The following is a 129,136-nucleotide window of genomic DNA, read 5'->3' on the forward strand; positions in this document are numbered from 1 at the left end:
GTGTGTGCATGTGTGTGTGTGCGTGTGTGCGCGTGTGCGTGTGTGCATGTGTGCGTGTGTGCGTGTGTGTGTGTGTGTGTTTACCAGTTGATGTATGTCCTGGTAATAGTCCAGAGAGGCGAATGCAGAAGTCATGACCCAGACCCAGACAGTTAACGCCAGGAGGGAGACAGTTAACGCCCAGAGTTAACGCCTGATGTGACTTGAGAGGGGTGGACCCAAGGGTGGGTTACAGAACAGAGGCCCCTTCTCAAGGGGCTGACATTGCTCAGCCTCTGCCAGCATCACCATCAAGGAATGTGTGCTTGGTCTTACTACACCTCCCTAATTTTCAAGAGGAGTCAGAGATCTGGATTTTCTGTTCAGTTACTTGACTTTTCTGAGTTGAGCTCAATTTTATTAAACCACACACACACACACACACACACACACACACACACACACACACACACTCTAAGTAGGACAACACAACACATCTGCAGACTGGGATGGAACCCAGGCCCCCAGAACTAGAGGGAACAGCAGACCAACTCCTCGTGTTTTGGATTAGCAGTGGAGATTTCCACTCCTTGTCGAGGACCTGAAGAGCAATGCCGCGGAGTCTCCTGTCCATTTGCCGAGGCACACATGTGCCTTCTGTTGCAGCCAGGTCCCAGGCAGCGGGCACAGCTGCCCTGGCACAGACCAGTCGCCACGTAACTGTGCTACTTGCCACTGCTGCCCTCTTGGCTGCAACATCGTGAGGTGATGCAATCTGCTTCTTGGTGAAAGGCAGCCCCCTAAAGTGGCCAGAGGCACGGCATGAGCGATGGGGAGAAAGCCCGGGAAAGACGGGCGGCTTTGATCCGGAAGGTGGGAATGTGACATTGGGGTAGAGTGTGAACGGGGGGACTCAGCAGGGCTCAGATCTGTGGGGAACCGAGCTCACCATATGCTCTTCTGCAGACCATTAAAAAGCGATTAGCAGGACTGTTTCAGCTGGTGCCGGTGTCAGCAACCTCAGAGAACATGCCGGGGATGGGAGGGTCTGGGGCTGGGTGACGATGGGCACTGGCCCTGGAGGGTCATGAGGTGTCCAGGATGTCCACCAGGGAAAGGCCATCAGTGTGTGTGTGCGTGTGTGTGTGTGTGTGTGTGTACTGATCCACAAGGAACCCTGGACATACGTTGCACACACACAGGCAAACTGAACAGGAGCCTAGGCAGAGTGCAGCGCAGGGCTTCTGACCTCAGCTCAGCTCATCGGGGCACAGAGCTCCCCGATTTGAGCAGGATGGGGCAGCCGGAAGTTCCCCCTACTGAGAGAGCCCCCCCCCCCCCACTGCCTCTCACGTGTTTCGCTCCCTCTTGTTTTTTCAGAACTCGGCATCTCCCCAGAGGCCTTCCTTGATCACCCTCAGTAATGGGGTCCCTCTGCTCCCTGCTCTTAGCCCCTGGCCCAGCTCATCTCTTCCCTCTGACGTCATCTCACAGTTGCATTTTTTTTTTTTTTTTTGCGGTACGCGGGCCTCTCACTGTTGTGGCCTCTCCCGTTGCAGAGCACAGGCTCCGGACGCGCAGGCTCAGTGGCCATGGCTCACGGGCCCAGCCGCTCCGCGGCATGTGGGATCTTCCCGGACCGGGGCACGAACCCGCGTCCCCTGCATCGGCAGGCGGACTCTCAACCACTGCGCCACCAGGGAAGCCCCTCACAGTTGCTTTTCTTCTGCGTCATCGTCTCCCCCTCAGAACGTGAGCTCCAGAAGGGCAGGGCCACATCTCCCTCTCGTCCCCAGGCAGCGCTGGGTGCATGTAAATGTCCAACAATACCCGTGGAATGGCCAGGGAGTCAGAGGCGTGGTGTCCCGGAGGATCCAGCAGGAATTCCTCTCTGCCCCCAGGATTTTCCTTGCAGGTTTCATGGGCACCCCAGCTATAAAGGGGGTATCTTCTCATTCCCCGCCGCCACCAGGCCTTCTCTGAGTCCATGTGTGTGGCCCCAGGGCTGTGCGGGAATAATGGGCACAGGTCCTACTGTCCCAAGGCTCACAGCCTACTGAGCAGACGAGGCCACAGGGCAGAGAGGGGCTCCATTCCAAGTGTTTGGGTGAGGGTCCTGGGTGCCAGGAGAGGTGTCATCAGCCCAGGAGGCAGGGAGATGGCTCTGAGAGTGGGCAGAGTTTGGTGGGTGGTGAGGGAGGGCTTCCTGGAGGAGGGTGGAGTGAGGACCAGGAGGGCACTGCTGGGGGCAGGCAATGGCATAAGCGAGGCGGATGCAGCCAAGCTGGAAAGCTGGTGCTGAAACTGGGACCCTATGAGTTGGGAGAGGGAGGGTCCCCATCCACTGGCCACCTGGTCCAGCCCCTACCCCGTGTGGAGGAGGAGGTGACTTACCCAAGGTCACAGCATATAGAAAGTTGGGACTCAGACCCAGGCCTCCTGACCCCGAAGCCTGAGCCCGTGCCTATGCAGGAAGCTGCCCTTCTACATCCCAAACCCGCCTGAGGCTGAGCCCAGTCAGAGGTCAGAGTGGGGGTGGAGGACACAGCTCCTGGGGGCAGTGCAGCATGTCTGGTTCTTTTGGTCTGTTCTCACCAAGGTTGTCTTCCCTTAAAAAGCGGGTGTGAAGAGTGCTTCTTCCTCCAGGAAGCCCTCCCTTCAGGCCCTGTCTTGCCCAACCCCTTCGTGAGCTCCCTCTCACTTTATTAGGCTGTGCTGTAAACGTCTCCGCTGGGGGTGGGATAGATCTGCTTGAGCTCTGGGTCCTCAGAGGTTGGCACAGTGTGTGTCGGTGGCCTGTACTACTGAGTGAGTACTGCACTGGTCCTGACCTAGACCCCAGCCTGAACTGGCTCCTGACCTCACACGCTCACCCTGCAGCAACTTGCACGGCTTCTTGGTGACGCCATGCACTTCCAAAGTCGCAGCCAGCCCCACCTCTGGGTCACTTTGTTGGCCCTTAGGGTTTACCCTGCTTGACCCTCTGCCCCTACAGAGCCACCCTGTGGACATCGCGGCCCTGGCATCAATAATTTGGCCTGTTTTTCCACCATGGAAGCTAGCATTATATGGCCCCAGGCCCATTCTCTCCGCCGGGGCAGCCCTTTGAAAAATGCCTAGAGTCTGGGATTACACGGGGACAACCGGACAGAAGAGACGGGAAGTGCCTGGGGAGGGATGCACAGTCCTGCCTTCTGAAGGTTTGGCAGCCAGGTTGATAGAAGACACCCTCCCAGTCCCTTCCCAAAGAGCACTGAACAAACTGAAGGACTGAGTGACAAACTTTATTAGAAACGCTCTTCATTCGTCGAATTCACATTAAAGTGGCGGGGGCAGTGCCGTCTGGGGCTCTGGGGTCCCGCTGCTGTGACAATTTCCAGTTAAAAATCAGTCTGGGCAGAGAGTGTTGGAAACGCGAGAGATGCCTGGTGGTGGCAGCGGCGGCAGCAGCATTGTTCCCGGGGGGAGGACAGGCTGGGGCGGGTGGAGAAGATGCCTCACATCCACCCTTCCAGTTACAAAGCTGCCCCCATGGCCCCAAGCTGATAAATAAACAGCACGTCTCACACACACACACAGACACACACACACACACACACACACGTGAAACAGAAACAAACTCGTACAAGTCTCAAGTGAAAAAATAATTCGCTCAAATAAAGCTTTGTGGCAGTCAGGCTGTATCCTGAATGGACGGTTGCCTGGAGACCCTCAGCCCCCCAGGAAGGCTCCCCAGCCCGTGGACATCACCCCCCCCCCCCGTGGGTGTCACAAGGCCTCCAATTCCCCCATTAGCACCTTTGGACTAAGTACTGCCCTCACCACACTCTTTTAAAAGGCATCGCTACTTAAAACAATAATAATAAAGGATACACTCATTCCCTGGGGTGAATCTGTCAGACGCAGCTTCCCTGAATAGAGGTGCCCTGGGCATCCAGAGACTGGGGGTCCGGGTGGGGAAGGACGGCGAGTGAGAGGGGAAGTGAACAACGTTCAGAGAGGTAAGCTGGGAGATGTCTCAACACTGCTTTGTCCACTTGCCAATTCCGCAGCTGGGCATCCCTGGTAACAGTCTCTCAAAGGGGCACAAAGTCCTAAAGTGTCATGACAATCCTGCTGCCCTGGGAAGGCTGGGGACCCAGAGGGGCACGGGCATCAAGCTGCTTTCACCATGCATTATTTAGAGGCAATGTTCTCCCGGAGCTGGCCAATTTTCCCCTGGCCCTGTCTGCAGCGGGGCACACAGCAGAAAGTGTCCTGCCCAAATGTTTTATTCATTCTCTTGAATAAGGAAACAGGCTCTCGGATCAATGCCGGTGGCTGCTTGGCTGCTGTGTCCTGCTCAGCGGGCAGGATCTCCACCCAGCGCAGGCCTCGGGCTCTTTCCGGCTTCCAAGGAGGTGTCTGACTTGGGAGGGCTGCTTCAAGGCAGCAGATACTGTTGGCAACAGACATTTCATTTTCAAAGTTGGGAAGATGTCCTGGCCTTTCAAAGAAGTGAATGTCCTGGGGAACCAGGGTGAAGAGGGAGACTTCTTCCTGATGTACAGTGTGACCGTGAAGCGACAGGCCTGGGTCTGTCGGTGCCCTCCGCTGCCCCTCCATCCCCGGCTCACTGGTACTGCAGATAGTTTTTGAGAGATTGAGGCAGGGGCAGGGAGCCGATGTCCTGTAGGCGCTGGCGGCCCAGGGCCAGGCGGATGCATCTCCGGCACAGGTCCATCAACGGCAGGGGCTCGGCTACAACGAGAGGGAAGAGAGTTAAGTCTCACCAGAGCTGTCCCTACACCTCTCACCCTACCCCACCCCCTGCTCACCCCCTGCCCGCCTGCTCCTGAGCTGCCCTTCAGGGCCCCAGGTTCCTCAGAGAAGCCTTCTCCGGTTATAGTAGCTGAAGGCTTAGAGCGGTGTCTTCCACATTGTGGGATGCAACCAACCCGACTAAAGACACATGGAATCAATTCATTAGGTGGTGACCAGCGATTAAAGAAAAAAAAAGAAAGAAAAGGAAAGAAAAGAAAGAAGAAACAGAGAGCAATGCCACAGCAAGGGGTGAATACTGCTCCACGAAAGCTCTGTCTCTGATGTAAGTGTTCAGTGTGTCTCCATGTAAAAATTACTTTTCACTGCAGGTCGTGATAAAATGCGAGACGCTGACCTAGGGTGGGTCTGCAGGGGGCTTCCTCTTAGAAACAGGTGAGGTGGCGGGGGCTGTTTGAAATGCCCTTGAACCCTCAAACTTCTCCTCTAGCCTCTTTTGATGGTGAGTGGAGGAATGCATTTTCTTCAAATGTCCAGTTCTAGAAAAAATTCTTGAATTAGAATTCATAAGCCATGGAACCTCTGGACATAGGACCGAGGTTTAGTTAGGTTTATTGCAGACATACTTATGAAGCTCTTATTCTCTTCCAGGCTCTCTAATTGGACCCCGGGGATACAGAGAGGACTAAGCCAAGGCCAATGGCAGCCCTGGGTGTGAAGGAAGGCTCGAGGTCTGGAAGTTTAAATATGTGAATAATTGTAGCAGAGTGTAACATACGCAATAATTCTTAAATGCACAAGGACAGAAACTGAGCAGTTTCTATATGGAAGAGTCGTTTGAAAGCTTCCAAGAGAGGATACTGGAAAGGGGTTTTGAAGGGTGAATAGGAGTTTTATGTGATGTGAGGTTGGGGAGGGTGTTCTAGGCAGAGAGAACAGGTAAAAGCATGGAGGCATAAGACAGGACAGGCTGGGAGGTCTGGAGGGAGAGGAATGGTGCTGATCAGCTGGGTCTGGAATGAAGAGGGTGGTGGTCACATGCTGTTTCATGTGGCTTCTGCAGCCCTAGTTTTCCCCAACCCACAGGAACATGCTAGAGGCCTGATGCTGCATCTTAGCACTTGTGTTTTTGTCAACAGAACAAGTGATGTTTTAAAAGCATTCTATAACGTGCTAAGGTACAATAAAACTGTAAGTGGTAAACACTAACACAAGAGTTGTGAGAGGAATAATATCACAAGAGAATGGAAGGAATGGGAAGGTTGTTGAGAGTGTGTTTTATAGGAATTTTCATTTACTGGAGATGCAGAGTTAATGAGGAGAGTCATTAAAATCAAACCCAGACTTGGCTGGTGCGTTGGAAGCCATGCACAAGAGCGTACCCAGCCCTCCTTCATGTGGGGCGAGGCTGCATATCCTCGTGGAGTGTTGGTGGTTTTAAACACTCCCACCTCCGTATCCTCTTTTGATCCTCATACAAACCCTTGAAGTTAGCTAGGGAGGCCTGGGCACCCCCTCTTTCCCAGGCCTAGAAAGCAGATTACTCACTCCGAGTCTTGCGGTCACATGGTCACCATGCCTAGGCCAACACCTGACACCCCCCTCGAGGTGTCCCCATCTCTCCCCTAGCAATGCCCCTGCACCCAGCTCTTCTCTCACTGTCTCCCACCGGGTTCTCATCCAAGCTTTGCACAGTCCCCCAGATTATGCCTCTGTGAACCCCTTTCCCTGCCTCCCCACCCGAATCTTCCCATCCTTAACATCTTGACCTGCCCACCGCAAGTTCCCATGATCTCCTTTTAGCTCCTATAGCACCAATGCTTGCCGCCTGTGCCACTGGACGTTGGGGAGAAAAAAACCTTTAAAAGCCTTATTTAATGATCAATTGCTACTTATTTACCAGGCAACATGAGAGATGAAATATAATTGTAGCTACTGTTTATTGAAGACATATTATGTGGCCAGGTGCTGTGCTAAGCTCCTTATCTGTACCAACTCATGTGAATGCATGTATCAAACTCATATCACAGTTACCTCTTAGGGGTGGATGGACCTAGAGTCTGTCATACAGCGTGAAGTAAGTCAGAAAGAGAAAAACAAGTACCGTATGCTAATGCATATATATGGAATCTAAAAAAATGGTACTGATGAACCTAGTGGCAGGGCAGGAATAAAGATGCAGACGTAGAGAACGGACTTGAGGACACGGTTGGGGAGGGCAAGGGAAGCTGGGACAAAGTGAGAGATTAACGTTGACATATATATACTACCAAATGTAAAACAGATAGCTAGTGGGAAGCTGCTGCATAGCACAGGGAGATCAGCTCGATGCCTTGTGACGACCTAGAGGGGTGGGATAGGGAGGGTAGGAGGGAGGCTCAAGAGGGAGGGGATATGGGGATATATGTATATATATAGCTGATTCACTTTGTTGTCTGGCAGAAACTAACACAACATTGTAAAGCAATTATACTCCAATAAAGATGTAAAAAATATAAAAATAAAAAGGTAATACAGTAAAAAAAAATTACCTCTTAGGGTAGGAACTATTATTATTACCCCCATTTTAAGGAGGAAGAAACAGAAACACAGAGTGGGTAAGTCACTTGCCCAAGGACACACAGCTGGTAAATGGCAAAGCTGGAGTTAGACCCAGGCAGCTGGAAACTGGAAACTGTCTTATATTTAACCACATTTATTGAGCACCTGTTCTGTCCCTTTGCTACGTTAGGTTTACAGTTAAGTACCCTACATATGAACAAGTTCTGTTCCGAGAGTGTGTTCATAAGTCCAATTTGATTGTAAGTCCAACAAAGTTAGCCTAGGTACCCAACTAGCACCATCAGCTATATAGTACTGTACTGTTTATAATACTTTTCACACAAATAATACATAAAAAAGAAAAAATAAATAAGCAAACATTTTAAATCTTACAGTACAGTACCCTGAAAAGTACAGTCGTACAGTACAACAGCTGGCATACAGGGGCTGGCATCGAGTGAACAGGCAAGAAGAGTTACTGACTGGAGGAGGGAGAGGAGGTGGGAGATGGTAGAGCTGAAGGATCCTCAGCGATTGGAGACGGAGGGCGAGATGCAATTTCACTCATGCCTGACGCTGATGGCACAGGTTCTGGTTCCTCACTGGATTCAATTCTATCTACCCTCTTGAAAAAACGATCCAGTGATGTCTGGCTAGTAGCTCTTTTTCTCTCGTCATAGATGACACAGTAGCGCTGGATTGCATTCTGAACGGGTGCTGCAACCTCTGTGTACCTTTCTACATTCGCGTCCTGTGCCTCAGAGACTAACAGTGCCTCCTGAAATAAAGAAAATCCCCTGCCATTTTCTGCATGGTGAATCTCTTCGGTTCTTCAGTTACTTCTTCTTCCTCTTGTCTCTCTTAGTCCTTTCTCTGGGACGAAGAGAATTCAAGAAATTCCCGGGCAGCTACCATATCTGCACTCGCTGCCTTGCCGCTTACTTTTACCTTGGAAGGTTGTCTCTAGCCTTGAACCGATAAAACCAGCCAAGGCTGGCATTAAAAGATGCACCCTCTGATTCTTCGCCGCGTTTCTTCTTCAAGTCTTCATAAAAGCTTTTAGCTTTCTCCTGAATCAGCATTAAGCTGAGCGGGACTCAACTCTGATGCTGCTGCTGCATCCGCACGCTGAGAAGTTTTTCACCTCCTCCATCACTCTTCCACACTTCTTCAATATCACTGTCGACATCATCAGCACAGCGGACTTCACATGCTCCATGATCTTGCACTTGTCCTTTAGAATCGTGCCGATGGTTGAACAATTCATGTTTTAAGAACGAGCGACGTCTAACCATCTTTTTGCCTCGCTCCGCTCTCTCAGTTATTTTCACTTTTGTTTCCATCGTTATCGCTTGGCGCTTCTTAGCAGTACCAGCTACATCACCACTGCCTTTACGCTTGCTTCCGGACATCCTGGGCTTGAAATAAAGATACTGTACTACTGTACTCTATACGGTACTGTACACAAAAGCACAACCACTTGTAGAGGATGCACGCACGTGACAACGTACGCCAGACACGTGGACTAACTTACGTGACTGGACATGCGAATGAATGTTCGCATCTTTGAAAGTTTGCAACTTGAAGGTTCGTATGTAGGGGACATACTGTATCTTATTTAGAGATGCCTACTTCAGAGAAAAGGAAACTGAGGCTCAGAGGTGAAGGGGCTTGTCCAGAGTCACACAGCCCAAAAGCCTACAGGTGGAGCTTCACGGTGCCTCCCTTAAACACATGCAATAATGGAAGATCGCTTTAAGGTATGAAGTGAAGGAGAGGGTCACCTGTCTCCCAGGCTCACACAGTCCATAGGCTCTTACTCTGGCTCCGACCGCTTTCCAGTTCACCGGTGCCCACCTCTCCTGCCGTGAGCTCTGCACCCACCTAAATGGGCCGCCCTGCCACCAAGATGCCTTTTCTGCTCTCCTGCCCACCCATTTCAACGTGGACCTGGTCAGCCACTTTCCCTTTCTTCACGGCCATCAGACCCTCTCCTCTGGCACATCCCAGGGATCTGCAGAAATCTGGAGCCCCTGATTTCCAGCTCCAGCTCTGCCAACTGCAAGTCTGTGCCTTTGTGAAGGTACTCTGAGCGCTTGTTTCTTCACTTGTAAAATGGACCAACAATCCCCAGCCTGGGCCTGTCACAGGGGGATGGCCCAGAAACCATTTGTTAAATGAACGAATTGACTCGCTTCTTTGGGGCGTGTCTTCTACAGCTGTTTCAAGCTATTGAAATAAATTGCTCTTACCTGACAAGGTTGCTGTCTTGAGTTCCCACTCTCCTGTAAACCCTCTGAGAACAGGGCAGGTCTTAATTGACAGGAGGCTTGTGGTGAGGGTTAAACGAGTTAGAGAGTAGAAAGCACTTGGCACAGTGACCAGCACGTAGTAGGTGTCCGACATTCAGCACTTCTAGCTATCTCGTCCCCATCCAGGCATTTGTTTGGTCACCCTTTGTGAGGACGAGCTTGGGTAGGGATGTTAATGAGATGGGGTCTGCTAGGAGGCCAGCAGTTCCTTCTCTGAATGTCGGGAGATGGGCTTGCATTCTGCATCGGGAAAATTTTGAGCTGTTAACGTTTGAGAATCATTGCCAGGGCTTAAGAACTTCTGTAATCACTTTAAAGCTCTAGGCACATACTAGGTCCTCAATGTCCAAAATGCTAAGCCTGGTCAGCAAACTCAATGCCCTGTGTGTTCCCTGCCCAGTTAGGTGCTGAAGAGAAGGAAAGAGCTATGTTTCTATTCATTCCTCTGCAGTCACTGAAATCACTCCAGAGCCCAAACTCCAAAGGAAGTGAGGGAGGGGGGAGGGGCCAGAGTTCAGAGCACACCTTTAGCTCTAAATGTGAAATATAAACCATCTCTCCCGGGGCTTCCCTGGTGGCACAGTGGTTAAGAATCCGCCTGCCAATGCAGGAGACACGGGTATGATCCCTGGTCTGGGAAGATCCCACATGCCGTGGTGCAACTAAGCCCGTGTGCCACAACTACTGAGCCTGCACTCTAGAGCCCACGAGACACAACTACTGAGCCCACATGCCACAACTACTGAAGCCCGCGTGCCTAGAGCCGGTGCAACAAGAGAAGTCGCCGCCATGAGAAGCCCATGCACCACAACGGAGACCCAATGCAGCCAAAAATAAACAAATAAATTAATAATTTAAAAAAAAAGACCTTGCAATTGTTTAAAAAAAAAAACCTCTCCTAATTTCTGAGGGAACTTTAACTGACGACTTCATAGTAACCCCAAAGTGCACAGAGAAAGTAACTTCCAGAGCTCCAAGGATGCCCTGTGTGGCTTGGGCCATCCCCCAACTTCTCTTTCTAACTCCCTTTGGCTTTAGAACTGCCAAGTGTCAAGGTTTAGAAATGATCACCCAGGTGGGAAGAGAAACACAGCATCTTTCAGCCTGGAAGCCATTCTTAGAAATATTTTCCGACAAAGATAAACTTAAAAAGGAATCATTGTTGCAAAAGTGAATATCCAAATAACCAATAAATATATGAAAAAGTGCTCAATTTCAAGAACCATCAGAAAAATGCAAATTAACACCATAATGTGACTCTGCTATATGCCAACAAGAATGGCTAAAATGAAAATAAGACAGTAGCAAGTGCTGGTGAGGACGTGGAGCAACTGGAACTCTCATATGGCTTCGGGTGGGCGTGGAAACTGGCACAACCATTTTGGAAAACTGGGAGCATCTACTAAGACTGAACCTAGGGCGCACAGTCTCCCCCTGGTGTACACATGCTCACCAAAATGCACGTACACGGATGCTTAGAGAAGTGCTAAACTGGAAACAAGAATTCTACTCTCTGCCATCAGTGGAATGCACACACAAACTGGGTCTCTTCTGATAGTGGAACACTAATCAGCCGTGAGAATGAAGGAACCACAATTACATGCAAAAAAAAAAACATGGATGAATCACTCAAACATAATTTTGAGTGAAAGAAGTACATTTTGTGTAACCTCATCTGTATAGAGTTCAAGAGCAGGGTGGTGAAGTTAGGGTAGTGGTGACATTAGTGGGGAGCAGTGATTGGGGGGTGGGTATCGTTCTGCTCCTTGATTTGAGCTCTGGCAATACCAGTGTGGTCAGTTTGTAAAAATCATCAGGCTTAATCACCTGAGATTTGTACACTTTCAGCATATATGTTATACTTCAAAAACAAGTTTACATTAAAAAAAAATCAGTCACTGACTGAGTTAGGAGGGCCCTGGCTCCCTGGTGGGTGGGTGTGGATATGACACAAGCCAGGCACCTTCCCACCTGTCCCAACAGGCAAAGTGGGGGGAAGGGACTAGTTTGGAATCCCAGCTTCTGCTCCCAGGGAATTCCCTGGTGGTCCAGTGGTTAAGACTCCATGCTTCCACTGCAGGGGGGCCGGGTTTGATTCCTGGTTGGGGAACTAAGATCCCGCATGCCGCGTGGCAAGGACAAAAGAAAAAGGAATGCAGTAAACATTTATTAAAAGAAAACTATCCAGCTTCTGCTCCCACCACCAGTGGGCCAGACAGCTGGCTCACCTTCACAGAGCCACATTTTTCTCATCTGTAAAATGGGGGCATCAACACCTCCATCCATGCCTTGTGACAACGGTATGACACAACACGCTCCTTGTTCCAAAGGCGTTCTCTCTACAGTATGTCTTATTCCAGGCCATCAGCCCCAGAGGTACCTTTAAAAAATAGTAATACTTTACTTATTGTGGTCCTAAAAATGTCCCGGTACATCATTCTAATTGACAACAGTGCTCAGCTCTTGATGAAGACTTACTGGAGCTAGGGCTGGATGTCTTGTTCTGTGCTAAAAATATCACAAGGCAATCATTTCCAAAGTTCTCCAGGAAGCTGAATTTTCCATAGTTCTCCACCACTCGCCCCCTACATGACCCTCAGTAAGCCACAGAACTGCCCAGGGACTCTGTTTTGCTGTCAATAAAATGGGGGTGTTAGCTCATCTGGTTTTGATGGTCTATGTCTATGATGAAACAGTGGAGAGCTAGGCACTTTGTGCCTTAAGCTTCTTCTCTGGGCCCCTTTAAGTCTCCTCTGCTGATGGTGAGGAGATGCCAAGACACGAGTCATCACCCTACCCCCATTCCTGCATTTATATTTTGAAAAAAAAAGATCAACATTTTTAAGGTCAAGAGGTGAAATTCTTTTGGAACAGTTTAGACAATGGTCAGCAGATAGGGGAAGCTTTCAGTGACAGCCCTGAAATCTGAACTTAAGTAGACATGGTTTTGGGGGGAAAAAAAGGAGAAGACATGCATGTGGGCAAGCACACACACTCTACGTGTCAGACACTGTGCTAATCACTTTCTGCAGACCATGGTTTTGGTGTCCAAAGACTCAGAGTATTGTCTGCACGCCTCTGGGCCTCCCCTCATGCTATTGCTTCAGCTAGAACATCCTCCCCTGTACTGCCTGTCAGAAGCCTGTCTCCTCTTTCAGGACCCAAATCAAGAGTCACCTCCTCCCCAATGACATGGCTCCCCCACCTTCTGGGTCTGCACCTGTCAAGTGTCAACCCACTTAGCTAACTACACAAATGGGCAAATGTGTCATTACCTGCTCACTTCTAAAATACGCCATACCTCTACCAATTGGCCCTATCATGGCCAACAGAGACCTCAGCTCACATCTAGAAAGCCCCTGGAATCTGGAGGTTTCTGTTAGCAAGCTTTACTGTTGCCACAACAAAAAGGGTATGACTACAGCTGGGACAAAAGCAGCATCTTCAGATGAACTTGGTTCCAGCAAGCATCATGGGCACAGACGGAAGCGCCCGAGGGGCTGGCCTGTCCACCAGCTCCCCGACACAGTACTAGACAGCAAGGTATTCTCACCTAAAGACTCTGCGCTGCTCCCAGGCAAAGGGGAGCTACGTGGCTGTGGAGTGAACAGCAGCTGCATTTTTAGATGTGTTCAGTGGCTCTAAAAGAAGAGCCTCTACCCACCCAGCCTGAAAGTTACTTAAGGAGTTATTCCAGCAAAATGAAAAAGGAATCCAAGAAACAGGATGGCACAAGCTTCCAGGAAAAGGGGGGAGTAAATGGAACACAGAAGCAAAGGAAGGTAGAGTGAGTGATACAAAGGTCCATTAGATGGTGATGCTTGGAAGAGCCTCCTTCCAGTGGCCGTCGTGTCTCTAAAGTGCCACACCCACAAAGCTCTGTGCCTCCTGACCTCTGACCCCAGCCCTTGGCTTCCCCACCCTCAGCGCTCCCACTGTGCCCTCTGGCAGTGCCACTCCACACAGAAAACTGCAACCCAACTTCTTTTCTGAGAGCTCCCTCCACCTCCCGTCTTAACTGAACCCAGCTTCCTCTCCCAGGACACCACTGCCCTTCAGCCTTCCCTGGGCGTTGCTGGTGTCTCAGGGCCAGGAGGTGGGCAGGACCCCTCGCTCCTTTGCCACATACAAAGCTCTGCAGCCTCCATCTGCTATGAGAAGTCCCAGCTCCTCCGTGGCTCACACCACTTGGCCGGGTCCTCTTCTGGTCCTTGTCAGGGCTCTGGCTTGGCCTCCCCGGTCCCTTCTCAACCCACGCCTGCCACCTCCCCGGTGACAGAATCCTCCACAGGCACGACCCTCTCATCACGCAGCCTCCTGGGGCTGGAGGCCACGCCCATTCACCCAGCTACCCACATCCTGGGCCACAGCACGGACTGCAGCATCGCTCCTAAATGCCCCTTCTAGGACCCCAGGGATGCTGAATCAGCCACCACCACTTTGACCATTACTTCCTGCTCTCTTTTGCTCAGCCCATCAGCATTGCCTTTCTTCACCTCCCTCCTCACCCAGCTGACCAGTTCGCTGTTCTCAGGGACAAAGCATACAGGGGCAAGGCAGGCAGGACGGTGGGGGGGGCTGGTGAGTAGCTGTGGGGATACCAGGTTGGGGGCTGGACAATGAATTGGGGACAAGAAGCCTCTGGCATTCAGATCATCTGTGTTCAGTGCCACTTCAGAGCTTCTTCTCCCCAACCCGGCCTCACCCTAGTACAAGGTCAAGGCCAGTCTGTTTCAGCAGCAGCTGGCAGCCCTGGGCTCTGGCCGGCCTCGGCCACCGTCTGGCAGAGCGGCCTCCCCAACCTCCTTGGGGCCTCAGCCTCTACCAGTGCGGCAAGTGGCTTGGCAAGGAGGCTGGGGGTCCTTTCTACCAGCTGACACTTGACAGAAGTCACGTTTAATCCTAGCAGTGGAAGGACTCTGACTGCACCCAATCAAATCAGGTTTCAACACACAAGAAAAAGTGAATGGCAAGGCCAGGGATGCCTGTGAAATACATGTTAGATCATGAGCCTTGGTAATCCAGGGCCGTGGCTCCCAAGGTGCTGGCACAAGCCTGGCAGGCTTCCTGGGGGAGGTGGTGCTGAGCCAGGTCCAGGGGGCTAGCTGGTTACAATCTGCTATTATATCAAAAGCAAGGCTGGCTCCTCAAAGGCTGCCCTCAGCTTTACCAGGTGAGGCTCATTTTAGCCACAGCATTGTCAAAAGAACGAGGGATCCGGTGACCTGAATGCCCTGTCCGAGGGCCTTCCATCCACCAGTGCTCTCTGCCCCGCTGGCCGAGATCTCGGCAGGGCTGGAGCTGCCTGTCCGCCCACCTTGCAGCCATGCCTGGCCCTGCTGAAGCCAGGGGGGTGTTACCTGTTGCCCTCTCCCAGCTCTGAGGCTGAATGAATGGCTCCAGGTGGGCACTGGGGACTCCCCTCCTGGGGTGGTTTGTGGCCTTGGCCCCTGTGGGGCCTTCTCAACCTCCAAGCAGATGCAGCCTGGAGGAACCTCTATGTGCTTGGGTTGGGAAGGAGTGGGGAGAGGGAAGAGGGTCCCATCACCTGCCCAGCCTCTGAGAGCCTGGCTGGGGTGTAGGGAGCTGTGCTGGATAGGACTCCGAGCTCTGCCTCCACCCTAGTACAAGGCCAAGGCCAGTCTGTTTCAGCAGCAAACTTGAACCATGTAAAATGATTGGTGCATTCTGCGGATGGAAAAATCAAGGCACGAAGAACATCACTGTTTTGATTAAAGGCTTCTCAAGAAGGGTTTGGAGGGGTATCAGAGTTCTAATGTCATTCTGGGGACTCTGAGGATAAAGTCTTGTCTAACTTGTGACGCTCATCACATATGCGTGTATTCATCAGACTTCTGCTTACAAACGTGCTTTGCAGGTCCTGAGCAGACAGCCTGGCCCACAGAGGCTCACGGGGCTACAGACAGGACAGGGAGACTGAAAAAAGCACAGAGGGGTCTGTGCTTAAGAGAAGGAATTGTAGGGGGAGCTGAGGGAGCCAGGAAGAGGGGCACCTAACCCAGCCAGAGGGTGTCCAGGACGGCTTCCTGGAGGAGACTACAGCTAAGAGAAGTTTTAAAGGATGAATAAGAGTTATCTCTGCTGAGGGCTGAGAAGGATGTCTGTTGGCTCTGAAGGCGTATCTCTAAGATGCATTCAAAGAAATCTCTTTTGTGTAACATTGGGAAAAGTTCACAGTTTTCCCAGAAGACACTTTGAGGAAACAATAATCAATTGTTGGAGAAAATCTAGTCTGTCAAAAAAAAAAAAAAAAGTCAGTGCAGACTGTGGGCTCCCACAGGCATGGACTGGCTCTTGTCCTCGCTGCCCAGCCCCGGGGCTCTGCTTTGGACATCGTGGGTGCTGGGCCAGTGGGAGGGTATCTGGGGGAGGGGAGACAGCTGCAGTGAGCCTTCACCTCTACAAAGCAAACTATGGCCCAGCTCTTCTGGTGCAGGGAATGAATGTTAAAAGTAGTCCTTTCCTACTGCCCTAAGTCAGCTAAAGAACCCTCCAGAAGGCTCCTGCAGGCTGACAGAATTAGCAACACACTGTGCCGGCTCCGCGGGTCTGCTGGAGGGATGCTCCTAACTCAGCTGAAAAACTTCCCAGAAAATCTGACTGTTTTCAATTTGGAGCCCGCTCCAGGGAGCTCCACAATGGCTGGACACCCTGGCCCTGGCCGAGGACAGCCTCAGTGGGGGAGGGCCTGGCTGGCGTGTACCCTGCACCACGGACCATCCCAACACCCCTAGAAGTTATCTCTGCTGCTGCAGCCATGGGAACAACCTTGTTGCCCCTACAGACACTGAAAGAAGCATGTCCAAGATAGGGAGACCAGGGAGGGGAGTAGCATCCTTCAGAGACAGTTGGTACTCATCCCATCCAGGGTAAGGTTGGGGCCCTCAGGGATGGGACCCCCATTCCTCATGGTGTGTCCCCTTCTAAAGAAGAAAAATGAGCGTGGGGATAGCCAGCTGGAGAGCAGGACTTACTTAAAGCCATGGGAATGAACACAGTGTGGTATTGGGAAAGGAAGAGGCAAACTCGAAAGTTCGAGAACTAAACTAAGCAAGGCGTTATTTAGACACATACTATAGGTGTCTAAAAAGTCTGCAAGGAACAGGAAACACAGAATTCAGAGGAGTGGTTGCCTTGAGGAAGAGGGGATGGGGGCTGGCAAGGCTAGACCATGGAGGCACAGAAGCGCCCGGTTGTCAATTTTCGAGTCCTTGGGCTAGACGACGGATTCATGGTGGCATTAAATTAGTAAGAAATAAATATAGGAATCAGCAAAGCAGAATAAAAGAGGGCTATGCACGGGACCAATGATGACAGTGTATTACAACCAACGGTTCTGTTTAATCCAATTCTGTGTATCAGTTAAAAACAAAAAAAGAGAAAGGGCAAAAGCGAATGAGAAGAGTCATGAGTTGGCCTTAATCTGGCTCAAATGAGAGCTTGGCTAGAAGATGAATTACAGTTAAATTCTAGTTAATGGGTAGTAACGCTCTTGTCTGTTGTGAACTTAGCATAGCCGCGGGGAAGGCGTCACTGGGAAGCAGAAGCACAGGCCTGGGGTGAGAAGGCATAGAGCCAGTTCTGGTCTCACAGGGCAGCTGCTTCCTCTGTAGCAGGGGGCCAAGCCCCGTCTCACCGGGAGCTGGGGCAGGACGAGACGGGGGCAGAGGACAGGTACCCGGCGTAGGCCCTGGCACACGTGGGCCATCGTCAAATGACAGCTATTTTGTTTTCAGAGCAGCTAGTCCTTTAGGACAAAGTGCAAAAAAAAAGAGGCAGCTGGTGTGGTGAGCTGAGGACCTGACGCCCTGTGTGGGATGCTGCATGTCGACAACCACAGATAATTCCCACCAGAGGTCTGAGCAGGCCAGGAACTGGGGTCCAACCCCAGCCCTGTGGGACCCTGATCCAGCCCTATCCCTCAGCCTCTTCTACTTTGGGGGATGTTCCTTCCAATCTTTCCCCAGAAGCAGAAGCACGAGGACACTCATGAGTGCTGGTAGATTTTCAAAGCCCGTCTTGGTGTTCTGGGCTCTTTGGCTGGCTTGCTGGCGATGATGATGATAATGATGTGAACAGTCATGGCAAGGACTTACCTAGCACTTCCTGTGTCATGAGATGTTCTAAGCAGTTTATGTCTTATTGTACTTATACTTCACTATGACCCGATGAGGTATTACTATCATGAAAGCCCATTTATGGACTGAGGAAACCAAGGCACAGAGTGACTCACCGAAAGCCACAGTTAAGTAGTGAAAAATGGGACTGGAATTCAGGCAGTGTGGTTTGGGGTGTATTCTGTTGCCAAACTCTCCTGGGAAGGTAGGGTGACAGTCCCTGCAAAGGAAATGCAGCCCTACTGATTCTGTCACTCAGTGACAGGTGCCCGCATGCCCCGGACCCCAACTCCACGTGGTAGTGCTAGATCACTGTCTGTGCACTAGAGGCCCCTGAATGGACTGGAGGGGGGCCCCTGACCCAACAAAGCCCAGCCCTGGCTGGCAGGTAAGCCATGAGGTGGCCTCGAGGAAGGACCCTGCCTATGGGGATAGTTACTAACGGGTTGTTCAATCCACCTGGTTCTGTCTGGGATTTGGCCTGAAGACCAAATCTTCAGGAGAGGAGAGGAGAAGGAAGCAGGTGCAGACCACGTGAAGGGGTCTTCTCCTCTGCAGGGCTGGAGACCACCAGAATCACCCATCCCTTCCTGGAGCAGCCCTGGGGCTGTGTTCCTTGCAACCACTAAGGCCAACTGGCACAGTTGACTCTTGTTTTCTAGCAAATCGCCAAGGTCAGGCCAACTTCCACTTGGGAAACGGCACCACTTTAGCCTCTTGCTAAACAGCACCGGCCCCAGGGGCTTAATATGAAGGCCTTCTAATGGATTTATTGTGTTTATTTGACCTTTCCCAGTGTGAGCCCAGAAACAGGCCCAGAGGAGGGTGGCAGACGCTTGTTTTTCTTAAGCTAAGGAAAACTGATGAGTAAACTGAATTCTTGGTTGGAGTCTGCTGAGTTTTCTCACCCTGGCTCCCCGCCTCCCTTAGTTACAAGATCCAGTTAGACTCAGGAGGAACCCGTGTTTACGGGATAGCTCTGGAAGAGGAAAACTGTGTCTACTAAGAAGTGGTCAATGATGAGATCTGCAGATAAATATTTTCAGTGTGTCAAGAGCCCTGATAAAGGATTATCGTTAGTATATTTAGCAATGACTGCTCTATTTCCACTTCTAGTCTCAAGGCAAATGATTTCTTGTTTTAAAATAACTTTTCAAACAGTTCATGATCAGTGCATGAATGAAACCACTTCTAGTATCACAAGTATGGTTGGGTTTTTGACCAGAGGCTGCAAACTCCAGTGCCTAGGGGCCAGGCAGGTACCCTAAGTGACCAGTGCAGAGCAGACGAAAGCAGCGGGCAGGGGGAGAGTGGTGGGGTCCACGGACGCCGGAGACACACGCCAGGGGTCATCACTCAGCTCTGGCCTCAGCTCCAAGCAGGAATGTGGGCCCCTGTTACCAGATTCCCTGCCCTTTCCACAAAAGCCAAGAATTCAGATTTTGTTATGTGACGTTTCTGAGTTACTTTAATTTGGCATGGCCAAACGAAATATTGACATTTCTAGGCCCAGACACAGCCCTGGGCTGACAGTGTCACCTCTACTCAGAGTGAAGCTTATCTACCACCTTGCTGGGAAGTCGGAACCAGCCCACCCCACACGGGGGGCAGCCCATGCCCCATGAACTGCCAGAAGGTCTGATCCAACCACAGAGGCACAAACTCCAGGGGATCCACGAGTTTGCCCCCCGTCCTTCCACAGCCATAATATCCACAATTGCATGTGAAAACCAGAGCTTCACGAAAACCTATTTTCTCCCTTTGGTCTCCGCGTGGATCCCGAGAGTCCAGATTGAGCAAACGTCACTCGCCCGGTCACCAGACACACCCACTCCTTCCCCCCACCAGCTCTCCGTGAGTGTGCAGGGGTGAGAACACTGGAGGAGAGGGCACCGCAGAGCTCCCCACGGGGGGATGGTAATGGCACAACCACCTCTGCGGCAAATGCGGAGTTCGCCTGGGCGGGTGCTGTGTGAGCACTGCCCTTGGGCAGCTGCTCAGTCCTCACAGCGCCTCTGCGCAGGCCCCGTGTGCCCTCACTTTAGAGACAAGCAGGCTCGGGCACGGAGAGGGGCTTCCGAGAAATGGCACCGCCGTGGGCTCCAGAGTCTGTTCCTCACAAGACACCTCTCAACACCCAGAACTTTTCTGTATTTGGTGTAAGGTGCCTATAACATCTATCTTCCCATAAAATCAGGTATCTTCTTATTTCTTATTTTACTCTGGACAAGGGGTGGCGGATGGTAGAGGTTTATGGACAAAAACATATTAGCAGAGAAAAATGACAGACAAAAGCAACTTTTTTGATCGTGGGAGTTAAGAAAATGCAGAAAAATCCCTTAGTTCAGGATGTGGCAAAACCAGTTTCCTAAAGGAACGCAGCTTGAGAATCCCCTTGACCTTGGATAACAGTAATAATAACCGACTAATACTGTATTATATACTTGCAAGTTGCTGGGAGAGTAGATCTTAAATGTTCCCACCACAAATAAGAAATGGTGATTATGTGAGATGACAGAGGTGTCGGCTGACACTACGGTGGCAATCATTTTGTGATATATAAGTGTATCAGATCAACACGTTTTGTCCCTTAAACTTACACAAGGTTATATGTCAACTGTATCTCAATAAAGCTGCAGAAATAAAAGGCTTATTTCCCAATTGAAATAACAATACTAATAACCTAAGGCAAGTAGCAGCTGCTCTCTGCTGAACCCTGCCTCTGGGCCAAGACGGGCCCGGCCACAGGGGGCTGAGATGCGTCATCTCACCGGGCCAGCACAGTGAGTGCAGACACAGCACCATGTCCCGTGTTATTTCGCAGTGAGGAACTCAAGCATCGAGGCTGGGCTGCTGGCACAATACTACATAGAGGGTGAGGGGCGGGCAGACCCAATGTGTATTCGCTATGTTTTTACCACCAGGAGTCCCATATTTCTTGAGGATCCGCTGTGTGCCAGGCCAGGTGCTGGGGAATCACAAAAGTCAGACACCCGCAATTTGAGAAGCACACAGCTTCCTGAGGGGCCTGGGAGGTGAAGGGTGCCTCCCCCCGTGCCACGCTCAGAGTGACTAAGTTCACCCCTCGGGTATTCCTGCATGCACATGGTTGCCCTGTTGATTGAAGTCTGGTGACAACTTCCTTGCACGGAATTTTATTTTCTAATTGGGGTGAAGTTTGCATAACATAAAAGGGACTGTTTTAAAATGCGTGATTCAGCGGCATCTGGCACATTCACAGTGTTGGGCAACCATCACCTCTGTCGAGCTCCAAACCATTCTCATCACCCACAAAGGAAACCCTGTATCCATTCAGCAGGTCCTCCCCATTCCTTCAGCAACGGCTAATCTGCTTTCTATCTCTAGGAACTGATCTATTCCGGATATGCCATATAAATGGGGTCACACAATACATGACCTTTGCATCTGGCCTTCTTCACTCAGCATGTCTTCGAGGTTCATCTGTGCTGTAGCATGTATCAGAATTTCGTTTCTTTTAATGGCTAAGTAATACTCCATTGTATCGATATACCCCATTTTGTTTATCCTTTCAGCCACCGAGGGATATTTTGGGGTGTATTCCCCTTTTGGCTATTGTGATTAGTGCTTCTATGAATATTAGTGTATAAGTATCTGTTTGAGAACCTGTTTTCATTTCTCTCGGGTATACACTTAGGAGTGGAATTGCTGGGTCATGTCGATTCCATGTTTAATTTTTTGAGGAACCTGCCAGACTGTTTTCCACAGCAGCTGCATCATTGTACATTCCCACATGCAATCTGTCCATACACTCACCATTTCTTATTTTCAAATACTTGACTTTAGTTGGATAAGACTCTTGAAGTGAGAGACAGAAGACACAGGTCTGGTTCTGCCACAAATTCATTGTGATAGTAATAACATATATATTGATTAATAATAATAACGACAGTTAGCATTTCTAGTGAGTTTACTGCACCAGGCACTGTTTTAAGAACTTCCATAAATTAACTTATTTAATCCCCACAACCATCAACATCTTTCTTTACAGATGAGGAAAGTGAGTCACGGGGTGGGGGGGGGTCATAATTGGCCAAGGTCACACAGCTAGTGATCTGGGATTCCAACCCAGGCAGTCTTAACCCAGGTCTAAGGGGCACACATGGCAACAGTTCTCAGCCTGTGTGACGAGGAAGGGCAGGTCTCTTTGCCAGAGCAGGAGAACCCCTTTGCCAGATGAAATTTTATGTACAACCCCAGTCTATTTAGCAGATAGAAGGGAAGCTGCTGGAAGGATGGGGTCCCAGTTTCCCACCTTAAGGTGGGGCCTTGGGGACTTCGGAGGAAGAGGGTTTTGGAACCCTCTGGCAAATTCCACGATTCTGAGTGAGATACTGAGAAGTGAGTGAGAAGACAACATCTCGGACTCTTGACCAATGGCAGGCAAGGGCACAGGCTTTTGCTTTTAAATTTAATGTGTGAGAACAATACCTTAGATTTACAAAGCATGTTGTCTTTTCCAAGGACCTGCACGAACATCCTATTTGCTGTCAGAGTGAACCATTCCAAAACACATTCAAGGATTTATGAGGTCCTAAAGAACCTCTGTTGACTAGAACACAGTACTCAGGAACGAGGGAGATGCGCTGATTTCAACCATGTGCCAACTGGAGCAGCTCCACTGTTTTCCTGCTTTTATTTCAGCTCTTGTGGGGCCTCTTTCCTGCCTCGTCCGTCCAACCTAGGGACCCAGAATCACCACCAATGTCTGTGCACTTACTATGTGCTGGGCCTGTGCTCAGAACTTCTTTTTTTTAAAAAAATAAATTTATTTATTTTATTATTTTATTTTATTTATTTACTGTTTCTGGCTGCGTTGGGTCTTTGTTGCTGCTTCGTTGCTTTTCTCTAGTTGCAGTGCACAGGCTTCTCACTGCGGTGGCTCCTCTTGTTGTGGAGCATGGGCTCTAGGCGTGCGGGCTTCAGTAGTTGTGGCACGTGGGCTCAGTAGTTGTGGCTCGAGGGCGCTAGAGTGCAGGCTCAGTAGTTGTGGCACACGGGCTTAGTTGCTCCGCGGCATGTGGGATCTTCCCAGACCAGGGCTCGAACCCGTGTCCCCTGCATTGGCAGGCGGTTTCTTAACCACTGCGCCACCAGGGAAGCCCACGTGCTCAGAACTTCTGACACATCATCTCCCTTCATCCTCACTACAACCCCTTGAGGGAGGTGAGACAGATCTGTGGTCCCTTAGCCAAAACCCTGGGGCAGACTGTTTGGGAATTCAGAGTTCCAGAGTTGAGTAATTAGGTTGCATATGCCACGTGTCGCCTAACATCCCAGGGGTCTGGGGCAGCGTCTGCAATCACACACGTTGATATTTCTATAGAGAAACCTATGAATATTCACACTGAGTGAAATAAGAAACGACTCAAAACAGCCTCACACCAGTTCAGGTTGACCTGGCTGTCAGAGGAGTTTGCCCCAAACTTAGGAAAGAAGTTTTGATTTTCAGAACGTAGTCTTGTGCCAACATCTTCATCTGACGAAGAAACGAGGCTCTAAGAGATGGAGCGGCTTGCCTAGTGAGGTAACGCAACAGGTGGGTCCTGGAGGTAGGATTCAAGCCGGAAGTCTGCCTTGAGAGCCCATGTCTAAACATGGGAAAAGAGCACAGCTATCTGGGAGAAGCAACAGAGGGTTCGAATCCCTGCTCTGCCACTTCGGAGCTGTGGGATCCGGCTTCCCCCTGGGATCCTCGGCTTCTGTAGAGGTTGTTAGGACTATTCTCAAATATTCCAGCTCTCACCCTCCGGGCACGAAATCACCTTGCCCTTTCCTACTCACCGAAGTTAGGTGCCGCCATAAGTCTTGCCTTGGCCAATGAGTGGAAGTGCTGCGTGTCACTTCCGCCTGGAAGCTTTAGCAGCTAGCTGGTCAGGGCATTGCTGCCTTCTCTTTTCCATTAGTGACCATTAGGATCTGCTTCTAGTGACCCCGGACCTGAAGTGAGGACACAGACCTTGCGGAATAAAGCCTCCAGGGGACTAGTGATGAGCATGTACCAAGGGCAAAGACAAATCTTGGTGGTGTGAAGTCAGTGTGACTTGGGGCTTGCCTATTACTGCAGCAAGACCTGGCCCATCCTGACTGATACAGGCTCCTTCTCTATAAAGTAACTGGGGTGAAGACTGAATTAAGTGGCACATGTAAAGTTCCAGGAGAGTGCCCGACCAATGACTTAGTTGATTCCCTTTCCCATGCTCAGCCTGAATTCCCCAGCTGTAAAGAAGGGTGGGGGAGGGAGAGTGGAGGAAGGCGATAATGGTTACCTTGCTCCGTTTAAATAACTGAAACTACTGTTAACCCACGAGGTATTCATGGAAAGGATTTTGTGGATGTTTACCAATGTATTGAGTCATAGGCGTCCCTCATCCCACCCTGGCATTGACGGAGAGGCTGGGTGGAGGTGGAGGGAGGTTGGGGACAGAACGTCAGCCCCGAGACAAACAGCTGCCCAAGGACTTCAGGTTCCTGATGGAAGTGACAGCTGTGGACCAAATATCCCCAAAGGCGGGACTGCAAAGGGCCCGCTTGTGTCAGGAGGAGGTTAGGAGGGCCAGGCAGACTGCTGACAGCTGCTGAGCACGGGGGAGGCACCACTTCCTCCGAGAGGGGCGCCAGATGCAGGGAGCGAGGCTGCATGGAGGATATTCTCCGTGATGAGAATGCGCAGTTGCCAGGGGACTTGCATTAAGACCCCATTTAGCAACACCGATTAAGGAGCTATAAATAGCACCTGAGCTCTTTCACAGGCCATAAAACATACTTCCCCGCATCGTTGCCAGCCAGCAGCCTGCCCTGCTTAATTGGGGCTCAGAATAAAATACCCGGGATGCCACTTCTGGATGGAAGGCCCGTGTTGTCTTAGGGACCAGCTGCTGGGCTAGGGATGGGGCAGAGGCTGGACACAGGGCTGCTGCCGCAAAGGTGGGAAGAAGGAGGAGAGAGGAAGGGGACGGGAGAGCACACGTCTGAAGGTGACTATGGAAGTCTGCAGCCACACCACAGGAGGCGGTGCTACGTCAGCTGACGGCCTGCAATGACCACCCAAAACGGCAGCCGCGCCCCTCACCTCTGCCAACTGCTGGTCTGACAAATGAGGACCACCGAGGCAGGGAAGTGGGCCTGGTTGTCCCCGGGTCGATGTGAGGGCAGAAGACTAGCGTTTCGGTCCTATCTCAGTCACTGGACAGCTGGGAGACCTGGGTGGGGGCTCCCCACTTTCTCTGGGTCTCTGGTCTTTTCCACTGCAACACGAGGGCGGCACGAGAGGTCTCTAAACTCTAGATGCTCAGCCTGGGGCGCTACCTCGGAACTCCCACCAGCGTCAAGAAGAAGGAAGAAGCCCATCGTGTGCTGAGTCACCTCCAAGGTCCATGAAGCGGAGAAAGAAGGGTGTGGGACTTCCTGGTGGTGCAGTGGTTAAGAATCCAGCTGCCAATGCAGGGGACGCAGGTTCGAGCCCTGGTCCAGGAGGATCCCACATGCTGCGGAGCAACTAAGCCTGTGCACCACAACTACTGAGCCCGTGCGCCACAACTACTGAAGCCCTAGAGCTTCTACTACGTGCCTAGAGCCCATGCTCCGCAACAAGAAGCCCATGCACTGTAATAAAGAGTAGCCCCCGCTCACCACAACTAGAGAAAGCCTGTGTGCAGCAACCAAAATTTAATTAATCTTTAAAAACAGAAGAAAGAAGGGTGCGTGTCAGCAGGGAGGGGAATACTGCTGTTTGTGTATTTTCGAAAAGTATCTTAGAAGAAAACAGGAGACTCTGACAGCACTCGTTGCTTCTGGGGAGGGCGGCTGGAAACGGGTAGGCAGGGAACTTATAACTGTTATTTTAAATAAACCTTATGAATGCATTTAGTGTAAATAAAATCTAAATTTAAAAACTACGGGACTTCAGAAGGCCCAGGTTTTAATGAAGGAATAAATGACAAACTAGACCAGTGGGGTCTCTTTCCATGGACTAGTCTCTTCGCTGCTACTCTCTGCTTCACGTGCTCCTCAACTTGGCTGTGTGTTTTAAGCCTCCGTGCCTTTGCACATGCTGCGCCCACCCCTGAAATGCCTTTCTTAGCAGGGCCCAGGTCTGATTCTAGGGTGTATTGTGACCTGGCACAGAGTGCCACTCAGCACAACACTCTGGGTCTCTGAGGACTCACGCACACACACAGAGCATTCATGTCCGATGATCCCCTTGTGGTTTATCTGCAGAAAATCAAGTCTCTGCTCTCACACCACCTCCTCCCTTGGCCTCATCTGAATGTGCTGGGAAAGTTAATTTGCAACATTGGCCCGAGCAAAATTAGGAAGGGATGCCTGTAGCAACAAGTACTTGCAATAGAGGTACCAGCAATGCCACGGTGAGGGGCCTGACTGGGGAAAACTGATTTTGTGATTATTCATGGCAAAGATGTCGTCTGGGCCTTCACCTCGGCTGCCTTCCTGCCTGCCAGCTCAGGAATCCCATGGTAACGAGGCACCCCTGGAGAAGGAGTGTCTTGGCTCTGCAATTTAACTGGCTGGAGGAACTCAGCAAGGCCCTGACCCTCACTCGTCCCATCCACTGCCTGGGGGGCTTGGACCAGGGTCCCTCTGACCCTCTCTGGTTCCCGTCTATACCTTGGAGGGGGCTTGGACCAGGTCCCTAAAGCCCTCCCTATTGGGAACTCTATCTGGAATTTTAAACCTCTGCCAAGCAGGGCAGAACAGTGAGAGAAGCCCGCTCTAGATAAATAAGTAATATCTCGCAGTGAACATCAGAGACAAGAGGAGGGGATGTAAGGAAGCCCCAGTAGTTACAGGAAGATATTCACATGCAAGGCACACGCCCATGTGTAAACCCCGAACCCTAAGAATGGAAGTCATCATTTTGTTTTGTTTTGTTTTTTTTTTTGCGGTACGCGGGCGTCTCACTGCTGTGGCCTCTCCCATTGCGGAGCACAGGCTCCAGACGTGCAGGCTCAGCGGCCATGGCTCACGGGCCCAGCTGCTCCGCGGCATGTGGGATCTTCCCGGACCGGGGCATGAACCCGTGTCCCTTGCATCGGCAGGCGGACGCTCAACCACTGCGCCACCAGGGAAGCCCGGAAGTCACCACTGAAATGTGTCCTCAGCACGACTGTCCTCTGTGGATGGTAGCATGGGAGGACAGGATACGGTTGCTACCAAATGAAACTTCCCAGGGGCAATGAAGTGACGCTATCAGAAGGATGGCCTTATCACCTGATTTAACTGAAAGATCAATCATTTATAAACTTCCATTCTACTAACCCTTATGTTAGTTACTAATGGATTCCTGATGGTTTTGCCTCCAGCATCCTCTGCTTCCTTTTTTAGTAAAACATCTTTGGATTCCCTTGTGGAGTGTGTTTGTTTCGAGACTTTGCCCCCTCTCACCTTCAGGGGTGGAGCCTGCGACAGGGGCTGAGCCAGTCAGCACATTCCAATCCAGTGGCCACGGTGACTGGTTGGGGGGGGGGCGGGGGGCGGGGAATGTGACCCAAATTGGACCAATCAGAATGCATTCCAGGACCTGTGCTGGGCAAAGCTAGCGCAAGCATGCTGGCTCCTGCTGGATAAGGAGGGAAGTTCCTGCAGTCATTCTGGGATGTTAGAAAGAAGACCCCAACCATGGGGCCTCCATCCAGAATGTGTGTGTGTTGGAGGCGCTTAGGGATGGTGCTCTGTGGGATGGGAGATCTAGGGATCAGTGTGGAATCACTGTCTTTACTTAGATTGTGTCTTTTCATGTAGGTTGAGAGTATGAGGACCTAAAGCCCCATAAGACACCCCTAAGGCACCACTAGGCTTGAAGGAAGAAGGGCTGAGAAATAGAGAGAAACCAGATGTAGATCCTGGCAACGGTGTCTGAACCCTGGATACAGGTGAAGTTGAACCCAAATTTACCCCAGAACTAAAAAGCACATACATTCCCTTTATCAACGTAAGGCAGTTCGGGTCAGGTTTCCGGTTCCTTACAAGTGAATACAACTAATAACCTCCCCCACTGTGCTAAGTCTTCGCTAGATCCTGAACTTAAATTCTTGGACTACAATCAGAGGTCATTCCTGTTGGAAACACCCTAGTGTGTGGAAGAGGATCTCTGGTCCCCTGAAGAAAGGCAGGGGGCAAGAACTGACCTTAAACGCCTGGAGTCTGAGAGAATCCCAGAGAAAGAGTGAGAACCCACAGTGGGCCAAGCCGCCCACTTGCAGGAGAAGGTGCTACCTTCACACAGTGGCCTGAGGGCTCCGGAAAGCCCTACTTGCCCAACCCCACTTCCCCCTGTGGTGCCTCAAAATCTACCTGCATAATTTCCCCAAGTTCAACGCAACATAAGAGAGACAACGAAGAGTCAGGGAATGTCTGTCAGAAGGGATCTCCAGGAAGAATACCAGTCCATGCCGGAGCTGCACAATCGAGGATCTGCTGTCCAGAGAGCGGAAGCGGCTGACTCAGGGCCAGCAGGGTGGGTCTAGGGCAGGGCACAGACTGGAGCCCCTGGGCTCTCACTTCCAACACAGAGTCCCTCCCACTGGCTGCAGTTGCTGTCTGGTTGTCTTTTTTTTTTTTTTAACATCTTTATTGGAGTATAATTGCGTTACAATGGCGTGTTAGTTTCTGCTCTATAACAAAGTGAATCAGTTATACGTATACATATGTCCCCATATCTCTTCCCTGTTGCATCTCCCTCCCTCCCACACTCCCTATCCCACCCCTCTAGGTGGTCACAAAGCACCGAGCTGATCTCCCTGTGCTATGCAGCTGCTTCCCACTGGCTATCTATTTTACGTTTGGTAGTGTATATATGTCCATGGCACTCGCTCACTTTGTCCCAGCTTACCCTGGTTAAGTCTTTGCTCTTCTCTTTTAAATCTCTCTCCCCTGTTATGTATGCAAAGACTCTGCCACCAGGTGGCAATATGGAGTCACCGCATTCGGTGTGGAATTCAGTGGGCCTCAGAGATTTGCTTTTACATAAAACTATCTTTATTCATCTCCAAAGATAATTGGCATATGAAGCTATGATTAATTTGAATAAAACCTGGAGGACAAACCAGAAGATTATAATAGGGTTACACACATTGTCTCTTCTTTACTAATTACTTGCCTCTTTCTAACACTGCTGAGGGAGGGAGTGGAGAGAAGCTAGGCTTTGAAGTCAGACTGGCCTGGCTGTGAAACCCAGCTCTGCTTAGCTGTGTCTTAGCTGTATGTGTCTTAGCTGTAGGTCTTAGCTGTATGTCTTCGAAAGTCACTCCTCTTTGAGCTCCACACGTCCATCCATCTGTAACAAGGGGTTCACTACTACTCTGGACAGGGCTGCCGCGAAGGAGAACTTCCTTGTTGCAGCCCCAGGGCTAGCATCCAGCAGGTGCCGATTAGGTCTCAGCTGAAGCAATGAGTGCCGCACCTACTGAAGTGTTTGGCGTAATACAGCAAGCGCTCTATAAATGACACTTCTTATCAGAGGCAGAAGGGAAGCAGGTCTACCAGTGAAATTACAGGCCATGGGCAGTTAAAAAAAAAAAAGGGAGGGGGGGTTTGTAGGGGATGTGAGAACTCAGCGGAGGCCAGAAATCACAGTGTGTCCTGGCTGCCCACGAGCTTACTGCATAAGGTTGATGCTTTTCAACCTCAGTGCACATCATCCCCCCTCACCGTGCACCTCGGCTCTGAAACCCCTCTAGAATCCTCTCTGCCTCGAGAGGAGGGTCTGCAGGACAATTCCCATTCAACTCTCTCCGTGAGCTCCCTGACCTCACCTGTGGGCAGGGGGCTAACGGTCCCCAAAGCATGGTGTTAAAGAAGATTCTCGGGGAGCAGGGTCTCCTCATCTAACACCGGCTCAAGGGCTGGGTTCCCAGGCTCAGGGCCTCATTCTCTCCCTCTGCAAAACCTGCAGCTGGCTTGGCTGGTGCCCACGTCCCCTCCAGAGGGAACACCCCTCGCCCTCGAGCTGACTGGCCTTCCCAGGGGCACAGGATTCACGTGACTTCAAACCGTCTCAACTCTAAAGGAGCAAATGATGTGACACTTTATTTTTCCCAAGTTGAACAGGCAGAGCCAGCACCTCATAAGGTGATCGGGAAAATATTTGGCTGGTTTTGTAAGCCGGGGCCACAAAGGCTCACTTGTGATGGGTGGCCCTGCCCAGGTCTGGGCAGCGAGGTCCGCAGACAACCACTGCCCGCTTGACACCGGCCACCTGCGTGCAGGCCACGAGGACTGGCAGCCTCTCAGCCCCGCCAGGCCATCTCCTCCCACCTCCCACACCCTTCCAGACCCTGAGCTGCCCAAAACAACACCAAACATCGGCCCTGCAGGGGGGATTCTCGGGGCGGGGGGCAGGGAGGCCCTCAAAGAAGCTTCTGTGGACTGGTCAGTGGCAGCCACCCAGGAGAGGTCTGCAGTGTGTCTGGGTCATGGTCTGGCCCCAGGAGGGCTCCCCTTAAGGAATCTACCCTCAGGCCTCCCAGCCTCCCTGCCTTTGCTCCCGCCATCCCCCCTGCCTGGACCACATCTCCCTGTCCTCTCCACCCACCCCTCCCCAGCCCTGCAGAACATCCTCCATCCTATCACTCTGGGCCCACAGGGACTGTTCCTCTGCACGAGCTGACAGGACTCACTGCCTGTGCCGCTCATGAGACAATGAATCACACCCTTCTTGGGGTGCCTCTTATTACTTAATGGTGGGATGATTTATTTCACTGACACCTCATTTATTTGAAACTTAGGGAAAGAGCTTTTTCAACATCAGTGAATTTTTCTGACAAGTTATCCTTGTAAGTACCAACTTACTTTCAGCTTGATCTCTTTGGGTGGGAGTTTTTCTAAAATGCATTACGCCTTCATTTTTTTTTAATTTTATTTTTTCCGTTTTACTGAGATATAATTGATACATGACACTGTATAAGTTTAAGGTGTACCACAATAATTTGATATATGCATAGACAGCAAAAGGGTATTATGTCCTCCTCTTAAATGAATTATCCCTGGATGGAATGGAATCCATTTTTCAGGATGCAGAATTACAAAAGAAAATGCCACCTCCGGTGCCGTGACCTTGCTCTGTTCGGCTCCCGAGTTGGGGGCTGTGTGCCCCTTTGCTGATTGGCCCCAGATGGCGATGCTTTGGGAGCTCATGCTTGCTGTCGCTGTTCTGTGTCCCTCCACGTGGGTGGGTGGTCCACGCTGCGGGGGATGAAGTTGGTGTGTTTGCCTCTGGCCTCACCTACCCCCTACGCTCCCATCCGCTGTTTCTATTCTGTGAAGGGAGGGGGACGCAGATAACAAAGCGTGTGTCAACGCCAGTAGGATGTAGATGAACAGCAAACAGTGTCTGAGAAGGGTTCCTTTCGAGGCCCCAAGTGAGCCTTCCCGTTCGCTCTCAGGGTCGAGGGTGCCACATAAGGGCGCTGTTCCTATGCTGATGCGTCCGTGGGGTGACGAGTGGGATCCCCTGTGCCCATACAGAGCCTGACCCAGGGCAGCTCAGAGACAGGACCCAGCTGACTTGCTCTGGGATGTGTGGCCTGGATGGGGCTCATCCCAGAGCTCCATCATCAGCTCTTGCTTTAGCATCAATTGCATCCTAAAAGGGCAGCTGGGCCTGCAGGTGGAGCTGGCTCAGCCTCATCACGGGCTCCCAGGGGCCGTGGCTTCGGGTCGCTGGCGGCTGCCGTCTCCAAAGGGTGTGGCTTTGGGTCGGGTAAAGATTTCTAAAGCCTGGTTGCAAACAATCGCTGCATCTGATCTGTGGCTCTTGGGAAGACAGAGATGTCCAACAACTTTATGCAGCACGCAAGACAGGCATGGCCACTTAGGAACCATCTGGTTTCTTGAAAGTTACCACAGCTGGTTCGGGCTGCAGTAACTCCTCTTTTAAGCCCTGGGAACAGAGGGGCTGGACGAAGCGCAAGCTGGGTGCAGTGACTACACTGCACTGTCAGGATCCAGGGACGGGGGAAGACAGGGCCTAGGAGGGCCCTGGAGACCCCAGGTCGGGTGTGGAGGCAGAGATGTGGCCTCTCTCCTCCAGGTAGGGTGGCCCTGCTGCCCTGAAGTTGATGAGCTCTGCCGGGCAGCGTGCTCCTCCCTGGCGATGTTGCTTTCCTCGAGCGGCTACTTTGACCACGAGGCATCTCGAAGGTACCACTTGGCCACCTGGCCTTGGGCACTGTTAGTGAGCTTGTAATCTCGCCCATACCCCAAATTATCCTCACTCAAAATTCTTATATACACAAAGCTTTACTTCCTGCTTGCTTCCTTTGACCTTTTTTCTTTTTTTTTTGGCTGCACTGCCCAGCATGCAGGATCTTAGTTCCCCGACCAGGGATTGAACCCACGCCCCCTGCAGTGGAAGCATGGATTCTTAACCACTGGACTTCCAGGGAAGTCCCAACTTCCTTTAATCTTTGTGAGACCCTGCCTGCCCCCCACTGCCAGCTTTGTTTCCTGCCATGCTCCACGTGTGCCGCCTGCCATCTCCATTCCTAAACTGTACCAGGCTCCTTCCTGCCTCAGGGCCTTTGCACATGCTGCTCCCTCTGCCTGGAACACCCTTTTCTTCACTCTCACCCCATAGCAGACACTTTACTAGTTTGTTAATTTTTCCTCTGAGCTTACAGGGTCCCTAGATTGGCCTTCTCTGATGCCCAAGACAGACCAGGCCCCTCACACACTCTCTCAGCACCCTCTGCTTCCCCAGTGTGACGCCTAACACAACAGGAACCACAGGATAATCTCTGTACTTGGCTGTGACACGTCTCCCTGTGGACTTGTAAGTTCCATGGGACGGGGTCTCCGGCTGCCTGTTCATGGCCTTATCTCCAGCACCTAGCACAGGGCCTGGCATATAGTTCACAGTCAGTAAATACTTGCTATTAATCAATGCCCACACCCTTCACTCCAACTCGAGCCATGCCAGGCTGCCCCCAGAACCCAAGCCCTCTCATAACTCTAAGTTCTTGCTCTTTCTGCCTGGATACACCTTTCTTGCCTAAGTAATTCCTGCTCTTTGATGAAGGAATGAATAAATCAATGAAAGCATGAACCAATAAACAAACTGTCAGAATGTCAGAGAACTTATAATTCTCTGAGGCCCTCCCCTGCACGATTGAAAAGGCACCGAATGTGTGGCAAGAGAAGTATTCATAGAGGAAAAGGCCCTTGAGTGGGAGTACTGCCCACAGCAAAGCTCAATGAACGCACAAGCATCCTTCTAAAATGCTTCTGGGAAATCCTAAAGTCTCTGGTGAGCAAGGGCTGGTGAGCGGAAACGAATAGTGCAGAACCTACTCCGATGAATTTGAGATGGGCCTGCGTCATCAGTGCATCTTGAACTGAGGGTGCTGTCTGTTGTTCAGCTTAAGGAAGGGGAAAACATTCATAAGGTGGAAAGAGCCTAGGCGTCTGTCATCTGGAGAACATTATGCAGGTAGTGATAAGAGCTACCTGGCAGTGATCACGTCAGCATGCCAGCGCTGTGCTAGGCAGTTTGTATGCCTTATGTTATCGAATCCTCAAGAGAACTGTGAAAGGTGGGAGTTATATCCGTGTTGCAGATGAGAAGATGGAGGTTCGGAGGGGTTGAGTAACTTGGCCGAGGTTACAGAACTCGCTGAGGCAGAGGTGGGCTTGACCCCGAACAGCTGGACTCCCAAGTCTCTGCCCCGGCTACAGAGCGAGGTGCTGACCAGGGGTCTCCAGGCAGGCGTCCCCCAAGCTGAAGGTGAAGTGCTGCCATGGAAACAAGGTTCCCAGCTTCCGGCCCTGCCAGGTCTGTTTCCCAAGACTTTAACCAGGTCTCCCCCAGCCTCCCAGCCTGGGGGTCTGCAGTGGCCAGGGAGGAGGGGAAGGGCAGCCCTCAGACCACTCGGGCCAGGCCACTAGGGCACATGGGGCCAGCCTGTGGTGGCGTGGTGGTGGCAGTTTCCAAGGGGATAGCAGCTGGGCTCTAAGGTCCCCGTCCTTCTCCACAGGGACCTCGTCCATTGCCGGCCTTGGACAATCTGGGGGGCGTGGTTAAGGGCAGCCCCATTCACCTCCCACCTGTCCTTCCATGACTGCAGAGATGCAGGTCCCATAAAGCCCGTCCTCGGCCTCCTGGAAGTTACATCCCCGCGTGGTCACCATGTATCTCCACCACCAGAGGAGCAGCTAGTTGGCTTGGGCCCTGGAAACGGGGGGGCTCTGAGCCGTTCACAGGAACTCCTTGTCAGGTTCATGCAAGAAGCATTGCCCAGAGAGCCACTGTGTGGTTAACTGTCTGGGCACCGAGGGCGCCCTTGCCTTCTCTCTCTAGGCTCCAGGCTCAGGCCCAGGGCAACCAAGTCCTGGGAGGCAGGGTGTCCCCTCGACAGGCTCTAGTCCCCTCCATCCCTCTGCACCTGTCCAAGCCATCCTGAGGCACCATTCCTGAGCAAATGGAGACCTGTGTTGAGCAGATGAGGCTTTACCCTCTGTGCTAGTTAGCTAGGACTGCCGCTACAAAGTGCCACGGAGACGTATTGTCTCACAGTTCCGGAGGCAGGAAGTCCACAATCCAGGTGTCAGCAGGGTTGGTTCCTTCGGAGGCTGAGAGACAGAGTCTGTTCCAGGCCTCTCCCCTAGCTTCTGGTGGTGTGCCGGCTATCTCTGGTGGTCCTTGGCTTGTAGACACATCCCACTGATCTCCGCCTTCATGTTCACGTGGCATTCTCCCAGCAGCTGTGTCTCTGTGTCCAAATTTCCCCTTTTTATAAGGACACCGGTCGTATTAGATTAGGGCCCACTCTCATGACCCCATCTTGACTTATTACATCTTATTTCCAAGTGAGGTCACCTTCTGAGGTACTGGGAGTTAGGACTTCAACATATGAATTTTAGGGGCACACAGTTCAACCCATAACACTCTGTTTACTTTATGCAAAGGGAGGCCAGGGTGATAGGGAAGAATGATGCAGCCCAGCAGCTGACTATAGCATTGCTGGGTTGACAAGAGCCCCCAGAACACCACTGGAGAGCCACGAAAGAAAGGGAGACGTTTTGCGCAGAAGGTGGCACAGGGTGGGCAGAGCCACGGCAGCCAGGGCAGGGAGCCACGTGGCTGCCGCAGGGCCATGACAACCACTGCAGCAGACCCGTGGCTGCCCAGTCAGGCCAGGGCAAGACGAGTCAAGACAACGCTGCAGCACATGTCTGAGGGCTGCACAGCCTACGACAGCACCGAACAGAGGGGATTCTCAGGAGGTGAACGTAAGCCATGTTGGTCTTTAGGTCAGGGGGCCCCAAGGGGCCGGACAACCTCGGCACCAGCCTATTCTGATGCCCCAAGCTCTTGTTCTTAACTAAATCTGAGTTCACGATAAAATGCCTTCCCGACAGGACTCACGACCGAGCTCACTTAACATAAATTCCCTCTAAGGAAATGCTGCCCACCCCCCAACCCCTGGCCCGGGGCCTGAGACTCTGCGAGGCACTAACCAAAGGTCTGAAGCTTCCAAATATACATGTTAGCTTAATTAATTAGAGAATCCTTTCCTGGAAAATCAGTTGGCACTCAGTATCAGCAATCTCAAAAACGAGCCGTTATTTTTACTCCTAACCATCTACCACGCTGATAGAAATAAAAAGGACAGCAAGAAATAAAAAGGACAGCAAGCAGAAGCAGAAGCCTTCACTGAAGCATTATGTGCAAAAGGGAAAAACTGGAAACAACCGAAATGTACAGAAGTGAGGATGGGTAATTACATGACGATATAACCTAATGGTGACGTATTATTTAGTCATTAACAATTACATGATCCCACCAACACCGCCACTGCTTAGCACTCTCCTAGAAGTACGGCCAAATAATTAGTAAGAGAAAGAAAGAAAAATTGTCATTATCTGCAGACAATATGCTTGTCTACCTAGAATACCCAAGGGGATCAGAAGGGAACCTACTAGAGAAATACGAATTCAGTGAAGCCGAAAATCACGAGTAATCAAAAATCAGCAGCTTCCCACTAGACACAGAACCAGCCAGGAAATAGAACGGAAGATAGGATTCTTTCCATGATAACTACAAAAAAGATGAAATACCTAGGGCTAAACACAACAAGATACGTGTAAGACTTGTAAGAATAAAAATTTAAGTCAGACTAAAGGACATGAAAGAAAACTTGAATAAATGGAAAGGCATTTTATGTTTGCAGAGGAGTACTCAATAACTCAAAAACACCAATTATCCCCTAAAATAATCTAAAATGCAGTATGATCTCGATTAAAATACCTTCAGGTTTTGGGGGACCTTACCAAAATGATTAACTAAGGTTTGCCCAGAAAAGTAAACACAAAAGAAGAAACAGAAAAACCCTAAAATAAAGAATAATGAGGGAGGAGCGGTCCTACGGGCTATTAAAAGATTTTTAATCATAGCGCTACAGTAATTAAAACCATGTGGTCCTGGTGAAGGCCTAGACGGATGGATCGATGGAATGCTGCATTTCTCCAAGAATCGGCAAAAAGCTGCTGCTCCTAAGAAAGTGGTCTGGTGGAGAAGGAAAGGCACGGGGAGCCAGACAGACCTGGGCTGTCCTCCCAGCCTGTGTGGCCTTGGACGTCTGTGGCTTCTGTTCTGAGCCTGTTTTGGTCTCATGTGAGTATCGTGAGAATTTAAGAAGGTTATGTATGTAAAGTGCTCAGAACAGGGTCTCAAATGTACTCACTGAAAGGTCACTATGACTATCAATAATTTATTATCAATATTATTTTTATTTTAAAATTAATTTAGGACTTCCCTGGTAGTGCAGTGGTTAAGAATGCACCTGCCAATGCAAGGGACACCGGTTCGAGCCCTGGTCCAGGAAGATCCCACATGCTGCGCAGCAGCTAAGCCCGTGCGCCACAACCACTGAGCCTGTGCTCCAGAGCCCGCAAGCCACAAATACTGGGCCTGTGTGCCACAACTACTGAAGCCTGTGTACCCTAGAGCCCACGTGCTGCAACTACTGAGCCTGCGTGCTGCAACTACTGAAGCCCACGTGCCTAGAGCCTGTGCTCCGCAACAAGAGAAGCCATCGCAGTAAGAAGCCCGTGCACCGCAACGAAGAACAGCCCCTGCTCGCCACAACTAGAGAAAGCCCGCGCGCAGCAACGACGACCCAATGCAGCCAAAGAAAAAAAGTAAAATTAATTTAACTATGAATATTACCACCCTGCCACCCAATCAGAGGCCCCCTGGCCTTGTGTTCTGTGGCACCAGCCACACCCCAGCTCCCCATCTGGTCCTCCCTCCCTAACAGAGCTGCCTGCAGATCCCCGACCCATCCCTCCTCGCCTAACAGAGAGAGGCCAGTCCCCGTCCTTCATGGGAGACAAGCAGAAAGTCCAAATAAAGAGACCTTAAGAGATGCTCCCAAGAAAGGATCAAGACTTTGGGAAATGTGAGTCTTCCGAGAGATGGTGGTCAGCCTCGGAAACACACTCTCTTCTTGTTTAAAAGCCTTGGTCGTGGGCCCAGGACGGTATCATTGAAGCTCTTCCCCTTCTCAGGGTGGGTGAGGGTGGCAGCAGCGGAAGAGATGGAGGAAGCGGCATCGTGGGCCCAGGAGTCGACGAAGGCCCTGGCCTGACTTCAAGGAAGGCCTGTGTTAGGGCAGGGGGGTCACTGGGTCACACAGGTGCTGGGAGCTAGTGATGGAGAGTCCCCCCTGCAGGCTGAGTGGTCTGGCCTCGTTCTGGCCACCAACACAGACTTTCAAGAGAGAATGGAACAAAGAGAAATGGTATTTCAGGGTGATAAGCTGGAAGCCATGTACCAAAGACACCAGGTTGAGGACAGGGGACCCAGAGACAGGAAGGTCAGCCAGGACACTGATGCAGCTGACCAGGAGAGAGGGGAGAAGACAATGGGCCTGGTTCAACCATGGGGCATGTCAGGCACAAGGCTCTGGACCACAAATTTTTCAAGGGCCTTAAAAAATGTTTGAGGACTAGGGTGAATGTATTGATTCAAAAGCTACTGAAAGAAAATTAAAATTAATACATGTTAATTAAATATTTACCAAAAAAAAGCATTGTGTCAAGAAGTCAAGTGCAACTCAGCTGACAGTTACACCTTCGTTATATTTAATGTAGGATGTTGTGCATTTTTAACATGTTTGTTATGATGATGTTACCACCTGTGCAAGCAGCACAAGCTGGAAATGACAGATAATACCGAGCAGGGAATTAGAAACCCAAATGCCCTCCACAGTCTAGGAAATCTGGCATAGTGCAATAGGACGGAACCCATCAGGGATTTCTATAAAGTCCTGCTCTTAGGCCTTGGAAGTAAATCTGGCTGGCAGGACATATCATTCTGTGACAATAATATTCTGTGACAATATTATTCTGTGACATACTATTCTGCGAAAGAGAGTCACAAGCTCCCTGAGACTGGAAAATGAGAGCCGCCTGCTCAGTTAGCTAAGACTAACAGAGACCACATCAAAAGAAGTATGAGGTTAGGGCTTCCCTGGTGGCGCAGTGGTTGGGGGTCCGCCTGCCGATTCAGGGGACACGGGTTCGTGCCCCGGTCCGGGAAGATCCCACATGCCTCAGAGCCGCTGGGCCCGTGAGCCGTGGCCACTGAGCCTGCGCGTCCGGAGCCTGTGCTCTGCAACGGGAGAGGCCACAACAGTGAGAGGCCCGCATACCGCAAAAAAAAAAAAAAAAAAGAAGTATGAGGTCCAAATGAAAGGAGGCGAGGTCCCAATGTAACTTGGGTTGGAGAGGCCCTGACTATGCATCATACCATCTACCTCCTTTGGTCACTAAACTCACTTGCTGTCTTATTAACCTATTTAGCTGCTTCCACCTCTGGCCCTGGGTGGTCATCACATCCTAGGTTTTCCTCTTCCAGAGGAAAGCACATAAGAAGCTTCTGACTGAGGCAGAAGATGCCTCCAGTTCTTCTGCCTTGGCTGTTATTTCTACCCCATCGATGCTCTTCGTATAGATTCCTGAATCCAGGCGCAGACTCAGCCCAGATTTGCTTGCAAGGGTCTCCTGGCTGCCCACCAGTTTGAACTCAAGATCTCTAATGATGCTACAGCTGCTCCCTGGTCCTTCCTCATCCTGTGAGAGTCCCTCTGCCCACAGTACCAGCCCTGGGTTACGCACCCACCCCTCGGCCCCGCCCAGCCTTCTAAGCCGAACGCACTGGGGCAGATTACCTAAAATGTTCCAGGGGGACAGGGCATCGAGGGTTCCATGCCATTCCAGCATGCCAGGTCCCAGCTGCTTCCCAGGAAGTCTGGGTAGGCACGGGCCCTCCCCAGTCACTCCCCTCACAGAGAAAAGTGAAAATTCCCTCCTTCCTCCTGATGTCTGGGGCCTGGCAGTCAACAGAGCCAGATGACATTAGGATTTATATGAGTTTTGACAACATCAAGTCCCAGCAAAGTCTCAGGGGAGCCGGGAAGGGAGCAGCTGGGGGAGCGAGGAATGAAAAAGTCTGTTCTGAGCCCCAGGACAGCCTCTTCCATTATGCATTTGTATTCATCCTGTAGCCATGGTGCTCCAGGCAGGGGCCCAAATAATACAGAGGACACAGCTGTTGAGGAGCTTACAGTCTCAAACTTTCCGCCTCAGAGTTGCCCGGAAATCCCTTCCTGAACATGCCCGTTGCAGTCTCAGCCGTGGAGCAGGCCCCTCCCGGGGCACTGCAGGGGCTGCAGCCTTGCTCCCACACCTAGCGTCCCTCCGTGCGGCGGTCCCCACCTGCCCGGGCCTCCCGTCCCCACTGCCACGTCCAGGCGAGCCCAAGACAGGGGCCGGGAGCGCTCTTCAAGTGGGCACAGGCTGGTCACGCCCTGTCGGGGAGCAACTATATACAGTTAGATAGCCAAGGCTTTATCTGACACACTTTCTCATAAAGTGCTTCCCTGGTGCCCTGTGAGGATGCTGCTAGATCCCCCCTGTTCTCTGAGAAGGAAAGTGCAGCTGCAGAGAAAAGGTGTCGAGTTGGGGGACAAGAGAGTCACGGGCAGGAGGGCGGGGGCGCCACCAGGAGGGGAGTGTCCTTACTGCAGCTACTGCCGTGGGCTCCGGGGGCATAGCCACACTCAGGGTGACCCCACCTGAGGGGCGAGGAAACTGGGGCGTTCACAACCCCCCTCTAGAGGGTGACTGCAGCTGCTCCAGGGCAGTGGGTGGCCCAGCCGGGGCCCACGGCCAGAGGAAGGTTTCAGAGCTGGGGAGGCACAGAGGTCAGGCCACGGGGTGCGGAGAGTCGGCCGAGAGGGATGGGGCCTCCTCCAGTCTCAGCCCTACCAGGCGAGTGGTTTCCACGTGTTTGTTGCAGGATTTTTGAGATGGGCTAAACAAAAGGCCAGGGGCAAGCACAAGATCCAACCCGTGTTCTCCTCAGGCCGACTCAAAAATTGCCTCCTCCGAGAAGCCTGCCCTGCTCTGCTCGCCCTGCCCTGGGCTCGGGGCACAGAGTGTGTGCAAGGAGCAGCTGTGCAGCTCCACCGCCTCCGAGGAGGCTCCCCGAATCCGGGCACAGACTCAGCCCACACTTGCTTGCAAGGGTCTCCTGGCTGCCCACCAGTTTGAACTCAAGATCTCTAATAATGCCACATCTGCTCTGGCACTGTGGGCAGAGGGACTCTCACAAGATGAGGAAGGGCCAGGGAGCAGCTGGGCGGCTCCACTGCCCCACCGGCCACGTTGGCCTGGGGAGGGCCAGCAGAGTCGCTCCTCAGGATGCCCTGTGGGAGCCAGCACAGACCTGCCCAGGGCCAGAGCGCAAATTCCATGATTCACCAAGTTCCCAAGCACCTACTGTGTGCAGCGCCACGGTGGAGAGAGGGGTGGACGGCGCCCAGTCAGCGTGGGGACGCCCGGGCGGGACCACAGGGGCTGCCGGTGGGAGGCACGGGAGGAGGGGGAAGATGGGCACGAGCTGTGTCAGCTGCAGAGGGTGCCCACTGGACTCCAACGGGCCCCGGGCAGCCAGGCTGCTGCCCTAGAAACAGCATGAGCACGCCCAGCTACCAGTAACTAAAGGGAACCCGGCCAGGCCGGGTGGCATCTGTTCAACGTCCACGGCATGCCGGACACTTGGCTGCCTTTTTCTATCGACGCCACCACACTAAAGCCCCCAGACAGCCCGGGGGGGAGGTGCCGCTACCCCCCCCACTTCCCAGAAGAGGAAACTGAGGCCCAGAACATGGCCAAGACTGCCCACGGTCTCCCAGGAGGCTTACGTGGTATGAGGGGAAGGGGCTGTTTGGCCCGAGTTCAGCAAGGCGTGGCCCAGGCTCTGGATGGCCGAGGAAGGAGGCACATGGCTCTTCACATCCAGCTGGTAAGAAGGACCCTCGGCTCCTGTCTGGGCCCTGTTGCAGAGGTTGAGTGGCTTCGTGAAAGTGTGTATGTGTGTGATCGATGTGTGTGGGAGGAGGGGGGAGGGGAGGGCACAGCTGGGCCTGGCAGCTGGCACACAGCTCTCCTCCAGCACTGCAGGGCGGCAAGGTGGCTCTGGAGATCCGGAAGCTTCCCCAGCTGTGACTAAGCCACTGGGGCCTCGAGCGCAGGTTAACCTCTCCGGGTCTCCTCTTTGTCACCTAAGGTGGAACCTTCTGATGAATTAAATTACACCTCAGTTAGTGAAGCAGAATAAGCATGCTTTGGGAATGAGAGAGACTGTGGTTTGGATCCTGGCTCCGCCACTTATTGGCTGGGTGACCTTGGGCAAGTTAAGTGACCTCTCTGAGCCCAATTACCTCATTTACAAAGTAGAAAAGGAAGTAACATCTGCTCGGCAGATTGCTGGGAAGACTTACAATATGAAAAGTGCTTACCACGATATATGGCACGACTACATATTTTATTATTGTTGCTGTTGTCATTATGTCCATTTTTAGCTTTAAGTTCCAAGAAGCCTTGATTTCTCCCTACAGACTCTGTTATGAAAACGAACGGCTTCATCTCCCTGCATGACCTCTGCACATGTTCCTGCATCCGCGGGGCTGCCCGGCCTCCTGACCTCCTCTCCCGCCTCTGAGTGGGGGTCCTGGCACCTTTCATCTCCAGGCAGGTCAGGCTCAGCACCCCACGCCACCCCTCTGCTCAGAGCCACAGTGCGGCCCACAGCCCCTGCTGAGCAGGGCCGAGGGAGGGAGACAGAGTAGCAAGAGGCCAAGCCCGAGCAACAGTCTGTCCTGGAAATAGCTCGGCCAAGTTGCTTTACCTCTCTGAGCCTCTTAATACAGGGAGAGTAGCCCCTCCCTGCCGTGGAGCAGGGGTGAAGGAGTTGACGAGATAGCCAGTGTACGCTGGCACAGGGAGGGGCTCCCTCCGGGTGGAGGGAGCACTGTCTCCTCTCTCTCCCCGACTTGGGTCAGTGCGGGGCTGGGTCAGCAAGTCAGCAAGCTTGGGAGGCCACCGGAGATGCTGCGAACCCCACAGCAGGGGACTGAGCCCCCTTGCAGCCATTCCTCCAGAGGACCAACTCGTGGGCAACGCATGGCAAAGCCAGCAGCTGCCTGGGCCGCTCCAGCAGCGTCTTGCTGCGTCGCAGCCTCAGGCCTCACTCCTGCTGCACAGGGGCCCACAGTGGTGCTAACTGTAATGGTGATGAAGGCCTTCAGTGCAGTGTGTCCTAATCACCCCTCCGTGACGGTCGAGAACGGAAGATGTGGTTAGTGAGGGAGCAGGGCTTGGCTGGGCACAGGTTGATTTCCCCCTGGAAGGCTTCCTTTTGTCTGCCCGTAATGATATCATCTACTATTTATCCAGTCCCGTTTTGCACCACATACTTTACTTCCAGTTCGTGAACGAGGCTAAGAATCAAGGCCCCCGCCCCACCTTGCAGAAAAAGAAGCTGCAGCTCAAAGCGGTGAGATACCCTGCAACAGGGCTCCCAGCTGGGGACAGAGGAAGCTGAGATGTGAACCCTGCTCAGCTTGACTCAAAGCCACCCCAGGCTCCTCCACCCTGCACTGCTAACTCTGGGTTCACGGCTTCTTGCAAAGTGTGTTTCCTGCTGGGTCGGACGACACACTGCCCACTAAGACAAGCAGCAGCTGGGTGGGCCGGCTCCAGTGAAGGCCAGTTTTGCTGAACTAGCCCTACCTCTGCAGCTGCTTTTCAAAAGGAAGTTTTCCAACAAAAGGAGGTTGCCCTGCCCTGTCACTACTGCTGTAGGTTTCAGCCTGTGTCCCCTGGCCTTTCCGCATGAACCTGGGCCCCTGGCACTACCTGCGGTGGGCACTGCCATGGGAGCTTGTCCCAAGCAGAGCTGGCGTCCACGTTCTCAAGGGCAGGCAGCACCTGCTCTGTTTAATTAAGTCGTTTGTCAGCGTTAACAGGCTGTGGCAGAAAGATCAGAGAAGCAGGAGTCTGGGGTCTGCACTGGAGCCCTGGCTCTGTCACTAACATGCAGGGGAGAGCTGAGCACCTCCCTTAAAACTCTCTGAACCCCAGGCTTCTCACTTGCCAGATGGAGTTAAGTATGTCCTGTCTTATTGCTCAGGACATTCTGGAGGGTCAAAAACCATAGGAAGTGGATTTAAAAGTTGAAAAGCCCCTGTAAGAGGCATACGCTTGCTGAGACAATAATTTCTATCATTAATAACAATGCTTGTTTATGGTCCTCTTACTCTATGCCATTTATTATTAGAGACTTTACATGCACCATCTCACATAATCTCCACAACAGCCTCCAGGAGGTAGTTATGGTTTTCATCCCTGTTTTACAGAAGGAGAAATTGAGACTTGGTTTCTAAGCATTACGGTGTCCCAGGGCTTGGTCCTGAGACCTCTTCTCTTTAGTAGCTATATCCATTACCCCAGGGATTTCACACTGTGTCATGGTTACAAAAACCATCTATATGCTGGACCTCTCCCCTGCACTCCATATCCAACTGCCTATACAGCACCTCTTCTTGGATGCCCTGTGGGCATCTCAACCCTTACATGTCCCAGGTCCAGCTCCTGACAACCCCCCCACCAACCTGCAGTCCTGCCCATCTTGGATAAAGGCACCTTCATCCTTCTAGTTGCCTGGGCCCCAAACCTGAGAATCATCCTTGACTCTTTTTTTTTTTTTTTAAAGTGTTTTCAGCCATTCTCTAATGTGGTTTAATTTATTTATTTATTTTTGCTGTGTTGGGTCTTCGTTTCTTTGCGAGGGCTTTCTCCAGCTGTGGCAAGCGGGGGCCACTCTTCATCGCGGTGCGCGGGCCTCTCACTATCGCGGCCTCTCTTGTTGCGGAGCACAGGCTCCAGATACGCAGGCTCAGTAGTTGTGGCTCACGGGCCCAGTTGCTCCGCGGCATGTGGGATCTTCCCAGACCAGGGCTTGAACCCGTGTCCCCTGCATTGGCAGGCAGATTCTCAAACCACTGCGCCACCAGGGAAGCCCCCATCCTTGACTCTTTGACTTTTCTCTTGCTCTCAAAAAGAGAAAGTGTTGGTCCCACTTTCAGAATACATCCAGCATCAGCTACCTTTCGTCACCTACACCATTACCATCCTGATCCAAGCCACTAGCATCTCTCATTTGTATTGAAACAGCCTCCTAACTGGCCTCCCTGCTTTTACCCTCACCCCTCCCCCCAAAAAACTTATTCCCAAGACTGCAATTAACGTGATGGCTGAAACCTAAGGCAAATCAGGTCACTCCTCTTCCCCAAACTCTATAGTGACTCCCCATCTCGTTCAGAGAGAAAACTGAAGGTCATACTTGGTCTGCCTCCCCCCACCGCCTGGTTCCTCTCTGGCCTCACCCCCTGTGCCTCTTCCCTTCACCTTTCAGTTCCAGCACACGTGACCATGTGACTCAGGGCCTTTGCACCTGCTGTTACTTCTGCCTGGAGAGCTCTTCCCAGATACACCCGCATGGCTCATTCCCGCTCCTCTTTCAAGTTCTTTGCTCAAATGTCACTTTCTCAACAAGGTCTTCCTCAGCCACCTTATTTAAAAATCGCAAACTCCAACTTCCCCCAATACACTCTAGCCCCGTCCCTGCTTTATTTTTCTCCATAGCACGTATCACCAGCGAACAGTTTACTATTCACTGATGGGCTGATTGTCTATCTCCACCTACTAAAATATACGCTTCATAAGGACAGGGAGTTTTGTCTGTTTTGTCCCTGCAGTTCTGTATCCCCAGTGCATGCGATAGCAGGAGGTGCTCAATTAATATGTGCAGAATGAGTTTTTAAAAAATTACTTGCCCGGGGTCGCATGGTAGTAGAACTGGGGTCTAAATTCTGGGCTGACCATGTATATTCCCAATCTGGGAGGCAGTGGAGCGGGGAGGGGAGAGAGGGAGAGAGAGAGAGAGAGAGAGAGATGTTTTGCTTAGTATTCTCCTCAATTTATAAACAGACTAGAAGGGCAGAAGGAGCAGAAAAAAGGGGTGGGTGGCCAGCATCACCCAAGACTGGTGTTCCTGAATGTCCCCGTCCCTCCCACAGTAGATATACCTACATGTCACTTGCTGCTTTGAAGAAACAAAAAGAGCAGTTCCAAGCAGGCTCTAAAGTGACTCCCCAGGTCACCCAGCTGATTAGTGGCAGAGCAATCAACATCCACAAACTCTGAAAAGATTTCTGTGAACTCTCTGAAAATTGGTTTTTTCAAAGATAACTGGCTTTTGACAAATTCCCTACAGAATAAGGTAAGGGCTTCTGTCCAAGTGCATTCATCATCTCATCTGGTTCCTGACCCTGAGGCCACTGGCACACACAGACCTGCTTGTGAAAGTCTGCATAAAGAATTCATTGCAGTCGGGCTTCCCTGCTGGCGCAGTGGTTGAGAGTCCGCCTGCCGATGCAGGGGATGCGGGTTCGTGCCCCGGTGCGGGAAGATCCCACATGCCGCGGAGCGGCTGGGCCCGTGAGCCATGGCCGCTGAGCCTGCACGTCCGGAGCCTGTGCTCCACAGCGGGAGAGGCCGCAACAGTGAGAGGCTCGCGTACCGCAAAAAAAAAAAAAAAGAATTCATTGCAGTCGAAGAAAATGATAGGGTCAGTTGTTAGAAACACCCCATGTGCTCACTGTCCTACTCTGCCTCCCTGCCCCCACCCCGTCTTTCACACTCCACACCTTTGCTCCAGCAGCCCCCATGGCCTACCTTGCTCCTCAGGCTCTACCCAACCTGGCAGAAGTCCCTTCCTCTGCACAGCCCTCCCTGATTGGATATCTGTGTCCCCTGTGTGCCCTCTGTCCCTGTCTGAGGACTGTGGGAACCTGGGGCTCCTACTCGACTGTTCTACTCTTGCTGGACATACGGACTGGACCATGTCAGCCCCTCTTTGCAGCTGCAAGGCCCCAGCCCAGGTCTGGCCTGCTGGGGGAGGTAGAGAAGGCTCAGCCAGTGTTTGGACAGTGCCTACTGACCGGCTGGGCGAAGAGAGGATTGGTCCCACACTCCCTTTCCTTGAGGACCAGTAACCTCTAGCTGGGGTTGGCCCCACTCTTGGGGGATGTGGGTGGCCCCATAAACAGGATCGAGGTCGCCAGGAAGGGCTCCTGGGTGCACCGACGGGTGCCTGAAATCCCCCTGAGTGTCTCATCCAGTCACGAAGGAAGCACGTTGCAGAATGGTCCCATTTGTGGACTTCTTTTTTTAGTTTATTCAGTAAATTTATTGAGTAGATGGAATAAGCATAAAGAGAACAAGATAGGAATCTGGAAATCAGTATTTGGATACAGACACAGATGCACTTGTGTATGCCTAGAACACATCTGAGATGCTCTACAAGAAAGTGGTCAGGGTTTCCCTGGTGGCGCAGTGGTTGAGAGTCCGCCTGCCGATGCAGGGGACGCGGGTTCGTGCCCTGGTCCGGGGGGATCCCACATGCCGCGGAGCGGCTGGGCCCGTGAGCCATGGCTGCTGAGCCTGCGTGTCCGGAGCCTGTGCTCCGCAACGGGAGAGGCCACAACAGTGAGAGGCCCGCGTGCCAAAAAAAAAAAAGAAAGTGGTCAGAGTGGACCTGTCTTAGTTGGGGTTCCCCTGAGATGAGGCTTTGGGTGCCGGTAGTTTTGGGGGGAGGCAATCTCAGGAAATAAAAATGAGGGAGAGGGGAGAGTGAAACAGGAAAGGGAGAAAGACTAGAGAGGGTGTGTTAATGAGTGGACATAGCCGGGGGCTCGTGCTCGGACCCTCTGAGCGGCTGTGTAGAATGCACCTCAGGGCTGTCCCACTGGAGGCTGGGGAGCCAGGGACACGTATCCACTGAGCCCTGTGCTCCCAATGGTTGAGGGGTGCCCTCAAGGTTGTACCTGTGTCCTGCTGAGTGGCCACCTGCAGCTCCAGGGAGAGCAGAGGGCATGGACGCTGCCCTTCCGGAAGCACCAGGCCTGGGACTGCCCGCCACTGTGGGGTGGAGGGGATGGGGGGTGGGCTCCCCAGGAATCAAATGGGAAATGGGGATGGTTAGAAAGCGTTAGACTTTCCACAGTTCTATCCTTCTGTAAGTGTTGATTTGGAAAGGACATTAAGCACAAAGAAGCAGGAAATTCACCTCTTCTCCTGCCACCTAGATACCGTGTGTGGAGCACAGCCTTGCAGCGTTATTTTTTATAGTGTGTGTCAATGCGGTCCCTGTACTTTGTGCCGTCTTTGTGTGTCCCCGTGTAGCACGGGTGACGCCTCCCCTTGGAGCTGGTGCTAACAGCTCAGCTGTCCAGGGGAGGGGGATGGGCGGCCGCCGGCCCACTTCCAAGCCAGGCTTGGGAAGGAGTTTGAGGTCCAGATGGAACTCAGAGGGGAGGGCGGCCCCCCACCCCATGGCACAGAGTGGATTTATCGCTGACACCGCAGCCTCCGTCCCAGCTATTAAACACGGTGCTGCCCAAGGGGCCAGCAGGGCCTTAAATCTCTGCCCTGGGGTCACTTCCATTTTCCTGCTCACTGAGCACGACCAAACTTTTGCTTCCTAAAGAAAAGTCTATCCTTCAAGGTTGTAAGCGCAGAAGTGTCCCAGCACCTGGATCCCCGCCACAGACAAGGCAGGGACTCCTCAAGGAGGTGGCTGGAGACACTCACCACCCCGCTCCTCCCGCCGCCAGGTGGCAGGTGGGCTTGGCACTCGGCTCTGGGCCCAGGTCCAGCTCTGCTGCCCCCGGCCAGCCCAGGCAAGCCCCTTCGCCTCGGGGCCTCTGCTTCCTTGCCTGGAAAATGGGTACGTCACACCTGCTCCCCAGGACAATTTGAGGATCAAACAAGGACATGGATGTGAAGCAGCTGCGACAGTGCCTGACATTGTTGGGACACCAAAACTGGGGGCCTCAAGAGCACACCCTGGACTTTTCGCCTCCTGCTGGGTCCCTCCCCTGGGTCCCTCCCCCGGGCCCACCTCCCTACGTGGCCTACCTTCCTCCACCATCTGCTCGCGTCCTGTCTGCCCCCGCCCCGTCCACAATCCCACCCCCCCCACTCTGCTAACACGGAATCTTCTGGACACCTGGCTTTCACATGCTCTTCCAGCCCCTCCCTCGCCTCCCACTGTCTACCTGCGGATCTCAACTCCGAGGGAGCGAGCTGCACGCCTGCTGCCCCACCACCGTCCACACTGCCTGCCACGGGAGTCCCACGAGGACAGCCCTTCTTCGAGACAGGCCCAGAGAGCTCGTGCTCCGAGCAAGGGTCAGGCGACTTGCAGGCGAATTGGACTACAAGGGCTCAGAAGCCCTGGTCCTCTGTGTCGCATGGCACCTCCGGGGCAGCTGTCCCTGAAGCTCTGGGCAACCTCCACGCCCAGCCCTTCCCCCCTTAAACCCAAGGCTTGCCCCTGTTCAGGACCAACGTTCCCACGTAAGACAGCACGGGCTGTGGGTCAGCTGACCCGGGAGGTCAAAGCTCAGTTTCATTTTTCACCAGCTGTGTGACCCTGGGCAAGTCCCTAGGCCTCACTTTCCCCAGGAGGAACGTCACTAGCAGCCTAGCTGTCTAGTGCTCTTAGGAGGAAAAGATGCTGATAACAGAGCCTGGGACACGGTCTCATTATTATAATTGTCACCATAGTGCTGGCTTGTTGAGTGTGTCCTACGTGTCACTTTACAGCTATTCTATTACTAATCCTCACTCTGCAAGGCAGGTCCTATTAGCCTTGTTCTACAAATGAGAAAACTAAGACCCAAAGGAGGAATTTACCCAGAATCCTAGCCCACACCTGCCTGGTCACAAAGACTGTGCTCTTCAGAGCCGTTACCTCTTACATGCACATACCGTGTGCCAGATGTGTAAGCCCTTTACGTGTATATTATGACACGTATGGGCCTTACAACAGCCCTTTAAGGTAGGTACTACTATTATCATCATCGCCATTTCACAGATAAGGAGACAAAGGAACTGAGAGGTTAAGTTATCATACACAAGGTTACACAAGGTTAAGTAACATATACCAGCAGCAAAGCCAGAATTGGAACCCAGGCAGTTTGAGGCCAGAGCCTGTGCTCCTAACTGCTACCCTCTGTGTCTCTTCCCTGCTTTGCCTTCCTTTGTTACATGTGATCCTTCCAGCAACCCCTGAAGACAGGTAGTATTAACCCCATTTCACAGCTGAGGAAACTGAGGCTCTGACACACAGCAGGTGTGAAATTAAACCAGGAGACAATGCATTTCCAGCTGTGAAATAAAATGGCTCAGAACTTTCCTCAAATTCTTTCTCTATTATGACCTTCTGGAAAAGCTCTCACTGGGGGATGAGGCTGCAGTTACCTTAGTGACACTGTATTCCTTTCTTGTCCTCCAAGTCCATGCTCTAATGGCACGGCCCACTCTGCAGACTCTAGGCTTGCTGAAGCGCAATGGATGCCTTAAGGACGCTGTAGATCAGACACAAGATCAGACTGCAAAGCACCAAGAAACCCTTCACCCGGAATTCTGCTCAGCTCCGGGGCTTTGGAGAGCGGCTGGCCGTGTGCCTGGCTCTGTTTGCAGGAATTGCACCAAACACCTTGGGAATCCCTGGGGAGAGGACCTCCTGGCGGCAGACCAGCAAGACAAACACTGGGATGCATCTTGTCGGCTCCATGCCCACAAGGAAGGGAGACATCATTAATCGAGCAGTGTTCTTTCCCACAGAGGCAAGGTAGGGCCTCTGGATCCTTTGCAGAACAATGTTCTAGTCAGCACTTATTGATCAGAACTACATTTCTCAGCTTCCTTGCAGCTAAGAGTGGTATGTGATGTTTTAACCACTGAGCTATAAGCAGAAGCAGAGTAGGGTATTTCTGAGACATCCTTTTTTTTTTTTTTTTTTTTTTTTTTTTGCGGTATGCGGGCCTCTCACTGTTGTGGCCTCTCCCCTTGCGGAGCACAGGCTCCGGACGCACAGGCCCAGCAGCCATGGCTCACGGGCCCAGCCGCTCCGCGGCACGTGGGATCCTCCCGGACCGGGGCACGAACCCGCGTCCCCTGCATCGGCAGGCGGACTCTCAACCACTGCGCCACCAGGGAAGCCCCTGAGACATCCTTTTAAAGAGAGACAGTGTGCCCTCCAGCTCTTTTTCCATCCTACTTCCTGGAATGTAGGTGTCAAGGCTGGAGGTGTGGCAGCCATTTGAGACCATGAGGTACCTTAGAGAACGAAAATCACAAGCCGGGAAGGTAGAGCAGCAGGCAGGTGGAGCCTGAGGCACTGATCACCTCCTGGAGCCCCACAATATCCTTGGATTGCCTGTTTCCAGAATTCTCTTAAGTGAGAGAGAAATGAACCTCTACTCGATTTTAAGCCTATTATTAGAGATTTGGGGTTGCACACAATCAAACCTAATTCATACTGATATACCTCTAACCCTCAATCATCCTCCAGGTGTACTTCTGGCATGCTCTCCAATTTGCGGGCCCCTGAATCTATCAAGCTGCTTTGCACCCCGAGCCAGTACCTGCTGCATGCCGTTCTTCTGTCTGAAACACACTCCCCCCCTCCTCTAGTTGGCAAACTCCAACTCATCCTTCAAGACAGCTCAAGTGCTCCTCCTAGAGAAGCTGTCCTGGCTTCCCAGGTTATAGTGCATCCACCTTTTGAGTTCTTATGGTGCTCTGGGTCCCCTGCTCACCCTGTCCTGTAATTATCTATAGCTGTCTCGGGGGGCTCCTGGTAGCAAGGCAATGTCCAAGCGTCCCCATGGGCCCAGGCAAGGAAGCACAGTGAAAGGCTGTAGACAGAATGAACAGTGTCTGAATGAGTGCCTGGAGGGTCAGACAGGCTCTGCTACACAAGCTCCAGCAGTGGCTCTAGCCAGGGAAGACTTCCTGGAGGAGGAGGCAGACAGTGGCACAGAGCATACTAGCTCAGGCTATTGGGCCAGGCTACTGCCTGTGGCACAGAAAGCAGACACCACAAACCCTCAAGAGATCTTTATATATGGCTTAATGGAATGTCTCCAAGACAGTCTCTTAAGCGTCTCTGTGAGGTCACGGCCCCCAGCTGCTGCCAGGCCTGGATCACCAATTGGTAGTGATTGACAGGGCAGCTGCCTAAAGAATCTCCAAGGCCCCAGGTCAGGCGGGGGAGGGGTCAGGCATTGTTGGAAGCTGAGCCTACTCTGTGCTGGCGTTGTACAGCCATCTGGTTTGGGTCAGAGGTCTCCAGGGACAGGTTTGATTTATAGGCCGGTGCAGCCGCCCGGGGGGCATGGAGGGAGGGCACAGGGAGGCCAGGACGGGGTGGGGGGGTGGGGAGGGGAAGGGAAGGGCCAGGCAGGGTCCCCCTCAGAGGCTGAGCGAGCACCGTGCTTCTGCTCTCAGCCTCGAACACCTCAGGTTGCTTTTAAGAGAGAAACATCGCAAAAGAAAGTATTGGAAGAGCCAAGAAGTCTTTACTGTGTGCCCATTGTCTACTCAGGGCTGTATCTCAGGCTGTTCCTATCTGGGAGAGGAAGGGAATCCACGTGAGCGCCATCCAGGGCAGCCCCCCTCCAGCGCTGAGCTGGGCTTGCCAAGCTGACAGGTTCCCTGACCCCTCTCTGCCACCCTCCAGCACGGCCATCGTTAGCCGCCCTTTGCAGGTGATGACACCAAAGGGAAAGCACAGAGAGGCCGCAGCCCGGAATGGCAGAGCTAGGATTCAAACCTGGGCTTTCTGCCTGACTTCCCTCTACTCTGCAGGGCCCCCAGAGGATTCCGGGGTTCAGAGGAGGAGAGGTAAGCGGCGGGCCGTAGTCTAAGGAAGACGAGCCATGGAGAGAGGCGTCGGAGGGCTGGTCACTAAGAATGCGGTCGTGCCTTCAACTTTGCTGAGTTGTAAAGCCCCGCACACCCTCCATCCACCCAAGTGCGCTCCAGCAGCACAGAGCAGAGCTGTCAGTATGGACTGAGGTCACTGGGGAGCACTTTACAAACGAAGTTGGCATCTCTCTGAGCCTTGAGAAAGGACAGCTCTGGGCAGATGGAGATGGAGAAGATGGCATCCAGGCAGGAGGCACAGCACAGGCAAAAGCGGAGGTGAAATCTGCCTGGTGAGATGTGAATGCTGGCCTGAGCACTGGGGGCCCGCTCTTGTGACAGAAGTGCTAAGAAGCCGGCTCTGGTGAGGGAGGCCACATACAAGGTCCATCTCCTTGGGTCTGCCCCGAGAAAGGGGTGCAACTAAGAGCCCTCACTTCCCAGGGCAGAGTCAGCTGTGCTCTCAGAAGGCCGAGAACATGGGGCCCATGCGGGGCTGATGCCTTTCCCATGTCCTCTGCTGGACACGTTCTGGGATCGAGAGAGGCACCACCAGGGTCCTACCGGGGCTGGTGAGGGTGGGTAGCGTGGGGACAGCAGTGACTGTCTCCTCAGAAACCACGGAGCACAGTTCCCCTGGGCCCCTCCATGTACCTGGCACCCCACCACTCCAGTTCCTTGGATATGTGAGGTGCTCCCACTGTCTAGTGAGGGCACCTGGGGCTCAGAGGGGTTCTGTGGCTGGCCCAGGTCACACAGCTCTGCAAAACCTGGCCCTAAGCCCACACCTAGAGAAGTTCAGATCATCACGCTGAGGCTAAACAATGAGAGCAGGGAGCATTACAGGTGTTGAAAAACCTCACTGTGATCAGACGGAAGATACCAGAGGCAAGAAGGAAACTTTCAGGACATTTGAACCTGAAATGGGAATCAGACAGACTAGGGTCCACATTCCAGTTCTGACCCTGTGACCACTTGGCCTCTCACAGCCTCAGTTTCCCTATCCATGAAATGGGGATGTTAACATGACTCACCAAAAAGGATTGAATGGAATTGCATATATTTAAAGCATTTAGTTTGGGGCAGGGAAGTGTTTAGCAAACGGTTACTTTGACGTATCTTCACAGCCACTTCTGCGGGGAAGCCCACCAGGCATATGGCGGGACAGGTGGCTCTGGTGGGCTTCAACTCCCCTTTCCATGTTCTGCGTGTCTTGGTAGGGACTTCATGAAAAGCCAGAGCCAGACCTGAGCCATGAACCCATGCAGGGCTGGGGTGCAGCAGGCAATCCATCATCCACAGTCAGCCAGTCGAGTCACCTCCCAGCGAGGAATGCAGATGAAAGCCCATTTCATCATGAAACTAGACACCAGGATACTTCCTGCCAAGGGCACCCCTTGCGAGATGCCAGAAAAGCCCCGCTCTGGCCTTTGACCTCTGCCCTTGGTTTGTTTATACACGGCGGGGCTGGGGTCAGAAAATGACAACCAGACCCAGGCAGACACACACATGTGTCAGGGACAAGGAAAGTGTTGGACAACTCCCGGGGCATGAGTACATGCCGGCGAAGGGCCACCAGGTCAGGAGGAAGGAGGAAAGAGCCAGGGGCCCCCGCATGGTGGCCACCAGTGCCGTTCTGTTCAGCTGCAGTGGGACAGAATGGACGGAAGCCGCCTGCGTGCTCAGGGCTGCAGGGACATGGGAAGAACACACCCACCCCTTCTCCAAAGAGCCTACTGCCCAGATGGACAGACAGGACAGACACCCCAGAACCTTAAAATCACCACTGAGGGCAGTTATGATTACAAGTCAAAACGGACACTCAACCGGGCCTCGTGAAGCAGTCTCTACCGCAATCCGAGCCACCATTTACAAAGGGCTCTCAAGGGTCTGGTTCTATTTCATCTCCGTAACAAGCCTCTTTCTCATTCCTCCCCTTTCACCCACAAGGAGGTGGAGGCTCCGCGGGCTCAGGGATGCTCCCAGGGACACAGACTAGCGAGGGGTTTCCACTGCTCCCCCAACCTGCGCTGGGTGTACCGGAGCTCTTGCTTCTCTGGTGCAGCTGCCCCTCCCCCCCACCAGGGCTCCTGACCCCTGCTGTCCCCCAGGCCCTCCTCCTCGCATTCCTGGCATACCTCCTGTCCTTGCCCCCTCCTGGCTCTCCCCACCCAGTTCTCCAAGTATTCCTGGTAGTGTTGCTGCCCAACTCTCCCTGGGCAGGCACCTGTGCTGAATCTTCTTCCTGACCCTCCATCCTGGAGCTGGGCCCTAGAATAACTAACTCATGGGAGAGCTGAACCTCCTTGCAGCCCCAGATGGAAATAGCCCCATGACGGAAACAGTGGCCAACGCCCTTTCCGTGAGGCTCCCCAGTCCTCCCAGTGGCTCTAAAGCAGCACTGTCCACTAGAGTTTGGGGCGATGACGGAAATGTTCTACATCTGCCCTGCCCGATATGGTAGCCACCAGCCACATCTGGCTATGGAGTACTCGAATGTGGCTACTGCAACTGAAAAACTGGATTTTTTTTTTTGCGGTACGCGGGCCTCTCACTGCCGTGGCCTCTCCCGTTGCGGAGCACAGGCTCCGGACGCGCAGCCTCAGCGGCCATGGCTCACGGGCCCAGCCGCTCCACGGCATGTGGGATCTTCCCAGATCGGGGCACGAACCCGTGTCCCCTGCATCGGCAGGTGGACTCTCAACCACTGCGCCACCAGGGAAGCCCGAAAAGCTGGATTCTTTATTTTATTTTCATTAAACTTAAATGTAAGTAGCCACACGTGGCTAGTGGCTACTGTATTGCACAGCACAGCTGTATAAAGTCTGTCATCCAAAAGCTCAGACGTGCAGACAGCCTCTGGATGTTAGATACCGATGAGTAATGGACTCTTCCAGGCTATCTTGTCTAATCCCTTCTTTCCTGTGATGGAGAACCAGAGGCACAGAGAGGGGAGGTGATTCGCCCAAGGTCACACAGCCATTGCCAAGCTGGAGGGGCCCAGCCAGGTTTCCTGGCTCCTAGTGCAGAGCTCCTTCCAGGACCTATCCCCTCCACCTTTTCCAAGCACCTCCCGACAACTAGTACCTGTAAACCTGGGACATCTCTGTTTAGCCACCAGCACCCCCCCTCACTACATGACCCTGCACCCCTACTCACTCCAGCAGCCTCCTTCCAGCCAGGCATCTCAAGGAGCTGACTTCCAGCCAGTGCTGCGTTGATGGCATGATCAACTGGGAAGCTTATAATACACACACACACTTTCCAGGGTCCATGGATTCAGAGACAGCCAGAACCTGTGTTTCTCCCACTCTCCCTGAGGGTCGCTGAGGTCCAGGTAAGTGTGCCAAGTGACCAGCTCCAGGATTCCCCACAACTAAGGGAACCAGCAGGTGGGACCTGACCCAGAGGCACCAATCAGAGGGCTGGTGGGAACCTCTGTCTGCACCTGAGAAGCGCTGGCCCATCAGAAACGCTCAGGACTTTAAACCAAGACCTGGGAAAATAACGTGTCAGCTAACAGGGAGGCGGAAGCGGTCAGGGACCAAGGAGGGGTCAGGGTCCTGGTAAGCTATCCCCAAGAGATACCCAAATTATGAGGGAATAGAGATGACACAGGAGAGGCGGGGCACAGGTGGACGGGAGGGGGTCTGGGGCAGACGTGCAGTGGAGGCAGCAGTGGGGTGCCTGAGAGCATCCCATTCCTGGACCCGCCCACTACACATGCAACCTTATGCCCACCCCTTCCCTCAGGCAACTTGGACTCCTGGGGTTTGGATTTCCAAGGGAGCCTCAACTAAACGTCCCTCCCCTTTTCTCGATGCTTGGCCCCTGGGTGAGCTTTGTGAGTGGCCCCGGGCTGTGATTCTGGCCCCTCACCCCAGAGGGAGCCACCCTCAGGGGGAAGACCGGGATCCCACATGGCACCCCCAGCAGGGCCCAGACAACGAGCAGAGGGCTACTGTCCACCTCAGCAAGCACTAGGGCAAAACCGCCCTCACCCTGGGACACCATCATGGATGCATTTTGAGGGAGAGACCTCAACCAATGGGACAAGATCTGGAATGCCGCTGTGGCTCCGAATGGATTGACTCAAATGGATCCAAATGGGTCGACGCTTCTACTTAAAGGACGACCATGTCTCTGCTGGCAGCTCTGGCCCTCAGTGCTCCCTGGTGAGGTCATGGGCCTTGGAGGTGTGAGAGATGGGGACCTCAGGTGCCTCGTCAAGTGGGGCCCCAGGATGGGGCAGCCTGTACCCGTTGGGGTTCCCAGCAGGCAGGTCACGAAGCGGGGCTCGCAGCTCTATTTATAGAAAGCAGCTGCTGCTGAGGAGGAAGAACTGGGGAGAACCGGCTCGGCAGTGTTTTCCAAGCTCACCCTGTCTCGGCTTAATTTCATCCCAAGCAAATAAATCATTAGGGAGGCACCGAGTCCAGGGAGATCCGATGAAGCAGGCCCATTAAATGGCACAGCCTTAACGTGAATTATGGACGGCCTCAGACAAGCAGCCTTATTAGTGTCTGGGTTAGGCCATAACTCATGCTAACCGCCCCCTGGTCTTAACCAAGTGAGGAGACGGGGAGAATCAGCCGGCTCCCTGGCCGCAGGCATAGCCCAGCAGGCTGTCTGCTCTCCCAGCGGTTCGAACACCCTCCTGCAAATGTGCTTTGCTCTGTGCCTTGCCTTCCGGGCAACACCCACTCCCACAGGCAGGGGTGAGGACAGATGATCTGGCTGTGCGGTATTTAAGGGTGCTCACAGGCTGTGGCAGTGGGAGCCGCCGGCACCATCGCGTCGGGGAGCCCTTCTGCGGAGCGCAGGACAGCCGAGGCCTGGGACCACCCACAGAGCCACGGCAGACTCACATGACCCCGAGCGGCACGGAGGTGAGAGGCGTGGGTTCAAGGTTGCCGGATGGCTGCCTGCCAAGCTCCTGCCATGAGCGGGCTCTTCATCCCCCCTCAGCCTCAGTCTCCTCACGAGTGACGTGGGAGAGCAATGCCTTGTCATCCGTGGATGGAACGAGATAACACGCACAGAACGCTCACGGGCGTTTGCACGGGGCTGTGGCAGTTTAAATCAGATGGCGCACGTGCCGTGCTGAGCTGTGCCTGGCCTCTTGTTAAGTGCTCACGCGATGACTGTTTTAACACGGAGCTGTTTCTATTTGCGGTAATCCCTTCCCAAACGAAGTCGCCCTCGCGGGAAATTCATGCATAAGAGTATGGATTCACTTGGCGACGAGCCGTCCTGGAGGCCTTGCCCTGTGCCCCTCCCAGCGGCACCCAGGCCAGTCCCACCGACGCCCGTCGGCAGAGGTGAGAACGAATGGTCTGGCTGTGCTGTATTTCAGGGTGTTTCCATGCAGTGGCAGCTGCTGACACCGGCTTCGGGAAACCCTTCTGCTGAACAGACTGCCTGATGCCTCAACAGGCTGCATCATCAGCGTCGTTAGGAGCTTGTCAGAAATGCAGTCTGGGGCCCTACCCAGACCTGCTGAGTCAGAACCTGCTTTTAACAAGATCCCCAGCGGACGTGAGCGGCACGTGAAAGTTTGAGGTGCGCAGCCGACTACAAGTCTATGGCGAAGTCCCAGCATCACACCCACTGTACAGGACGGAGAAGTTAGGAAACCTATGCCCGGGTCATCCAGGTAGTAAATGGAGAGATCAGTTATGTCTGGTCCTGCCAGCGCTGAAACCCCTAGTTCTGTGGTCTGAGCAGGAGGGGGTTATCTGACATGTGGGAGGCACTGAGAGGCCACGGAGGGTCTTCCTATGTGTGGATGTGGGAGTGGGGAGCACCTCTTCTAAATTGCACCCAAGCTCCAAAGGCCCTTCCACCCTCACCCATCATTCTCCTCCTGAACTCCTACGTCCTCCTTCACCTATGTCGGGCTTTTCAATATGGACTCATAAACGGCACTGAATGCTTACTCTCTTGTTTCTGGCAAGGTGCACTGTCAAGGAGGGATTGGAGGCCTGGGTTTTAGTCTGGTTCTGCCGCTCATTAGCGGGTGACCTCGGGCCAGTCCTCCCAGCTCTCTAGTCCACTCAGCTCCCACCTGTAAAATGTGGGTCTTGCACAGGCTGCTGAATGGCCCGTTCCAGCCCTAAAGCCTGGGGCCTGTCTTCAAGCCCTGCTAGTCCCAGAAAGGTGGAGACCGGCCGTCTCCTCCTCACTCCCTTTCCTCCATGGTCCAGTAGCGGCCAGCCCACAGCCAGGCCTAGCAACCATCTGTTCAGAGGCAGATGCTGGTCTTCAGGCCCACCACCTCACAGCCCATCCCCGCTGAACACACGTGCGGGCACAGCTGGCGAGGACACCACTTGTTTGGACATCCGTGCTGAACACATGCTCACCAGGCAAGTCACCCGCGGGAGCTACAGAGCGCTTGAGCCAGACATTTAGCTGGAAGCCTTTAAGGCTGCTCGCAGGGAAGGCTGAGCACTCCCAGCTCACCTGTGACGAGCTCACAGTGGCCTCTGGACCTCAGGTGGCATTTCCTTCATGTATCCTAAAGAGAAAAGAGTCCAAAACCTCCCCAGACCAATGTATTCCCTTGTGTGGAATCCCTCAGAGCTCACAGTGTGGACCCAAATTGATTAACAATAATTATTTCCACATCTAATAACACTAAGTAACTTTAACAGCCTACGAGAGCTATAATAGTTACAACCGGCAATTTTTAAACCTACCTTTTTCAGTACCTTCTATGTGCCCGGCACCAGCCTAGTCACTTGCCATATATGACCCACGATCCCGATGGATCGTGGCAAAGTCAATTTCTATTACTATTACAGATGAGGAAACCGGCTCAGGGGTGAAGTGACTCGCTCAAAGTCACAGCTAACGAGCAGCCAAGTCAGGACTGGGCCCGGGGCTGGGAGATCCCTGAGCCGCAGTTCTTCCCATGACACCAGGCTGTGAGCCTCTGAGAAAGACGGCAGCAGCTCTGCGGTGGCCCACGGTGACACCTGTCCCAAACGGGCCTGCGTTTCAAAGCTCCCTTCTGCAGGCAGGACTTCCTGGACTGAACCTACTCATGACTGTGTTAATTGTGGGGAAAAAAGCCCTCAAAGCAGGGCCACAGCGTCTGAGTGAAACCTTTTTTCAGCTGAAAGTCTGTTCCTTTTTAGTGGGAAACAAAGGGTAGGGGCCAGTTTCTGAATGCTGAGATCCTGAATTGAATTGCTGGGCCATCATGCAGCCTCTGCTTGGCCCGGGTGTGGGGACAGATGTGCTGTGCACGGTGCACAATGAGGGGTGGAAGTGGGTCACTCCGGGGTCAGGCTTCAAGGGGGTGACAGCTCAGAGCCAGCCTCACTTCGTTCCAGGCAACTATGACTCCAGTCGCGCTGCGATGGAGAAAACATGCACTTATTGAGCACCTACTATATACTCCGCTATGAGGGTGGCTGAGGCGGCTAGGATGCAGTCCCGCCTCAGAGAACTGCCACTCTCAGCAGCAGCAGCAATAACAAAAGAGCGAAACACACCTCTTATGAACCTGCTCTGTGCAAGTCAGGGGTCCAGGGGTCTCACTGTGCTGACATACATCCCATGTAAGGACTGACTGAATTATATATCTCAAATGATCGTTGTCCAACAATGAGTCTGAAGCCGTCTTAACTGCAAATTAATGTGATTGTGCCGTATTTTAAATCAGAAACCAAATCTTTCACAAGCATTCATCGGGTGCCCAAGACGAGCGCAGCACTGGACACAGCACAATCAATGATGCAGGCTAAGTGTGTGATATCAACAGCTCCCCTCCACCCCGCACCTAACGTGAGTCACATGCTGGACCACGCTGCGTTTCTGCATCTATCTTAATACTCACCAACCCTGCAAGGTACATATAATTATTCCCACTGCACAGATGGCAAAACAAAGGCTTGAGGATGTCAATTAGCCAGCAGGGGGCAGAAATAAAATTCAAATCAGGACCAAAAGTTTATTCTCAAAGACTGGAAACTGCCTAAAGGTCCAAAAATAAGGGTCTGGATAATCCAATTATGACACAGCCACACCATGGAAACCCATGCAGCTGTTAATAAGGAATGAGGCAGCTCTACGTTAATCATATGAAACGATCACCAAGATCTATTAAGGCGGAAAACGAGGTGCAAAGCGGTGTTCACAGTACGATCACATTTGTGTGAAACTTCTCTGTCATAAGATTCTGGAAGGACATAGGAGAAAGTGATCCTGGTGGTCACCAGCAGGAAGAGAGGCTGGGGAGCTTCGGGGTGGAGGTATTTCACCAGGCACGCTTTGGTAGCGTTGAAATTTGTTGCCACATGCATCCTTTACCTTTCAAAAGTATTTTAAAGTCCCCAGTGTGCCCGCTTCCCCACACATGCCTCCTGGCTGACCATCTGTGCCCTGGGGAGCTTCACACCCACCCAAGAAGGCATACACATGTGGAAAAGTGAGTGACTGGGGCAAAGCGGGGATTGGGGAGGGGGTGATGGGAGGAGGACTCAGCCTTGAATTGGGGATGCAGGGGACAGAGCCCTGGGTTGAGGGCTGTGGTGAGCTGGAGTCAGGGCAATGATAGGGTGCAGGGCAAAGGGGAGACCAGGCCTGGACCTGGCTCAGGACGGGGGAAGAGCAGAGTCCAGAGGATGGTGCCACCCAGGAGACACAGGGGAGCTGGGCGGGAAGGTCGTGAGTGCAGTGCACACAGCTCTGGCAAGGGGACGGTGTCCTTGCAGCCATCCCGGTAGAAAACTCTCTGCCCTTCATCAGTACCAGAAGCCTTGGCTGGACACCAGCCTCCTCTGCTGAGCTGATGTGCCAATAAATGCTTGTTGGCAGATCAATTAAACCATCTAGGAATGACGTCTGGAACGACAGTTTCCCTGGCTCGAAGCAGGTGGACAAGGCTTCCCTGCCCGCTGGGCCTGAGATCCTGGGGTACCCGCTCCCTGTCCCCGCTTAGTCAGCCCTGGGCTCGGACACCTGCTCTTTGGAATCGGCGGGCACAGTGGAGGCAGCAGGGCCGACCTAGGTAGCAGGAGGCACGGCAATGGTCCCGACGACCTGGGTTTCAGGGCAGTTCTGCCACTGGCTATAAGATGGGTTTAATAACAATGACGTTGCCTCAAGGTTTATTGCGTGGGCTGAAAAAAAAAGAAAATGAGTAAAACACTTGGCCCAGGGCACAGAACTTGGGTGGAATCCCCCAAATGTATAATTATTATGACCCTCAAATCAAAGCTGCTCCGTCTGGGGTCCCCTCTCCTCTTGGTGGGCTGGAGGTGAAACCGGGGAGGAGGGACAGCATCTCAGGGCCTCCTCCAAACTCACCGCTGAAGGAAAGGGTCCAGTCCTTTGCTGAGTGGCCACCCAGCCAGGTGGAGCAGCCTCTCCTATTCCTTCTCTTCCTGCCTTGTCTGTAAACGTCTCCACAAGGGACCACTAAGCCAGTGTGCCTCAGTTTGATCCAGTTATTAGCTGTGTGACCTTGAGCAAATTACTCAAGCTCTCTGGGCTTCAATTTCTTCATCGGAAAATGAAGATGCTAATAAAGGTATTAGCTCAAAGAGTTGTTACAAGGATTAAACGAATTAAAATTTGTAAAGTGCTTAGAATCTAGCCCAGCACAGACTAAGTATCAGAGAAGTGTTGTTAGCGTGGCGCTGTGATTGCTGTTATTATTTGACCCTGGACCCAGTCATCCGGAGCCAGCTGGCCTGTCTGCCTGGCCTCGGTTCTGCACTTCCCAGCTCACTCGGATGGCAGAGCCCCTGGGCATCCTGCAGCTCTCTACTGTAAACCCCCCAAGACGCTGAGCTGTTTCGTTCCATGGTGTAGCCGAAGAACACATCTGTAATAGGAAAAATGCACTTCCAGGAGCTCTTGTCCTCCACAAACACATACTTCAGAGTGACAGACAGTCTGCTCTTCCTAAGTCTTGCTTTCATAGTCATAAAAATCAAAAATTGAGAAAATCATGCCCATTAACTTCCTTCCTACACATTAGAAGGGAAGTCTCTTATTGAGGCCACTTTTGTTTTTATCCAGAGGTGAAGCCCCGGACCTGGCCCAGCTCACCTAGTTAGTCAAAGCAGCGAGCACCAGTCGCTGTAGCCCTGCTCTGTGCTGGCGAGCTTTATCACGCCTGTTTTACAAAGGAGAACACTGAGGTCCAGAGCGAGGAGGTAATCATCGTCCAGGGCCTCCTGGTGAGTCCTGGGACCAAACTCTAACCCCATCTGTTCTACCCCGCATGGCCTTGTGGGGAAGCAACCCCAGAGAGCGGCCCTGCTTTTCTGCCCTAGAGCCTGTCTCTAACTGTGGTCACCTAACCCCCTTGTTGGGTCTGAATTTGGGGACCCACCTTCGTGGCCACAACCAATTGGCTCATAATTCTTTTCATGCACAGAATTCCACCTTGGGTCACCCTACCTGCCCCAGAGACTCCCTAGGGCCAAAGCCTTCTCGGTGTCCAGGGATCCACTGGACTGCAGCCCAGGTCACTAGCTACAGGCATCACACAGTCCCTTCCCAACCAGCCCGTCAGACTCCCCTCAGCCTGTTCTTTGGTGGCTCACCCTGTAGTCAGGGCTTGTTCAAAAAAGCTGAGCTCCCCCTTTCTGCAATCACACCCTGCCCAAGATAGGGAACATCACTCCTATCTGGAGAAGGGGCCAGCACCATAGCACTCAAGCCTAATCCTGTCACCCAACAGGAGATGCCACAGGCTCGCATCATATGACATCCTGGCCTTGTCTCCCCGTGCCTCCTGGATGGGCTTTCTAGCCTCAGCCAACCTGAAAAAGTCACTGCCAACAGGGAGGATAGAATGCTCCAAGTTTTAGTCTCACCAAGCAGCTCCAGCCACCTGAAGGACCCAAGAGCTCAGAATGCTCTGATCACGACCGTCCCCTCCCACCCAGCCTCCACCCTCCGCAGCACACCAAGCGGAACACCACGGCTTGAATACCCTTGATCCTATCCTTCGTGGCTGAAACCTTGTTAGCACCTTAGTTTTGTGCCAGTAAACGAATCAACAGACAATAGTCCAAGTGTGAATCAATCCCCAAGAGGAAGCCCACCTTGGGGGCCCAATGGTTGGCTCAGGTAATTCCTCTGGGTATCAGTGCCAGCCTTTAATCCCAGCTACCATAGTATTGGTGCCGTCACACAAGATCTCACAGCAGCTATGAAAGGGACCTGACACTGTCCCATTTTACAGCTGAGTAAAACGAGCCCTAAAGCCTTAGAGTGACTCACCAAAGACACAAAACCACTGAGCATTAGGGATGCAGTGGGAAATGAGGCATGTCAGATCCCAGAGCCTGGGTACACCAAGGCCATCCTTGTAGTCCAGTGATCAGCTCTGGCAAGTAGATTTTCCAATTCCATTTAAAGAGAGTCTTTGTTGTTGCTGTTGGTTTTCTAAGCACTGGGGTTTGCCTGGTCATCATGTCTTTGAGGGTTCTCAACATTCTCCACAAGGCACTGCGGTGACTAAACTAGCCCGATTCAGGACACACTCATCCTCTCTTTACTTAACTAGTTAATCAGAGAAAACAGGCCACTCTGCCATTCAATGGCAACCTGAGTCCAACAACCACGGAAATGAAATACGAGCAAAAGTGTCGCCAATGGTACCACAGAGTGGAGCACACCAGCCACTTTCTGGTGGTCTGTCACCCTTGAAAATGGTCAACCCACGCTAACCTGAGTCAATGCCAATTTTTACTTGAGTAAAATCTTGTTCTTGACCTCTCTTCTGGAGTGTCACTCTCAGTCCCTCAGCCAAAGGGGGGAGCATGGGAAAAGAGTGGCCTTCGGAGGCTGACACACCTGGGGAGGTTCGGGTTCTGGTTCTCCATAGCTCTGCTCTTGAGTTTCTCTTCTCTGAAGAGGGGCAATTATATCTCTCATTTAAAATGAGTAAGCTAGGGGCTTCCCTGGTGGCGCAGTGGTTGAGGGTCCGCCTGCCAATGCAGGGGAGGTGGGTTTGTGCCCCGGTCCGGGAGGATCCCACATGCCGCGGAGCGGCTGGGCCCGTGAGCCATGGCCGCTGGGCCTGCGCGTCCGGAGCCTGTGCTCCGCGGCGGGAGAGGCCACAGCAGTGAGAGGCCCGCGTGCCGCAAAAAAATAAAATAAAATAAAATGAATAAGCTGGAATTCTGGCTTTAAGCGCCCAGCACTGGGAGTTTCGTCAGGGGTGTGGCAGGAAGCCTGTTTGGATGAGGTGTGTACAAGCTCACAGGTGACTGACTCCAGGCCCCACTCGGCTGGGATTCAACACGGGACAGGTGACCACATGCACCTCTGTCCAGAGGCCACCCTACCTCCCTAAGTGACTCCCTCCCAAAACCAAGAACTATTTTCGTTACTAGGATTTTTAAGCTGCCTCACAGGATGGTTGTGTCTATTAAATGAGAGGAGGCCTTAGAGTTGCCAGCAGTCAAACACAGCGGCCTGTGGGCTTCTGTGCAACCTGCGAGGGTGTTTTGTGTGTCCACACGGTGTCTTAAGCCGCTGCCAACGTTAAAAATTGGAATAGTTCACACAAAATCTAGATTTCTAGGTCCTCTTGAAAGAAACCAGAAGATTCCACAACTTGCGGCTCTCATTCCCATGAGGCAATAATCAGCCAGATGCCCCCTTTAACAGAGAGCTCAGCAGGAAGACCTAGATTTGAGTGTTCAGCCCCTGCATACAGTAGGTGTTCAATAAATGATATTTATCACTACTTATTATTTATCAGTAACTCGCGTGCATGGGATTCAAGTGTAGGGACTGTGTCTTCTACTTGTCACTCTCCTCCCACTGTGAACTTGAAGCCAGAAACACGGGAGACATCGTTTTGCACAACCCTTACAGCGACTGAAACGTTCGTAATTTTAGCATCAACACCCAAATCACTTACTAGGCGCCAGTTCTAAGCACTGTCCTAAGCACGTCACATATATTATTATCTTATTTGATTTCTCACAACAACCCGGAGCTAGATTACTATCATTGAGCCACTTTCGCAGAAAGGGAAACCGAGGCACACGCCAAGATCACCCAGCAAGCAGAAGAGTCAAGGTCCAAACCCAGGAGCCTGGCCTCGGAGTCCACGTCCTCACCACGAGTTCAGGATTATCCCAAGTGCTGATGGAGGATGGGGCCTCAGAAGGATGCTTTCCCCCATCTCCCCGCCCCCCCAGTTCTGCCTGGGACAGGCAGCCTCTGGACCCACCCCTGCCCACCCCTTCCCCCCTCAGCAGGCTGCACTTACGGTCAAGGCCATTGATGTAGCGCATGGTGACTTCACAGTGGCCCCACACGGCACTCACCACCGGGTAAAGCTTCTTGCCCTTGAGGCCACGGAAGGCCACGCCCAGGTACTGGCCGTCCACGACGAAGCTGAGTGTGCCCTCGTCCATGTCCAGCACCACGAGCAGCGAGTCGGGCAGCGCGAAGGCCTCATCGGGCCCCAGGAAGGCGGGGTAGGCCACGCCGGGTCGGTTCTTGCCGTCGTGGTAGAGGCGGCTGCGGCCCAGGTCCCAGCCCCAGGACTCGGCGTCGCTGCCCACCAGCGCCGTGTAGCCCACCGAGTGCAGCGGGGCCCGCGCCGTGGCCACGCCCACCACAGCGTGTGTGCCCCGCTGCCGCGCCGGCCAGTGGATCTGCCAGGCGTGCAGGCCGCGGGCGTGGCCCACCTTGCCGCGGATGCCGTCCGTGCTCTGCGCCACCGGGTGCCGGTGGAAGGTGAGCCGGTCGTCATCCTTGACGAAGACGTTGAGCGAGCGGTCCTCGGGGTTCCACGCGTGGCGCAGCTGCACCGCCAGCCCCGCTGCCGGCATGTCCAGCAGCTGGTCCAGCCGCGCCGGCCGCCCCGGCTCCGCTCCCCGCAGCTCGCGCTTGGCCGGCCGCAGCGCCGGCTCTCGCACCTCCACCGACTTGAGGCTCCCCGAGAGCTTCTGGCCCATGGCTCGCTGCCGGGACGGGGCCGCTGCGGGCCACCGCTACCTCGTGGGAGCTTCCGGTCCCCGCAGCCAGGGATGGGCCACGGGGCTGGAAACCAGGCTTCCGGACCGTACACGTCCACAGCCTCTGCGGGGCTGGGGCAGGGGCCCAAGCTCCTGGAAGGAAGCAAAGGACGCGGGTTATTACAGCAGCCTCGACAGCCACGTATGCCCATGCCTTGGCTGGGCCCTGGGCATGCACTAATAACAATAACTAATGAATCGAATGATATCTGGCACTTATCTAGAACTTGCCATATGCCAGACACTGTTTTAAGTGATTCATATTTATTAGCTCATTTAATCCTTAAGACCTCCCTATAAGACATTCATTATCATTCCCATTTTATAGATGAGAAAAGTAAAGAGTATAGAGGAGATAAGTAATTAACCAACGTCCTACGGTTAAGAAGGGGTTGAGCCCAGATTCACACAGGCCGTCTGGCTTCAGAGTCTGTGTTCGGCTCTTAGAGTAGTCACAGGCAATTTTATTTTAGAAATAAGGACTGAGCCCAGAGAAGTTGTGATTTGCTCAAGATCACAGAACATAGAGAACCCCAGTGCATTTGGTCCCAAGAAACAAGCCCTGTGCCAAGGTTGGGGGGGACAAAGTGCCCAAGACAGGGGGTCAAAGATGTTTAGGGTGTGGCCCATTGGTTCCCATCCCTGGCTGCCCTGGGGAGCTTAAACAGCATTTAAAGTGCAGCCAGGCTTGAGAAGCCAGACACTGAGCAAGGATCCACCAAGGTCACACAGGGACGTGGACACGGACATAAGATAACCATCTGAGGATGGGGTGGGGTCTCCATGGGAAGGTGAGTTGGAGGCAGGGGGATGAGAGAGTGGATGCCCAGACTCTGGAGCCAGCGAGAAGTATATGCAAATCCCTCTCTCCATCGCTTAGCTGTGTGTCCACAGGAAGGTCTCTTTGCCTCTCTAAGACTCCAGTTTCCTCATCTGTTGAATGGGGGTAAAATGCTCCCTCCAGGTGGTGTGGGAAGCTAAGAGACAATATCAAAAAGTCAAGCCTGAGATTCTGCGGGCAGGTTTTCCTCTCTGGCTCTATCTTCTGGGCATCCTGCATATACACCTTCCCTTTGGATGGGCTAGCTCTTTCTTTAGGCATATAAACATAGTTAACAGCATTGACCCTGGGCAACCTCCGCTGAGACAAGATCCTGGTTTTCAGGACTTGGCCACCATCACTAAGAGACTAGCCAGAATCCAGGGTGCTTGCGCTGTTTGGATGGGCCCCGGGTGTGGGAAGAGATGGAGAGCTGAGCCCTGCAACCTGTCCAGAGCAGAGGTGTGTGTCCTCCCCTCCCTGGTCTGAGAGCTCCTAGGCTTTCCTTGAGATAGATCAGGAGGCAGATGTTTTTCATGCCCCGCTCTGCCTGGCCATGACCTCCCACCCAAACAGTGGCACAGTCCCAGCCAAAATGCCATGCGGCACAGGCAGCAATAATATGCATTGCTTTTTTAACCCTCCAATTTTATTCTCGACTCCCATTTTCTTTCCTTTCTACGGTCAAACCCCAGCTTCAGCTCATGCTGACCCTATCCAGAGAGTTCTGGCTAATGTTTCAGGAAATACCAGAATACATAAAAATGTACAACACTAGACAGTTCTAAGAGAGCAGAATAGTTACTCCTTTTCATATCCAAAATCACCCAAAATAAAGGAGAAAGAGAAAGAGGAATGCAAATTTTGTCTTCTGCAAAACTAGAACAAATTTGTAATCCAACCACAACTTACAAAGAGAGGCTGCCAAAAAAATGGTCAAGCGTTGCCAAAACCACTGAAGATCAAACGAGGTGTGAGAAAACACCTACAGAAGACACCTGTGGCTGCAGATCTCAGTTGAAGATGGCAGAGCCAGCCAGTAGCTGGCACTCCCTGAAGGAGAAGACCAATGATTCCTAATCAGGAACAATGGGAACAGGGTATGCGGTCTAGCCGTGGGAGCTGCCTCTGACACTGTGGGGAAAGAGGAGGGCAGAGCTAACAGAGAAAACTTTACAGGTCTGCCATCTTCACAGGAAGCAGTGTGCTGCTGAGGCAGAGCGGGAGAAGGGCCTGAACTGGGGGAAGCCCAGGGCTGCAGATCTCTGCTGACTGGGTAGAAGCTAAAAGAAATCACAGCCACAGTCCTGTGAACAGAGTTACCAGGAACCAGGGAGCAATCCTGCTCTCCTAAAATACCTCCTGGCATCTCCTCTACATGCATCCCTTGCAAAATGCTGATTCAGGAAGGTCCGCCTCTTCTAACTAGGAACCAGCACATGATGTAGTCAAAGATGCTGGAAAAGAAACAGAGGAGGAACAGAACAGGGAAAAATATGGTAAGCCAAGAAAACTCACCGTAAGAAAAAGCTGTCACAAAGCAGATAAAAATTGGGAGCAAATTTGTAAACTAATTTTGTGATCACTTATTTGGGACGGGAGACAACTAGTACAGCCTAAAAAAAAAAAAAAAAAAAAAAGATTAAATACATTTTTACATAGTTACAAAGGCAACCTCCAGAAGAACTCCAGAAGAATAAAATACAGATCTTCCAAACTGTCAAAAAGAACACAAAATAAAACACCATACTGAAAGATTTTGCTTTAAGAAGCAATAGAGACCAAGAACCAAGATGGCGGAGTAGAAGGACGTGCTCTCACTCCCTCTTGCGAGAGCACCAGAATCACAACTAGCTGCTAGACAATCATCAACAGGAAGACACTGGAACTCACTAAAAAAGATACCCCACATCCAAAGAAAAAGGAGAAGCCGCAATGAGATGGTAGGAGGGGTGCAACCACACTAAAATCAAATCCCATAACTGCTGGGTGGGTGACTCACATAATGGAGAACACTTACACCACATAAGTCCACCCCCTGGAGTGAAGGTTCTCAGCCTCACGTCAGGCTTCCCAACCTGGGGGTCCGGCAACGGGAGGAGGAATTCCTAGAGAATCAGACTTTGAAGGCTAGCGGGATTTGATTGCAGGACATTGATAGGACTGAGGGAACAGAGACTCCACTCTTGCAGGGCACACACAAAGTAGTGTGTGCATCAGGACCCAGGGGAAGGAGCAGTGACCCCATAAGAGACTGAACCAGACCTAACTGCTAGTGTTGGAGGGTCTCCTGCAGAGGCGGGGGGTGGCTGTGGCTCACAGTGGGGACAAGGACACTGGCAGCAGAAGGTCTGGAAGTACTCCTTGGCGTGAGCCCTCCAAGAGTTTGCCATCAGTCCCACCAAAGAGCCCAGGTAGGCTCCAGTGTTGGGTTCCCTCAGGCCAAACAATCAACAGGGAGGGAACCCAGCCCCACCCATCAGCAGTCAAGAGGATTAAAGTTTTACTGAGCTCTGCCCACCAGAGCAACAGTCAGCTCTACCCACCACCAGTCCCTCCCATCAGGAAAACTGCACAAGCCTCTTAGATAGCCTCATCCACCAGAGGGCAGACAGCAGAAGCAAGAAGAACTACAATACTGCAGCCTGTGGAACAAAAACCACATTCACAGAAAGATAGACAAGATGAAAAGGCAGAGGGCTATGTACCAGATGAAGGAACAAGATAAAACCCCAGAAAAACAACTAAATGAAGTGGAGATAGGCAACCTTCCAGAAAAAGAATTCAGAATAATGATAGTGAAGATGATTGAGGACCTCGGAAAGAGAATGGAGACAAAGATCGAGAAGATGGAAGAAATGTTTAACAAAGACCTAGAAGAATTAAAGAACAAACAAACAGAGATGAACAATACATAACTGAAATGAAAACTACACTAGAAGGAATCAATAGCAGAATAACTGAGGCAAAAGAACAGATAAGTGATCTGGAAGACCGAATGGTGGAATTCACTGCTGTGGAACAGAATAAAGAAAAAAGAATGAAAAGAAATGAAGACAGCCTAAGAGACCTCTGGGGCAATATTAAACTTAACAACATTCGCATTATAGGGGTCCCAGAAAGAGAAGAGAGAGAGAAAGGACCTGGGAAAATATTTGAAGAGATTATAGTCAAAAACTTCCCTGACATGGGAAAGGAAATAGCCACCCAAGTCCAGGAAGCACAGTGAGTCCCATACAGGATAAACCCAAGGAGAAACACGCCAAGACACATAGTAATCAAATTGGCAAAAATTAAAGACAAAGAAAAATTATTGAAAGCATCAAGGGAAAAATGACAAATAACATACAAGGGAACTCCCATAGGGTTAACAGCTGATTTCTCAGCAGAAACTCTATAAGCCAGAAGGGAGTGGCATGATATACTTAAAATGATGAAAGGGAAGAACCTACAACCAAGATTACTCTACCCGGCAAGGATCTCATTCAGATTCGATGGAGAAATCAAAAGCTTCACAGACACGCAAAAGCTAAGAGAATTCAGCACCACCAAACCAGCTCTATAACAAATGCTAAAGGAACTTCTCTAAGTGGGAAACACAAGAAAAGAAAAGGACCTACAAAAACAAACCCAAAACAATTAAGAAAATGGTCATAGGAACATACATATCGATAATTACCTTAAACGTGAATGGACTAAATGCTCCAACCAAAAGACACAAGCTTGCTGAATGGATACAAAAACAAGACCCATATACATGCTGTCTACAAGGGACCCACTTCAGACGTAGGGACACATACAGACTGAAAGTGAGGGGATGGAAAAAGATATTCCATGCAAATGCAAATCAAAAGAAAGCTGGAGTAGCAATACTCATATCAGATAAAATAGACTTTAAAATAAAGAATGTTACAAGAGACAAGGAAGGACACTACATAATGATCAAGGAATCAAACCAAGAAGAAGATATAACAATTATAAATATATATGCACCCAACATAGGAGCACCTCAATACATAAGGCAACTGCTAACAGCTCTAAAAGAGAAAATCGACAGTAACACTATACTAATGGGGGACTTTAACACCTCACTAACACCAATGGACAGATCATCCAAAATGAAAATAAATAAGGAAACAGAAGCTTTAAATGACACCATAGACCAGATAGATTTAATTGATATTTATAGGACATTCCATCCAAAAACAGCAGTTTACACTTTCTTCTCAAGTGCAAATGGAACATTCTCCAGGATACATCACATCTTGGGTCACAAATAAAGCCTCAGTAAATTTGAGAAAATTGAAATCATATCAAGCATCTTTTCTGACCAGAACGCTATGAGATTAAAAATAAATTACAGGGAAAAAAACGTAAAAAACACAAAAACATGGAGGCGAAACAATACGTTACTAAATAACCAAGAGGTCACTGAAGAAATCAAAGAGGAAATCAAGAAATACCTGGAGACAAATGACAATGAAAACACGATGATCCAAACCTATGGGATGCAGCAAAAGCAGTTTTAAGAGGGAAGTTTATAGCTATACAAGCCTACCTCAAGAAACAAGAAGAGTCTCAAATAAACAATCTAACCTTACACCTAAAGGCACTAGAGAAAGAAGAACAAACAAAACCCAAAGTTAGCAGAAGGAAAGAAATCATAAAGATCAGAGCAGAAATAAATGAAATAGAAACAAAGAAAACAATAGCATAGATCAATAAAACTAAAAGCTGGTTCTTTGAGAAGATAAACAAAATTGACAAATCATTAGCCAGACCCATCAAGAAAAAGAGGGAGAGGACTCAAATCAATAAAATTAGAAAAGAAACAGGAGAAGTTACAACAGACACCGCAGAAATACAAAACATCCTAAGAGACTACTACAAGCAACTCTATGCCAATAAAATGGACAACCTGGAAGAAATGGACAAATTCTTAGAAAGGTATAACCTTCCAAGACTGAACCAGGAAGAAATAGAAAATATGAACAGACCAATCACAAGTAATGAAATTGAAACTGTGATTAAAAATCTTCCAACAAACAAAATTCCAGGACCAGATGGCTTCACAGGTGAATTCTATCAAACATTTAGAGAAGATCTAAAACCCATCCTTCGCAAATGCTTCCAAAATATTGCAGAGGAAGGAACACTCCCAAACTCATTCTATGAGGCCACCATCACCCTGATACCAAAACCAGACAAATATACTACAAAAAAAGAAAATTACAGACCAATATCACTGATGAATATAGATGCAAAAATCCTTAACAAAATACTAGCAAACAGAATCCAACAACACTTTAAAAGGATCATACACCAGGATCAAGTGGGATTTATCTCAGGGATGCAAGGATTCTTCAATGTACGCAAATCAATCAATGTGATACACCATGTTAACAAACTGAAGAAGAAAAACCAAATGATCATCTCAGTAGATGCAGAAAAAGCTTTTGACAAAATTCAACACCATTTATGGTAAAAACTCTCCAGAAAATGGGCATAGAGGGAACCTACCTCAACATAATAAAGGCCATATACAACAAACCCACAGCAAACATCATTCTCAATGGTGAAAAACTGAAAGCATTTCCTCTAAGATCAGGAACAAGACAAAGATGTCCACTGTCACCACTATTATTCAACATAGTTTTGGAAGTTTTAGCCACAGCAATCAGAGAAGCAAAAGAAATAAAAGGAATACAAATTGGAAAAGAAGAAGTAAAACTGTCACTGTTTGCAGATGACATGATACTATACATAGAGAATCCTAAAAATGCCACAAAAAACTACTAGAGCTAATCAATGAATTTGGTAAAGTAGCAGGATACAAAATTAATGCGCAGAAATCTCTTGCATTCCTATACACTAATGATGAAAAATCTGGAAGAGAAATTAAGGAAACACTCCCATTTACCATTGCGACAAAAAGAATAAAATACCTAGGAATAAACCTACCTAGGGAGACAAAAGACCTGTATGCAGAAAACTATAAGACACCGATGAAAGAAATTAAAGATGATACTAACAGATGGAGAGATATACCAGGTTCTTGGATTGGAAAAATCAATATTGTGAAAATGACTATACTACCCAAAGCAATCTACAGATTCAGTGCAATCCTTATCAAATTACCAATGGCATTTTTTACAGAACTAGAACAACCATCTTAAAATTTGTATGAAGACATAAAAGACCCTGAATAGCCAAAGCAGTCTTGAGGGAAAAAAACAGAGCTGGAGGAATCAGACCCCCTGACTTCAGACTATACTACAAAGCTACAGTAATCAAGACAATATGGTACTGGCACAAAAACAGAAACATAGATCAATGGAACAAGATAGAAAGCCCAGAGATAAACCCACGTACCTATGGTCAATTAATCTATGACAAAGGAGGCATGGATATACAATGGAGAAAAGACAGTCTCTTCAATAAGTGGTGCGGGAAAACTGGACAGCTACATGTAAAAGAATGAAATTAGAACACTCCCTACCACCATACACAAAAATAAACTCAAAATGGATTCAAGACCTAAATTTAAGACTGGACACTATAAAACTCTTAGATGAAAACATAGGAAGAACACTCTTTGACATAAATCACAGCAAGATCTTTTTTGATCCACCTCCTAGAGTAATGGAAATAAAAACAAAAATAAACAAATGGGACCTAATGAAACTTAAAAGCTTTTGAACAGCAAAGGAGACCATAAACAAGACGAAAAGACAACCCTCAGAATCGGAGAAAATATTTGCAAACGAGTCAACGGACAAAGGATTAAACTCCAAAATATATAAACAGCTCATGCAGCTCAATATTAAAGAAACAAACCACCCAATCCAAAAATGGGCAGAAGACCTAAATAGACATTTCTCCAAAGAAGACATACAGATGGCCAAGAAGCACATGAAAAGCTGCTCAACCTCACTAATTATTAGAGAAATGTAAATCAAAACTACAATGAGGTATCACCTCACACCAGCTAGAATGGGCATCATCAGAAAATCTACAAACAACAAATGCTGGAGAGGGTGTGGAGAAAAGGGAACCCTCTTGCACTGTTGGTGGGAATGTAAATTAGTGCAGCCACTATGGATAACAGTATGGAGGTTCCTTAAAAAACTAAAAATAGAATTACCATATGACCCAGCAATCCCACTACTGGACATATACCCAGAGAAAACCATAATTCAAAAAGACACATGAGGGGCTTCCCTGGTGGCGCAGTGGTTGAGAGTCCGTCTGCCTATGCAGGGGACACAGGTTCGTGCCCTGGACCGGGAAGATCCCACATGCCGCAGAGCGCTGGGCCCATGAGCCATGGCCGCTGAGCCTGCGCGTCCGGAGCCTGTGCTCCGCAACGGGAGAGGCCACAACAGTGAGAGGCCCACGTACCACAAAAAAAAAAAAAAAAAGACACATGCACACCAATGTTCATTGCAGCACTATTTACAATAGCCAGGTCATGGAAGCAACCTAAATGCCCATCGACAGATGAATGGATAAAGAAGTTGTGGTACATATATACAATGGAACATTACTCAGCCATAAAAAGGAATGAAATTGAGTCATTTGTTGAGACGTGGATGGATCTAGAGACTGTCATACAGAGTGAAGTAAGTCAGAAAGAGAAAAACAAATATCGCATATTAATGCATGTATGTGGAACCTAGAAAAATGATACAGGTGAACCGGTTTGCAGGGCAGAAATAGAGACACAGATGTAGAGAACAAACGTATGGACACCAAGGGGGGAAAGCGGTGGGGGGTGGGGGGAGTGTGATGAATTGGGAGATTGGGATTGACATGTATACACTAATGTGTATAAAATTGATGACTAATAAGAACCTGCTATATAAAAAAATAGATAAAATAAAATTTAAAAATTAATAAAAAAAGAAGCAATAGGAACAAAAACACAGAGACATAAAATATGATAGTAAAATTATGACCAAAATACTAGCTATGGGGCTTCCCTGGTGGCACAGTGGTTGGGAGTCTGCCTGCCGATGCAGGGGAAACGGGTTCGTGCCCCGGTCCGGGAGGATCCCACATGCCGCGGAGCGGCTGGGCCCATGAGCCATGGCCGCTGAGCCTGCGCGTCCGGAGCCTGTGCTCCGCAACGGGAGAAGCCACAACAGTGAGAGGCCCGCGTATCGCAAAAAAAAATAAATAAATAAATACTAGCTATGTTAATGATTGGCCATAGTGAACTACTAAAAAGAAAAGATTGTAAGGTTGGGGAACAAGACAAAACTCCCACCGTATGGCATATTTAAGAGATATTCCCAAAGCAAAGTAATTGAACAATGTTGAAAAATAGGAAAGGTAAATATATATCAAGTAAGGGCTACATCAAACTAAGCAGGTACAGTAACCTTAATATGAGGCAAGTAAGGTTGAATTCAGGGCAAACGATATTAAGTGAGACAAAGAACACTTTATAACAATAAAGAATATAATCCACAATTGAAGATTGAACACACCAAATAACAGCACCAAAATTCAAAGCAAAAGCTACAGGAAATACAAGAAAGGTCAGACAGATACACAGTAGAGGCAGATGATTTTAATTCACCTCTTTCAGCTCATGACAGATCAATGGACCAAATTAAGTAAAGACATAGAAAAACCAAAATTGCATAAGTAATGACATTTAATTGATGTATACGTATTTCTAAAAATTGCCCATATATTAGGCCACAAATAAAACCTCACCAAAAAAGCAGACATAATACAGAACCTGGTAACACAGAAGAAAAACTAGAAATTAATCACAAAGTTATGGATCACAAAATCCTACCACCTGGACGTTTTTGAAGACTCTCTTTTAAACAACTCGGATCAAAAAAGAGACCTATATAGAAATTGTACAGTATCTAGAAAACAAGAATATCAAAAAACATTCCATATATTGTAACCTGTGGGATCCCATTCAGGTAGAGCCCAGAGGAAGTCATGGCTGGTGTACTTATATTAGTAAATGAAAAAGAGTGAAAATATACAAATTAAGCATAATAAAATAGAAAAATGAAAGATCTAATCAGCACAGCTGTCGGGGAGCCCAACGCGCCACTCCGCGTCCTGCCCCATCTGTCCCCTGGAGTCGCCGCCCGCCGTCACCGCGCCATGACCACCCAGCAACTAGTCCTCCAGGGCCCGGGACCGTGGGGCTTCTGCCTTGTGGGGGGCAAGGACTTCGAGCAGCCTCTCACCATCTCCCGGGTCACTCCCGGAAGCAAGGCTGCTATAGCTAATTTATTATGTGCTGGAGATGTAATCACAGCCATCGACGCACTTGGAAGCTCAGGAGAAAATCAAGGGCTGCACAGACAACTTGACTCTCACAGTAACCAGATCTGAACAGAAAATCTGGTCGCTTCTGGTGACAGAGGAAGGGAAACATTATCCATACAAGATGAATTTAGCCTCTGAACCGCAAGAGGCCCTACACATAGGAAGCACCCACAACCAGAGCGCCCTGCCCCTTACCGCCTCACCTGCCTCCACTTCTGCTCCAGGGTCATCACAAACCAGTACAACAACCCAGCTGGCCTCTACTCCTCTGAACACATCTCCAGCTTCAACAGTGCCTTGGAGTCAAAGACGGCAGCCAGTGGGCAGGAGACGAATGGCAGAGCCTTAGACCATTCTCAGCTTCCAAGCGGACTCGTCATTGATAAAGAATCTGAAGTTTACAAGATGCCGCAGGAGAAACAAGAGTTAAATGAGCCTCCAAAACAGTCCACTTCACTCCTGGTTTTGCAGGAAATCCTGGAGTCTGAGGAGAAAGGGGATCCCCACCATCCCTCAGGATTCAGAAGAGTTAAGGCTCCAGTCACCAAAGTGGCTGCATAGATTGGAAATGCCCAGAAGCTGCCCATGTGTGACAAATGTGGCACCAGCACCGTCGGCATGTCTGTGAAGCGGCGGGACCGTCACCGCCACCCTGAGTGTTATGTGTGCACCGACTGTGGCAACAACCTGAAACAGAAGGGCCATTTCACTGTGGAGGATCAGATCTACTGTGAAAAGCACACCCGGGAGCGGGTCACTCCACCCGAGGGCTACGATGTGATCACTGTGTTCCCTAAGTGAGCAGGCAGCCCTGCACCCAACACTGTTCTCCAGCGAGCCCCTGCGGCATCTTGTCCTCTGAAAGCTCTGGCCTCTCTTTTCTTGAAAGTTCTCGCTTACTTTGGTTTTATCCCTGCTCGTTAGCTAACTGACTCACGCTGGCTGCGTGATGCCCGCTTTTATAATGAACGGAAGATGGTTTTGTTCAGTGTCCCGTTACCAGCATCACTGTGTCTTCTCTTCTCCTCCATTCATCTCTGCTGCAAATGGACATCAGCCAAATTTGAACCAAACTGAATTTAATATGTCTGACAATGATTTTTTTACTCAATAAATTAATAGACTTCAAAACAAAAAAAAAAGATCTAATCAAAAAACAAAACAGGGCCTCTCACGGTGCCGACTGTAAGCAGCTCTGTGGCCCACACGGGACATTTCTTAGGGAAATTGCTTTATCCTTGTGCACACCATGCCAACCTTGGAGCTGTTGAAAGACACCTTTAACAGATTTGAAAGCAGCGGCCAAGCAGCAGCCCCAGAGGAGACCATGCTGGGTCATGGAGGGCACGGTGCTTTCCTTGCTGGCCTCGAGGCCTCTGCCCCATCAGTGGCAGGCGGGGGCCTCAGAAGCTGCCCACCCTGGCGATGGTGGAGTGGACACACAGCAGCCCTTTGCTACTCCCCCCAAGACAGGACCCAGAGTGAAGTGCTCATGTCCATTAATGGCCATCCACTAAGGAAAATTAGTGACAGCACAATATAACGAAGGGCAGGGTTTGAATCCCTTCCTGTCCATTGGGCCCTGGCAAGGGCTTACCCTCTCTGAGACTCATCTGAAAAGTGCTCTATGTGCTAAGCTTGCCTGTCTTTGCAAGGATCAGGGAGACATCTGTAAAGTCTGAAATGGCACAGGGCACCTGGGAGGCACCCAGTAAATGTTAAGTGCTCCTTTAAACTGTGTATGCCCTGCGACATTGCCATTTCACCACCTGAATGCATCCTAAAGAAACACCAGGGCGTGCACTAGGATTCAGCTACAGAAGCAAAGGGCAGGGTGGTTCATAGAACCAAAATGTGGAGATTAAGGTAAATGCTCACAATAGGGGGCTATAACTTTTTCATGGGGTCCCCAGCTTCCAGCCAGATCTACTCTGCCCGTACCTCCCCTGCACCCAGCTGGGATGTTGCCTCTGCAGTCCTCGCCCCAGAGAAGGTCCAGCTCCTACGGTCTCCTGTAGCTGTGACTGAACTAACAAATGAATAAAAGACGGGCTAAGTAACTCGGTTTTATTCCCCATGGAACCTGTCAAAGGCAGTGGTCAGGATCAGAAGCCAGAGCTGGGAGACAGGAAGTTACTAATGCAGATTCCCAACTCCTAAACCGGGGTCACAGGTCTATCTTCATGTCTTTGTCCAGGCAGTTGGGACCCCCAGTCCTTCCTTCCTCACCTCCCCAATCCAGCCTGAGAGCCCCACCTCCTCCAGGAAGCCTGCCCTGATCCCCCCAGGGCCTCTAGGTGCCTGCCCCACACTTCTGTCACCCCTGAGCCAGCCACGACTTTCTGGTCCACTGATCCGTGTTTTTCTACCTTGAGGGGCATTCCTCTGGGGACAGGAAGCTCTCCCCTGGGCTTCTTCAGCGACTCCCATCCAACCCCACCTAGCACATATACAAACAAGCACCGTGCTTTGGAAGACAGGGAAGAATACATGTATGGGTGTGAAGAGGAGATTCTGGGCTTCAGCAAGTTCTCACGTTCTGCTCTCTCTAGAGGATTCAGCAGGGAAAGGGCCGGGGCTGGAGTCAGGAGATGAGAGCACGGGGCCTCGTTCTCCATTAACACAGTCACTGCCTCTGAGCTGCTGACCCTGGGCTGTATCCAGTCTGCCCCTTGTTATACACTGCTGTGCAGCCTTCCTGCTCCCAGCCTCATTTATTCTTTCAACAAACACTTGGTGGATGGCTGTCATGTGCCAGGCTCTGTGAGGCTGAGAGCTAGGGACACGCAGCAGTGGCCAAGTCAGGCTCAGCCCCTGCCCTCTCTCTCCAGACAGAGGAAGCGGGTACTGGTCACCTTTCTCCTCTTGTCTCCACCATAGCTCGTGGCGCTGGGCCAGGCACAGAGGAGATACCACATAGTCTAAGTTCCTGGTAGGAATAACACTGTCTCTCAACCCAGCAAGCAGACAGCATACTGAACGATGCCTCCATCACATTTCCTCAAACCAAACTTAATTTCTTAGGCCATGCTTGGATGGGGATGCTTAATGACATTATCCGGAAGGATCCGCCCCAGGGCTTCAGTGATGGCTACGCAAGAAAACAAAAACTCAGATTGCCAATTGCCCTTCCCAGGACCCTGGCGGGTATTGCAACCTGACAGGGGAAATGAGGAGACGCGAAGCGTGGGTGTCGCACTTCTTACGGAGCCTCAACGGTTTGCAAGGTGTGGCGCTCAGTCTTCAGAGGCCCAGGACCCAAAATCCCATTCTCGAAGTCTTGTCTGCTGGACTCAGCCGGGCATGGGGTCTGCCGGGAGACAGGACGGCCGCAGGATTGATAACGACTGGGTTAAATGCCCTCCCCTCAATGCGGCCTATGGCTTTGGACTTGCTGGGGTAGGGGTTGGGGGCGGATTTCATTCCTTCATTTAACCAGCAGTAACGATGCCTCCCTGGGGATCTGAGGCTACAGGAAAGTGTAAGACGCAATCACTTCCCTCCTGAAAGAGCTCACGCCAAAGGGGTCAGACCCAGTGACAGATCTGAATAATGACAAGGACTGTAAAAAGCAGTGCACTTTGATACCACTTGAATTCCTATAATAGACTGCATATTGGTTTCAAATATATATGACACCACTTGTAAAAATGCAAAGCTGATCTAATTCACGCTCCCTGCTTAAAATCCTCCACAGGCTCTCCACAGCTTTCAGGATAAAGTACAAACTCCTAACCCTAACCCTCCCCAAATGCTCCCTGATGCTTCCCTGACCCACCTCCCTCTGTGAAGCCCTTCATGGCGTCCCCACTAACCTGCGTGTCCTGACCCTCTGCTGCCTTCACCCCTTCCCCCTCCCTTGCACGCCCCTCCACATACACACACCTGGGCAATTCATTCTACTCGGGTATCAGTGCCCCTGGGGAGCTCCCCATCCCATGCCCTCAGAGCCCCTGCACCTGTCTCCATCACAGACTTATCACGAGGGGCCCTAACGTCTCCTCAGCTGCCTCCCTCCCACCAGACGGGAGACAATGCAAGAGCAGGGGCTGGGTCTCCTCACCGGAGTCCCCAGGACTCTGCAGGGCTCTGGCTCAGAGAAAATGGTGGATGCACAAGCACGAGCAAAGAAATAAAAGCAACCTGCCACTTTAGAAAGAACCTCCACCGAGGCATGACTGGGAGAGCGGAGCTCCCTGGGCTCCGGCAAGCCGTTTACGTTTTCAGCCCTCAATTTTCACCTCTGTGCAATGGTGCCAACGGTACCCACTTGGACCTGGTTAGGCTGGGATGTTTCTAAGATTTTCTTAGTACAAATATTAAGTAGAGAGGCTATTCTATTAAAAGATGCTGATTCAGAATGAACCTCCCAAGGGTGAATGAGCTAAAGAAACTCCAAGCTTTCATTCACAGGTGTCCATTAACTTTTCTCTCTCTTTTCTCTCTCTGTGCATGGAGCTCATGCGACACTGGGCTGGGCAGGCCCTTTCTTCCCAGGAGAGCCATCTGTGCAGCTCCAGGTGGAACCATCTCACACCCATCTTCCTGGACTGTGAATCAATGAGGTTTCCCCGTGCCTCTCCTTCTTATGGGGTTTCCATGGAAATCTTCCCACGGGTGACCGAGCCAGGAGCCCCCAGGGCGGAAGCTCAGGCTGTCAGCCAGCAAGGAACGCAGGGGATGGGATGAAGGAGGTTTGCCGGGCGGTGACCAAGCCAGCGTGCCCTGACAGGTCATTTGAAAGAGACAAACCTCCAAGGCAGGAAGGCCAGATGCCCTATTTCCACGTGCATTCCTGGCGGGTCTGGTCATCGCTCCAGCTGCCCCTGTGCCCTAAGCACACGTGGGTAAAGTTCTGCAGGACAGCTGGCCTCTGTGAGACCCAGCATGGCTCAGGCTGGAGCAGAGCTAGGAGAAAGGGGACAGGGTGGGTGCTGCACAACGGGACGCTCTTGGATCAACTTCTATGACGAAAACACAATGATCTTCATGTCTGGCCCATCATTTATCTCATGAGCCGAACGTTGCCCACTTAGTATAACTGGTTGTCTGAAAACTCGGGATGCCTGAATGAAAAGGGAAACTCAGGCTTGGTCTAGGAGATCATAGTAGGAAGCTGCTGGGATTTCTGAAGGTCCCTCTGTTAAGCTTCAGCTGTCTCTGGGAGCACTTTTGAGATACGGGGGTGGGGGGGCATTGTTGGAGACGAAGAGGGGATGGAGAGGAAGTGGGGAGACAGGGAGACCCTGAGAGAGAGAAGAGAGGGAGGGAGCCCCAGGGAGCAGAGAGCCACTCTGGCCCCGGGAATCTGTGTGACCTGCGGCAATCTGTGTGACATGTGCATCTCTCAGAATGTGGCTGACAGGTGAGAGATCTCTGTGGACTCAGCCCCACGAGTTTCTGGAGAAGTCAGAGCTCCAGGCTCACTCATAAGTGACTTTTCACAGCACTGAAAGCCAGGTGGGGTACTTGGGAACTGCTCTGGGCCTCTCCCTCTGCACACACCAGCACATGGAGGTGTAGAGCTCGGGACAGTCTCCTGTCACCTCTCGGCCCTGAGGTCCACCTGGCTGGCCTCATAAATGGGGCATACCCACTGCCGCATCTTCAGCGTCTGCTGCGCCCTCTCCGCATGCATCTTCTCTTACGACTGGCAGTTCCAGCCTTCTGTGGATCCTCCCAAACTGAGTCTCCAGCCCCGCTTTCTCTCCTCAGCACCAGATCCACCTATCCCAAGGCCTCTGGCCACCCCAGACTAGGGGCTCCTTCAAATGACCTTGTAAAGCCAGCTGGTCTCTTTCCCCTAGGACATGCCCACCCACTCTAGATATCAGACCTGGGGTTTCGGGGGCCGCTGGCACCTCAGAATCTACATGCCCAGGACTGAAAGCAGCCTCTTCCCTCTCCGGCAAACCAGGTTCTTCTCTCGTCCCCATTTCTGCCGTGGATCCCCCTGTCTCCCAGTCTCCCTCAATGCCTTCAGCTCTCCCTCAATTCAGATCTTGCCTGGATTACTAAATGGTCTACCAGTGGGGCTCCCGGACTCCAGTCTGTGGCTCCCAAGCCACCCTCCATGCTGCCACAGGGTAAATCTGACCAAGGCACACACACACCTTTTGTTCAACTCTCCAGGTGGCTTCTCCGGGGAGAAGCCGCACCCCTTAGCTTGGCATGTAAGAGTCCTTAAGATCTGTTCTTGCTTACTTCTCCCACGCCTAGTCTCCCAGCACGGCCCCCATCAGACCAGTCATAGCAGACTCTCCTGAGAGACCACATCCTGCCCATACCTTGGCCTCCGGGGGCCTTCCCACCTTCCCTTGCCCAGCTGACAGTCATTCATTCTCCTCCCACCCGCAAGCGGGACCGGGCACCCTCTGTGGTGTCCCTCCCTCTCCCTTCGGCCTCGTCCTGCATCCACAGCTGTCTTCTGCACCCCGTGCTACATTTCTTGCTGGCGAGCCCAGCACCCAGCCAGCCTCTGTCTCCTACCAGCACCATACGGGCATCTGCTACCTCGGTCTGCATTAGAAAGCACTTCGCAGACTGAAGAAGAAACTTCCACTCCACACCTCTCGTATAGTCTGCATTTTTAACAACAAACATTTTTCTTTCGTAACTTTTCTTTCATTTTTCTTTCATAGCATTTTAAATGGGGGTTAACTCAATATGTGTAGCAAAAAATCACATGCAATCAACACCGCCCTGGAAAGTTCTTCTGAAGAAGGTTCATGATACCCAATTTGGGTCTACCATCCTCTTTCCCAAGGGGTTCAGCACAGACAACTGTTTTTCCTCCAGCTTCAGAACCGATACAGCCAGTGAGACTTATTTAGGGACCACGTTCTATTTAAAATATTTTATTTAAAATGGGGACTTCCCTGATGGTCCAGTGGTTAAGACTCTGCACTTCCACTGCAGGGGGCATGGGTTCGTTCCCTGGTCAGGGAACTAAGATCCCACATGCCTCGTGGCATGGCCAAAAAATAATAATAATAACAAAATAAAATGTGTTGCTGTTTTATTTAATTTTTTTGTTGTTGATCTTTCTTGCCAAGTATGTTTGGTTATGTTCACATATGTTAAGTGCATGTATTTATGTACTTATTTTTTTTAACTGACTCAGGCAGAGACTTCTGGTAGCTTTGCTCCAGGTACCTTCACACCGCCTGATTTTCTGCACCGAGTGGCCTGTTCTACCTGCCGGGCTGCCTGAGACCCTTCATTCCTGTACCAATAGAGAAGGGGCCTTTCAAGAACCTGGCAATGTTACAACAGGTCAGGCAACTCGGGGAGAATCAATTAGCCCCCATATGGTGAATGGCACTAGGTCTTTTCCCAGAGGGATGGGGAACGCTGCACTGGCCCAGGTCTTGGCCACTTTCTGGGGTAGAAGCGAAGCCTCCCAAGGACAGGCCTGTCTAAACGAGGAGAAGGAGCCAGTCTTAAAAAAGCCAAGGGAAAAAGTCCTTGGAGTGTTGGAGCAAAACCAAAAAGGCCAGGGGGTGGAGGGTAATGAGAGAGGCAAACAGTGAGAAAGGGGTGAAGGCAGCAGTAACCAGACCCGGAGGGCCCTGGGGGCACCTAGATTTTACACCCTGGCAACCTCGAGGACGTTCTAAGACTGGGAGAGATTTGATCTATTTTATACTTTTAAAAGATGTTTCTGATAAATTATTATTATTTGCTAATCTGATATGTGAAAAATTGTATCTTATTGGAGTTTTAACTTACATTTTTCTTACTGAGTGAGGTAGGGCAGCTTGTCTTATGTTTGCTATTTCAATTTTATTTTGTGCGTGTGAACTGTTAATGGTCTTTGTCTGTTTTTGCCCTTTTTCTTCTTGACTTGAGAACATGTTTACACATTAAAGAGATGAGCCCTTTTTAACAGGAGTGACGATTCTCTCCCCAGTTTGTCATATGTCTTTTGTCATATGTCTTTTAACTGTTTCTGGTGATGTCCCTGTAGATTTTCTTTTTATATAATTCAGTTTATCAGTCTCTGAAATAAAATAGAAATACAGACTGGAGAGATATTTGAGTGGAATGGCCAGCAAGTTGAATTTTGTTTGCTGTTTGTCAAAAGTGGCTTAAATTCCTTTTATTAGTACTTTTAAAGGAAGTTTAAAAAATGGAATCAATCAGAGGGCATGTATCTCAAGAGGATTATGCCCTTGTGTCAAGCATGTTCATATCATGCTACTGACAGTCTTTCTACAAACTCCATTAATCAGTAGCACTTTTTGAAAAATGAAGGTGTGGGAGATGAGGGATTCCCCCATCAGCCTCAGTGACAGAGGCTTCAGGAGTTTGTTGGAGGATAGAGCCACCAAGGTGGGAAGACAGAGGGAGAGACAGGAGAAGGGAGAGACGTAGTGCACTGATGCTTCTTCCCTCGGTGCGATGACCTCCTGGAAGGGGGGACGGGCAGTTCCTGGATTCTCCTTTTAATAGCGTTTCTCTGAGGCTCAGGCACGCCTTCCTGATTTATGCTCATCGATTGCAGGGGGACAGAAGGTGCATGGAGGAGGGAGGCTCAGATTCCTAGAGAGGAGAGAACTCCTACCTTCACCCCCGAAACTCCCCCAGGAGGAGGATGGGGCAGACGAGGAAACTGAGCTGGGAGAGATGAGAGTACTTGCCCAAGGTCACACCGCTGGTATGGAGGCGGAATTCGAACTCAAGCCTAATTCCAGAGCCCAGAGCTCCCCACCTCCTAGCGCTGGCGGCCCAGAAGTGCCCTCCTCTCCTTTCCAGTCCGCAACAGCCCACGCTCCGCCATCCGGGAGGCAGGAGCAGCCACTCCCCCTCGCTTCTCCCGCCAGGGAGAGGTCCTGGGCTCGCGTCCCCTCCTGGCTCCGAGCCCGTGGCGCGTCTTGCGCTACCCGGGCGGACACATTCACCGCGCTCCAAGCTATGGCCTCCTCCCTCCTTCCCAGACCCCACCCCCACCCCCTGCCCGTGACTCACGAAGCACGCGACCCCCTCCCTTCCTAAGCATCGCCAAGTTTGTCTCCAAGCAAGGCCAGGAACTGGCCCCAAGCAGCGCCCGGACTGGGCGACAAGCCTCACTATCCAGCGTCAAGAGTAAACGATAACAGCCACCAGTTCACGAGCGCCCACTGCGTGCCGGGCGCTTGATTTCCACCGCTCTGAACACGCCCCACCAACAACCCAGATGAACAGACCCCTGGAAATTACTGTCCCCAATACATACACGAGAGAGCTGTTGCAGCTCTGGAAAGTTGGATAACACGCTTGGGCTCACACAGCTAATAATAATGCTGGCTAACATTTGATCGAGTATCTCCTATGTGCCAGGCACAGGTCCACGTACATTACGAGGACCACCCCATAGATCCTACCAATAGCCCTATTAAAAGGGCACCATTATCATCCCCATCCTATGGATGAGGAAATCGAGGTTTGGCGCCTTGCCCAAGGTCACCCAGCCAGTGAATGACAGATCATGGACCCAACCCAGGCAGGGTGACTGGGGGGAAGGGTGTAGTTTTTTGTGGTGTCTCCATTACGCAGAAAAGCAGCGGGCTTCGAACCTATGGCACCAGGGGCCGGCCCTCAACGCCCCATGGCTGCGCGCAAACCAACCAGGTCGGACTGCCACCGCCCGCAGAGAGGAATTCCCGAGGACCTGGACGGGACCCACGCCAGGAGCGTCGGCTGTGGCGAGTGCCGGCCCGCACGAGGTCCGCGCGGCCAGATTTCGGCTCCCGCGTGCCCCTCACCAGAAGATGGAGAATACTCACCATAAAAGAGAGGGCAAGCGCCTGCCCTGGAGGAATCGCCAGCGCTGGCAGGTCCTGGACTGCCGGGAGAGGCGGCTGCCGCCGCTGCCGCCCACTCAGGGGCGCCCGAGCGACCCCGAAGATGCCGGCTGGCTCCCCGGGGCCAGGGGCGCGTCCTCACGGCCCGTGCCCAGGAGCAGCGCCCCCTCTGCCCAGCAGGGTGGCCTGGAGTTGGAGCGTTCTTGGGAAGTTGGCGCTCCGGCGCGGCGGGAGGGCGCAGGAGGCCGGGTGGGAGTGGGGAAGCGCCTTTCTGCGCGGATCCCGGGGGCGCGCCAAGGCCCGCGCTCCAGCGGTTCCTAAGCTCCGCGCCAGACCCGGAGGGCGGCGAGTCCCGAGCTCGGGGCGCACGGGCCGCGCCTCGGCCTCCGGCCCCTGGCGCGCCCAGCGACTTTCCCCGCGCCCTGGGCGCACGCACTGGTGGTTGGAGCTGGGGCCCGGGCCCGGGCTACGGTGCACTCATCGCCCTCCCCAGAGGCTGGGCGCCTTTGTGCGCGGGGCGCGTCGGCCGCCGCGGCCAGCTCTGGATGCTGCAGCCGCCGCCGCCTCCCCCTCTTCCTCCGCCGCCGCCCGCTCCCCGCCTTCCCGGCCGGCCCGGAGGCTGCAGCTGAAAGCCGATCCGGCTGAGCTCATCCCTGAAGGCCACTAATCCAATAGCCGCGGAAGGCGCGGCCGCCGGGAACGCCCCTTCCCCCACCATCCCGCGCCCCGGCCCGTCCCAGCTCGGGCCGCTGCCGGCGCCGCCACCTTCCCGAGGCCACCAGCTGGCGGGAGAGGGAAGTGGAGCCCGCGCCCGCGTACCCGTGCCGAGTCGGCGCGGTCGCCATTCACCAGCCCGCTAGCCCGCGCACTCCCTCACTCACGCACTCATTCATGAGCGCCCCTCCCTATTCATTCAAGAGCTTCGGGAGCGCCGGGGTGGGTACCCCTGAGCTGGAGGGGACACACACAGTCACTCGGCAGCTTCGCTGTCTTTACCTAATGCATGTGGGAAATAGCAGCCGGGGAAAGGGCATGGTTTAATAACCTCTTCCTCAGACACGTGTCTACACTTAATTTTTTCAACTCATCTTCTAAAGTCCAATTTCATACCGCACCTGCTTCACGGAGCCTTCCCCGCCCACCCAAGGCGCAAGTAGGTGGGTCTCTCTACTCTGCCTGCTACCAGCGCTGAAGGTGGGCAGCCTCTTTGCCAGCAGGCGCAGAGAGATAAGGAAGAGGGCGTGGCCAGAGCGGAGGCCGAGCGAGTGCTTGTAGCATCAGTGCTTTCTTGGGGATATTGAAAGTTACTGGTCTGGGTGCCTTCGTCTCTGCTCCCAGAGTTGACCTCAGTTCATTCCACAGTCATTTGGTCTGACCCCAGCCCTCTCTGTGCCAGGTATCAAAGAGCCTCGATGCAGAGCGCCCATTCATCTGGGACACAGGCAAGCAAAGACAATCCAACCTAGTGCGAGAAATGTTTTGATGGCGGCTCTGGGGCTCCTTTCCCAGACTGGGAAGGGCAGTCTGGAATTAGCTCCTGGAGGCAGAGGGATGGGATGGTCACCTGGCTAGGTTCCTATCACAGCACAGAGCCTATGGTATGACTGGAATGTAAACAATAAGGTAAGATGTAGCTGGAGGGATGGACAGTGGCTAGGGTCTTGGGGGCCATCCAAAGAGTCTGACCGTTCCCCCAAGGTTAGTTGAGGCCTTTAAGCAGGGTAATATTTTGTCAGATTTGCATTCTATAAAGATCTCTCAGTAGCAGAGTGGGTAGATGGAATAAATCAGCTTGGAAGCTACTGAAATAGTCCAAGCAAAAAATGATGCCTCATAAACCAGGGTAGCCGTGGTGGGATGGCCAAAGGGTGTATTGATCAAGTATTTGTTGCACTTATCCTGTTGTTCTGTCGTTGCCTGTTTGTATGTCTGTCTCCCTCCTAAGGCTGTGAACCCCCTCAAAGGGCAAGAATACATTTTATACATCTCTGGATTCCCTGTACCCAGCACAGAACAGACATTGAGTAAATGTGATTTGAACTGACCCGAGTGACAGTTCTGATGTACATTCACACTTACTGTATTTTGGGGGTCTCCACAGCAGGTCTTTCTATCCCCCCCATTAGGAAACTCTTGGAGCACCTACTCTGCAAGTTACTGAGGGGGCTATGGACACAGGTGGGGGGCAAGAAAAGAAAATCTGGGGAAAAAAGATATAGAAGCAAAGAGGAATTGAAAGAAGACTTTCAGTGGCTTCTCCACCTGAACCTAATCTGGCTGACGGGGTGGAGGAAGAGGATGCCATCACTTGCCCTCTTTGCTGGAAACATGACAACAGCTTCAAGGACAAGATGGGGAAGGAGAAATAGCCACAATTTGAGAAACTAACTTCCCTCTCCCTTGGGGGCTCCAGATAGGTTCACCATACTGACCCTTCCAAATATGCCTTAGGCCCAAAGGAGTGGCCACAAGAGCCCCCCAAGTGTCCCTGCAGGCCCTAAAATACTCCAGCCCCTGGATACCAGGTGAAGCAATTTGTCATTTTGGTAGAAACCAGAATAACCTGGCTATTAAAACTCTTCACATTGAGGTAAGCAGCCTCTAAGATGTCTCCAGCAGTCTCTGCCTCTTGGTTTCACACCCTTGTGTAACCCCTCTGCTTAGGTGTGGGCTGGCCTCATGGACTTGCTTCTCACCAAGAGAATAATGTGGAAGTGATGAACTGATTCACTTTGTTATAAAGCAGAAACTAACACACCATTGTAAAGCAATTATACTCCAATAAAGATGTTAAAAAAATAATAGTAGTAATGTGGAAGTGATGGATGACCCATCCAAGATTAGGTTATAAAAAGACTGTGGCTTCTACTTTGAGCATTCTCTCTCTCTCTCTCTCTCTCTCTAACTGTCTTTTGAATTAGCTCTCTGGGAGAAGCCAGCTGCTATATGTGGAAGCAGCCTTGTGGAGAGGCCCATGTGGTGGGGACAGAGGCCTGCAAACAACTCACTTCAACTTCTAAGTGAACGAACTTAGGAGCAGATCTCACCCCCCAGTCCCAGCTGAGCCTTCATATGAGACTGCAGCCCTTGTCTGACACCTTGACTGCAAGTTCATGACAAACGTTGAATCAGAGACATTCAGCTGCACTGTGTCCAGATTCCTGACCACAGAAACTGTAAGAGAATAAATGTTTATTGTATTAAGCTGCTCATTTGGGGGGTAATTTCTTGTGCAGCAATAGATAACTCATGCAAGATGTTCTTAACTGTCCAAGGTTGATTCAAAAAATAAACCCTCAAAGAACTAGCCAGTCTCACTCCAAAGAAAACACAATATTTCATGGGTATGGCCAGGCAGCCTTTGGGTTTAATTTCAGTTCAGACTCTTTGGGTCTTAGCTTTCTCATTGTAAAATGGGGACAGAAGGATTTCCTGAGTATGGTTATGTGTTGTAGCACGTTACATACATAGTAGCTGCTCAGTAAGTCTTTTTCTTCTACTTTTGAGCAGGAGGTGAAGACCTGCAGCATTCTTGGGATTTCTCGGGCTAAGGCAAAGTCATGCCTAGAGCAGAAGGTCCACTGGGGGGCTGCTACAGTCAGGGGTCCAGAACCTCTGTTTGTAATGCAAAGCTGTGAACCCCACCATTTGCTTGCCTCTTCTCCCAAGCGGCTTAGAATCTACTTACCAGGTTTCAGCAACCTTGGTCTCCTTCTCAGTCTTCCAAAAGTATCAACTGCAATTTAATAGAAGGTGAGGGAAAACCGTCAGTACTGAGAAATTCTGGCGCTTGAGGCTTGCTCCGAGGAGATGCATGCCGGGGAGGAGAAGGGTGGTGTGTGCTGTCGGCACATCTTCTGCCCTCCCTCAGAGGAAACCCCATTTGAGCCCAGCCTGCAGTGTGGGGTTGCCCATAAGGGGCCCTCCTCTCTGGTCCTCTCTACAGCTCACTCAACACCATCTCTATCCCCAACTGCTGCAGCGCCTCCTTACTTCTGCTCCACAGCTAGAGCTGGCTTCTCAAAGTGAAAGTCAGCCCTGCCGCCCCCTTCAGAGGATGGCCCACAGGGTGGTTTTCCCACTTCTTAGCTGAATCTGGCTCCTGCGTGCTAGCCTCACTTTCCTGCACCCTTGCTCTGGGCCAGGCCACCTCTGAGCAACTCCAGGGAACCAAGCTTCCTCCCTGACACCAGCCTTCACACACACTGACCTTTCTCCCTGGCACAGACTTTGCCCAGGTAACTCCAATTCTCTGCCTGCATGCATGCCCTCTCCTCCAGGAAGCCTTCCTGAAAGCCTAGTCTCCGTGTACCCCCTCCTGTGTGTGCCCTCTGGCCTGTGCCCTCTGTCAAGGCCCCAATTCCACTGTTGCTGCTGCCTCTTTGCTTGCCATCCTCCCCTCCCACAAGATGTGAGCACTTCCAGGGCTGAGCTGTCTTTTTCTTCTTTACAGCTTTTGCACTTCCACCTCCATTTCCAACTCACTGATTTCTCTAAGCCCTACAGCCCTCCCCAGCAGCCACAGGTGGGTTAGGGAGCCCAACAGCAGCTTGTTGTCTTACCTCTGTCACAGCACATCGCAAACCCTTCGGGAACTGTCAGACTCCCGCAGCAGACAGCGGCTCTCTTAAGGGCACGACTGTGTCTGCTTCACCTCAGTGCTCCTGGCACCCAACCTAGGGCCAGGTACTCAGTAGACAGCCAATAAAAGGTCATGGAATAAATGACTGAAGTCATGGCAGAAGGAAGGAAAGACAAAGGTTGGGAGGAAGAAAATCTATCTCCATTACCCCCCTCCTTCCTTCTGACATCAATGCTGAGAATTGGATTAATCATATTCCTTGGTTCATGACACACTGTCATCATTAACCTATGCATGGCCCTTACATAGTTATGTATTTATTCATAATATAGTAAACACTTATGAGTCCACCATCCAACCCAAGGCACCTACGTCTCCCATGTGCTCCTTTACTAGCCCATCATTTTGCCTTCCCATCACGTAAAACCAGTCTCCTGATTGTTAAGATTTATCATTTCCTTAGATTATTTTTTTCAAATATCTATACAGTTGACCCTTGAACAACCCCAGGAAATGGGGGTGCCAATCCCCACGCAGTTTAAAATCCTTATATAACTTTATGGTTGGCCCTCTGACCCTCTGTATCCGAGGTCCTACAACCAGGGATTCAACCAACCACAGATTGTGTAGAACCATGGGACATATTTCTTGAAAGCCATCCGTGTGTAAGTAGACTCATGTGGTTCAAACCCAAGGGTCAACTGTGTGTGTGTTTTTGCATGTGTGTATATATACACACACACACATATATACACAATATATATATGCTTAAACATTATTTTATTTAGTTTTACTTGTTTTTTAAACTTTATTAAAAGATGTTATACTGTATGTAGTTTTCTAGGACTTGCTCTTTGGACTCAACAAGATTCATCCATATTGCTGCATGCAACTGTAGCTCATTCATTTTCATGGCTATAATAGCTTATTGGGTGAACAAACACAATGTTAAAAAATTATTCCTGACATTTGTTAAAGATGGTAAGGAGGGCTTCCCTGGTGGCGCAGTGGTTGAGAGTCCGCCTGCCGATGCAGGGGACGTGGGTTCATGCCCCGGTCCGGGAGGATCCCACGTGCCGCGGAGCGGCTGGGTGGGGATTTATAGCCAAGGAGCAAGGTTGGGGGTCAGGGGATGGAAAATTACTAAGAGCAAACACAGGGTTAAGGAGGATTCTTGCTAGACTGACTCAACAGGGTCCTTGCTGAAGGCAGGCCAGCATGAGGGATGAGAGATTTGATCAGATGTTGAGGGTGGTCAGATACCAAAGTGTGGGAGAGTTTTGCTAAACTGACTTAGCAGGATTCCTACTCAAACTGGATTCTAGGGGAACAGAGAGGGAAGCCCAAGGTCAGGCCTGGATGAGCAGAGGAAACATTAAAGTTTGGTCAAAGGAAAGAGTCTTTGCCAGCAGTTTATTTTTCCATGGTCCTTTCAAGGAGTGTTGGGATTGACTCTAGTTTGGGGCTATTACGAACAGTGCTGCTATGAACATTCTTGAACAGGTTCCCTACTGCATCTGTGCTAATGTTTTCTTGAGCCTATTCGTAGGAGTGGACTTGTTGATTCACTGTCTAGCCTGGGTCAGCCTATCCAAAGCTATGCTAAAAACTGTTTCAATCCTCCACATCAAATGTCATCAGGGGGATGCAAATCAAAACAAGATACCACTACGCACCTGTTAGAATGGGCAAAATCCAGAATACTGACAGCATCAAACACTGATGAGGATGTGGAGCAACAGGAACTCTCATCCATTGCTGGTGGGAATGCAAAATTGTGCAGCCACTTTGGAAGACAGTTTGGCAGACTCCTAGAGGAGTTGAAAACCTATGTTTACACAAAAACCTGCACATGGATGTTTATAGCAGCTTTATTCGTAAGTGCCCAAATTTGGAAGCAACCAAGATGTCCTTTGTAGGTGAACGGATAAATAAACTGTGTACATCCATACAATATTATTCAGGACTAAAAAGAAATGAACTCTCGGGCTTCCCTGGTGACGCAGTGGTTGAGAGTCCGCCTGCCGATGCAGGGGACACCGGTTCGTGCTCCGGTCCGGGAAGATCCCACATGCCGCGGAGCGGCTGGGCCCGTGAGCCATGGCCGCTGAGCCTGCGCATCCAGAGCCTGTGTTCCACAACAGGAGAGGCCACAACAGTGAGAGGCCCATGTACCGCAAAAAAAAAAAAAAAAAAAAAAAAAGAAACGAACTCTCAAGCCTTGAAAAGACATGGAGGAAACTTAAATGTATGTTTCTTACTAAGTGAAAGAAGCCAATCTAAAAAGGCTACATATAGTATGATTCCAACTATATGACACTCTGGAAAAGGCAAAGAAGTATGGAGACAGTAGGAAGATCGTTGGTTGCCAAGGGTTAGGAGGGAGGAAGGGCTGAATAGCTGGAGCACAGATTTTTACAGCAGTGAAACTACTCTGTGTGATGCTATAATGGTGGATACAGGTGGTTAGACATTTGTTGAAACCCACAGCATGTACACCAAGAGCGACCCTAAGACAAACTATGGACTTTGACTGCTAATGATGTGTCAGTGCAGGTTCATCAATTGTAACAAATGTATCACTCTGGTGGGGGATGCCGATTATGGGGGAGGCTGTGCATGTGTCAGAGCAGGGAGTGTATGGGAACTCTCTGTACCTTCCACTCAGTTGTGCTGTGTCCCTAAAACTACTCTAAAAATGAAGTCTATTTTAAAAAAAAAAAAAACTGTTTCAGTACAGCTACGAAACATGGAGGGTTAAAGGCACCAAAAATAATTTTCATCATTCACAGGACACAAAAATGATTGACCCAGGGATCTCCAACACTATTTCCTTGGAATCATTTGCATACAGGTGATTTGCATACCAACATAGCTGCAGATCCCAGGTTATTCCATTCCCCTTCCTGTTGCCCTTTACTTCCTAGATGAGCAGAGCTACTGGGGCCCTGAGGTCTGAGCACCCCAGGAGGACTCTGGAATACACCCGAGTTAGCCTGTAGTAAGAAAGAAGACAGGTGAGACTCAGTGACAGAGACCCCAAATTCATCCAGTGAACACTGAACTTGATGCAGGACAAGATATTAAGGATACACACACACACACCTACACCCAGAGTCCTGGAGAGTTCTGTGGTCATAAAACACCTTGGTACAGTGGGATGGGGTGGCGGGACGGAGGGCAGAACACGGCAGGGTCACACCACAGAACTTTTAGCCTTTAATGGATTTCTATAAGCCTCATTTTTCTCATATAAAATGGGAGAGATACTATCTAGCACATAGAGTTGTACGGATTAAAGGAGGTGATGTCTATAAGGGCTTGGCCAATGTTTGTTCTTCAAATTGTGATCTTGCACAAGTTACCAAATGTCTGGGAAGCTCAGTTTCCAATCTGTGAACTAATAAATGTACCTTTCTCTAGTGGCATTTGTCACATTGGGACCCTGAGCGGCTGAACCACCTTTCTAAGCCTGAGGAGTTCCCCTCTGCATGCATCCAGGTAGGAAGCAGAGTCGCTTCCTGCTGATGGACAAAAAGCCCAGCGCCCAGTCATGGCTCTCAAATCTCTTGCAAACCCTCTTTGCATTTTATTTTTGGTAAAATCAAACAAATAAAACCCCTTCGTGGGACTTCCCTGGTGGTGCAGTGGTTAAGAATCCGCCTGCCAATGCAGGAGACACGGGTTTGAGCCCTGGTCCGGGAAGATCCCACATGCCGCGGAGCAACTAAGCCCGTGCGCCACAGCTACTGAGCCTGTGCTCTAGAGCCTGCAAGACATAACTAATGAGCCCACGTGCCACAACTACTGAAGCCCATGTGCCTAGAGCCCATGCATCACAACTAAGAGTAGCCCCCGCTCGCTGCAACTAGAGAAAGCACGCACACAGCAGCAAAGACCCAAGGCAGCCAAAAATAAATAAATAAATTTATAAAAACAAAAACAAAAGCCCCTTCATGTCCTAGCCTCCCTTTCCCTGGATGGGGGTGTGATCTGGATTCTACCAGACAAATACACCAGTCAGATCCAGAAGTTCGCTACTGCAGGAAATTCTCTAGGACTACGGCATTAGTTCTGGCTGGTACTTCTGGGGAAGTAGAGGCAACTCTTTTCTGGGATCAGGGTAAGAGTGGCAGCTTCCTCATCTCAGCTGAGGCAGAAGCTCCCTTACCAGGCCTGTTCTGCAGTGTAGACAGAAGTATTTTCCAGAAAGCTCGGTCCAGAGCCCAATTTTCAACAATCTGAATGATTCCACAAGCTATTTAATCTGTTTTACTAAGTCCCACCTGCATGAAGTAGGTGGAGTGGATTCTACTGTTGACAACTAAGAACCCCTTCTGTTGCCCTCCCTTTTCCAGTCTTCCTGACGGCTTGGCCAATCAGAACCTCCCTCCTGGGTTTTCAAAGCTGGAATCAGCTATTCCAAAAAAGCAAAGATGGTGGAGAATTCATTCTTTGTTTTTGTTTGTTTTTGTTCTTGTTTTTTGCGGTACGCGGGCCTCTCACTGTTGTGGCCTCTCCCGTTGCGGAGCACAGGCTCCGGATGCGCAGGCTCAGCGGCCATGGCTCACGGGCCCAGCCGCTCCTCGGCATGTGGGATCTTCCTGGACCGGGGCACAAACCCGCGTCCCCTGCATCGGCAGGCGGACTCTCAACCACTGCGCCACCAGGGAAACCCGAGAATTCACTCTGATGGAGGCATTGGCAGCAGCAACATCCAGATCCCAGGGATGCCATTAGCACTGGTACCCACTCCCGTGTCCAGTGATCAGTGCTGGGAATGGCAGCTCAGTAGTTTGGGTTTGGGGTGTGATTCCAGCTGTATTCCTGCTGCCCGGCATTTGTTGTTGATTTTATTGTTGTTGCTGCTCCTGCCTGTTCTTTTTCTGGATCTTGCTCTCCAGCCTTCCCAGGCATTCTGTGATTTCCCAATTTCCCTTCTTTTTAAATCTAGTCATACAGTGAATTACAGTGATTGAGTTTTGAATGTGGAACTAACTTTGCATTCCTGGAATAAATCCCACTTGGCCACGACATATTATCCTTTTAATACATTGTTGGATTCCATTAGCATATATGTTCATGAGGAATACAGTCTGTGCTTTTCTTTTCTTGTAATGTCTTTTGCCTGGCTTTGGCACCAAACTAATGCTGGCTTTCAAGAATGAGTTAACAATATTCCTTTTTCTTCTAAGAAAAAAGAAGAGTTTATATAGAATTGGTATTATTTCCTCCTTAAATGTTTCATAGAATTCACCAGTGAAGTGATCTGGCCCTGGAGTTTTCCTTTTTGTATTTTTTATTTTATTATTATTATTTTTTTTGCCTGCGTTCAGTCTTTGTTGTGGCGCCCAGGCTTCTCTCTAGCTGTGGTGTGCAGGTTCTCTCTCTAGTTGTGGCACGTGGGCTCCAGGGTGCGTGGGCTCAGTAGTTGTGGCACACAGGCTTAGTTGCCCCGCAGCCTGTGGGATCTTAGTTCCCTGACCAGGGATCGAACCCATGTCCCTGGCATTGGAAGGCGGATTCTCTACCACTGGACCACCAGGGAAATTCCTGGAGCTTTCTTTATGGGGAGAGTTTTAAATAGAAATTCAATGACTTTAAAATAGATATAGAGCCATTCTGTTTCTTTTTGAATGAACTATAGTAGTTTATATCTTTCAAGACATTTGTCATTTCATCTAATTATTGTATATATTGACATTAAGTTGTTCATAATTTTTCCTTACCGTCCTTTTATTACATGAAAAATCTGTAGTGATATCACCTCTCTTGTTTCTGATACTGGTAACTTGGGTCTTCTCTCTCTTATTTTGCCTGTTCAGTCTGGCTAGCAGTTTATCAATTTTATTGATGGTCTCAAATAATCAGCTTTTGGTTTCATTCATTTTCTCTATTTTTTTGTTTCTTTTTGTCTGTTTAATTTTTGGCTCTATTTCCTTTCTTCTGCTTACTTTTGGCATCCATTTGCTCTTTCACTAGTTTCTTAAGGTGGAAGCTGAGATCATTGATTTTAGAGCATTTTTCTTGGCTAATATAGGCCTTTAGTGCCATAAATTGTTTTTTAAGTACCGCATCTCACAAATTTTGCAACGTAGCATTTTCATTTACGTTCAGTTCAAAATACTTTGTAATGTAATTTTTTTTCTTTTTGATGCATAGCTTACTTAGAATTGTGTTATTTTGTTTCCAAATATTTGAAGATTTTCCAGACATCATTCCAATATTGATTTCTAATTTATTTCTATTGCGGTCAGAGAACATTCTTTGTATAACTTAAATAGTTTTAAATTTACTGAAACATTTCATGGCTCAGAATATAGTTGAACTTTCTAAATGTTTTGGGTCCACTTCAAAAGAACATGTATTCTGCTGTTGTGGGGTGGAGTGTTCTGGAAATACCAATGAGGTCAGGCTGGTTGTGTTATTCAAGTCTTCTCTATTCCTACTGATTTTCTATCTATCTGTTCTGTCAGTCGTTAAGAGAAGGATGTATGACTATACCTGTGGATCTATCCGCTTCTTGCAGTTCTATCACTTTTTGTTTCATGTGTTTTGAAGCTTTGTTTTAGGTGCATATACCTTTGGGTTGTTACATCCCTTTATGAAATGACTCTCCTTGTGCCTGCTAATAATACGCACTGCTCTGAAATCTGTTTTGTTTCATGTTGCTATATCTGCTCTCACTTTTTAAAATTAGTGTTAGCACAATGCATCTTTTCCATCCTTTTACTTTTAAACTATGTGGGTCTTATAAAGCAGGTCTGATGGTAATGAGTTCTTGAGGCTTTTGTATATCTGAAAAAGCCTTGTTGGCCCTCACTTTTGAAAGCTTTTCCTCTCGGTAAAGAATTCTAGGTTGATGGATTGTTTTTCTTTCATTGCTTTAAAGATGTTGCTTCATGGTCTTTTAGCTTGAATTGTTTCTGACAAAAAATTTGCTGTCATCCTCTTTGTTCCTCTGTATGTAATGTGTTTTCTCCTTTCCTCTAGCTACTTCCAACATTTTTTCTATATGAGTGGTTTTAATCAATTCAATTATGATGTGCCTCAGTGTCATTTTCTTTACGTGTCTTGTGTTTGAGTTTCTTTAAGTTTTTTAGATCTGTGGGTTTAGAGTTTTATTCATATTGGGAAATCTGGGTGCTATTATTTCTTCAAATATTTTTCTGCTCCTCCATTTCCTTCAAGGACCCCTACTCCACGTGCCCAGGCTGCCTGAAGTTGTCACACAACTTGCTGTTATCCTGTTCATGTTTTTTCATCTGTTTCCTCTCTGTGCTTCATTTGCAACAGTTTCTATATTTTTATGTCCTCAATTTCACTAACTCTTCCTTCTACCATGTCTAATCTGTGATTAATCCCACCCAGTGGGATTTCATCTCAAACACTGTAGATTTGTTTCTAGAAATTTAACTTGGGCCTTTATTTTTCTATATCTCCCATGTATTTATTTAACATATTTGGTATCTCAAATAGTATCTCAAATGTATGGGATACAGTCATAGTACTTTTTAAAATGTCCTTGTCCACTAATTCTATTATCTGGGTAATTTTTGGGTTAGTTTCAATGGATTGATTTTTCTCCTCACGTTGGGTTGCATGTACCTGCTTTTTTGCATGCCTGGTAATTTTTTCCCACTGTGGAGCAAGAGCCTTTTCTTATTTTGCCTGATGACCACTCTGGCTGGTAGGGAAAGAAGCTATTTCTAGCCCTAGATGAGCTCCAGAGATTGTTCCCTCTGGTTTTTTTTTTTTTTTTCTTTTTTTTTTTGCAGTATGCGGGCCTCTCACTGTTGTGGCCTCTCCCGTTGCGGAGCACAAGTTCCGGACGCGCAGGCTCAGCGGCCGTGGCTCACGGGCCCAGCCGCTCCGCGTCATGTGGGATCCTCCCGGACCGGGGCACGAACCCATGTCCCCTGCATCGGCAGGTGGACTCCCAACCACTGCGCCACCAGGGAAGCCCATGTTCCCTCTAGTTTTATTGGTAGTTACTTTCCATGCCTTGGATAGTTTCCTCTTGTGTACGCCCTGATCTGTGCTCAGCTGAATCTTCTAGGGGGACCCTTTGCAAATCTCCATGGTCCTCTCTCTGTGTAGCTTTCTCCTTTCCAGTACTCTGCCCTGCAAATTTTAGTTGCCTTGGCTTCCTTGCTCTCAGCTCCATATTCCCAAACCAAGGAGAATACCACACTCTGCCAGTCTTCCCCATTTTTTGCAAACTCCCATATCTCAGAGCTTGCTGTCCTTCACTGCCCATTATACAATATCTTAAAAACCATTGTCTAAAAAAAAAAAAAAAAACATTGTTTTATATATTTCACTGACTTTTTAGTTCTTTCAGGTGGGAGGGCACATCCAGCCTGTGTTTTTCTATCTTGGCTGGAAGCAGAAGCCTTCCTTCTGTACTTCCCTTTGTACACAGGCAGAGTAATTTTCTGATGTTTACAATGGAGAACCCTGGGTGAAACTCTACCTTGTAAGATTAATGTGAAGATTAAATGAGGGAACACATATAATTGCTCAGGACAACGCCAGCACTGAACAAGTGTTCAGTTAATGTTGACGTACTTGTCAGCCTTTGCTGTGGCAACAAACAACCTCCACACCTCAGTGACTTACAATAACAAACACCTCTAGCTCATGGGTGTTCTGGTTTATTGGTCTTTATCTGTCATGACTCAGCTGTGCTTAGCTCACCTTGAGCACCAGTCTTTCTCATTCTGGGACCCAGATTGACAGTAGGATCATCTGAGAAGACAAGAGCACGAGGCCAAATAAATCACTGAAATGCATTTAATGTTTTTGCTTTGATGTGCCTGTTGCAGGCTCTCACATTCCATTGGCCATCCTGAAAATCAACGGGAGACCACTATACTCCATCCTCAGAGAGTGCTGGCAGAGAAAGGATGTATGATTCTCTTACAGAAGAGGGAGCTGATAACTGGAGACAAAACATAATTTACAGCAGCTGGTGATTGTTATTCACATCTTCTGCAAGTAAGTTTCCCTGTATGTTTTTGTTCAAAGCTATACTTTGTAAAGAGTATTGGGGTGAACGCATCTCTGTCCATTAGCATTTCCTTTATCTTGGGTATATATCTGTCCTCCACTTGGTTTGTTATTGCCCAGAGGACTCTGATGACTGCAGGAGTTGGAACGATTCATTCACAGTGGGCCCAAAGACCATTGAGACAGGTGGATGTTGAGAACTGGCAACTCAAGGACAAACAGTATCAGTGGTCTGGGAATTGGGTGGATAACTTAATGACTTTCTTCAGTCTTCAGTGTGCCACTCCTACCTTAGGCATCCAAGTCTTTATTCATTATCGTTGGTGCAGGAAACAAGGCTCCCATGATGCATCTGAGAAAATCAGCCCATCCGTGGAGGATGCCAGTCACTTCCCTTCTTCATGTAAGAATCTACTCCACCCACCTCTGCCTGAATGGTTCTCTCCTCCACCGAACTCCAAGAGCCTTTATTTCAGGGCATCTCACTTGCCAATTACTTACAGGCAATTTTGTAACAGGTCTCCTGTTACATTATTTAACTACCACATGGTTTGAAGACAAAGGAACTCGGATTGTCTCAGGGCCAGCTTTGTGCCAAGTCCCTTACACGTAGCAGCTCTTCTAAACCTCGTGATGACCTGACCAGGTGGGTATTGGTGGCTCTGTTTCACAGGTGAGGAAATAGAGGTACAGAGAGGTTAAGTGACTGTTCAAGGTCACACAGCTAGTAAGTGGCAGAGCTGGGATTGGAACCCAAGTTTGTGTGCTTTTCATTGTAAGTATTTTGTGTCTTTAGTGGGATTTTATGTTCCTGGAAAACAAGGACTACTTCTTACACTTCTTCGTATCATCCGCAAAAATCCAATACAGAGACTGAGCAATGGTTAGGTATTTAAAAACGTTACTAAATGTCTTTATAAAGAGAGAAGCAGGTGACTTAATGCTGCTTGAGTCCTGGAAGAAATACCAGGTGTGGTGTAGGAGGAAGTATCGCTCCCCTCTGCTCTCATTCCTTGGTGGCCTAATCCTCAGAGCTGGTGAGGCCATCGTGTGGCTGAGAGGATGTATAGATAAGAGGGCTCTGTCAGCACACAGAAGTAAATCCATGAAGTTGCAGAGCTACAGTAGAAGAGAACTCACCCTCACAATGTGTCTCTCTACTGGGCTTTCATCATTTGTTATCTCAGCAAAGGCACATAATATCTTATAGGGTCATGTTTTTTAACCCCATTTAACACCCCGGTATCAAACAGCAATAAATAACAGAGCTGGAATGTGAATACAGGTCTGGCTGACTCCAAAGCCCCGACTGCTGCCTCTACACCCCACTACTGACATGGATAGCACACCCTCTGTTGAGAGGAAGCCTGGTCAAGCCATCACTGAGGATGGCCAGCCTTGAGCAAATGGGGAATTAGTAACTCAGAATATATTCCACCCACACAACTGAAAGTTACCCGCTCCACGCTACCTGATCTATTGTCACTGGAGACTTCTTTTTTTATCAGCTATTACCTGTGTGGTAGTCAAGCATTTCATTATTTTCACTGAATTATCTCATTATGTTCTTGACATAGTCTCTCATTCCCTCTGAAAATAAAGTGGTTTAAGATGAAAACTGCAATTACAGCGCCATCTATTAAAAGGACCTGGGGGGCTTCCATGGTGGCGCAGTGGTTGAGAGTCCCCCTGCCAATGCAGGGGACACGTGTTCGAGCCGTGGTCCGGGAATATCCCACAGGCCGCAGAGCAACTAAGCCCGTGTGCCACAGCTACTGAGCCTGTGCTCTAGAGCCCTCAAGCCATAACTACTGAGCCCTCGAGCCACAACTACTGAACCCACGAGCCACAACTACTGAAGCCCGCACACCTAGAGCCCATGCTCTGCAACAAGAGAAGCCACCTTAATGAGAGGCCTGAGCATGACAACGCAGAGTAGCCCCTGCTCGCCACAACCAAAAAACAAAAGAAAGCCCACACACAGCAACAAAGACCCAACGCAGCCAAAAATAAATAAATTTATAAAATTTTTTAAAAGCTAATACCACCAATAATGGGACAAATCAACATCACTGCCTCCTCATATGTTGCACTGAGAAGAACACTACATCACTTCTGTGGTGTTCTGGCCCAAAGTGTAATACATAACCTAAAACTAATAACAAGGAAATATCAGACAAACCTACATTAAGGGACATTCTGCAAAACAATTGGCATGACTCTTAAAAGTGTCAAAGTTATAAAAGAAAAAGAAAGGATGAGGAATCCTTCCAGATTAAAGAAGGCGAAAGAGACCTTAACTAAAGGTAATATACGACCCTGGATTGGATCCTGGGCCAGAAAAAAAAAATTTGCTATAAATTACATTATTTAGACTATTACAATATGGACTATAGATTAGATAATAGTGGTTTTCAATGTTAAAATCCCTACTGTACTGTGGATACGTCAAAGAATTCTTTGTTTTTAGGAAATATATAAGGAAATATTTAGGGGTAAAGGAGCATGATGTATGCAACTTATTCTCAACTAGTTCAGAGAGAAGAATGATGACACAAATATGGCAAGATAACAATTGGTGAATTGTGGTACAGTAGAGATGGTCACAAACTTATTGTTACTCTTCTGATTGGGAGACAGACTAATTCCTGTCTTTAAATCTGAGCTGGTCTTAGTGACTTGTTAGACCACTAGATTGTGGGGGAATTGATGCTCTGGGACTTCCTTGATTACATCATGAGAAGCTTTGAACTTTCGACCTGGGCTACTTCGAAAGCTTTCTCCAGGGGCCTTGAGCTGCTATAAGACATCCAACTCTGGCTTCCCTGGTGGCACAGTAGTTGAGAGTCTGCCTGCCGATGCAGGGGACACAGGTTCATGCCCCGGTCCGGGAAGATCCCACATGCTGCGGAGCGGCTGGGCCCGTGAGCCATGGCCGCTGAGCCTACGCGTCCAGAACCTGTGCTCCGCAACAGGAGAGGCCACAACAGTGAGAGGGCCGCGTACTGCAAAAAAAAAAAAAAAAAAAAAAAAAAAGACATCCAACTCCCTGAGACCACCATACTGAAGAGGCCCTGCATAGGTGCTCCTGTCGACACTTCCAGCTCAACTCAGCATTACAGCCATCTTCACCAAGGTGCCGGACTTGCAAGTGAAGCTCTCCTGGATTCTCCAGATCACTCTATCCACTAGCTGAAGAGCATTCCATGACCTCTGTCAACACCACATGGAACAGAGATCACTCACCTGAGCTCTGCCCAAATTCTGGACTCAGAAAATCATGATACATCCTATAATGGTTGTTGTTTTGGGGCAGTTTTTTTTACACAAAAATAGATAACTAGCTCTAGGTAGATTGATTTTTTTACAAGGGCATTCCTTGCGCTGTTCTTGCAACTTTTCTGTATGTTTGATATTAATTTTAAATGTAAAAAAAAATTAGGGCTATCAATTCACGGTTAACATGGGTGTGTATTTTTGCTTAAACCAAAAGCTCTTTTTTTTCAGCAGGAAAAACATTTAGCAATTCCTTAAATCTATGCCAACCTCTAGACCCAAGTTGAACTTTTTGAGTGAAACCTGGTGAGTCAATACCACAAAGGGGGGACTTCCCTGGTGGTGCAATGGTTGAGAATCCGCCTGCTAATTCAGAGGACACGGGTTCGAGCCCTGATCCGGGAAGATCCCACATGCCGCGGAGCAACTAACCCTGTGCCTCACACCTACTGAGCCTGTGCTCTAGAGCCCACGAGCCACAACTACTGAGCCCACGTGCCACAACTACTGAAGCCCGCGCACCTAGAGCCCGTGCTCCACAACAAGAGAAGCCACTGCAATGAGAAGCCCGCGCACCGCAATGAAGAGTAGCCCCCGCTCGCCGCAACTAGAGAAAGTCCGTGCACAGCACTGAAGACCCAACGCAGCCAAAAATAAATAAATTAAATTAAATTTAAAAAACCCACAAAGGTGTTTGTTGAACTTTGATGCTCAATGTGGAAACCAAGACTCATAAGTTGGAAACACACCTGCTAAATATCTCACCTCTACACTCCATTGCCATTGGATACAACTGCTTCTTCTACTTCCCCCCTGGATATCTCAGTGGTACTCCAGCTCAACATGTCCTAATCCTAACTCACGTTCTCACCAACCTGAGCCCCAGCCCCCCACCGAAATAAACAACAATAAATATATCTATTATCCCTAGCCCCCCTTTAGTGCTTGCTATATCGGAGAGTGGCTGCGCTGTTGCATCATTTCAGTATCAGAACAAGAAATCTGGGAAATTCTCCATCATAATTTGCATTGGTTTTGCCTCCTGATCGCTCTCCCATTTGTCCCCTTCAAGCCAAGCCACCATCACCTCTCACCTTCTAACCACTCTCTTTGAATTTCATCTCTCCCTCCTGAGACTTGGTCTCCAGTTCCTTGGGCAGCAGCCACGTTTAGAACACAAATAAGATCGTATCAACTTTCCTGCTGAAAAACAATTCGAGGCTTCCTTTTGTTCTTGGACTTCCTGCAGGAAGCCATAAAGGAAAACTTTAAATTTAACTAGGAAAAATGTATCAAACTCTCTGAGGCAAAAAAGAATACATATAAATTATCATAAAGCAGGCTAAAAGCAAATAACAAATTGGAGGGAAATATTTGCAACAAATTTTTGAGTAACAAAGAGCTATATTCCTCCTTTATATAAAAGACCTCACGAGGGCTTCCCTGGTGGCGCAGTGGTTGGGGGCCCGCCTGCCGATGCTGGGGGCACGGGTTTGTGTCCCGGTCCAGGAGGATCCCACATGCCGCGGTGCGGCTGCGCCCATGAGCCGCGGCGGCTGGGCCTGCGCGTCCGGAGCCTGTGCTCCGCGGCGGGAGAGGCCACAACGGTGAGAGGCCCGCGTACCTCAAAAAAACAAACAAAAAAAAAGACCTCACGAATCAACAAGAAAAGGATCAACCTCTAATAGCAAAATGGATCTACAACACAACAATTTAGTTCACAATAAAGAGAAAAATGACATAGAAATACACAAAAAATGTGCCCACATAGAAGTACACAAAAAATGTGCCCAACTGCCCTCATAGTTAAATAAAAATGAAACTAAGAAGCAAACAAAAAAGTTGCCTATCAGCTTGGCATAGATTGAAAGTTTTGAAAATACAAAATGTTAATGAAGGTATAAGGGTTCAGGCAATTCCCTACATGGTTTGTATAATCAAGGCCATTTTAAGACCTTTACAGATTTCAGGCACTCTTACTGTCAGAAGCCATGCCCTACATCATACACTACAATACATGTATATCCGATATTAAGTACAATTTTTGCTGATATTGAAATGTTGAAAGGGTTCTAATAATTTTGCTTTTGAAGTTACTTGACTGTAAGTAATTCTTAGGATGAGCTGTTCAATTTATGATAGGCTATTTAATTTATAACAGCCTATTTCTCAACAGTCGCTATACGTACTTGTGAATTCTTGCAAAATAAGCAAAATATATAACCTACAAATTGTTTTCAGATATAATGAACTTTGTATGAATAACAGCTTTACAAGTAATACGTTGTAGAGATATTTAATTAAATATTTATTGATCTCGAATTTGCAGTTTCCCTTTGTGTCAGGAAACTAATCCATACTGTTCAGTGCCCAGACGTTTCCCTAGGCCCCTGATGCTGAACTATGCCTATAGAACATTTTAATGGTAAAAGGGCCCTGGACAAACATCTTCAGAGGACAATTAGGTAATGCCTCTCAAAATTATACGGGTGCATACTTTTCACCAAGAAATTCCACTGAAGTGAATTTATCCTACACGTATATTCACACATGTGCCCAAAAATGTCTTTATAAGAGTGTTCCTGGCCACATTGTTGGTAACAATTAAAAATAGTAAGAACTTAAAATATCCATCAATCAGAGATTGAGAAAATACAAAATGGCACATCCGTGCATTGGGGTACCATGCAGCCCTTGGAAAAAACTGACGTATATCCAACGGCGCTAATGTGGAAAAGTCTCTGCATGTGTTGTCAAGAGGAAAAAATGAAGGTATGAAACACTGCAAGTAGAACTCCATCCCCCTCCCCTTCACACACCAGCTGTTTCTTAGAAAAAGCTATATATTACGTGTGTGTGTGTGTGAAATCACTCTGGAAGCACATATGAGAAACCTTGACAATGGTTATCTCTATAGCATGGGGCACGGATCGGGGAGGGCACTGAGTTTTCTTTGACTATAACCCATGAGTCATTTTCATAACAATTTAACAAAGGGATAAGAGCAGAGGGAGGATGGGGAAGGGGAGGAGAAGGAAAAACAAACTCCTAAACTGGACCACAGAGTTCGAGTGATCAGGCACTTTCGTGATGCTGAAAGGCTTCATCTTGTGCTCCGGGCCCTCCGGGGCCTCCACGCTCTGGCTCGCTTGTGTCTCTCCCTTCTGCGCATTTCCAATCCCCCCTCCCATCTCTGAGTCTTTACACATGCTTTTCCTTCTGCCTGGAATTACCCCTACTAGCACACACACTTAATTAACTTTTACTCCTCTTTCCCATGATCTCTCACTCCTAAGGAGGCCACCCCTGACCTCTCAGGCTGGACCAAGCTCCCCATTATTCCCTCTTATCTATGCTTTTAAGGCAGGGCATGAGTCACAGTTTCAAATCCTACACCTGTGGGTCGTTTCGTGCCTGGCTCCCTTAGTAAATCACTGATAGTCACATTCCTGTCATCCAGCACCTTATCTGACACATAGTAGGTGCTCTGTAAATATTTAATGAGTAAGTGAATCACTTACAGAGCTGGGGGGTATCTCCCCTTGTGGAAGTGCGGCATTGTTTATCCAGCACGGCCCCTCTCCTGCCCTTCCTACCCCCATAATGTGAGCTAAGGACTTTACCTTCATCAGAGAAAAGCATTCCTCAAAGGGCCTCCCCCAGTGCTGTTAGAACACACAAGAATGAACACTTTCTTGTGGACAGCCTGAAGGGGTGTCAACAGGCTTCCTTTTAATAATCTTACGTTTTTGTTGATGTCACGGCTGTTAGAATTTGGCAAAATGAAAGTCCATTTTATATTGGACAATATTTTGTCAGACATATGTTTGAAAAGCTTAAAATAAATGTAAAAGGAACATGATATAGACAAAACAAAGGTAAAGGATATTTCCACTGCCAATATGGCCAAAGGACCTGATCCTCCCTGAGGAAACAATGAAAACTTTGGATAAATGTACTAAAAAAAAAAAAAAAAGACCTGAAGACACTGAAGAAAGAACCAAAGCAGGCAGAGCCTGGGGACGAGCCTATACTTGGAAAACAATGAATGGCACAGGGTGAGTTACTCATATTCATGGGTTTTAGACTTAAATAAGCCTAAGTTAGCTCCACACAAGGTCGGTAAACCTCTGCTAGAAAACCTGCACTTTCTGGCCTGAAAAAGAAGAAGACAGAGTTCAGGGCAACTGTAGCCACTTGAAAAGTGAAGGTGGATCCTGTAAAGGAGAGAGCCAGAGAGAGTCCCAAATTCAGTGCAAAAGCTCCACTCACATCTCCGGAACCACTGACCCGTGCATGCCCAGGGCAGACTGTGAACAGCCTCATTAAGAGAAAAGAAATAAAGTGAGATTTGAGCTGCTACTAGAGAGAATTTGCAGTCAGAATCCAACAAAGGTAATCGCCTACTAAGAAACAAATGAATAAATATACAAACCAGAATCTTGAGTTTCTACAAAATAAGATGCACGATGTTGGGGATACAATTCAAATTTATTTGAAATACGAAGATCAGGAGAATTTAGCCCATCAGGAAGAAAAAAAGAAAATTAAAAAAGACCACCTTGAGATAACTCAGATGTTCAAATGAGCATGTAAGGATTTTAAAGCAGCTATTATAACTCTATACTATAATTCTACACGAATTCTTCCAGGAAATAGAAGAGAACACTTCCCAACTTATTCTATGAGGCCAGCATCACCCTGATACCAAAGCTCAAGACATGGCAAGAAAAGAAAACCACAGACCAATAGGAACATAGATATAAACATTCCTTTAAAATTTTAGCAAATTTAATCCAACAGTCTATTAAAGAAGAGACTACATCATGACCAAATGCGGTTTATCCCAGGAATGCAAGATTGGCTGAACATTCAAAAGTCAATCAATATAATTCATAATGTCAACAGGCGAAAAAGAAAACTATGTGATCATCTTAATAGATGCAAAAAAAGCATTTGAAAATTTGCCTTTCATTTAGGATAAAAACTCTCAGCAAATTAAGAATCAGAAGGGGACAAAGGGAAATTTCTCAACCTGAAAAAAGAGTATTTATTAAAAGCCTACAGCTAAACTCATACCCCTTGGTAAAGACTGAAGGCTTTCCCCCAAGAATGGGAACAAGAATGTTCACTCTCAATAAAAAATAAAGAATAAATTTGTTACTTTGGGCTGGAAAAAAAAAAAAAGAATGTTCACTCTCATCACTCCTACCAACATCATACTGGAAATCCTAGCAAGAGCAATGAGGCAAGAAACAAAAGCGAAAGCCATTTAAATAGGAAAGAAAGAAACAAAACTGTCTTTATTTGCCAACGAAGTGACCATCTAGGTAAAAAAATTCCAAAGAATCAACAAAAAATCTGTTAAGACTATTAACTGAGATAAGTGAAATCAGAAAACACAGTCATAATATAAAAATCAATTGTATTTTTACATACTATTAATGATTAATTGTACATTGAAAATTTTAAAACGGTGCTATTTATAAGCGCATAAAAATCATTAAATACATAGGGATAAAGTGTTTAAAGTATGTGCAAGCTTTGTATGAGAGAGATTAAAGAGGACTTAAATAAACAGAAAGATATGCCATGTTCATAAATTAGCAGACTCATTACTAAGATTCAATTCCCTCAAATTGATGTATAGACTTAGTACAATCCCAATCAATAATCCAGGAGACTTTTTTAAATTGACAAGCTGATTCTAAAATGCATATGAAAAAACAATGAATCCGTCATAGCTAACCCATCTGAAAAGGAAGAATAAGTAAACGGACTCACACTACCTGGTTTCATAACTTTCTATAAAGCTATAATGATCCAGACAGTGTGGAACTGGCACACATACAGATCACACAGACATATAGATCAATGCAACAAAACAGAGCTGAGAAATAGACTAATTCATATATAGTCAATTATTCTTCAACAAAATTGCTAAGGTAATTCAATGGTTTCTACATCATCTTTTTTTTTTTTCTTTTTTTTTTTGCGGTATGCGGGCCTCTCGCTGTTGTGGCCTCTCCCATTGCGGAGCACAGGCTCTGGACGCACAGGCTCAGCAGCCATGGCTCACGCGCCCAGCCGCTCCGCAGCACGTGGGATCCTCCCGGACCGGGGCACGAACCCGTGTCCCCTGCGTCAGCTGGCGGACTCCCAACCACTGCGCCACCAGGGAAGCCCTACTCTTTTTTATACTTAAGGGAAAATAAAGTGGTATCTTGGAGGTCTTCATTATTTAGGGGTGTGGGCTGGGAAAAGCACTAGGCCATAGGGTGAATAGGGGTACCCAGTGGGGTGTGTGTGTATGTGTGCGTGTGGGTGTGTGTTGTGGGCATCCAAGGTCGCTGGCAGGTCAAGATGCGAAGATGGCTTCTTTCCTGTGGCTTCCTTTCTTTCATTTGTGTGTGTATTTTCCCCTCCTGCTGTCAGGCCTCCTCCCTGGCTTTGCCTCTAGGATGCTTATCATCCCTCCTGCCCTGGCCGGGGCTGCCCCTTCCTCCTCATCTTCATCGCTTCCTTCTCGAGGCCATCACAGTCAGCTGCCTGCTCTCTAGCCGGAGCTGCTGCATTTCTCCCCTTGTCTGTCGAGGGAGATGCCTGAGCCACTGTGGAGCATGCCTGGACTGTGAATGCCACAAATTAAAAGAAGGAACAGGGCTCCCGGGATAAAAAGAAGCACCTGTACAGAGAACAACTGCTCTTAATACTTTTAAGAATTCCTCCATATCTATTATCTCACTTAAGCCTTAGGACTGCCCTGAGCAGTGGGATGAGAAATCCTCACTTTAGAGGGAAGGAGACTCTGGTCCAGAGGGCCCTCCTCACTGCCATCAAAATGAGCAAGCACCTTGCTCACAGGATGTCCAATGTCTCATGGGAGACCAGGAGTGCTGAAACCATTGCAGACTTTGGAACCTGCGAGAAACTCAGGTCTGAGTTGGCTTCCACTTGCCAGCTGTGTGACTTTAGGCAAGTCACTTACTTTCTCTGAGCTTTCATTTCCTGTGCTCTGTTGTAGTAATACTACTTGCCTCCCAGGATTATTAATGATGATCAAATGCACAACGAAGATAAAATTCTTCTATAAGGAACTCACATACAGATGGCCAAGAAGCATGTGAAAAGCTTCTCAACATCACTAATCGTCAGAGAAATGCAAATCAAAACTACAATGAGGTATCACCTCACGCCAGTTAGAATGGGCATCATCAGAAAATCTACAAACAACAAATGCTGGAGAGGGTGTGGAGAAAAGGCAACCCTCTTGCACTGTTGGTGGGAATGTAAATTGATACAGCCACTATGGAGAACAGTATGGAGGTTCCTTAAAAAACTACAAATAGAACTACCATATGACCCAGCAATCCCACTACTGGGCATATACCCAGAGAAAACCATAATTCAAAAGGACACATGTACCACCATGTTCACTGCAGCACTATTTACAGTAGCCAGGTCATGGAAGCAACATAAATGCCCATCGACAGATGAATGGATAAAGAAGATGTGGTACATACATACAATGGAATATTACTCAGCCATAAAAAGGAATGAAATTGGGTCATTTGTAGAGACGTGGATGGATCTAGAGACTCTCATACAGAGTGAAGTAAGTCAGAAAGAGAAAAACAAATATCGTATATTAACGCATATATGTGGAACCTAGAAAAATGGTACAGATGAACCGGTTTGCAGGGCAGAAATAGAGATACAGATGTAGAGAACAAACGTATGGACACCAAGGGGGGAAAGTGGTGGGGAGGGGTGGTGGTGGGATGAATTGGGAGATTGGTATTGACATATATACACTAATATGTATTAAATAGATAACTAATAAGAACCTGCTATATAAAAATAAATAAAATTAAATTCAAAAAGAAAAAATGAAAAAAAAAAACCTTCTACAGGGAACTCATTTGATTTCTTTCTCTGTGAAGACAAATCTGCTTATTTGTGATTTTTTCCTTTGGGAGCGTCTTTACTCACTCATTTTATTTTGAAATATTAAAACCTAAACATTCTGGACTTCCCTGGTGGCACAGTGGTTGAGAATCTGCCTGCCAATGCAGGGGACATGGGTTCAATCCCTGGTCTGGGAAGATCCCACATGCCGCAGACCAATTAAGTCCGTGTGTCACAACTACTGAGCCTGTGCTCTAGAGCCCACGAGCCACAACTACTGAGCCTGCATGCTACAACTACTGAAGCCCCCGTGCCTAGAGCCCATGCTCTGCAACAAGAGAAGCCACTGCAGCGAGAAGCCTGTGTGCAGCAATGAAGCCCCAATGCAGCCAAAAAAAAAAAAACCCCTAAACATTCGAAGCCTCATGTTATGTATATAATTAAAAATGGAACTGTCTCCCCACCCCACAGATTATTGGAGACTATTCTTTTCCTTCTCTGTTTTACCTTCCTCTATTCCCTCCCCCTGGTCTTCTGTACATCATCAGACACCCTCAGTCCATGAGTTCTCCCTGTGCTTGAGTCTAACTCAGAAAAAATCCACCAAAGTAAACGGAACCCTTGTGCACTGTTCGTTGGGAATGTAAACTGGGGCAGCCACTATGGAAAACAGTTTGGACGTTCCTCAAAAAATTAAAAATAGAATTACTATATGATCCAGCAGTTCCACTGCTGGGTATACCTCCAAAGAAAAACAGATCACTATCTTGAAGAGGTAGCTGCAACCCCATGTTCGCTGCAGCGTAATTAATCATAGCTGAGATATAGGAACAAGGTAAGTGTTCATCGACAGGTGAATGGATAAAGAAGATGGAATACTATTTAGCCATAAAAAGGTGGAAATCCTGCCATTTGCAACAACATGGATGGATCTTGAGGACATTGTGTAAGTGAAATAAGTCAGACAGAGAAAGACAAACCTGTATGTTCTCACTTATATGTAGAATCTAAAAAAGCTGAACTCACAGAAATAAAAAGTAGAACGGTGGTTACCAGGGCCTGGAAGGTGGCGGTAATGGGGAGATGTTGGTCAAAGGCTACAAACTTCCAGCTGTAAGATGAATAAGTTCTGGGAATCTAGTGTACAGCATGGTGACTATAGTTACCAATACTGTATTGCATAATTGATAGTTGTTAAGAGAATAGATCTTAAATGTTATACACACATGCAGAAGGAATTATGTGAGAAAATGCAGGTATTAACTAACCTTGTTGTGGTAATCATTTTGCAATATATGCATGTATCAAATCATCACATTGTATATCTTAAACTTACATGTGATATGTCAATATCGTAATAAAACTGGAAGAGAAAAAATCCAGAGTCATTGTAAGAAAATTATAGGAGAGAGAGAATTACCTTAAAGAATGCCACCTGAACACACGGAATGGGTTGGTGCCCAAAAGGGGGGAAAATAGTTCCCAGGAGATAGAATTAACTTTGCATACAGCTCTCATAAATCCAGACACACTTGTGCTTCTAGGCCTGCCTGGTCCTGAGCACAAGCTCAGAACCATCCCTGCTGAGGAAACCGAGGGCTGGGGTGAACAGCGAGGGAGTCTGGGAGGCTGTGGTGCCCTGGGGCCATCCCTGTCTTCTGTCCCCCACATTCCTATCCACAAAGTCCCCCTCTGACGTCCCCTGCAAGGGCTTCGGCCATGCACCCATCTGGGCTTGGCTGGGCTGGGTTTGGCTGGGAGGAAGAGAGGTCCCCAGGCGGACACAAAGCAGGGCCCTGACCCAGGCCCTGGAAGGTGTCCTGCATTGTTCTAAGGGAGGCCCCCGGCAGCTCCCGGCTGGAGGAGGGGAGCAGGTGGGACCCTGCCAGCAGGCAGCACCCTGGCAAGACAGGTGGCGAAAAAAGGGGACAGACAAAGGTGGTGAAAGCCCCAGGGCGGTCCTCACCAAGCCCCCCACCACACACACACACACACACACCTGCTGCCTCAGACCATCCTGACACTGGGGGATGGAAGCTGCCCTGTGTGCTGGTCTGCCTGGGCCGGACCCAAAGAGTTTCTCCGTTTAAGTGTCACAGCCAACTTCCAACTCCCATTTTACAGATGAGGAAACTGGGTCTAAGAAATGCTTGTTCTAGGTCACACGTCAGGATTTAAACCAAGCAGTCTCTTTCCAAGGCCAATATTCTTGATCTGCTTCACTTGATTCTTTCCCTAAGGTAAGTATTGAGCTCTTGGCCTCTTGCACGACTTCTAACCTTGGTCAGAAACACAAAACACTGGGACTTCCCTTGTGGCGCAGTGATTAAGAATCCGCCCGCCAATGCAGAGGACACGGGTTTGAGCCCTGGTCCGGGAAGATCCCCCATGGCGCGAAGCAGCTAACCCCGTGCTCCACAACTACCGAAGCCCGCCGCCTAGAGCCCGTGCTCTGCAGCAAGAGAAGCCACCACAGTGAGAAGCCTGCGCACCGCAACGAAGAGTAGCCCAATGCAAGAGTAGCAGCAACAAAGACCCAATGCAGCCAAAACTAAATAAATAAATAGATTTATAAAAAAAATAATAAAAATTCCTCAACCTGTGTTATCAGAAGCCAGGATATATCAGAATTCTCCATGGGGACAAATGAATCAAGCTACCAAATTTCTTATCTAGAGATATTCATATCACAATAAAATGTGTGTTTTCAGATGTTTAAAATCATTGTTTTCAAAAAGAGAGACTTTTGACCACACACAGATATGCTGAAGCACAACGAGTCTGAACCACCACTGGCTCCACTGAACACGTTTTGCAAATATCTGGAGGTGGCCTGACCAGTTGCTGGGTACCACTACTCCTGGGCGGGTGGCAAATTGCAGGGCCTCCTGGTACCACCGAGCAGGAAGGGTGGTGCCGTGAGGTAGCTGTCATGCAGCACACACATGCTGGCTCGAGGGCTGCCTGTAGCACAAGCTCTGTCTCCATGAAAAGGAATAGAAATAGAACCATTAGAGAGAGTGGAGGTGAGGACAGTTACACTGATCATATTACCATGCGCCACGATTTTGCAGATCCCATCGACTCCTCACGTAGGCAGGATCATCTCCATTTTACAAGTGAGGAATGGGGGCTGAAGATGATGATGTGATGAAGGGGTATCTAGGTGTCTCCTGTGCCAATGCTTGCATCCCCCTTCTTCTGGCAATAGCAACCCTTGCCCCCCTCACAGTCAACTATGACTCAGGTGAGGCTGCCTGGCTCCCGGGATGCACACCTGACCCAGCCGGGTCCCTCACCAATTCGATCCGTAGGACACAGCGATTGGCTCAGGGGTGCGCACGTGACCCAAGTCAGCCAAAGAGATTCGGTCAGTCCTGGGGCTTCTGCTGGCTTCTTGGGAAAGAGGAGCTCTCTCTCTTCTGGAATGGCAGAAATGACAGGTGCTTAGTTGGACTGGGGGCATTTTGTGGAGTAAGAACCTTCCTGAGACTGAACCATATAGAGCAGGACCAAGAGACGAGTGAGACCCAGTCCGAGGGTCCTCTGAGTCTGGCATTGCTTGGGCCTTTCATGTATGTGAGCAAAGCAATACCCAATTTTGATTAAGCTCATTGGTTTTCTTTTTCTGCCTATTTCCCTTTGCTTCCCCAGCTCCCCTTCTCTTCTTTTTAAGCTCAAGTTCAGATGATGGGGCTAATCCTATTCCTCAGTCATGACCCATTGTCATCAGCCATTGGCAGGTCTCAGGGGGCAGAGGATGGGCACATGGGAAGATGTATCTCTCAGCCTCCCTTGCAGTCAGTAGGAGACGTGACTGAGTTTTAGCCATTCTTCTTTCAGCTATTCTATCCATTATCCACTCATCTTTTTTTTTTTTTTTTTGAGCATACTAAAGTAAATTCTAGACACCTTATCATTTGACCCTCATATAAGGACTTAAAAAACATTACCGGACTTCCCTCATGGTGCAGTGGTTAAGAATCCTCCTGCCAGTGCAGGGGACATGGGTTCGAGCCCTGGTCTGGGAAGATCCCACATGCCGCGGAGCAACTAAGCCCGTGCACCAAAACTACTGAGCCTGTGCTCTAGAGCCCATGTGCCACAACTACTGAGACTGTCTGCCATAACTACTGAAGCCCTCGCGCCTAGAGCCCATGATCTGCAACAAGAGTAGCCACCGCAATGAGAAGCCCACATACCACAACGAAGACTCAACGCAGCCAAAAATAAATAAATAAATAAATAGATAAATAAATTTATTTAAAAAAACATTACTACATACCATTATCACACCCAACAAAATTATGGTAATTTCTTAAAATCATCTAATACCCAATCCATGTTTGTGTTTCCCCAACTGTGCTAAAATGTCCTTCTGTAGTTGGTTTGTCCAAATCAGAATCCAGTTATGTTCCTTTTGCATACAGCTTAAGTGTTTTAATATCTTTTAAATTTATTTTAATCTATAATAGTAGCTTCTTTCATTCTTTACCCTACATCATTTATTTATTGGAGAAACAGAGTCATTTATCCTGTAGAATTTCCCACATTCTGGCCTTGGCTGATCGCATCCTCTGCTTCTTAATACATTCCTCCATCCCCTGCGTTTTCTGTAGGAAGATCTAGAAGTGTGGTTCTATTCAGGGTCAGTTTGGGGGCTAGGGATACTTCATAGTAGTGCTGTGTATTTTCCATGGCATTGCACCCAGAGGCATATCACATCTGGATGCTGCACTTTGGGTGATGTTAAAATGGATCAGGGGGTTCATTAACCATCATAAAGCCCCCTTGCCTTTCACTGCCTGGTTTTAGCAGCAATGATGACTGTGGCTTAGATCCATTATTTCAACAGGGGTTGCAAAAATAGTGGTTTTCTAATCAAATCATGTTTCTTGCTTTTATTCACCATGATTCTTCTCTAAAGATAAACTTTTCCCCATCAACTCTTTGATTACTCTGAAATATAGGCTATCCAGCAAAGACAGGATAAGTGCTTGTTTCTTTTTTTTTTATTTACCTGTTTTCAGAATAATGACTTACTCCTTACCAAACTTAAACAAAAACCCCACAATACATTCTTAGTAAGTATCATTTAAAGAGGATTTAAAGTATATATATTTCAATAAATTACGATCATTATTCTTTTTGATGCTCAAACTGTCTCATCTTTGGCCACAGAGAGTCCCTTCAAGTGGATTTATCTCCTTTCCATAGGACCCAGGGAGTCCTGAGACCTTCCTTGTTTTCTGGCACAAGATGTCCCAGGCTTATCTTGTCCACATCCTGCCCCAGCCCTGGGGTTAATCATTTTTCCAAGGAGCCCTGATTCCTTTTTGGTGCTTAAAAGAACACAATAATTTTTTAAAAATTAATTAATGAAATTTTTTTATTACACATCTTTATTGGAGTATAACTGCTTTCCAACAGCGAAGAACACAATTATTTTAAAAGCTCTCCTCCTGTGGAAGTGAAGCAGACAAGCAGTCCCCACAATCGCTGGTCAGATCTTTTCTGGTGCCGCCAGGAGAGACAGATGCTGCAAAGAAACCTCACTGCTTTCAAGAGTTTGGCCTCTGGCTGGCCCTGCCGGAAAGGACAATGGAGAAAAGCCCAGAAAAACCAAGCCCAGCTGTCTTCGCATCCTTCCCGCAGAGCAACTGGCCAAGAGCTGACAGGTGTGAGGTGGGGGTTTTCCTGGAGACCCGCTTCCTCTGCTCACCAAGCTGATACCTCAAACAAAGAGTGACAAGTTTCCTGATGGAGGACTCAGTGGTGCTACTGCGAAGTGTGTAATTGTGTCTGTGTGGGAGAGGAGAGGTGGATTTCCTAAGGGCTTTTGGTAAGGCCTACACCAACAATTTAAAGCTCACATCCATCCTAAGAGCTAAGTACCATTTCTATCCCCATTGTACAGACAAGGAAAGTGAGGCTCAAAGAGGTTAAGTCACATGGTTAAGGTCAGCACATAATAAGTAAGTGGATGGGTTACAGTGTGACCCAAGTCTCTTGGATTTCATAAAAATGAAGCTCCCTACACCTGGGGAGGGAGGTGCTTTTACAATATCAAAAACACTAGCAGCAGCAACTGAAATTGCTAAATGTCACTCCAATATCCATTCTCCCTTTCTTTCTTATTATCAGAACTCTGGGAAAAAAATGTGCACAGCTGAAAGACTACATTTCCCAGCTTCCCTTGCAGTTAGGGAGTAGCCAATGAAATATAAGCGGAAGATGTTGGCTGGGACTTCTGGGTAAGCTCCTGGTAAGGGAACAGACAGCTGCTGGGTAGCCATTGCCCTCCTCCTTCCTAGCTTCCTGCTTACACTGTGGCCAGGATGACTGGAGCTCCATCGTCATCTTGGATCATAAAACAGTACTGAGAATGGAAACCTGGCATAAAGGATAAGGGAACAAAAAGATAAAAGGAGCCTGGGTCCCTGATGATGAGGAATTGCCATGCCAGGTGGGACTGCCTATGACCAAGATTCGCTACTTGGTCAAACTCTAGTCAGTCTCCCCTGAGCTCTCTTCTCAATTAGACGCTGACTTTTGAGCTTCCCGTGTTCATCTCTGCATTGTTCAGTTTTAACAAGAAGCCTGCTGAAGTAGTTTAGCCAGAACAGTGCCCCAGCCATCAATATCTGATCACCCTTGATATCAGATCAGCCTCCTCGTCCTCCACCATTGTCCAGGCGATGTCTGATTGCACTGGCTTGCCTTCAGCAGGAATACTGTTAGGCCATTTTAGCCAGAATCCTCCTTCATCCCTGATGTTTGCTTTTAGTAGTTTTTCATCCACTTACCTCCTACCCTGCTCCTTAGGCATAAATCCCTACTTGTCTTTGTTGTATTCAGAGTTGACTCTGATCTCGGTCCCCTGCTACAAAACCCCATTGTAGCGGATCCCCTTGAATAGAGTCTTCCTTACAGTCTTGATCAAGTGTCATGAATCATTTGTTTTTTGACACCTATCTTTGGACTTCCTTTATGGGAGAGAGAAACAGAACCCTATCTTGTTTAAGCCATGTATTTGGGTATTTTGTTCAGGGTAGATGAGCCTAATCCAAATAGATATAAACAACAACGTCAGACGCAGAAGCACTGCAGAATTCTGGATCTTCAGTGATGCCCTGCTTCACAGGCTATCAGCTTTCCCGAGAAAACTTCCCTTTTATATGACAAATATCCTGCAAAGTCCCCTTTATCATCTTGAAATAAAAATCAGTCACATGTAATATATCCAAATCAGTATAATGTCCCAATTCTAATGTTATGTTAGGAGAAATGAAAAGAAAGTAATTTGTAAAAATATGTATTTCAATATATAAATGCTTGTGCAATTATACCAGCAGACACCATGAAGTACATAGTTAGATGCTAATACCTACACCTAAAATCGCTGTGTGTGTGGCAGGCTAACTGGGGTGTTTTCTTAGTGACTCAAATACAGGAGTGTTTTCAACTTTCTAAAATGGCAAAACCCTCAGTAAAGTTTCAATCAGAATGAAACAAAGCATAATCTTACCTCGATTTACACAGTTAGATGCATTTCTAGAAAACACAATATTAAAACCACACAAGAGGGAAGAGACATGGTGATATATATGTATAGCTGATTCACTTTGTCATAAAGCAGAAACTAACACACCATTGTAAAGTAATTATACTCCAATAAAGATGTTAAAAAAATACTATGTGTTTACATAAAAAAGTTCCAGGATGAGCTAATTAGGACCAGGTTTTTCATCTACATGAGTTTCTGGTAGGACAGTGAGAATTCGTGTAGGGTGCAGGACAGCTTTGTGGTTTGGAGCTGTCCCACACATTGCAGGAGACAGTGGACCCCTCCAGCGGACCTGGGCGCTAAGAGCACCTTGCAAGCGCTCCCTAGTGTGTGGGACTGTCCTGGCTGAGGACTGCTGGCAGCACAGCTGAAAAAATGGCCTCTGCAGCCCCACAACGAGAGCAGAGTCACCACAATGAGGGCTGTGCTTTCTTCTTCAGGTTTCTGTTGGATTCCAAGGGTGACTCTGGGGTCGGGAATCACTGTCCCCATTTGTTGGATGAAAAGGCAGTAGACACTGGGAAATTGCCCGTGCTAAAAGAGCTGAGCCTTGAGCCCCTCGAAGACTTAAATCCTAAATTTTTGTTAGAAGAGCTAACAAAGGATAAGAAGTGTAACCATCAACCCAATTCTGTTTTACACACAAACACCTAGCCAAGCCAACGCTGCACATTTTTCTCGTAAGACACTTGCCGATTAAATTGGGCTGGCTAATTAACCCTTAGATGATGTGAAATTAAAATCTAACCATGCTTTGCTTGCAGCATAAGAATAGAGAGGAAACGCATTTGTGGCAGCTTTCCGCCGAGCTCTCAGCCTGAAATGCGACAGGGATGAGCAGGAGATTCAGACTCACAGTCCGAAGCTAGCCCTTGCCTGATAGTCACAAGAAGGACCTTATACGAGTTCCCAAGAACCATGACATGAGAGGAATCAATACGAAATACACCAAAATTCATATTTCTTCTACCAAAAAACTGATCCACTTTTTTGTCTTCTAACACCAGATTGGTTTTGCAGAACTTTGGGCATGGCAAATTTATATTATGATTTCTCTCCTTCCCTCTGTAGGCACTGGGTGAACTCAACTTACTGACATAGTCCCTCTCACTGTTTTCATATATGTTTTTCATTTTAAAATAAAGGAAAATGCTTTCTTTACCCAACTCTTTCCTTTGCACACAAGTTTCTACTTTTTTTCTTGAGACAGCAAAGACTGACACTGGCAGAACTTTCTCGAAGCATAGGTCAGGCAGATAAAGGGTTTTAATAAAGGCAGAGTTGACAGCTTTCCTTTGGGCAAAATGGAATGCCCCGCGGGGTACTGCACCTATTGGCCTTATACTGGGTAGCAGGCCTACTCACAAGTGTATCTCACATTTAGTGCTCAGAGCAGCCCTGTCGGGGCAGGTATCACAATTCTCATTACATAGATGGGAAAAATAGGAGAAGATGACTTAAGTTCCCAGAGCGGGGGCCAGACTCAGGATTTGAACCCAGATCTGTCTGAGCTAGGAAACTGTGGTGATTCTCTCACCCCCTTTGATAATTCCCCATTTGAACACCTTTGCCCTCCTCTACTTCCTCACCTGGGGCAGGGCGTTCACTGCCCATCAGGCACAATTATTTTGTGAGGCACAGCGAGCTGGACTTTCTGCCCTGGGACTCTGTCTCTGTCTCCAAATCTGAAACTCCAGGGGCGCAATTGTAAATGCAAATTCTACCTACCAAATCCTTTGGAAAGCAGTTCTCTCTCCTAGTTCTGTGTCTCCCACAAATATAACTGAGTGCAATTATATTGGTCTTTCATAAACAATGAAGAACCGTTGAAGGAAATTCTAAATTCAAGCAAGCTCTGCCAGGATTTCTCTGTAACTCAGTAAACACTGCTGAATATTAGTAAACAAACAAGAAAACTGATGAATGTGTTCTGTGCTTCCCTAGACTGTGAACACACTCTCGGTGATGGGGGCCGAGGGAACTGCCGGGACAGGCCAACTGCAGTCATTGGCTCTTCTCCTCATCCCACCTACTTTAAAGGGAAACCCTCCGGGAGCAAAGAGGAAATTGCACCAAAAAACACAATATTACTTTAAATCCTTGATTTCCTGTATGACACAGCAAAGTATTTACTCTAATGCCCACTCAAGTCAGCATAAAATCTCATGCCCCAAGAGAAGAAGGGCTAGAGGGAGGTAAAAAGAGGGCATTTATCACAACTGCAATTAGAATCAGTTTTTAAGATTTGTAAAGATACAATTAAAGAATTGTACCTTTAATCGTTTTAAAGATACAATGTCAATATTTTGCATACGATGCCCCTGTGGGGTAGAGATTCTAGGAGCTGCTGCTTTCAAATTCGTAATTGCCTTCTGGCTAAATTATACCATTAAATCATAAAATTATTAAGATGCAGCCCATTTTTGGACATATATAACCAGTACCAAATTGTGTCTTTCTTAGAGGACAAATACCTGATGGTGAAAATATTCAAATTACATTTAATTTGTTCTCTATCATCACAGAACACTATAAAATCATTCTGTATTTCTCTCCATGTTTTAATGTTTGTAATCTACCAGGCCCTTAAGCATCGCCCAGATTTTCCTAAAATGTTACTGCAACGAACTTTCGGGGGTACTCCTCTGTGGGTGCATGCTGTTTCCAGGTTCTGTGGGTTCTGAGTGCCAGCTGCTGGGCTCAAAGGGGAAGAACCCCCTGCAGAACCCAGGAGACAGACCGGGCTGCGAGCCCTACAGCAGCTGCCGGGCGCCCCCTAGAGCTTCGGAAGGGGCAAGATGCCTTATTTCTATGTAAGTCTTAAACTCATTCTATTCCTGAAGCCTTTTCAATTAGAAACACGTTTGCTGGGACGAAGTGAGAGAGTGGCACTGACATATATACACTACCAAAAATAGATAGCTAGTGGGAAGCAGCTGCATAGCACAGGGAGATTAGCTCGGTGCTTTGTGTCCACCTAGAGGGGTGGGATAGGGAGGGTGGGAGGGAGATGCAAGAGGGAGGGGATATGGGGATATATGTATACATGTAGCTGATTCATTTTGTTATACAGCAGAAACTAACACAACATTGTAAAGCAATTATACTCCAATAAAGACGTTAAAAAAAAAAGAGAGAGAGAAAGAAAGAAACACGCTTGAATTGAGAGAAACCTTACTCACTCACTCTGATGCAACCAGCTGCCCTGTTGTGAACTGCACTGTAGCAAGGAACTGAGAGTGGCTTTTGGTCAAGAGTTATCAAGCATCTGAGGCCTCAGTGCAAGAACTGGTGAGGAACTGAGTCCTGTGGATGATCACACGAGTGGCCTCGGAGGCAGATCCTTTCCCAGGAGAGCCTTGAGTTGACTGCAGCCTCAGCTGACACTGCAGCCCCCGAGAGTCCCTGGGATGAAGGACGCAGACCCACAGAAACCATGAGACAGTAGGTATTTGCTGCTTTAAGTTATTAAAGTTTAGGCGTAATTTGTTATGCAGTGATAGATAGGGAGGAAAAAATTTTAAATCATCAGACCCATCAGCAGCTTGAAGAAACAGAGCATCAGTTCGTTCAGTGTCTCCTCTGTGCCTATTCTCCACGCCACCCTCTTCCCCTTTCTCCTGCCAGAGGTAACCACCATCCAGAATTTTTAACATTCCCTTGCTTTTTTTTTTTTTTTTTTGCGGTACGCGGGCCTCTCACTGCTGTGGCCTCTCCCGTTGCAGAGCACAGGCTCCGGACACGCAGGCTCAGCGGCCATGGCTCACGGGCCCAGCCGCTCCGCGGCATGTGGGATCTTCCTGGACCGGGGCACGAACCCCTGTCCCCTGCATCGGCAGGCGGATGGACTCTCAATCACTGCGCCACCAGGGAAGCCCATCTCTTGCTTTTTAAAAAACACACATATATGTTTGCCTAAACACATTTTGTTGAGTTTTGCAGGTTCTTGAACTTTATCTTATATAAATCCAGTTACACGTATGCTTCTGTGATTTGCATTTCTTATTCAAAATTAAGCTCCTGAGACTGAACCATGCTGATCATGTGGTTCATTCATTTTCACTGATGTGCATTTCTCCACTCTTTTGTCCTTGGACACTCAGAATGTTTTCAGTGATTTTCTATTGCCACCGGCCTGCTGTGAACATTCTTGGGCATGACTCCTGGAACACATGAGCCAGGATTTCTCTGGTGTAGACACGTAGGAGTGGAAGGGCTGCTTAGGTATAAGCATCTTCAACTTTATAATATAATGAAAATGTTTTCCAAAGGGATGCTACCACTCTACACTCCCAACTGGTGTGCAGAAGAATTCCTCTGTTCTACATCCTTTCTGATCGTTATAAAATGACCTCTTGTGATTTTAATTTGCAGTTCCCTAATTACTACTAAGATGAACACTTTTTCACTTGCTTTTTGCAGATCAGGTTTTATTCTCCTGCACAATGCTTATTTATGACTTTTGTCCAGGTTTTTATTGGGTTGTCTTGAACCGATTGAGTCACAGGTGTTCTTTATACATTCTGATACTATACCTTGTCAATTACATGTGTTGCAAATATATTCGTTTGGCATTATCTTTTCATTCTTTTTGAAGTATTTTGAGGAAAAGAAGTTATAAGGTTTAATGTAGTCCAATTTATCAATCATTTCCCGTCTGATGTGCACTTTTTGTGTCTTGCTTAACTTTCTCTCCCACTAGTTTATAAAGATTTTCTCCTATATTTTCTTCTTAAAATTGTAAAATTTTGGCCTCTCACATTTACATCTAATCCATTTGAAATGGATTCTTTTAGTATGGCATAAGGTATCCAGCAACTGGATATGAATATCCAATTTTATAATTTTTCATATGGCTAACCTTGAACCAGCACCATGCTGAATGGTCCATCCAGTTCTCAATGATTTGTGATGCTATCTCAGATACAATCAAGTCTCTGTCTAGGTGTGTGTCTGTTTCTGGGCTCTGTCTTCTGCTCCATTGTTTCAGCTGTATATTCTTGTGCCATACCAGAAGTCCTAATTACTCTAACTTTATAATAAAAATATCACCTTGGGCTTCCCTGGTGGTGCAGTGGTTGGGAGTCCGCCTGCCGATGCAGGGGACACGGGTTCGTGCCCCGGTCCGGGAAGATCCCACATGCCGCGAAGCGGCTGGGCCCATGAGCCATGGCCGCTGAGCCTGCGCGTCCGGAGCCTGTGCTCCGCAACGGGAGAGGCCACAACAGTGAGAGACCCGCGTACTGCAAAAAAAAAAAAAAAAAAAAAAAGTCACCTTATCTTATCCTTCTTTAGAAGCATCTAGGTTATTCTGGTCCTTTGTTTTACCATGTACATTTAATGATTACTTTAATTAACTTCTAAGAAAAATGCTGTTGATCTTAAATCATATAAAATCCATAGGTCTACTGGAGACAATTGCTATTGCTCTAAGTTTCCCTACCCATAACATGTTGTATTTCTACAATTATTTGGGACTTCTTTAATAGTTTTCCAAAAGAGTGTATCATTTTGTATCATTTTCTTCATATTTTCTGAGCTTTAGGTCCAGCTATGTTATTTTTCACTGTTGCTATTGTAAATGGTATTATTTAAAGTTTGTAATATTTTGTTTGTTGCTTCAATAAAACATAATTATTTCTATATACCTAGCAACATTGTTAAACATATGTTAATTCTAAAAATTAATCTATAGATTCTTTTGAATTTTCCATGTGGATAATCATAATAACTTAGTCTCTTCCTCTCTAATTGTTTCTGGCTAGGATCTTAAGTACAATGTCAAAAAGTGGTAATGGCAGCATTCTTGACTTGTTCTTGATTTCAAAGGAACTATAGTAACATTTCACTTCTAAGTATGATGGCTACTATAGGTTTTTGGGAGATATTTCTTATCAGGTTAAAGAACTCACCTTCTACTTCTAGTTTGTGAAGAGTTTTATCATGACTGAATATTAAATTTCACTGGAGGCTTTTTCCATATCTGTGATGATCATATGGTGTTTCTTCACTAATCTGCTGATGTGATAAATTTGCATTAATACATTATTTAATGTTAAACTAGCCTTGTGTTGTTGGGATTATCCCAATTTGGTCATAATCTACTGTGGACAAAGTGTCGCCTGCCGTTTCAGTAAGCAAAGGATGTTTTGGAGGTCTTAAAGCTATCAGCCACTACAGCTGCTGCCCCCCACTCCTTCCCTGGTGTACCCTGAGGGGATTCAGGATGGAGAAAAACAGGATACTGGCCATGCATACATAGTCAACTAATATTTGACAAGGGAGACAGGAACACTCAATATGGAAAAGATTGTATCTTCAATAAATTGTGGTGGGAAAACTGGATGGTCACGTGAAAAGAATGACATTGAACTCCGATCTTACACAAAAATTAAATTAAAATGGATTAAAATTTAAGTCAAAATGGATTAAAGACTTAAATGTAAGACCTGAAAACGTAAAAGTTTTAGAAGAAAATAGGGGAAAATCTCCTTGACATTGGTCTTGGCAACAACTTTTTAGATATGACACCAAGAGCAAAAATTAATAAGTGGGACTACATTATACCAAAACATCTTCCGAAATAAGTTAGACAGAGAAAGGCAAATTCTGTATGATCTCATACGAATCTAAAAGAGCTGAACTCATAGAAATAGAGAATAGAATGGTAGTTGCTAAGGGCTGGGATTGAGGGGATTGGGGAGATCTTAGTCAAGGGGTACAAACGGCCAGTTATGAGTTAAAGCACAGCATGGTGACTATACTTACAATACTGTATTATATCCTTGAAAGTTGCTAAGAGTCCGATTTTAAATGGTTTACCAGACACACACACACACACACACTCAAATGGTAATTATGAGAGGGGATGGAGGTGTTAACTAACCTTACTGTGGTAATCATTTTGAGAAAGGAAGGGAGCAGGGCACAACCTTTAAAAGAATAACATAGCCCGAGGACATGACATACACTGATTAGAACCAAATAGGTCCAAGATGGCAGATGACTAGACCTTGAGCCTCAGTATATGCTCATTGTAACACTTCAGCAAACGAAATGATACATCCACAGGCGCCATGGCAGTTTCAAGGCTGACCACAAAAGGTCAAAAAGTGGGCAGTGGCCCAATTCCTGGAAATCCCCACTCCTTCCCCAAAATAGCTGGAATACTCCTCTCACTCCTTAGCCTATGAAATTACCCACCCCTATAAAAACTGACCACCCCATACCCTGGGGCCTCTCTCACCTTCCCAGATGGCCCACACTCTGACATATGGAGTGTGTTTCTCCCTGAATAAACCTTTCACTTTGCTATGGCTCGCCCTTGAATTCTTTCCTGTGTGAAGCCAAGAACCCACACTTGGTGGCTATCCCAGGGACTCAGAGGTGACCTGGGATGTGACCATCCTCTCGTGCCCCACTCTCTTTCCTGCAACAATTTTGCACACAAAAGTGTACTTTCAAATCATCATATTGTACACCTTAAACGCATACAATGTCATATGTCAACTATATCTCAATAAGGCTGGGGGGAAAATATTTTTGTAATAGTATGGGGAAAACACATCTAAACGTTCTATTCTCTGAACTATTTCCCCAAATGATGGAATTTTGCCTACCGATTTATAGCTTCTCTAAGATAGGTAACATTTTGCACTTTAAAGAACAATGACAACACCAGAAAAACAAAACTGCATGATTTGGATATATGCTGAAGTATGAGAACCACAGCCCCAGTGTACCCTTGGAAGGGGAGTTTTGAGGATCACAGAGCCTCAGTTAGCTGAGTCTCTAAAGGACTGTTAGCGCAGAACCAACCTGTTCTCAGCCCAAGATCCTTAAATGAGCAAGCAATAAATTCCTATTAGGTTGAGCCATTACGTATTTGAGTCTCTAAACTACTGTGCCCTAGCCTACCCTAACTAGTATAAATGCTTACCTCATTAATTTTCAGCCTTTTTTTCCTTTTATAATATATGGGCTTAAAAGGTAAAATTTTCTCTAAGGACTGCTTAAAAAGTTATCAGTTTTGACATTTAGACTTTTTGTTATTCAGTTTAAAATATTTTGTCCATTTGACTGAGGGGATTTGTGGATTCTTTAGAAGCATGTTTCTCAATTTCCAAACTTACAAAGTTCTTCAGTCTTCTTGTTGATTTCCAGTTTAATTGCTTTGTGGTCCCAGAAACAACTCTGTATGACTTTAATACTTTGAAGTTCGATGAGACTGCTTGGGTCCATTTTTTTTTTTTTTTTTTTTTTTACATCTTTATTGGAGTATAATTGCTTTACAATGGTGTGTTAGTTTCTGCTTTATAACAAAGTGAATCAGGGCTTCCCTGGTGGCGCACTGGTTGAGAGTCCGCCTGCCGATGCAGGGGACGTGGGTTCGTGCCCCGGTCCGGGAAGATCCCACATGCTGCGGAGCGCCTGGGCCCGTGAGCCATGGCCGCTGAGCCTGCGTGTCCGGAGCCTGTGCTCCGCAACGGGAGAGGCCACGGCAGTGAGAGGCCCGCGTACGGCAAAAAAAAAAAAAAAGTGAATCAGTTATACATATACATATGTTCCCATACCTCTTCCCTCTTGCATCTCCCTCCCTCCCACTCTCCCTATCCCACCCCTCCAGGCGGTCACAAAGCACCGAGCTGATCTCCCTGTGCTATGCGGCTGCTTCCCACTAGCTATCTACCTTACGTTTGGTAGTGTATATATGTCCATGCCTCTCTCTCGCTTTGTTGTGTCCATTTTTATCAACATTCTGTGTATGCTTGAAAAAAACACGCATATTCTGTAGAGTTGAATGCAGTGTTCTATGTGTTTCCACTGGGTCAGAGTTGTTAATCATCTTGTTGAAATCTATATGCTTACTGTTTTTATTTGCTTGTTCTATCAATTTCTGAGTGAACTTTGTCAAAAACTACCTCTATTGCTGTGGGTTTGTCTGTTTCTTCTTGTGGTTCTTTCCATTTTGGCTTTATACAATGAGAAAATGTCATTAGATGCATGAAAATTTTAAATCATTGAATCATTGTGTTTTGGTGAAACAAATCTTTTATTAATATGTGGTGACTAACCTTCTTGAATTCTAGGAATGTTTTCTTGCCTGAAAGCCTTTTTTCTCTGGTAGCAATATAGTTACACTTATTTTCCTTTGGGTAGTATTTTTACACCTTAACCAATTCTTTTACTTTCAACCTTAGCATGCCCTTATGGTTTAGCCATGTCTTTCACAAAGTTGTTGTTTGTTTTTAAATTCAGCCCGAAAATCTTTAAACTGGAACATTTGGTCCTTTTCCACTTAATGTAACTACTGATATATTTGGATTTAAAACTATCTTATTTCATGCTTTTTGTCTCTCCTTTCTGGCCTTCTTTTTAACTGAATTTCATGTTTTCCCCTTCTACTAGTATGGGGAAGAGGCCTTTCATTGGTTATCCTATGTCTTACAATGTATATTTAAAATTTTAAATGAATCAAAATCTTTGTCTTCCTTCTGGTTAATACAAGGTTCATAGAATGTTCAAACTCCCACTTACCTCCTTCCTCACTTTCATAAAATTGTAATGTGCTCGGGGCTTCCCTGGTGGCGCAGTGGTTAAAAATCTGCCTGCCAGTGCAGGGGACACGGGTTCGAGCCCTGGTCTGGGAAAATCCCACCGGGGACACGGGTTCGAGCTGTGGTCTGGGAAGATCCCACATGCCACGAAGCAACTAACCCCGTGCGCCACAACTACTGAGTTCGCATGCCACAACTGCTGAAGCCCGCAGACCTAGAGCCTGTGCTCCGCAACAAGAGATGCCACCACAATGAGAAGCCCGCGCACCGCAACGAAAGAGTAGCCCCTGCTCGCCGCAACTAGAGAAAGCCTGCGCACAGCAATGAAGACCCAATGCAGCCAAAAATTAAAACATTAAAAAAAAATTGTAATGTGCTGTATTTTTCTGTTATTTAAAAAAAAGCCACAATTATCTCTTTCATATGGTTAAACACCTTTTGCATTTACCTGCCTAACTTACTGCTTTTTTGTTTACCATTTTATCTTGCATTTTAGGTCTTCCATTTGGTCTCAGATTCCTTCTGCCTAAATCTTTTAGGATTTCCTTTGGTGAGCTTCTGTTGATAGCAAACTCCCAGTTTTAATTTTTCTGAAATTTCTTTATTCTATTCTCATTTCTGAAAGATTTTTACTGGGTATAAAATCCTAGTTTGGCAGTACCCTGGAAGGAATTGTTCCATTGTCTTCTGTTATTAATGTGGAGTTAGTTGTCAGCCTAGCTGTCATTGCTTTGAAGGTTCTGTCAAAGGAAAAATTCTGGATGCTTTTTTCTCAAATTTTTCTCTTTGCCTTTGGTTATCTAGACACTTTGTGTATAGATAGGGGCCCATTTTTATTTATTCTCTTTGGGATTACCTGGGATTTTGAATCTGTGGAGTACTGTTCTTCATCAGTTTGAGAAAATTCTCAGGCTTTGTAGCTTCAGATGATCTCTGTGATCCGTTTTCTCTCTGCTTCTCTGGGACACCAATCAAACATCTATTGGACTTGCTGTGTATCCTGCCTGCATCTTACTCTCTCGTCTGTAATTTCTTCCCCTTTGCTGCATTTCTTCTGCTCCATCTTTCAGTTCCACAATTCTCCTTCAACGTTGTCCAACTGCGGTTTAAATTTTATTTTTCATTTCTAGAAGTTATATTTGGTTTTCGAATCTGTTCTACCACTTTTAAGCGGCCCATTCTGTTTTCAAGTAGGCCTTATATTTTTAAAAATGTACTAGTTTGCATTTGGCAATCTTTATTTGATATCTCCAGAATCTGTTTTTGTTTTTTTTGGTGGGGGGAGGACAGGCCGTTTTTGCTTCTATTTTGAGGGTTTTCCCCAGTGGTGCAGTCTCATAGGCCTTGGAAAACTCTGGATGTGGTTTTACCACAACCTGGGATGAGGGATGAGGATTGCTTTTT

At 48.9% G+C, this 129,136-nt stretch overlaps 1 protein-coding gene and 1 pseudogene across 2 annotated transcripts; one reads left to right on the forward strand and one right to left on the reverse strand.

Moving 5' to 3' along the window:
• Nucleotides 1-4,591: 4,591 nt before the first annotated feature.
• On the reverse strand, nucleotides 4,592-65,862 carry SPSB4 (splA/ryanodine receptor domain and SOCS box containing 4; the record flags this gene model as incomplete). The annotated part of the gene is made up of 2 exons (XM_082655154.1): nucleotides 4,592-4,719; nucleotides 65,169-65,862. The coding sequence occupies 2 exons, from the start codon at nucleotides 65,860-65,862 to the stop codon at nucleotides 4,592-4,594; spliced, it is 822 nt and encodes a 273-aa protein (XP_082511280.1).
• A 9,962-nt stretch (nucleotides 65,863-75,824) lies between these two features.
• Nucleotides 75,825-77,092, forward strand: LOC309822496 (PDZ and LIM domain protein 1-like; annotated as a pseudogene). Its single transcript has one exon. The product of its transcript is annotated as a PDZ and LIM domain protein 1-like (transcript).
• The last annotated feature ends 52,044 nt before the right edge of the window (nucleotides 77,093-129,136 follow it).

The sequence above is a fragment of the Grampus griseus genome (genome assembly GCF_964374135.1).
Source record: "Grampus griseus genome assembly, chromosome: 5".
Classification (NCBI taxonomy): domain Eukaryota; kingdom Metazoa; phylum Chordata; class Mammalia; order Artiodactyla; family Delphinidae; genus Grampus; species Grampus griseus.